Genomic DNA, 114123 nt, shown 5'->3' with positions numbered 1-114123 from the left:
TCATTACATGCATGTAATTGTATGCAGTTAAACCGTTACCGTAACCCCCCTGCCCCACCCACTTTTTTATTTGTAATCGCCTTTGTGAATCAACACGTTTGCTTTTATTCCGAACTGCAGTTAAGTTTAATAGATCTAATGGCCATGCAAAAGCATATCAAATCACGGAGCTACTGCAAATACTTTTTATGCTCTGTTCAACTGAAAAAAATGTTTGATGAATCACATTGATAGACATTTACCTTTCCTGAATACTTCTCCATGTCTGCTCTTTCTGGTAATTAGTGAGAGTGACTCCCAGGCGTCCATCGATGACACTACGAAACTCCAAGTATGAATTTCGTAGTTCATCGACTTCAGCCTGGGACCAATTCAACTTTCTCGCACGTTTGACGTTGACAGTTTCCATTTTGACAGACGACAGTGTATTTTGACATTGATTCCCGCAACGCCTCCCATAGTGAAGAGTTCTCAAACCTCCATTTGAAGAGTTACGAAATATTTTAACGTAAGTCTACGGAAAAACTTACGGAAGTTTTGTGAAACGCTCTTACGATTTACGTAAGTTTAAACGTAAGCGTAAAGTTACGATAATTCTTACGTAAAAACTTACGCAATGTTAGTAAAACGCTGCCCAGGTGAACAAAAAAAGTATTTAACACTTTGCAAACGACTATAAAATGTACGCAAATTACCGAAAATAGGCCATAATACGCACAAAAAGCCCTTACTGTGTTAGTATGTGATTAGTCAAATCATTTCTTTGATTGTCGATATTTTTACTTAAATCTTAGTTCAATTTTCGTAAGGCTGATTTTATTGAAATAGTTGGCTCATCTTAATGCTTCTTTTCTCGTTCTGCAAATGTTTGCTAATACGTATACATGTATATCATATACTTCCGCATAAGAGAAGAATTCTAGAACACCATTGTTTCCCTTTCCTTATTATAATTTGTGCTTGTTGGATTTGTACGCTTTTTTGTTTATAAAATAGTTCAAATTAAGAAGTTTGTCGACCAATACCTATATTTTTAATTTGAACATTGATTTTTGTGGATAAATTGTTGTTCGGTGTTTTATGTTTAAAATACTACTAGAATACTCGGGAATGTTCATTTGCATATGTTGTCTTTCTGTAATTAACATGTATTATGTATTTTCTCTTGTATTTGTATGTATGCATGTATTATGTATTTCTCTTGTATTTGTATGTATGCAAACAGAGTATTTGTAAATAAAACTTTAACTTGAATACCTCGCTGAAAGTCATCTTTGTTTGACCTAAATATAATTTTCTGTTATTTGTGTGGTTGAATATGTACTCAGACAGGAGATGTCCATTGGACGTAATGAGAGCTAATCACATTTGCAAAAAAAATTCAATTTTGATTCAATAGTTGATTGTCGGGGGTTGTTTTTTTTGTTTTGTTTCTTTTTGTTGTTGTTTTTTTTTAGAAAATCAGTAGAATATGCTGTATACGTTTATATGTAGAGCTCGATAACTAATAGTTAATCGGTTAAAATACAAATAAGAGGGACTTAGAGACCATACTCTGCTCACATGAAATCAAATGCCAGCAATGGTACCTTATAAACTCTGGCATAGGTTTGAAGATTTGTGTATACTACTAGGTAAAACGGTCAAGTATTCTTTCTCCAAAAGTTGAGGCAGATCTCTTTTTTAAAGTAAGGCACAAGTTTGGTTTTCATACTGGAACCGGAAAAAACTACATTTTTTTTATAAAAATGTAAATATGATTTAATACATGTTTATCAAATTATAGTTAAAACGTGTAGTCACTAAAAATTTGATAACACCAAATTAAGAATTTATATAAAAGTTTTAGTATATTTATTTACACAAATTTGTCTTTTAGCTATCTACATGTATATGTTTTGGAATGAACATTTACAAAACCCACTAATTTAACTAATTATTAAATGCTTCTTTATTTCTTCCATGTCCAACTTTGTCTTTTGCACACGTCCACGCTTCCCTGCGCAATACCTTTACTCAGCATTGGTCCATCTTGGTGCAAAAACAACGCAGGCCAAACAATGAAATCAAGGTAATGACCTCGAGTTGTGTACTCCTTGAATAAATCTTTATTAAATATAGCTGACTTTTCTGTTCTCTCACCTGTCTGCATTACATTCGCTCCAACTCTATTTCCACTGACATAAACAACAACGGGAGGGTCAGTGGCTACCATCAGTAAACAAAGTTCAATACACTTGGTCATATATTCGGTTATTTCTGGTTGTGTCAGGACATGTATAATCTTCGAATCGCCACAATGACCAATCAATTCATCGTTAAATTCCTAAAATAAAAATAAAGTTTTTACAAACATTTTCAATTAAAACTGATATAAAAATGACTGAAAAATATCATTTTAAACGTAATAAAACATTTACATATCACTGAACAGCAGATACGATTTAAAATTAAGGCTTAACACAAAACAGTTCAAATTATTTACCTTTTTAACTTCAGAAATTTTGTTTCTGATATTAGTCTTACGACTGTCCTTTAACCACTTTGAGACTTGTTTCGCCCCTGGAAGGTTCTGAAGAACAATAATTACTATTTCAACAACGCATTAGCATTTCGATAGATTTTGCATACAGAAATATGTTCATTCCAGTTAACTTTGATATCCTTTTCTACGAAAACATATTTATTACCGTTTATATTTTTTGATGAAAACATTTACAGAACAGACCTCTCCTTAAATCTAATAAAAATTTACAGAACAGTATTATATCTAATTAAGTTAACTTATGAAGCAAAGTAAAAAGCAATATGTCACCAGTCAAAGTTTTAAATTTAATATAAATTAGTTATTATATAATAATAAAATAAGTCTAATTGAAACCCTCTTTGTCATGTCATTATTTTTTTAATAATATTCATAACTGAGTTGTGTAACAAATTGTGTACGTTCGTTACCTAAGGAAATGTTATATGATCAAATCACATTAAGGAACTATTGAAAATAAGTACAGCTTATGTTAATTACCACAAAACATGCAAAAAAATGAACGTTTTACCATATCAAGAAACCACGTGTTCAAAATTGTCCATGGAACAGCGACGGTATTTTCACAATATCTGTATGCATCCTATAATTCCAAGAATAGTTATTATGAATTATAATGAGTGATATGTTTGCGTGTTGTAAGTGGGTAGTTATTAATCATATTTAAACGAACTGTGTATACATTCTCTAAAATAACTTTAAAATACATGTAGCTTTAAAACATTTTATTAAATAAGTAATGATAACGTATTAAATTACCGTTTTCGTCATATTTTGAAGATTTTTTTGAAATTTGAACATGATTAAAACAAGACAAATCACATTATTTTATGGAATTATAAAGAAAACATAAAGTAACTTTAATGCTTATTAATATTTTTCTGATAATGAGAGCCACATAATTTACCATGAAAATATCTAGAAGAACCACAATAGCGTGTTCTTCTCCAACCGATTCTTCAAGAAGAGAAAATGCATTAGTCCATTCATTGTCATACAACTCGGCGAACATTTCTGCAAGTTTTGTCGGTCGACACGGGTCGCTCAAGTCAACGATGTTTGGGTTGTTATCTCTTAATTGAACCGACATATGTTCACTCAATCTAGGTGATACATAATTCAATTATCAATACACTTAGAGATTTATCAAAAATGTCTTTGAAAATAAAAGATGTTAGAGACTTTTAATCTTATCATTTACAGACAGTTTGCGAACATGGGTTTAAAATAGTATAAAATCTATGTTCATAATGTTCACTGCTTTTCTTGGGCATTGAAAAGAAAACTAATATTAGTCGTAATAATAATCTATGACCTAAAGTGCTATTGTAAGTGTTTATGTTCTTTGCACAACAATATTGTAATGCTATCCTTCCGAGATCTTTAAGATTTCCTTATACCATAAAAAGGGGAATGTCAGAATTGAGTACATATTTATAAGATCCATAACCACTTTAGTAAGTATCTTAAGAAAAGGATCTAACTTTCTTTAGTAGATTAAATACAATTGAACATGTTGGTAATAATTTCCTTCATAATAATCTTTACGTTAAACAATTGAATTATAATATAGTCATTTCTTAGAAATAAAGTTAAACCTTCTAAGTGCTTCTTGTTTATCCTCATCCAACACTTTCTTTTCCTGATACAATGTTTGTATTTGCTTTTCTCTTTGCAGTATTTTATCCTTTCCTAATGCATTGTCCATTTCTAATCCTTTCATAACTCCGGTCTTGATACTTATTTCATTTTTTAGATTTACCACCGATTCTCTTAGTTCAGCATTCTCATTTTGTAAACGCCGAACTTCTTCTCTCACCAGTTCTTGACCATTATTCTCTAGAAATAGAGGATATCTATTCGCGACTCGCCTGAAATTGTATCACGTTATGCACTAGCTAATTAACGTAATCTAAATGCCGTTTTTATCATTTCAAGAATCAGTTCTAAATTGATAAATGAAAAAATCTATCGTCGTGTTACTGGATCCAATAAACTGAGCTTGAAAGAACTCCAATGAAGTTGCGAAACCTAAAATTTAAATTCCTTACACTGATCAGCTGGGCCACTTTAAGCAGCAAGATAGTTAAAATATTATCAGAAATGAATTGAATCGTATGTTTGTGCTATTCTTTATTCGATTTGTGATTTTCATCTTTGGGTTTTTTTCACAATTAGAAAAAAATATTCTGGAAAAACGAAGTGAGCGAATGGTCTGAAATTTTACACAAAATTACTGGAATACATTAACTTCATCAAATCATAAATTAATCTCGAAAAATTATTGCCAGTCAAGTCATGTAGAAACACCTCAGTGAAGTCCCTTTAAAATTATTGTGAAGTATCGGCCATTTTGACCTTTTCTTAATATAACTGACATACTGTCAGTAGCCTGTTTGTTTTATCGCTGATAACCAGATATTTTGTTTTAAGAAACGGTATAATATAATTTGAGTCGCAAAATGTCGCAAAATGTATGATAAAGATTATATATAATATACCTGTAAGCATACAACAACAACTGCAGTACCAAACTGACCAAAAAATCAAAACACTCTAAGCATGACGAACAACAAGCTGGAAACAAATGGAATAATCAACTAAACTATGACTATTGATAAAAAAGTATATTTAGACATTATTATCAGATAAGACTATCGAGAATGCTTAATGTTCTTCACGAGTCACACAATTGTACTCTAATGATTACGACTACTTACTTCTTTATAAACTAGACAAGCATTACAACATTAACAGAAAGAAATCATGCAGTTCTGTAATGACAACTCACAAACATACGAAGGAGACCTCCTGGTTATTAAATCCTCATCTGCGTCATCTATATCAACACTGTAATCCTTCAATTTTGTGTATTTTGGTCCTGTCCGACCCATTGTTGGTCTTCTTGTATTCCACTGATTACTCATTACTCCACTTGAAAACGAAAGAGGAAGAAAATTAAGATAGACTGGTTTAATTTTTCCAATTTAAAAATTAAGATAAAGAAATAAAATTCTGAATTTCTGCATAAATTCACTTCAAATTAAAATTTGAACCTAAAACGGTTTAATCCTTTGATAGATTATAATTCCTACTCTTCTTTGTGCAGACGAGAATTTGCGACATGTATATCAATACCAGGTACAGTTTATAAATATCGTCCTTAACTACCGATATAATTATACTACCTCGTTTCGATACATTAAAGCTACATATTTTCGCATGAGTTAACAAACTTGCACAGCCAAGAAAATAATTAAATAAATAAGTTAAAATAAAAGAACATAAAAGTGAGAAAATGATCAAGATGAAAGTAATATTAATTGTATTAATAGTTAAAAAGTATATAATTAAAACACGATACTATGATGATGAAAACAAGAAACTACGATGGCAAAAACTCGAAACAACGATAATTTTTAGTCGAAATAACGGAACAACGAAACCACGACGGTGAAAAGTCGAAACAACGATGGTAAACGCGATATTATATAGAGTTTTCAACATCATACTGTCTTTGTTTTGCGTTTTCACTGTCGTAGTTTCGTATTATCACCATCGTTGTTTCGTGTTTTCGACTTGTCATTATCGTAGTGTCATATAATCGTTGTAACAGTGTAAGAATATGGGTCGATGATCCTAACGGGCCATTGTAATTTTACACATCATGCATTTATTTTGTGATGTTAAACCGAAAAAAGATATAACGGCTGACTGACTTGTATATATGTTTGTTTGGCTTAAAGGCTTACGCCCAAACAACTTAAGTAAGCAAAAGAAGTAGATTAAAAGGGGTGCAGCTTCAGTAAGAGATATTAAAAATCGTTCAGCACGACAATTTTATTTTGTTTGTTTTGTGTTTGTGGTATTTTAGTTGTATCCATTTAATATTTTAATAATTTGATGATTCAAGTTTTCTTTAAAAAGACAATCATGTCACTAACATTTCCAGTTTTAAAGTCTTAATCAATGAAAAAGAGCTAAAACTTCCTAATATGTATTGGATTCCTAAATTACATAAAAAACCCTCAAAAGGCCAGATTCATTGCTGATTCAATATCTAGCACAACAAGTAAACTTTCTTTTTTATTGACATTGACATTTTATGACGTCTTCTTTGACTGCCATTAAAACACATGTAATTATAATTAGATATTGTGATAAAGTGTACGAAAACACCGGCAAACATCTATGTTGGTCTATTAAGAATTCTGATGAAAGTTTGGATAAATTGAAAATTAAGAACTATCTAGCTTCTACTGTCAGTACATACGATTTTTTCTACCCTTTAAACTGCAATGCTACATTATTTAATTAGCCACATAATTTAATTAATGATCAGCTAATTTTCCTAATTCTGAAAACCTTTGCACGGGAAAAATTACCTTTCTTGCATGTAACTCTCAAAAAAACCTTCTTTACAAACTGTATTGTAAAACAGGACCTATGACGAAGTTTGTAGAGCACTCTCTTTTCTTTTAAACAATATTTATGTCAGGTTTGGTAATACCCTATTTAAATAAATCATAGGAATTTCTATGGGTACTAACAGTGCTCGCCTGGTCGCCGATTTGTTTTTATATTGCTATAAAAGAGACTTTATGTTTGAGTCTCTCTGAAAATACACAACAAGATGTTATAATAGCATTTAATAACACTTCCAGATACCTTGATGACATGTGTAATTAGATAATTCTTATTTTGATCAAATGGTGTCAAGTATTTATCGTAATGAGCTACAACTTAATCAAAAGAATTCTTGAAATTTTAGTAAATCATTTTTGGATCTTCATATTACTATCAAAACAATTCTATTCACACAAAAAATACGTCATTGATTTTGGTCCACATTTAGATGGAGATGTACCGCATGCAACATCTTACGGGGTATATGTATCTCAGTAATTAGATTCCTTAGAGCTTGTAGCATCGTAAAGGATTTTAACGAGCGAAATAATTTCATTACTAGCAAGCTACTCAAACAGGGCTACCGCTAATATAAATAAATTACGTAAATATTTTACAAACTTTAACAATCGTAACTTTGATTTAATCTCAAAATTCAATAGTGATCTAAAACACTTTTGCGACAAGGGATTAGCCAGTCTGATTTTTATGGGGATGTTATTTACAAACTTCGTAAGATCTTGGGTCATTGGGATTTTTCTGTTGTCTTTACTAAAGTTATTAAACGTTTTATTTAAAGAGGCAATGGCCCTACTATTTTGAGACATACCGCATGCTTAGCGTTAAACCCTTTTACAGTTGGACGTTATGCTTTTCTCTTTTGATTACATCTGACGGACCAAGTGGGAGACTCTATGATTGACAGTTCTTAAAGCCCTATGGGACTGAATTGCCTTAATGTTCGTCTTCTGTCTTGCTTCGTCGGGCCCTTCTAGGAGATTTTTGTTGCTCTGTCTTCCTTTAAGACATTGAGTACTTTTGTTTTGGTCATTTGGTTTTCTTTAATATGTTTCTACATCATCAATTCAGTGCTTTACTTATTTCACCTTTTGTAACTATAACAACTGTTTGAATTTCACTTGCCAGGGATTATAGTTACACAGTCTCGTTTATTGGAACATGGTTGGGCTAAGAGTGAGGTTTGGTGCACCATAAACCGGTTAAAATTCCCCAGCAGTAATTGTGCTGTTGACCGTTCCATTTGAGGCGTTATTTCATACCGTTTTGTTGACACTTGTTCGGTCCCTTGTTTTCTCGTCTACGCTAAGTATCTTCCTTTTTGTCCCTAGTTTTCTTTATTTTAATTTTTTTTTTAATTTTGCCCCCCCCCGTTTCCAGTACTTCAAGTCCCCTTCCTATGTGCCCTTTTACTTTGTGTGCCTATTAATCAATCAATTGTATTTGATTGGAGAGGTCATCAGACCTCTCCACAGTGTTGAGAATGATTGCTGGCGGCATCCATTTTTGCGTATCAAATTGAAGCTAATGCATCGCATTTTAAGCCTTAAAACATTAGAATCAGTCTACAAAAATTGTTATGCGCATGCTCCGCCTCAAAATACGACTTAACTTAAACGAAAAATAAACATCGAAGTGAACAAATCGGTACAAGGAAAAATCGGAAAATATCATTTACGTTACTTAACACTACGAGCAATGGTTCATTCCGTTTTTAATCCTTTAAACTGTATAAATCGATACTTGTTTTCTGAATAGCGTTTTACTATTTTATGTTCCGAAAATTAGGAACAGTGAACATTATAGCAACAATATCACCATGCACTATTATATGACCGAGTGAACGGTGTACCGAAAATTTGCTGCTACTTTCACTTTTGAACTGGTATGACTAAATTACGCAACGAAGATTTTTTGGCGCAAATGGCGAAAACTTTTTCTAAAAACATAAGATAAACAAGGAAAGGCGGCGTTCAATGAACGCAACCACCACATGATTCAGCAACAAGAACCAGTGGCAAGGAGCGGACCCCAAACAAGTTTTTTGCATTTTTGTCACATTTTGTATTCCAACAAATTTAACATTATTAATGTAATCTGGACTTAAATTGTTATTCAAACTTATCTCGTTTTGGAAAATCTCTGGTGCCTTTAATACCTCCAAATATTTTCGAAATAAACAAATCTTCAACAACTGCAAAAATACCTCTCGCATGCTTCTTTTTAAAGAAGCAAACTTGTTTCCTTATTGGTCACTATTATTTCCTTTCGTGTATTATGAAGTGATATTCTTCCCGTGTTTAGGGTCCTCTTGGGCTCCTGGCCGCTTGTCCTTGTTGCTGTGTCGTGTGGAGTTTCGTTAATTGAACGCCACCTTTCCTTGTTGATCTTGTTTACCATATTTTCTTACTTTGAAACTGTTTAATCGACCTTAGAATAGTTTGTCTGTCTTTAGCTCCACTTGGCGTCAGTATCGGGGTTGGTTAACTTTTAATTCAGTTCTAATTTGGTATACATGTTTGTTGTCATAAAAGGTCTTCATTTCAAAGTGGTAAATTAACATTATATCACACCTGCTAGCGTTACAGACTGGTATTTTAACTCGAGGGAAACAGTTACCCGACAGTTATATCATCCCGTCTGTGATATCGATCATTTTCTAAAAATAAAAACCCATTTATAAAGACCATGTAACATATATTTAAAAAACAATGAAATAGTGTTAACATGGAAAATTTAGAAAATGTAGAATCATTGTTTAAATCTTGTTAAATAGATACTAGAACACTAGTTTAAGGAACACGCCATACAATGAATAAATAGCAGTAAAGGTCGTTCCTTATACTGTAGCAACGGATATGACACAAGATATATATAAACAACTTCAAGGACGTGTTTAAATGATTAAAGAAATTGTTTGATTCAGAACACTCTTTAAGGTTTAAAGTGGAAAGGATATTTTTAGAATGAAAAAATGAAGGATATACACGCGTCTATTGAAGGAGGGTTTACATTTATATGAAATTCATTTAATCTACGTTTAAGAATACACACTATTGTTTTCTCGCCAACCATTTTAACTATGGAAATACATCATTATTTACCTTATAATCAGAATGGCGGAGTTATGAAAATATCTGATGGCTGGGAGAACCTGAAGCGGAAACTTGATGATGACATAACTCAAGAGGTACTTGACAGGGTAAGATTTTAATCCAATAGTATTTAAATAGCAGGATTAAATTAAGTAAAAAAAACTCATATATAAAAACAGAACTTTATTTAATAGACCGCAGTATCATTTGAGAAATTTCGTTAACTCATTATTAAGAACATAGTTTGTTTCCATTTGAAACTTTTTTGAAAATATTTATTATGATTTATGTTTGGACCTCAGTGAAATTGCTTTAATCTTAGATGAAATCAGGCAATTGCTCTCATATGAGATATTTTTTTTTCCAGATTATCTTTCTCATTGATGATAAAATCAAAACAAACCCTGAAATCGAGACTGTCACGGATATCCTAAATACATTAGAAAACTCTAAGTCTTTCGAAGATGTATTGTCAATTCTTGAACATGTTTTCGGACATATGAACAATTATCCTGAATACGAAGACAAAAGTTTCTATCAACTTATAAGGAAATGTAGGCTTGTGAAAAGAAAATTTGGTTGCTCCAATATAATTGGACGAGAAAAAGAAATAAGAGAAGCAATCAAAGCTTTGGAGAGTTCTGATAACAACGGTAAAACTAACACATTTATTAACGTTTGCGATCTGTTTTTAAGGTTTAATTAAAGATACATGTTCTATTGATCTGGCAGTCATTATGCATTCCTACTTGTGATTCGATGTTTTAGCAACTGACAATTTTATTACATGATATTTAATACCCAATATTATAATACTTCAAGTTTGTATCGTCGCTTTTCATTTGATAATCCTGGCGTTTATATAGTTTTTTTATGTACACAGCTGAGAAATATCATTTTATGTCCCATATTATAAATTCGTTATAAAGAATACAGGAAGGTTATATGCCCTATATAAACGGTTGTTTACAAAATATTTGCTTAAAGCCGTTTAGTACCATAAAACATGTCAGAAATCTTTATAAATAATATTGTGTGTGTTTATTTCTTAAGTTTTTATTTCATGATATTAAGAATATATTTTGATGAAACATACTTATGGTGGCCGATTTGGAACGCTTTAGTGTGCGTCGTGTTGGTGCTAGCGACAACAGGACAAAGCGCCAAACGGCGCGTTATCCGACTTTCGTCTTGTCATCCTGTCACTGACGATGAACGCCAAACGGCGCGTTGTCATGCGGCGTGTTGTCACGATGTCAAATTGTCGCTCGGTTCAAATCGAAGAATTGGGTTATAAGCCAAGCGACAGGGCGACATCGCGACAACGCGCCGTACGACAACACGCCGGTTGGCGTGCTTCGCTAAAGACAGGACGACAAGACGACAGCGACAAGACGAAAAGGCAATAACGATATAGGTTGCGTTGTCGCTATCGACAACGCAACGCGCAATGTACCAAATCAGCCACCAAACATACCGACTTATTATAGCTAATTACAAGCTAAAGACAGATATAATGCATCTGTTTTTACTAATATGCTATATTGTTACACATTATTTGAATTTGGCACCATCTATTTACTTTTGTTGTGCTGTTTTTTGATTATATATTGAAGACAATACATGTAATCTCGTGTGGTAACATATGAATGAATTAATATTAAGATATTTTTTCTTAAATGTAATAAGGTTTATGGATATACGGAATGGGTGGACTTGGAAAAACATTGCTTGCAAATGAAATATCTGCACAGTTACATTTGTCTCGTAAAACTGCTGTAATCAAATTGGATTTAAAGTGAGTATAGATTTTTATGAATCAACTTTGAGTTTATTCTTCGTTACCGTTTGTCCCACTTTCTTATCCAATCAAATGCTTCAATTTATTTGAAATATATTGCATACACTATACCGGGACTGGTGTATGTGGAAAATAAGTTTACTTATTTTAACAGGTATTGACGTGGTATCTGGCAAATATGACGTTATGAATATGGGCGGAGTTTTAAATTAGACAATGAATGTAGCATGCGAATAAAGTAAACAAATAAGGAAGCGATTTCATACGGTTATCTATAAATCCCAAGCTTTTACATGTATAAAAATTATTCAAACAGTACATTCCCTATACCGTCATGGTTATAATTCAAACATTAGAAAACAGTTTGTGGCTGATCACTAAAAACAATAGACATGGAGTGAGAGAAATCTCAAAGTTCGAAACTAACACATATCTTTAAAAAATCATACAGAATATCCATTTTTCATAATTCCAAGACAAACTTTTTTCCACATTTTGTTAAAATCTCCACATTTTTAACAGTTGACTTTGACCCCTATACCCTCGTTAGTCAACTCGCGCATGCGTGGATCCAATATTCTGCGAAGTTCAGAAAAAAGGATCTTCAGTTTTAACAAAGTTCACGTGCATGGATTTTTCATTTCGAAGACACCGTTGTAGCCTTGCAGCAATGTTTAGTAAAGTTGTTGGAGGATAAAATTCACCATTTAAATGATTTTTCCTTTCAATTTCACAGATGAATCGTTGTAACCAAAAATCCATTTCTGCACATGAACGGAACTGCTCTATTTCAACGGGAATAGGATAACCAGGCTCTTGCTTAGTCTCTGGTTGTAGGTTGCGGTTTTCAGCCAACTCCCTGCAGATGCGCACTGCCCAGTTGTTGTTTTTCGTTTTATTATAGGGCACTGTATTTCTGTTTCTTCTTAATGTCATCAGATGTCAAAAGCTTTTCAGATCGGCCTGCAAAATGCAAATATCAAAAAAATCACTTAAATATGATTTTCAAAGTTGTTTTTTAATAATTGCAACAGCATTTTAGGCAGTTTAACTATGTTATGTTTGAATAATTTACTGTCACTACTTTGAGGTTTGGTGCTGGTTGGGCGTAGAAAAGCTGCGTGCTTGGTCATGTTAAAATTTGTATTTTCATTCAGATAATGATGCAGTTAGATATTGCGAGAATTCGAGAATATTTTTTTATAAAATATTTACCTGAGCTATTGCCTCTATTTTGCTTGTGTCTGCAATCAATATCAAGCAACCGTGACCACATCAGCACATTCGACAGGAAATGGTTCAAAAATATGATTCTTGCTATATTCATTATGTCAAACACAACCTGATCACAGGATTGTTACATGATAACTAATGATGTAAAAATACATAAAAACGCAAGGCTTTGATTGACAGGTCAGAACACTCGGACCATGTGTTGGCCTGTCAATCTATACTAGTTAGGGCGGGACTCGTATTACATCAAACGCAGTAAGGACACTTTGTAAGTGACTTATTCCACGAAAGTGGGTCAAACGGTAAGCCAGTTATAGTTCATATTTTAAAAAATATAGAACTTATTGCTGCGCTCCGCTACGCTACGCTTGCAATAAATTCCATATTTTTTAAAATCTGGACTATAACTATTACTTATTCTATCTAAATTTGTGTTCAATATAAATTCAGCGCTTGACATTTTTATATGCCGGAAAGAATTTCGGGCAAACAGGAGATTGACCTTTTATCAACCCCTCTATGCTATAAATAAACACAGGGAATGCAACGCCTTTTGCACACTCGATACACATTTTATCTAACTACACACGTGGAAAATCAATGTCAACAAACTAGTTTAGCAATTTCGATACACAATACAAAATTATTCCTTTTACAACCGCTGATATTTTACATCAAAGCATTGTATAATAATAAATTGGCAAAATTTAGTCAAATCAAATGTCAACAAAATATTTTAAATGACACTCCATGCGATTTGAGCGTGCAAAACGCGTTGCATTCCTTGTGTTTATTTTTAGTATAGAGGGGTACATTTGCCGTTATTTTTTTATTATTTGCTTATAGAATGACAATTTTCTGTGGTTATACCCCTTGCCGTCCGTCAGTGCGTAAGCAATTTGGTTTCCAGAATATAACTTTAATTCCATTTGGCCCACAGTGTTCAAACTTCATAGGATGATTGTCCATATTGGGTAGAAGGGGACCCCTATTGATTTTGGGGTCACAAGGTCAAAGGTCAAGGTCTTTATTCCCTTAAAACTGAAAACAGTTTACGGAGCATCACTTAAGTTCCAATTAGCCCACAGTGTTCACAATTCATAGGATGATTGTCCATATTGGGTAGAAGACCCGTATTGATTTTGGGGTCACAAGGTCAAAGGTCAAGGTCTCTATTACCTTAAAACTGAAAACAGTTTACGGAGCATAACTTAAGTTCCAATTAGCCCACAGTGTTCACAATTCATAGGACGATTGTCCATATTGGGTAGAAGACCCGTATAGATTTTGGGGTCACAAGGTCACTATTATCTTAAAACTGAAAACAGTTTTCGGAGCATTACTTAAGTTCCATTTGGCTCACAGTGCTCAAACTTCATTTGATGATTCCATATTGGGTAGAAGACCTCTATTGATTTTGGGGTCACAAGGTCAACGGTCAAGGTCAGTATTACTTTAAACTGAAAACAGTGTCCGGAGAATAACTTAAGTTTCATTTGGCCCACAGCGTTCAAACTTCATATGATGATTGTCCATATTTGGTACAATACTCCTATTGATTTTGGGGTCACAATGTCAAAGGTCAAGGTCACTTTTACTTTAAAACTGAAAACAGTTTCCGGAGCATAACTTAAGTTCCATTTGGCCAACAATATTCAAACTTCATAGGACGATTGTCCATATTGGGTAGAAGATCCCTATTGATTTTGGGGTCACAAGGTCAAATGTCAATGTCACTATTACAAATACTTCATCCTTACTAAAAAAAGAAAGCACTTTCGGGCATATAATGCAACGCCCAGCGGTGCTCTTGTTTATATTTGTCATCATATTTCATGTACAACTTATTCTTAAAGTATGATCCACCTAATGCATTAACTCCACTTTGAAGAGTATTCAAATAGGCTAGAACTACTGTCAGCTGTATTGTAACTGAGGGGCGTGGGTTCAAGCCCCAGAAGCGGCAACTTTTTCTTCTTTCTTTATTTTCTTTGAACATTATTTGTGTCTCTCATATCACTCTTGAGAAGAAAAAAGTGTTTCATTTTAATAATGAAATTATTATTGGTATTTATTGGCTAAGTTGTGCCAAATTCAAACAATCAAATATGGTACCTGATATTTTCAAAGTCTGATAAAATAAAAACTAGACGGTAAAATTATTTTATATTTGACAAGCGCAACCAATACACTTTTAAGAAAATTTATGCAAACTTTGAAAACAGCCCCTGATTTGAGTAAATGTTAGAGATATTTTGAATAAGGCCCTCCAAGTAGAAAGTTATCAAACAAGTACTTAAAATGGTTTCAAATATTTTGAGTAGAAACAATAATTCTGCTGGGTCATTTGTTAGCTGAATGCTATTATTTGTTTCTCAAAAATGTTTCACAATGATTATAAAATAGAATATTTAGAGTTTCTCATTTCTGAAAAAAAGACCTTCTAATAGCCAAGTTTTACTTAAGAAAAATCTCCATAACTCGTAAACCATACGGTAAACTTTGTTTAAATTTTGCATTCGTGTGTCTTTTAATGTATATAACTGACCTATGTTGTCAATTTTATAGTTCCTTATAGTGCCCATTAGGGGGCTCATACCTTAATGTATAGGAAATGTATTCAGTGACAAGTAAAAGATTTTTGTTGTCAACAAAGTTTTAACCGACGGATTATTCTTTTAAAAAGGCAGTTTAAAGACGCTGTTGAATTGATCAAAAGTCTTCTTGAAAAGTTTCAAGTATACTCAAGGAACTCCGAGACCAGTGCTTCTTTGACGAGTCAACTTCTGTCTCAGCTAGAAGTCAACAAACAAGGTGTCATGTATACCATACCTAATTATGTTCTTTATTGAAATACGCTTGAAGTAAAGTTTAGATTAATAAATATACAATTAATAAATATTTAAAACTATCTATTTCATATTACAGAAAACAGGAATAGGCTTAAAAATTACATGTGCATGCATAACAAAAAATATATCTTCTTTCCAAAATCTTTTTAAGTCCACATAACTTTGTGTTTAGATTTAGAAGTAAAATTGATTGAGATAATTTTGATTTGAACAATATAAATGTTTAAGGAACTCAAATACATTTTACTGTCATTAAAGATCTTTAAGAACATCATTCAGCTTCTTCTTGCTTGTAATATGATTATACTAGCTATAGGTATGTACAATTAGTTGACTCGTTGACATACTTACATACATAATTATACTTGTATGTTATATTTTATTTTACTCCTCTATCTATGTAATCGTATAATATATAAGGCAATCGCTCAAATTGATAGTTTACGTAAAAAACCGTTTTAAAAACAGCTTTTATTTCACAGACACGTGCATAATACTTGACAGCATTGAGGACGTTTATGACTTGGATCACGAAGAAGTTATTGACTTCTTGCACAGATGCTTTGCCACTTCAACAAATATGCCAGTAAGGACATCGTATTGTAACACTGAACTGTTTTAATTTAAGTATAGAAACTGTATACTGTTTTATTATAATTTAGGAGATCCTTTTTGTTTATTGATTCATTTTGGTTGTTTCTGTTCATGGTTTATGCAATGTTCAAGAAAACATGTTTGGGTAATCAGCATAAAGCACAGAAATGAATTCAAAAACTTGTTATTTGGCATATCGGTGTCAATCTTTTGAAATGCGTTTCATCCTTTTATTACATGTTTTATTTTTATTATGGATTCTGAACAATAATCACATTTTTTATTGTTTACGGGTCAGATACAGATTTAATCTCAGAATGAGGCATTTTAAAAAACTATTGTATCCGTTAGATTCAATTGTAGGTGTCATTGTATGGTAGATCATACCATCTATACACGTACACTCACACACACACACACACACGCACACACACACACACACACACACGCACACACGCACACACGTGCGCTCGCGCGTGCACACACGCGCACACACACATATTACCTTTCCCTTTTTGTATATTATTAAAAGTAATTATGTGTCATTTTAGATTAAATGGATTATAACATCAAGAAAAGATGCAGGCGTAAAATTTGACGGACTGAAAGAAATAGGACTAGGACCTTTGAATGATGGCAGTGCGGAAAAATTGTTCAAAATTTCAACAGGAAATGTAATTACTATTTTTATGAAATGATTTCTAATTTCCCTTTTGTAAAAGTAACTGTATCATGTTGAATTAAAAATGGTAACTAAAAGCCCAGTATTGTTCAAAGGCATATAAAGTCTATACAATATTTTCCCCAAAGAGAGGTCAAAGCTATGTTTAATTATATTTTGATAATTGATTTCGAGCATACTAGACGTTGACCACGTGCAAAAAGCAGAGATGAATGTGAAATAAATTATTATAAAAGAACCTAAATGTAAAAATATTTGTATGTTATCTTTAAAACAAAATACCACATTACTATAAGTTTTTGTGATGACAAAAACGAAGGAAAAAGTTCAACTATATAGTGAATGTGTCAATGAACATAGCATTGTTTAAGCCTAACGTGTCTGAAAAAAATGGTGTTCGTTTACCGATTTACTTGCTGTATAGAATCACTTCTGATGTGTTTTAGTTTCTTTTCACGAATTGAATAATTGCGCCATCAACATGTATACTCGTATTTGATCAGCGATAACAATGTTAGCATGTTTGTAACATATGTAATATTGATGGGTAAAATTAAGTGAAATAACATAAAACGTTAAACTACAATTGAGATGAATCAAAAGACGTAGATATAATATGAAATTAATGCTTATTTTTTAGGTTGAAGTACTAAATGAAATGCATCACCGTATCCTTCAAAAGACGGATAATAACCCACTTGCTATTAGACTTGTATCATCTGCTTTAAATTCTTACAATGTTGATGGTAAATTTGACAACTTGTCATTTCTGAGTTCACAACTGCAAACCAGTATGTACGAATGTATTGAATATGCATATATGTCCCTAACAGAATCTGAAAGAGCCCAACTGAATTTATTAACAGTAGTTGAAACCTCCTATTTCGACATAGAAATAGTTAAAGCTGTTTTAGAAAAAGATGACGAAGAAGCACTTCTCATTTTGACGACACTTATCAATCGTCAGCTTGTTAAAAGGATATGTTACGGACGCTATTGCCTCCATCACTTGATACTTGATCATATTAGGAATCGACCTGGTTACGAAGAGTGTTCAATGAAAGCACAAAATAACTTTTGTCAGCATATGATTGAAAGGTTAGAGCCATACGTGCAACAGGCAGATAAGGACTACTCGGAAGCTATAGCTCTAATTTCTAGCAATAAGCCATTTCTGAAAGTCCTATTCAATGCCCTAAGTATTCGCAAAAAAGATAGTAATCATTTACTTACAAGTGATGTAAGCAAAACTTTAATACGACTGCAAAAAATGGTTCCAATGACAAATAACGAAAAAGAAATACTTTATAGAAATATAACCATGCAAATACTTCCCGATGGAAGACATCATGCAAATATGTACTGGAAACTTGAGGAAATAAGGATGATGGAGGACAATAATAGGTTTACTGATGCAGAGAAAGAAATATCAATTATTGAAGAAACATTAAGAATGATACCTGAAGACAATACAAGCTCAAGTATTAAAGGAACATTTTGGTACATTAAGGGAAGATTCTTTCGTCTTAAAAAAGTTAAACAATATATCGATGCTATTGAGTGCTTTAAGAAGTCGCGTTCTATCAATAAGCGTATAGGTAACATTCCTGAATATACGGAAGCTTTAGATGCATTAGGAAATACATATTATGATATGGGAGATGATGAAACAGCTTTATATTATCACCAAAAAGCATTTGATATACTACAAAAGTATACATCAGACGAGTTTCATCCAGACTTATCTGTTTACGAATTTAATATTGGAACTATATATTTCTCAAAGGCTGTGAAAGAATATTCCATTTCCAAATACGTCACAAAAAATGCAAAAGAATACTTTGCGAAATCTATTCAGATTTTCGAGAGATCTTTGCAAAAGGATAAAACGATGAAAGTACACAAAATGCAAAACTATGCAAAAAAGTTATCCCTTATGGCAGAGGCACTGTTTTATATAAGTAATAGTGATAACGAACGTGCAGAAGCAGTTGGTATAATGAAGGAATCACTAAAAATAAAAAATTCTTCCTACACAAAACCTACTAGGAATAAAACGTTGGCGATTTTTAAAACAGGACAGGCCTTTTTGAAATGGCGAAGAATATTTCCACAAAACGAAAGTATGTATTTTCTTCTTAGATAATTTATAGAGAAAAACAACCAAATCTATTTTAATAGATTCTCATAGAAATGTCTCTGTTTCCTAGGAATACACATTAATTGCGCAATAAAACGTTTAAAGATTTGTTACCTTCTTATTTTTCTTATTTTTTTTTATTTCAGGCATTAAAAGAGATTTGTTGGTTGAAGCAACATCGTGTTTCGTAAATGTAATAAATGAAATCAAGAGCAACAGCAGAGCGCGTCTTGATGAAAAAGATACAGATCATCTCTGTGATATTTTAAAAAGAAAGATTTTAAAAGCTGTTAGTGAGAAAACCTGCAAATCTATCAAAAAATTTATTCAGGTATTATTTTTGACTTATAGACGGCAGTCGTATGAATCATGTTGTATTTAGTTCTATTTTACTATATACTTTTAATTCTTATATACTTTACAGCAATGTGCCTCGGATTCATCCTCAGAATCATCATCAAGTCTTGATCATAATGACAGTGATGAAGATCAAAACAGTAGTGATAACAACGATATTTCAAGTTCTGATGATGGCATATTATGTGCAGTACTCGAGAAGAAGAATGCTGCTCAATTTCAAGAGAATTTTTTCAGTGAAATAAGCAAAATGGAAGTATCTGGTAAAGTTTCCAGAAAGAGACGTCAATCATTTGATTCCGAGTAAAGTCAATGTAGTGCCGGGGTTTGCAGACAAAAATACTCAATGGGGTTTTCTTTTTATTCTGGTACAAGAGCCTATCACAAATAAAAAGATTATAAGACAAATAACAAAGAGAAATATTTTGCTTTAGACAATTCATAAATTACATGCATCTATTTTACAATTACAATGATTACAAAATATACATTATTAACATTTCACATTACAAATAGAATAAATATATACATACCAAATTTAATGTAGAATATTACTTAGAATATCAATATATATAATGTTTAAATCAGACGATCATAAATCTAGAAGTATTTTCAATAAAAAATAAATTCTTTACGAAAAACATGTTATTACTTTGAATACAATGATCAGTTGCTAAGAAATGTTAAATCTATCCAAGAGCCAATCTGCTTAAATTTTACCACTTTCACATAAATCAATCAACTTGCAGATCCAGTTCAATTACCTATAACAAAATGACAATAAGCAAAACATGAACACTAACACCACAATAGATTTTGTCTGGCCTTTAAGACAAATTACAGTATACATAATAGAATAAAAGACTTGATATTTTAAACCTTATCTGTATTTATGGTGTGCTTAAAATGTCATCACTATTCTTGAAAAAAGAGAAATAAAGAGAAGGAAATTATTACAATATCCCAAGACTTTCATGTTGTTTTGAAGGAAGAATTTGTAGTTTACGTGTAGTTTATAGCTTGCCAATTACTCAGACATTCTATGCATCATCATTATTATCTGTTTTGTTCTTCTGTACAATAAGATATTGTGAGCGGTTTAAGATGACGGAAGATAATTTTGTAATCATAAGATAAAAGAGAATTTCACTTGGCGAATAAGAAGTATCTAATTTACACAATATTGTTTTTAAGCTAAGTGGTGGAAATAACGATAGATGTTTTGCGCGCTTTATCCGGTTTAACCTCCCCAATTGTACTTTTGTGGCGTTCGTTCGTGATGTCCTTTAAATGTTTAATGAAGATGTTTTTATTTTAATTTTGAGTGGTAATTCTAGCAGGAAATGCTTAAGGATGATATTTTAGGATTGGTAATTTGTCCGCCTTGAAAATAGGTTAAATATTACTCTAGAGATCACAGATTTGTTTGTATTTCATTCAAAGGTGTCCAATGTTTTGTCAATAACACCTTGCAAAAGTTAAACATGGTTTAGTTTAAACATTTTTTATTCCTTTCAATTTTTTTACAAGATGCACAATGCAAATATATTGAAAAATACATAAAAATACATTTTGAAAGAAAAAGGGTTGGACCACATGTCCAAATAACATTAGTAATTCGGTCCGTCCCTAAAACATGGGTACAATGAGGCAAAACACTTGAACAAACGATAACATGTTTTTTCTTCAAGTCATAATGAAACTTGCTCAGAATAACAGTTTTGAAAAAAAACCTTTTGTCAAATTTGTATATGGGTAATCTAGGGTCATAAGCGAAGTCCTTGTTTCTGGGTGTTGTGGCGGTTGCGTTTATTGAACGCCGCATTTCCTTGTTGATCTTGTTTATCATATCTTAAGTAAAATATGAAAAAGGAGATCAATTTTGAAGGGCGGCATTCAGTGAACGCATCTGACAGCAGGACACCAAACAGGACGGAGTGAACGGTCAAAACGCGGAAGGCACGCCACAACAAACCATTCAAAATCGGATATTATAGAAACCTTCAAGGCAACAAAAGATAAAAATGAATTAAAAGACCTTCAAAAGGACATGGACGCTGAGGAGGGTGTAAATTGAAAAGAAATATAGGGGAAAGGGTAGATACTTACCGTAGACGAAAAAGAAGGGACACAAAAGTGTCAGCACAATATATATGTAACAAAAAACGAGACATACATGTGGACCGCCTTTGAACGGTAAGCAACATAAGCACTACTGGGGATTTTGAACTAGTTATTGGTCCATCAAACCTCACTCTTAGCCACGCCATGTTCCCTTAAAACGATACAATGAAAATAAAATGAATTCCCGCCAAGTGAAATACTAACACATGTTACGGTTACAAAAGGTGAAGTAAGTTAATCACAGAAATGATCATGTACATACATATAAAAGTAAGCCACATAAGAAAGGCACATATGAGATCGTATTTAAGGTCGCTCACTATCAATGGTACATGGTAACATACTTCAACATACTTCAACGATTTTGTGAATTAATGCTATTTTATTTTCTTTTCTTTTGTTTTATTAAGATTTTCAATACTTCAATAAAAAAAATGATTTTTTTATGCGTTGTTAATTTCAACTTTTCATCTTAAGTAAACTACATCCACCATTCGTGGGTCAGATATTACAATCAAGAAGTCCTTTTCATTTGGTTATCCTTTATTGCAGACATGCGTGTATTATTCATAAATCACTGCAAAGACATCTGTATTGTTTCTTCACAATTGAAGTATACATGCATATTTCATTTTAATATGGTTATATGTAACACATATTTATTAAAATAAAACGTATCCGTATCCATTACTTGTTTGTCCTTCATGAAGATTTTAAACTCAATATTTTAAAGTATAGTTTTATCTTATACTTAGATAGAACTATAGAACTAGTTATTTGTTCTATATCGATATTAAGAATCCTGCTATGAGTTTAGACAAAGAGCATCAACAGAACTACAAAAAGTTATCAAGTTAAATATTCTTAGAGTTGCAACATAACCATTTATTTTGAGAAAAGGTTCATAAGATTTTTAGCAATGATGGTGCGGATGATACGAGTACATTTGTATATATTGTAACCTTTGTCAGTTATTGTCACTTGCAACGTATATGACGGCCAGTTTTTATGGGTGTTATGTATAAGGCGTCAAGACTTGTTTCGTATGAAGATAGCTGGTGATGTCATAATTGAAGCCGAAGAGAGAGGTGGTACAAAGCAGGCAAAGACTGGAAATTGCAGGAGGTAAATTATCATCATTTTGTGCGTCAAAATAAACCCTTTAAGGGCATGCCTTGTGGCATGTCGGGGATCCGATAACGAAATATTGCCTTTTGTACCTTAACGGCCGAATAGACCCTCATCAAACATAGACTGCATACATTCATATTGACTCTTGTCGAGGAATACCAGTACAACCATGTACTAAGAGTGGCCACATTTGTTATTTATAATCAGCCTATACTCATCATAACGGCCAAATTAAGAGCACCACGTTGTTGTTTTTAATGTTGTCGATTTAACTGTTAAAATTCATACAAAGTCATTATAATGTAACGGTTAGATACATTCGTAACATGTTCGGATAATTTTCTGGCAAAATAGTACGTCTTAGATATCTGCTTTAACGTCTCAGATTTCACATTCAAAAACAAATTTATCAAGACCATTTTTTGTTAATAAATTGGCAAACGTTAAAAAAAGACAACGCTGTATGCACTATCAATAACTCACCCGTATTTATGTATTACAGACATTGCCTACAATATATCGATATCCTCTATTGATCATCATTTAAAATAAATTGTACAAGCCACAGTTTACCTGCGTGTTAGGTGACATGTTTAAACTTAAACGGAATGTATTCAATATAGTCTTTATCATATAATAAGTTTAATCAAAAGTTATGTAAACACGTTATCTTATAGTTTAAACACGTTGAGCGAAAAGTGAGTTCAAGTACATTTTTCCACTTAACACTACTTCCGCTTTTGGCAATGCTTTATTACTTTACAAAACATGTACTAGTAGTGTTAGTTCATATGCTAAAACAATATATTTGTTCCTGTGGATAAATAGGTGACAAAAAGCTCAATGTGAATTTTTTATATATCATTTTTAGAGAGATTGTTATAAAAAAACTTAAACTTAAAGAGAAAGTATTATTCACTGTCGGTAAGTCTATTTTACTTTTTCCATGTATATTCAACTTTTTGCTTTAAGAAGTTTGAAAATGAATTAAGTAAACGGCACGTAATTGTGTATTTTAAATATTGTAAGATATCAAGTTTCTGTATTTGATAAACATTTAAACTCAATACAAGAGACGTTAACAAGTTCGTGTATACAGATGATATTAATAACCATTTTTCGAGTATAATAATAGGTACATACGGAATATTATGTTTTAGTAGCTTTCTGAGCTACAAGCAGCGTTAGAGACCAAAGGTCGAGCGGGATATAATATTCCCCTGCTGCGAGTAGCTCAGAAAGCTTTAACAACATAATTATCCTCTTATTATATACCTACTAACATTCTATAAGTTATTTATAGCTGTCAAGAAATAAAACTAACGAATGACGGGTTAATTCGTATTTTTTTTAAATGAGGCCACGCCTTCAAAAGTTTTGGTTCCCGTTGTCATATGTTACGTTATATATACACAGCTAAGATGGGAACAAACGTGAAAAATAGTCCGGCACTTCCATATATGGAACCGTATTTGTCACTAGCATAATACGTATTTTTCTATCCGTTGAAGGGTATTCGCGCGTCAAGATTTGCATTTATTTTAAGGTGAAAATTTATAGGTATATAATACGGATCAAAAAATTACATGAAGTGATCACATAACACTAAAATCAATTTATACATTTAAGAAATTGAATAACTAAACTTATGAGACAATATTCACAACAATTAAAGTTATTACAGACAATATGATGGAATTAGATCATCATTTTAATGCGATGGACACTAGGGATGTTTGGGAAAAAATCAAGCAGAAACTTGACGATGAGCTGACACCTGATGAACTGGAAAGGGTTTGTTGTTGTTTTTTGGTATTAAATGACGAAACGCATTTATGTACGTCACAAAAAAAGAGTAAAAATTAAGTTTTATGTCAACATTTCAATTTGTTGTATCTTTGCCTGAAGAAGTTTTCTCTGTTTGATCATTTTCAAGAATAACAACTACACTTTGAAATTGAAGCCATTTAATAATAAATGACGGAAAAACATAAAATACAATGTTGATATGAAAGTTATCAAGCTAACATAAAATTGTGAAATGGCCATTTAATAATAAATGACATATAAACATATAAAACAATGCTGATATGAAAGTTATAATATAACATAAAATTGTATACAAAGCAAGCAAACATTTCTGAAAAATGTATATAAAATTATATACACACATATCCCGAAAAATTATCAAAGGTTGGGTTCTAAGAATATTGCCACAAATTGTGTAAAACAATATTCCCCCAACCAAAACTTCTTTAATGAAATTGACTAGTCATGTAAAAGGGGACAAACAAAATCATTCTTTAAATGTCTGAAACAATGCTAATGAAAAAAAGTTAAAAAAGAAAGCAAACAAGAATATTAAAAATATGTACATCACAAGATGATAACTAAACTACCTAATATAAGACAACATTTTTATTGGCACAATGGATTTTAATTAGCTGTATGTGTCAGAAGGCACCTTGTATGTCAGAGGCCCTTGTCCCCATGACATAAAGTAAACTTGTGACTGAAATAAATGCTGTCTTTATTAAAATTACCTTTTTAAAGTAAAGCTGTCTACTGATATCACCATATGTGTAATATCCAAATAGATCTTAAATTGATACAATTAAAATATAACCATGATGACATCTTAACCTAAAACATAAAGTTTTAATTTACCTCAACACAAAGGAATAATCATGAATTTAAAATTGAACATTATGTACATAACAAGAGACATACAAATTCTAATATCGTAATATGAACATATTACATATTATTGGCACAAACTTACAAGTGAGTGTCTGTGTTGGAAAACAAGTTTTTGTCAGAGGCCCGTGTCCCCATGACAGAAAATGATGTTGTGATTGTAATAAATGCCGCCATTCCTTGAAAAATACACAAAAAAGGATTATGTGCATTCTGGTGCAAGGATATTTAAGATTGAAAAGGAAAAGTGTTAAATAGCAAAAACTCCAGGTACTTCAAATTGGCACAATGGTTTAACAAATATATATTGTTTGAAAACACCTTACTGTCAGAGGTCCCTGTCCCCATAACATAACTTAATTTAGTGACTGTTGTTATGCTAGAAAAACACATGTTTACAAATTATTTGCATTATTTGTGCAAAGTTGTACATTGAGATCATATTAATTTGAAAGAAAATGGTATCAAAGCAGAATGACTATGGCTATATGTCAAAGGCCCTTGTCCTTATGAAAACAAAGTTAACAAATTATTTTTACAAATCTTGTGAATGCTGCTGACAATTAATGCATGTAAAACATATTATGCATTTGTTAAAGGACTGCTATCCATTTGCCATTAATTACACTTGTAACATTGGAATTCTTATATACTTTTTAAATGCACTAGATGACCATCTGCCTATAAGTTCAATCTTTTCTTCTGAAAAAACCTTGTTGTGCTGCAGTGGAGGCAGCTCCAATTCTAAAATTATGCCCTTTGTATTTTGTTGGGTCTAAACCAGCCCAGTTCAAAGATAATCTCAGTTGTGTGCTAAAAAATAGCCTAGAAACCGGAGTGCCATCCATGAATCCAAATAGTGGCCCAGTCGACGCTTTTCGTAATCGCAAATATTCATTTAAAGCACTAACTGGACAAATTAATGAACCATTCTGTTTAATGAATAAGACCTTAGCTGCTCCATGATAGTGTTTGTAAGTTGTCATATATAGTTCAAAACCTTGGATTTTAGAGTTAGAATAAATAAACTTAACATCAGTTATGAAAAGATTGTTCTCCGAATTTTTGTTTGAGACAGTAATTTCTCTAATGTGTAGAAAAGCATGGGAAGCTACCAAATACATGGCTTTCAACAATGAGCGGTGAAAATAGGAAGAATTGGTATATCTTAAGGAATGTAATAGTTTCTGTAAAATATCAGTTGTTATAGGAAGCCATTGATCTATTTGTTTCTTGTCATTGTTGTATCCCTGCAACGATTTTTTCACCAAAAAAGATGCTGTTGGGTCAGGCATTTGAAGTATTTTATGTTTATAACCAAAGGCTGAAATATATGTACACACAGTTGTTCCCCAGTCTTAATTTTTAACACACAACTGTGCAAGTCCCCATTTGTAGCAATGTGCTATAAACAGCAGTAAATGTGAAACTAACACGGGCCTTTATTACACATTGCAGACTTTAGTTTTCATTAACTATTTATGTTTATTTCTTTCAGAAAAGGTAGAAATTTTCATACTTACGCATTGTTGTTGTTCAATAACGGTTAAAGTAAATATATTTTACAGGTTATATTTCTCATTGACCCTACAATAAAATCATACTGGGAGAGGAATGGTGATATCCGTAGCGCAAAGGACCTCATTAATGCATTAGAAAATTGTATGTTTTTCGAAGACATATTGTCAACTCTCGAACATATTTTCGGATATACAAATCAGCATATATATGAAGGCAAAAGTTTTAGACAAATGATAAGTGACTACAGTCATGACAGAAGAAGGTTAGGTTGTTCAAATATCATTGGACGAGAAAAAGAAATAAGTCAAGCAATCGACGCGTTGACCAATACAAAGAACAAAGGTATATTTTAGCTCTAAGATCATAGATACGTTATTTCAATAACGCGATAAAATGACAATTTTCTTAAAGTATTAATTTTCATATTTCTTTCTTGTACATGTTAACATCAATTTCCTTAACATACTGACAATGGAAATTATTAACTACTTATTACTGTAGAATGTCGATATTGAAACAAACATACACGGATTTTCTGCTGTGTAGCATGTGTAGTTATATAAGTTGATTAGCTAGTTTAACCCATTATGAGCAAAATCATTCATCACTAATTTCGGAAAATAATGCAATTTCCCAATCACAGCCTAAATATCATGAAGTAATTAATTCAGCCTTTCCCACACTCTGAACCCAGACAAAAATGTAGATAATAATTTACTTTATCGCACAAGTGAAACCTAATAAGTAATACTGTTTACAAAATAATTAAAAATGATGCATGAAAAAAATATTCATGGAGATATCAAATGCTCGAACATTTTGCTTAAAAAAAATAAAATTTAGTCGTGAATTATTTAGTATTTATATGATGATGATATATTATTGCACACTTTTATTTTTATTTCAAAAGAAGGAAGATGTAGCATTATAAGCTGATTAGCCAGTTTATAATATATGCTATGCACATTCTCGATGTTAGGGACTTTAAAAGAATAAATTTGCATCTTGTAGAGTATACTCGTGTTTAGGTTATATCACTATTTTGTGAATTCTTGATTATTATAAATCATAACAACAAAACAGCCTGCAGGAGCACACCTGGGCTTATTTTGAGTTAAGACTTAAATCACGCAAGGTGCTATCACGCAAAGAGCTCCCTTGGTGGAAAGTGTTAAAACGGCGCGAATTTCACGAAAATGTAATGGAAGTCATTTTCATATTATTAAACAATATCAAGAACTGAACTATGGTAGTTGTATAATATGATATGCTCGTTAATCACGTGAGTTAAACTTAGTATAGACTTGTATCTTTGATACCAGAGTTTGATAGAATGCTTTGGCATGTAAACACGTGTTTTCGTAGTTAGTTCAATGGTGTTATGGTGATAACTGACCATCGGTCATTCAGTACAATCGTGGTCGGTAGTGTTCTTTTAAAAGCCGCAAGAAATGTTACAGTCAGTTTATAAAATGTCGAGGGCAATCTGCGAGATTTTATACCGTAATTGTATCAAATGTCGCGGCTTATAGAAACTCTCGAGTTTTGTGTCTCTTCTGTCGTAAAAAAAACGAAATAGTTTCTGTAAACATAGTATACTAAACTACACAAACATATGCCTACTTTAGGAAGTGGATTGAGACCATTATAATCCGTGATATTTTGGTTTAATGCATACCTTGCAAAAAGTCGAGTTTGAGCATTAAGCATCGACTTTTTATACCGGGAAATGTCTTTACGCAAAAGGTCGCGGCTAAAAATTGCAACTACTCGCCGCGAGACGTCTGTGAGGAACATAAAGTCGCAGCCTTGACTTTTGAAGAATTGCTATTATACATATGAAATGTCGCAGATTTCTTTCTGTTCTTCCATTTTTTAAAGACAAACGAGGAATAAAATGTAGAGTCAAACCATGGCCGAAGGGTCGCCAGAGACTTATATCAAATATAGCTCTGTGCAATGACCAGGGATTTAGGGGATATCTAAGCGATGAAATGTCAGTTAATTGTACTGCTATTGTCTTTATCTATAGTTATGAAAATAGCATCAAGTACATGTATTGAATGTAAGAGAAATTGCACGAAGTCTAAAGTGTACCCAGTTTTAGATACATGTAGTTCAAAAGTTATTTACCATTAGAACAATCAAACATTTGTAATCTAGATGGATTTAATTTCCTTTTTTACAATCTTTTTTCCTTGTTTTTATTATTTTCTTTTGTTGCAACAAAACTTAACATGAGATATAAAAAAACAATGCTTTATGACAATTTTACTTAAATGTTTTATTGTTACCGTAAGTTATCATATTTACAGCTAGAATGAAGTATCGCGCGATCATTGATGTCTTAAATGCGTTTTATGTTTATATTTATTATGTTAAAACCTAACTATTGCATTTAGCAATTATTTTCTCAACTCTAATCTTTCAATTTTGTTTCGAAATATTTTAGTTGTTTCAGTGCATAGTTAAATGTCTAACGCGCATAAAATCATGTTGCCTCAACTTATCTAAAGTCGGCGTACATAAAAGAATTGGGACATGACTTGTCATATTTCTCATCGTATATGACTTGTGTCCATGTATTATATGTATAGATGAGACTACGTTTAACAAAGAATGCATGTCATTATTTTCAGAAATGTGCAATTAATTTCTATACTCAATAATATAAGACAGTAGAAACAAGTTTCTATACTGATATCTATTGTAAATATTCCTTTTTACGGGGAAATAAACAAAAGTTGAGTTCGGTTTGTGACGATAGATGCGGGCAATGGTTCGCTGCAAAGATCTGATTCATAGGGTTTAACTTATTTTACACATTTTGAGATGAATATAATATGAATGAATGTCACTGACTTAGTAATAATATACAGACATAAATTATTACAAGGTAAAATATAAAAAATAATTCCATATGGTTATTATTTTTTTAAAAGGTATTTGGATCTATGGAATGGGTGGACTTGGAAAGACTTTACTTGCAAACGAAATATCTGAGAAACTTTTTTCTCGCAATACTACAATATTAAAGTTTGATTTAAAGTAAGTATATTTTATTGTTATTTCATACTTTTTTTATTTTTGCTCGAGATAATATCTTGCTTTGCCACTCGCGAATCTTTGCATTCATGAATTCATATTGTAGATGTGTTTTTTTTCTTCACAATTTGGTATTATTATGCCAATGTCAAAAGACGTGAGTTAAAATGTTTCAAAATATTAGAATAATTTTACAAAAAGATATGTTAAATAAACAAATTAGAATCAAGATATTTAATCTTGTTGCGTAATTAAACAATGGACCATTAATCAAGTCGACGCCTTACTCCACTGTAAAAAAGGTTTTAAATGACAAAGTTTTAAGGAACAATGGAAACAGAAGATAAAATTATAACTGTTAAGAAAAAATGAGGAATGTTTTATGATATTCCCTTGCAAAAGAAATTAAATCATTAAGATAATTGCGCACTGAAGTCCAGACTGCTTCGGCTCGATACTGGTTGCAAAGACTTATCACAGGCTAAAAGTCAGACCGATCAAATAATATTACGATTTCAACTAAATTTTACATAAGTCCGCCTGTATGAATATATTGCCTCTAAATATTCAGTTTCGGTAAATGCCATGCCGAAACATTTATGTCATAAAAGACAGAGTAACGAAAACAAATAAAGAACACAATGTAGAAACAATTTATTCACAAGTCATCAACATTTGCATTATACGAATTGTAATAATTGATATGATTGCGTATCAATTTGTCAAGAAATCGCACACTTTTGACTGCATTTTAATGCACATTTATTTCTTTGTATGCATATATTTTTTAAAACAATTTTTTTTAAAGTATTTTATCAGATCATGGAAATTATGTTTTGATATCTGTTTTCAGATATTTTTAATTAGACATAGCCAATTATAACTTATTTCCCTTTGGCTATGTGTTGATGATCATTCACATTCATTTTTTCAACGGTTACGAGATAAACCTTCTTAAATGAACTCCGCTCCTCCATAGGAGAGAGCTGGAAATTTGCTCAAGTTTCAAATAACATTAGATATATGTTTAGGCGCAAAATTTTAATTAGTTCGCTCACTAGTTTTTTTTTAATTAGTATTATTGTTCTTAGCTATGAAAAATGAACCAAATATGAAAAGCGTTTAACGCATTTAATTCAAACATCGCTCAAAACGGGATTTTAATTTAATATGTCTTGATCATTTTTGCATGCCACTCTGTTTTAAGTGCCCAAGTTGATATATTTAAAAATCGTTTTTTTATGTTTTAAGGCTTTTGGACTTAAACAGAGTTCCTTTCTTGATTCCAAAATAGTGGGAAACTAATGATACACGTTTAAAAAAACGAAACAGGAAAGTGAATGCTGTTCATTTTCATTCCATTAGAAACTTTATGGTATCCATATAAGACATTTATTTCTTTAAGTGAATCTTCAATTACAATATTCTTTAATATAATGTTGTTGTACATTACCTTCTAGCTCATTACAGTTATAAGCTGATAAAGAATGCACTTTTAATTGGTTAACTTGGTTTTTTGTTCTAAACTCTGTAAAATGATCAACCAATTCATGTTTATGCTTTAATGAAAGCTGCCAGGCTGTTTGCCTCAATATCTTGTGTCAAGTTTACATCCTTCTTTGGAAGGTAGCAATATTATATCACTAGTCAGGACGTGCTTGTGCATATTGTAGAGGGTATATTTAAAATCAAAAATAATTTATTATATCACAAACTAAAATAGTTTGTGTAAATGATTTCTAGTTCAGTTTAAGATATGACAAGGGAAGATCAAAATACATTTAACATTATTCATGACTTTATTTAATGCAAACATGTATCATTTGTAAACACTGATTTTGTTCATGATTTCTAGCATAGTTTTCATTGATATGGTAAAAAAAGGATCAGATTTATGTGTACTAAACATTACAATTTTTCATATTTTTTTCACTAAATTGGTTAACATCCGTACCCGGCTTACAATTCAGTTGGATGTAAATGTAGGTAAAAGATTTATTTTGATACAACTTCGCAGAAAACTGTTTAGGTTTTAACATGACAAAGATTACACGCTACCTAGCACTACAAAAATTTGATATGAAAGTACTAAAAGATGTCTCGATCACTTCGTTCTTGAATATGTTTCTATCATTTGAAAATCATAAATATAGACTTAACGAAAATTTTAGACACCACGATAATTGAATTTTGCTGGTATAAAAGCATTTTATCAATTAAAAAAATCTGTTCACCAAACAATACAATGCACTAACCGCGACCTAGAAAACATATGTTATAGATCAATGAATTACATAGGTCTATACACTTATCAATTACATCATCCAACATATAGGGATATACAGCCAAGTACTTATTTAACAGAATATATTTTATCTTCTGTTAACGTAACATGAATGGCACTAATTTTGACTACAAACCATTTTATGAATGTAAACATGTGCACGGATATAGACATTGTTGACGTCATATTTGCAGATGTTGTTACGATATGTAACATTGTCATTGGCATTGGCAAGTGACATAGTCTCTTCAATTTTTTTGTCTCTTCAAACTGCTCGTATCCTTTGCGTCAAAATAAGTCTTGTAATATTTTAATATTTTTGTGTGATGACTATTTTTGTAGATTTTTATGTAGTACAGATAAAGTATATAAGTTCAATGATTGTCGTTTTCAAAATTAAAATGCTGTTTTATAGACAGGTAACAAAGTTTGTTGATTTCATCAAACGTATGCTTGCAAAGTTTGAAGTCTATACAACAAGCTGTGATACTATGGCTTTGACGAGAGAACTTATGTATCAGCTAAAGAGCATTACATGTGGTAATATTCATTATTTTTAAATTCAGTTTATAAATTAGATGTTGAACATGCACATTTTGTTTTTAAACGCAAATATAATTGAAATATTAATATTAGTATTGTTACATTTGAATATTTTATCGTTTTATTTATAACCATTACTTTATCTTGTTGCCATTTAAGTATCTTTACCGGTATATTGTATATATTCAATTATATATTCAATTTTTAATAAACATTAATAATTCCAAATTGAATTTATGAGTACTTATACAAAGCCATTAAGTTAATGATTAATTTGTAATTTTGTCATTTTTCAAAACAAATTTACTTCCTATAAGAATTCTGAGACTTCATGTCAATAGGCAATTAGGATTTATCAAACGAAAAACTGTTAGAAATACTTGAAAAAAGACGTTGTTAAAAACCAATCCTTTATCTACATGCTTAAGACCGCTCCTTTATATAAATATGATTTAAAATTTCACAATTATCTTATTTGAAACTATGATTATGCCGATTTTAGGGACGTGGACGTTAACTTTCACTTATCGTGACCGTCCATGAACATTATCTATCAGACTGACATACAGTTCCAATTTAAATTTTTCGGCTTTTTGGGACAATGTATATTGGTCCCTTTTTTATTCTATGAGTGGTTACCATATTTTTCAATAAAACTTGCATATGATAACAAAATTTTATCTAAATGAGTTTATGTCTTTATAGGGATATTATAGGCTTAATAACAAAACTTTATTAAAAAAAACTATTTATTAAGTTACTATATAACTTGCGCATGTTTAATTTAAGAAAAATTTAAAAAACATTTACTTTTCTTTCACATTTTTTTTCCCAAATTAAAAAAGAGTCTATTTTTTTGGGTTCAAATAAAAAAATCAAAAAATTAAAAAAAATTAAAATTTTTCAGTTGTTTAAAGGGTTTTCCGCCCAAATTTGAAAAACTCCCAAATTCAGAAAAACAAGGGCCCTGAATTAAGACATACTTTAATTTTTTTTAATCCCAAAAAAAAATTTTAAAATTTTGTTTTGGGATTAAACTTTTAATATACTATATTGTATATCCCTTTGAAAAATGAAGCACGCATAAATAAACAATTATTTCTCCCATTAAAAGATAATTTACGTGTGTGTTTAAAACAATTATCGTTTTTTTGTTTTAAACCCAAAAATTATTGCAACAAAGGGGAATCCTTTGGGCCATTTTTTGGATGCCCGTCGCTTTTTCATTGGTCGACACACGACAACGCGAAATGACATAGCGATATTGTCGCATGTCGTTTGCAATTGTTGTGTGTCGACCCCCAAACAAAACCGCGACATGGGACATACAATATGACATTAGAAAATGTCGCTTCGGATTGTCGAGCGTCGTTTGCGATTGTCGAGTGTCGTTTGATAATGTCGCCGACGCATTTGCAGGGTCGACACACGACAACGTGAAGTGACATCGCGACTAGCGAAGTGACATAGCGACAATGCGATACGACACTCGACAGTGCGAAGTGACAACGCGATTTATCGCGCTTTTATAGGCGATATTTTAAAGTGGATATCGCGACATTGTCGTTTGAATTTGTCACCGTCGTTTGAGATTGTCGGGTGTTACTTATTGATACTGCTATGTCATTTCGCGTTGTCGTGTGTCGACCGTGAAAACGCGACGGCGACATTATAAATGGCCCCAACAGGATTCCGTATGCAACCTTAATAGTTCTCTTTTTGATGAACCACAAATGTATTTTCTTTCAAGATACATGTATAGTACTTGATAACATCGAGGATATGTATGAATGTGAACGTGGTGAAGTAAATGAATTTGTGAAAAGATGTTTCGATAGTCCAGCAAACATGCCGGTAAATTATACATTCAGTGATACGAATAAGTTCGGAAATCTAGTTTGTCAATTTGTTAAGATTGAGTACTTTGTTGATATACATGTATAATAAATGCATCTTCAGTTATCTAAATATATGAGAACAGCAATAATGTTTTATATGTTTATTTTCATAATAAATAGACTTTATTTGGTGATCAAAAAATGTGAATTGTTGATTGTCTTAAAAACTATTTATCACAAAGTCTTTATATTTCACATAGTAATTGGTCACAGCTAGAACATGAGTCTTATTGATTTTGGGATCACAGGGTAAAATGTCAAGGTCACAGGGACCTTAAATGTCAGAATGGTTTCCGCTCATTATCTTGATAACTATTTATCACAAATTCTTTATATTTCACATAGTGATTGGTCATAACTAGTAGATGACCCCTATTGATTTTTGGGTCACGAGGTCAAAGGTAAAGTGCACAGGGGCCTTGAACGTCAGAATGGTTTCCGCTCATTATTGTGTTTAGTATTTATTACAAAGTCTTCATATTTCACATACTGATTGGTTATAACTAGTAGATGACCGCTATTGATTTTGGGGTCACCAGGTCAAAGGTCAAGATCACAGGGTCTTTTAATGGTAGTATGATTTCAGCTCATTATCTCGAGAGCTGATTATCACAAAGTCTTCATATTTCGCATAGTGATTGGTCATAAATAGTAGATGACCCCTTTTGCTTTCGGGGTCATTAGTTCAAAGGTCTATGTCACAGGGGCCTTAAATGTCAGAATGGTTTTACGCTTATTATCTTGAAAACTATTTATCACAATGTCTTCATATTTCACATACTGATTGGTCATAACTAGTAAGTGATCCCTATTGATTTTAGGGTCACTAGGTCAAAAGTCAAGGTCACAGGGTCCTTGAATGGTAGTATTGTTTCGCTTATTATCTTTAAAGCTTTTTATCACAAAGTCTTCATATTTCTAATACTGATTGGTCATAACTATTAGATGACACCTATTAATTTTTGGTCACTAGTTCAAAGGTCAAGGTCACAGGGGTCTTAAATGTCACAATGGTTTCCACTCATTATTTTGAAAACTATAACAAAGTCTTCATTATTTTTTTTTTCCATGTACAAATTTATGGCAAGCCTCTATAACAAAAATAACCAATGATATGAGTAAAGGGCTAGAAATGGGGGCATATGTGTCGTTCGACATTTCTTGTTTAAATTAAGTTTTTCAAGTAATGGATCATATGTTATGTTTGTCCCATGCACGTATGGCAGTTTAAGAGAAATATGATATTCTTGTACATATATACTTATTTTCATATTTCATATATTTTTATTTGTGTATATATTTAGCACAACATTTAGATATTTATTTTTATCATTTATTTTTTTATGATTTAAGATTAAATGGATGATTAACTTCCAAAATAAAATTTGATAAAGACATACACGGGTTAGTTCAATTGGAACTGCAGCCTCTTAGTGAAAGCAGCGCAGAACATCTATTGAATCTTTCAATACGCCCTGTACGTATGATTTCTAATAACGTTTTTTATTTTAAAATAACAGTAATAAAGAACATCAAAGTATTGGAAGCTCATTCAAGGAAATATATCAATTTCTTTTCAAAAATCTAAGATAAATGTATTTGGGCCCCTAAAATACGATAGTTTTCATCTGACACGTTTAACCATCGTAAATTCAGGGTCAATCATATCATAATTTTGTTTGCTGCAGCCATGTAACCATGTTATACACCTACTTTATCAATTTTAGTTAAAATAAACGCTCCAGTACACTGTTATTACAAAATGTGAACAAAAATTCTATATATTATTTAAAAATATAGAAAGAATATGACATTTATTTTTTAGATTGTATTGGAACATGAAAAGCGCCAGTGTATTCTAGTAATGACCGGAAGAAACCCGCTTGCAATTCGGCTTATATCATCTGCTGTGAAATCTTACAAATCTAATGATGACTTGTCATTTCTGAATACAAACCTGCAAAACGGCATGAAAGAATGTATTGAATATGCATACCGGTCTCTTACAGAAGCCGATAGAGTCCATCTGAATTCATTATCAGTAGTTGAAACATCTCAATTCGACTTAGAAATAGTTAAAGCTGTTTTAGAAAAAAATGATCAAGAGGCTTTACTGATAATGATGAAACTGATAAATCATCAGGTTGTTCAAAGAATATGCTACAGACAATACTGCTTCCACCCTTTAATTCTTGAGTATGTCAGGACACGCCTGTCTCATGAAGAACGTTCAACTCGGGCACAAAATAACTTCTGTCAGCATATGATTGAAAGGTTAGAGCCATACGTACAACAAGCAGAAAAGGACTACCCAAAAGCTATAGCTAAAGTCTCTGAAAATCAGGCATTATTGAAAGTTTTATTTAGTGTCCTTTCTACACGCAAAGACGACAGTAATAACATATTTACAACAGATACAAATAGATATTTGATACAACTTCGAGATATGCTCCCAATGACACAGAAGGAAAAACAGAGACTTTACAAAAAAATAACGGATCAAATGAAGTCTGATGGCAAATATCAAGCATATGTTTTCTGGAAACTTGAGGAAATAAGAATGATGGTAGACAATAAATGCTTTGTTGATGCAGAAAAGGAAATCTCAAAAATTGATGAGATATTAAATGATATGGCCAATGAGGATACTTCTATTGCTGTTCGTTTCTGGTATATCAAAGGAAGATTTTTCCGTTGTAAGGAGTATAAAGAGTATACCAAAGCAAGTGAATGCTTTCGGGAATCATACCAATGTAATATGAATACAGATAACGTTCCTGAATCCGCAATCGCTTTAAATGCATTAGGAAATACATACTTCGACATGAATGATGATGAAAATGCATTGATTTATCACCAAAAAGCATTTGATTTACTACAAACTTTCTTATTAAATGATCTTCATCCTGATTTATCTGTTTACGAATTTAATATTGGCACTATATATCTCTCAAAGGCTAGTAAACAGCTTTCTATTTGTAAATGTGTCACAGATAATGTAAAAGAAAACTTAGAGAAAGCTCTACAGATATTTGAAAAATCTATGGCAAAGGATGAGAAAATGAAAACACACAGAATGCCAAAATATGGCAATAAGCTAGCAGAGAAAGCCAAAGCATTTTTTTTACTTAATGACAAACCAGGGAAAAACCGGAAAAAAAGCAAAATATTATGAAAAAATCACTTAAAAAAAGTGTCCTTTCACGAACCCGATAAAAAAAAAACATTTTGGGAAATTTTCAAAAGGGCAGGGCTTTATCAATTGGGAGAAGGGCGTTTCCCAAAATAAAAAGTACGGTTTAATTTTTTCCTTTTTTAAAAAAAGCATGAAATAAAAATTGTATATTTTATTAAACCCTTTTTAAAAATTATGTTCTTTTAAAAATAAATCTGTGTTTAAATTTTAAAATTTCTTTGTAAGGAGGTGCTTGTTATCAAAAATGTGAATTATTTTCCCTGTATTGGCGTCTCTTTATAAACATACTTAAATATCACATATAGTTTATATTTGTTACAGCCATTGCGGAATTACTGTTGAAAGAGGCTATTCATTGTTTTCGGAAGGCAGAGGATGAAATTAAAGAAAGCGAATCAGCTAGTCTGGATGGGAAAGACAAGACTGATTTCATTTCAGTGTATGAAAAGATTGCATCACAAGGTCTTGTTAGTCGAAAAGAAGCGAAACTCATTAATTCTTTCTGTGAGGTAATATTATTATTTAACACATTTACTTTAATTTTGGTTGATAAAATTTTGACTATTTTATCTGATATACTTTATTTTTATTTTAAGCTCATATTGTTTATTATTTTAGGATTATAAAACAGGTGCATTGTTTGAATCATTCTCATCAAATGAGAGCTCCTCGTCAAACTCAGATCTAAATACCTCGGCAATTACTAATCAAGATACACACGATTCCGCGAAAGGGCATTATAGTTTGACGATTTAAATTAAATTTGGTTTAAAGGTTTTATTAAGTGCAGAGCGGGAGAAAGAAACAGCCCCTTTCCCCAGTTTGAAAAAAGGGTTTTACTTTAAAAATCAGCGCACAAAAAATCAAAATATGAAAAAAAGACGACACTCTGATTCATCCCAATTTGATTTTATAATTTTTTAATATAAGTTTTGGCTATCTCCCGGGTTTTAAAAAGATGAAAGAATTGCAAAAACAGCGGGAAAACAGACATGTTTTTTTCCCAAAAAGTTACTTGGTTTTAAAAATGGGTACCCCAACATAAAAAGTATTTTTAAAAAAAAAAATCGGGTTTTTTGGCGGGCCCAAAAATTAAAAGGGGGTCGTTTCTTAAAGGAAAAGCCATTTTTGTGGCACATTTGGAGGGGCTGTTATCATGTTGTGTTAAGTAGTTTTATCTTAATCTCTAAAAATCAAATAAACAAATACATGTATGTTATATTTGTATTTTTAAAGCATGTGCAGTGTGATATTTATTTTTATGAAATTGCGGGCTCAGTTTAACAGCTTTACTTTATTTCCGCTTTATTGATACTACTAAAATCCGGACTCTGATTATTTGATGTAATTTTGAAAAACACTGGTATTTTTTTTATCAATCTAATAATTAAATGTGTGTGTGCGCGTGCGTGCGTGTATATGTGTGTGTGTGTGTGTGTGCGCGTGTATGTGTGTGTGTGTGTGTGCGTGTGCGTTGTTTTGTTATGTATACTGTTATGTCAAACTTTTTAATCAGATTTGGATTGAAGTAAAATGTATTATTAAACACAACTTTATATCTATTGCACTTCAATTTTTAAGTTTTTCCCTGGTTTTGCACACATGTTGTCTGTGAAATTGTAATGGTGTCAAGATCTTGACCAAGATCCTTGGTTGATACATCATACAAAGAGATTTCAAAATAATGATTGCTGAGCAATTTTTTTGCAGTTGCAATATCTTTGATAACTAGTTCGCAGGTGTCAAATATAGCTTTAACTTTGATTTGTATAATTTTTTTATCGAAAATTTAGTATTGTCTAGCTTGTCTCCACTTTTCCTCACCTGTGACCAAGATTAAGGAAATTTACTGTCAGTAACGTGTGTAGTGGGAAATAAATTTATAAGAAAATATTTTGTGTATTTGTTGTTATCGAATGTTGTAAGAAACTTATATTGCTCTATAGAACACTTAAGAGTAAACAGGTGCGAGTATTCAAACTGATTTAGCATTACTTACATAACAAAAAGGATCAGTTTTTACTCCTCATAATAATATTATTATGCTTAATCTGCAAAATATGTTGAGTAAACTGGGTCAGTGCAGATCAAGGTCAGCCTACATTTTCATGTAGTCTTATCTCAATCTGCACTGTTTATTAGTCAGCACTAATATTTTGTCTATCCATTTATTGATGATCACTGGTACTATTCAAAATGGAAGTACAAAGCCAAAATCAGTTACAGCCAACAGTTTAAGATTAAATTTGGTTTTGTTGTTTATTCAGTTCAAGTTGAAGTGAACACTGACACTAATTAGTGCGCAACACTTTTTATCTAGAAATATATTTTGCTGTCGCCTTTGATGCTTTGCATCAATACTTTTCTTGTAATAAATTGAAATAAGATATTTGCTGAAAGAGCCATACACTTTGAAACTAAATCCTGTCCTTGTTTGCATCAACTCGAATAAAATACAATGAATATTATTTTACTTGATTTCATAAAAAATAAACAAAGTGTTCGAATCTGTTCAATAGTAATTTTAACTTAAGTGTTGTATAATGTCGTTTTCCTTTCCTTATTTTGAGACAGAACATAACCATATGTTTTCTATTCAATACAATATATGTTAGTCCAAATAAAAAAACAAACATTTTAGCATTGATTACAATTAGTGTTACAAAAGGATAGAGACTGACTAAATTCATTGTTACTTATTAAAGTAACAGTTTTTAAACATTTGTTTTGACCCCATTCACTATTATTCATATTTGTTACTGGTTTCTCATCTACCTGTAGTTTAATATAAATCGGCCTGCTCGTTCTTTGTAGAATAATGGACCTGAAATACAGAAGTAGTTTGAGATTAAAGATTCAATCAAATAAAAAGCCATACTTTAGCAAAACTAAATATATAACTCATACAGCTGCAGTATAGCACACTTTTTAAAAACAATTATACTATTTTAAAATAATTTACAATAATAATTCATTTCTTTACAAATTATCAAATAAATACGTTTGACATTATAAAATTGCGATCGTTTGGACTTTAAGACAATTGCTGACCTAGTTCTCAGCTGCACATAATGCGATCCGGCTTGCAGTGTCATGTCGCAAAATTGAGCCCATGTTCGCCCTTTGTCTAAACTTGTTTCTATTATGTGGTTAGGATACATACTATTGGCCTTCAGGACACAAGCTTCTAGTCTGAAATGTGAAATAATGTAAAAATATGTTACTTTCTGAGCAAGATTATTTATATTCAATATCTTATCATTTCAAAATATAAAATAACTAATAGATGAAGTGATTGCCAATTTATTTGCAAAATCATTTTGATCGGCAATTTGATTCAATCACCTATTTAAATTTATATCTTAATTTATAGTATTATGAGGTAATTATGCATTGTTGAGTACTATACTAAATTATATTGGTCATTTCACAGCTGCCAAACCTATGTTCGACCAGGCCCTATCCTTTCCAGTGACCTTGAAGTCAAAGATATGTCACAATGTCAAAACCATGAAAAACAAATCAATCCTTTTGGAATCACGGTTTCGTTCAGGGTTTTTTTCCAAATTTTATAAGAATATTCTAAAATAAACTTGAGCAATAAGAGCAAAAAGACTCAGATGAGTGAATAAGGGTTACATGGCCCTATTGTCATAGTAACCATGCTTTGGATGTAAGGCAAAGATAATGTTTTTTGAACGGGCTAATCTTGGCGAGGGGTTACATTTGAATGTTTTCATAACACCAATTTGTAAAAAGACAAGTATTTTTCTTTCCACTAAAATGTTACCAATGATATTTTCAAGTAACAGGGATTTGGATTTTATAGCACTTCCAAAGTTTAATATTAGTGGGACAGTAATCATCTTTATTAACTCTAACTTGTGTTGTAAAATAAATGTGTTTCATACATTGACCCTTGGGGAATTTGACCAATAAAATTATGAATGAAAACAAGATTGACAAGGAAGGGCGACATTCAATGAACGTATCCCCCAACACAGGAGCACCGACAAGAAGCGCAGCAGGACACTCAACAAGAGAGGCACGAAGTCACTTATTTAGAGCAAAAGATGCAGAAATTTAGTTACACTTATTTACAAATTCACGCAGAGATTGGTCTTAATATAAGTGATACAAGTTATGTTCCCAGTAGAAATTTAAAGCTACAGATGAAACAAGGGTTTTATTAACAATAAAATACTAAACATAACTGTGAACCAGGACATCCTTTAGTTTTTATTGATGGCCTTCTTTTACCAAAGAAGACCATATTCTAACGTATTGTTTAAAAGCGTATAAAAAGACAAATAGAAAAGAAACTAAAAGTGCTACATATACAACACTAATGTCTTGAGAACGATCTTCACGGAACGGAAATATTACATCTCTGATAGAAATGTACGGGCCTGCAAACGGCACAAACAACGATGATGTGACGATAAAATAGTCAAATGAAGTCAAAAAATAATTTCAGTTCATACATTGTGCCAGGTGGTTGAACTCTATGACGTATTCCTCTGTTTTCAAGTCTTGGTAGTTCTTTAAAACCGAGTGTTTGAACAAATTCGTCCCAGTCATTTTCCTTTAGTTTGTCTCTTTGTTTTTCATCATTTATATCTTTCCACGGAGCCTGATGCCATGCGCGTTCTGCCATCACAAGAATTCTTGGAAATGCCATATAATGCTCTTCAATTCTCATCAATTCAGCCCAAATACTTGCCTCGATCCCTAAAAGGTGGGGAAACTGAACTACGTATGATATAAACGCTACACTAGTAATCACATATCAACACATTGTTTGAAACAAGTTTCTATATTAGTTCTAAAATTCTAGAATATGACAAACAGGATCAACAAGGAAATGCGGCGTTCAAAGAATGCAAATATCTACATTTCCTCGATCATTAATTTAAGTAAACTATTGTCACTTAAATCTTTTTTGAATACGAAAATATAACAAGTTCGTTTACATTACCTCAAAAGTGCACATGTTAAAACATTTGTGATCAATTAGGAAATATTTTCATATTAATCTTCTCTTATCTATAGATAAAAAAATCTGTAAACAAAGTGATCCCTCAAAAGCATTAATCACAACAAAATTACATGAAAATTGCAGACTCGGTTTGATTGAGTCTGTATATGGGGGATAATGAATAGGTACAACATCCCTCACACCCCCTAACACCGGTTCGAGCGGTACTCAGTTCTCAACACTTAATAGTGTTTGCATCAATGATCCCGAAGGACTAGAAAAATATAACAACACTAAAGTGACTTACGGGGCAACTTTTTACAGCACTTGACTCCTGCTGTTATGAAGTATAAAATCTAGTAACAAAAACTTACCGATGACATTGTATGATTTTGATTGGTTTGGACATATATACTCTTTACAAAGTTTAACTTTGTCAATAGGGTTGCCCATGGGGTCCAAATTTATATTAGCCAGCAGATTATCGGGCATAAATTCAAAACCCTTTTTCTCGTCAATGTATCGTGTTGACCAAAACAGACCTCTTTCCTCAGAATCAGGCTCTTGGGTAATGTGTTGCTGGCATTAAGATTACCTTTGAATTGATCAATTATTTGAACATTTATACAGCTGTATTGTGTACAATTAATTTCGCAATTGATTATTAATTTTTATGTATCCGTAACTTTTACTTCTTTTTATTACAGGATGATTTTTGTTTCAGTATCTCAAATAACATGACAATTTATGACACTGTAAATGTAAATTCTAACCTTGCAAAATAGACATAAATTAGTTTAATGCATGACAATTAACAATGCATGGATCTTGCAAACGTTTCAGTAATATTAAGGTATTCAAAGAACGTTTGACTACAAGATTCAATGATATTTGTTTATTTAGCGAATTTCTAACATATACACAAACTAGTTAACTAGTCATATGATAAAATGGACAAAAATACCATACATATCGTATGCGTCATTATGATTTATATTTACAGATATACAGAGTTATAGATATGCACTCAAAATCATTTCATGCGCACAGACTTTCAGTAGATATTTAATACAATAAATGTGTATGTTGTTGTTATATACAGACTGAATGTAAACTATATCTGCTAAATATGATACTCAATCATTTGGGTACGCTTAACGCCTCTGTTATCAAGACACATATCATTTTTGTAATACTAGTAGTTATGCTCTAACAGGATGCAAAGACATAATGTGGCGAAATATCAAAAGGCATCATGCAAACAGAAAAGGGTATAGAATTATCACACTGAAGAACAAAAGAAGTAATGCCTTATATGTATCTACAATGCAAAGTCTGCAAAAGTTTGGTTAAATCTAACTTATTAACAGGTAAAAAAACCTTATGTATATATTTGAGTATCAAACAAAGGCTGATAATGAGCAGTGGAAGCGAAAAGAAAAGAAAACAAACGCCCATCGTTACTTAAGTTGTACATGTACTAGGTGCAATGTCTTTCTGGCTATACGGTCACTAGACAGTTCTACATTACATATTCAAGATGAAAACTAAGTTAGTCTTTTACTGGCCTCTGTTCAGAGAACGTCGGTCTGTAATGCTGGTCTTTCAATTTTATTTTATTTATTTTCAATGTTTTTGTTTGTTTTGTTGCTGTTTTTTTTTTCAGCTGTAAAAGAAAGGTTAATATGTTTCCGTATCAATGCCTCTAAGAGATACAAAAAAAAGAAAACAATATATTTGCTCGTGATGATAGGATTAAATAAATTTGTTAAAACGTGGTGTTGAAGCGATGCAAGCCCAAGATAAAATATCAATGACTGGAGTAGGTACAAGTAGTTAAATGTATGATAAAATGTTTACTATATTTAAATGTTGACTACACATAACAAAAAGCAAATGCCTGCTTAAGGTTTAACTTCGGCATCATACATCAAATCTACTGATATAATCATTTCACTACTTCAATTGCAATATGACACTTTACAGAATAACTGCGTTATAAACATGTATATTTAATTATATGTAAAAAAAACTTTAGTTCGAACTTACTTGTAAAAGTTTACTTCATAAAAATCACAAAATAAGAAAACCATGAAGCGGGAAAATTAAAACGCGTATGGGAACCAACATTATATTTCAATTCTTCCACGTTCTACAATTTTATTCTGGGGTAACTTTGGTTTTATAATAAAATTAAAGCATTTGCTTTGATAATACAAACAAGCGTACTATATAATGCATATAATCTGAGGGTAATTCCTTCTGTAATTGCCAAATGATCTTGATTTAAAGTTATATTTCTCATGACAAACAATTACAAAATGTGAGATACAAATGACGCCTCATTTAGATAAGATTTTGCTCTAGTGTTCAGAAAATGCTTCAATTGGTTCAGATATGGAGCTGATAGTTAATACATAACTAAATCATTGACTTTAAACAATGACCTTGGCATTTTGTGTTGCATCTACAAGTTGTCTCGAGGAGAATAAAATCATGAAATCACTCATTCGAGACAGCAATATAATCCGTTATTTTGGTTTATGATCCATTATGTTGGTTTAATCTATGAATATTCTATTGATAACCTTCATCTACTGATAAGCATCATCTACAAAGTCGACCGGTGTGTTTAAAATTTCTCCACGGGTATCCCAACGATAGGCGAAAATGTTTCTGAAATTGTTTGAATTTAATGACTTCAAGGTTTGGATAAACACCCATCACTCGATTATTGCTTTGAAAGAAATCATTAATGACCGTGAAGCATTACAAATAATAATAACCTTATTTGACAAGTTGATATGAATAATGTTATTGATTGTAGGCTTTTATATTCGGTAATCCCAGTTTGTTTATATAAATAGGATTTCTATTTTTACTTGATTTATCGGTTTAAAGCAGAAATACATTATAAACGAAAATGTTCCGTTTCAATTCCTTTTTCAAGACGCAAAAGTTAGTTTCTTTTATGATTAATTTTTGTCTTTAGTAGTTTTATTACATAGAGAATGGCTACTGTGGTAGCAATTCTAACGTGGAGTTAAAACTACAGTATAACGTCATCTAAAAATAGCCCATGCATATCATTAACCTGATCTACAGAGAGCGCATCCTGTGTTGTCGGTACAGACAAGTGACATAGATATTTTAGTGTAACATAGTTGATACATGCATATCAATTGGTACAACGTTACGAAGTCTTTTAGTGCATTTACTTGTCTAAAAAGCTGCTATTTAAATGAAATTAGCAAAGTTCTGCCAAAACGAATGACTCTCTCTCTCTCTCTGGAAATGAAATGTGCACACTTGTTTCCCTTCAGTATTATAGATAGATACTTTTTTTTCCTCCACGTGGGAGAGCCAAAATTAGTATTTTTACGATTGATTATTTTCTTTATTAGTTATATACAATAGAGAATAGATTTCAAATCGTTTTTGACAAAAAAAAATATTCGTTTTTTTACAAAAAAAGTTGTTACTGTTATCGTCAGCATGTTCCGGTTCAGTTATAATCAGTGGACTTCTGGTCCTTGTTTTGTCCAAATTTGCATGCATAACACTAGTGGCACAAATGGGCACAGGTGCTCGTCCAGTCTTGGGGTTACCCTACCTACTCCTTTAAAAGTAAGACTTTTTTGTTTTCGAAAAAAAAAGACTAAATAAACCCTTCATGATATACAAATAATTAAAAAAAGAAGGATAATAAATTGACCCTCTATACCTGTAAAATCATAGGTACCTTTACTGGTTTTTTACTGGTATATAAGGTCAATTTATTATTTTTCTTTATCATAAAGAGTTGATTTAGGAGGGTTTTTAAAAAGATCATTCATCACTGGACAAGCCTTTCCTTTTAAAAGGAAACTTTATTTTAATCCTTATCTGTATTAATGGTGTGCTTAAAATGTCAACGCCATTTCTAGTAAAAAGAGAAATAAAGAGAAGTAAACTATAACAATGTCCTCAGACTTTCATGTTGTTTTTTTAAGGAAGAAATTATAGTTTCCGTGTAATTTGGTATAGCTTGCCAATTACTCAGACATTCTATGCATTATCATTATTATATGTTTTGTCCTTCTGTACAATAAGATATTATGAGCGGTCTAACATGACGGAAGATAATTTTGTAATCATAAGACAAAAGAGAATTTCACTTGGCAAATAAGAAGTATCTAATTTACACAATATTGTTTTTAAGCTAAGTGGTGTAAAAAAACGATGGAGGTTTTTCGCGCTTTATCCGGTTTAACCTCCCCAATGGTACTTTTGTGGCGTTCGTTCGTGATGTCCTTTAAATGTTTAATGAAGATGTTTTTATTTTAATTTTGAGTGGTTATTCTAGCAGGTAATGCTTAAGGATGATAGTTTAGGATTGGTTATTTGTCCGCCTTGAACAAATATAGGTTAGATATTACTCTAAAGATCACAGATTTGATTGTATTTCATTCAAAGTTGTCCAATGTTTTGTCAATAACACCTTGCAAAAGTTGAAACATGGTTTAGTTTAAACATATTTTATCCTTTCAATTTTTTACAAGATGTACAATGCAAATATATAGAAAAACATATAAAATATATTTTGAATGACAAAGGGTTGGACCACAAGTTCAAATAAATTAGGAATTCGGTCCGTCCCTAAAATATGGGTACAATGGGGGCAAAACACTTGAACAACACATCAGCTCAAAAGATAACATGTCTTTTCTTCAAGTCATAATGAAACTTGATCAGAATAACAGTTTTGAAAATACCCCTTTGTCAAATTTGTATATGGGTAATCTAGGGTCATAAGCGAAGTCCTGCTTTCTGGGTCGTGTGGCGGTTGCGTTTATTGAACGCCGCATTTCCTTGTTGATCTTGTTTATCATATCAGAAGTAAAATATGAAAAAGGAGATCAATATTGAAGGGCGGCATTCTGTGAATGCATCACACTGCAAGACACCAAACAGGACAGAGTGAACGGTCAAAAGGCGAAGAAACGCCGCAACAAACCATTCAAAATCGGAAATCATGGAAACACACAAGGCAACAAAAAATACAAATTAATAAAAAGACCTTCAAAAGCACAAGGACGTTGGGGAGGGGCGTAAATTGAAAAGAAATCTAGGGGAAAGGGTAGATACTTACCATAGACAAAAAGAAGGGACTCAAAAGTGACACCACAATATATGTGTAACAAAAAACGAGATATACATGTGGAACCGCCTCTGAACGGTAAGCAACATAAGCACTACTGGGGAGTTTAAACTGGTTATTGGTGCGCCAAACCTACTTCTTAGCCGCGCCATGTTCCTTTTAAACGAGACAATGAAAATAAATTGAATTCCCACCAAGTGAAATTCTAACAGTTGTTACGGTTACAAAAGGTGAAGTAAGGAAATCACTGAAATGATCATGTACATACATATAAAAGTAAGCCACATAAGTAAGGTACATACGAGATCGTATTTTAAGGTCCCTAACTATCAATGGTACATGGTAACATACTTCAACGATTCTGTGAATTAATGCTATTTTATTTTGTTTTGTTTATTTAGATTTTCAATACTTCAATAAAAAATGATTTCTTTATGCGTTGTTGATTTCAACTTTTCGTCTTAGATACATTACATCCACCCTTCGTGGGTCAGATGTTACAATCAAAAAGCCCATTTCATTTGGTTATCCTCTATTGCATACATGCGTGTATTATTCATAAATCACTGCAAAGAATATGTCTTGCTTCTTCAAAATTGAAGTATACATGCATATTTCATTTTAATATGATTATATGTAACACATATTTAGTAAAATAAAACGTATCCGTATCCATTACTTAGAAGTCCTGCATGTGTGAAGTTTTCAAACTCAATATTTTAAAGTATAGTTTTATCTTAAACTTATCAATAGAACTAGTTATTTGTTCTATATCGATATTAAGAAGCCAGCTTTGAGTTTAGACACAGAGCATCAACAGAACAACAAAAAGTTATCAAAGTAAATATTCTTAGAGTTGAAAAATAACCGGAAAGGTTCATCCTAATTTTTATCAATGATGGTGCGGATAATACGAGTATATTTGTATATATTGTAACATTTGTCAGTTATTGTTACTTGCATCGTATGACGGCAAATTTGCATGGGTGTTATGTATAAGGCGTCAAGACTTGTTTCGTATGAAGATAGCTGTTGATGTCATAATTGCAGCCGAAGAGATAGGTCGTACAAAGCAGGCAAAGGTTGGAAATTGCAGGAGGTAAATTATCATCATTTTGTGCGTTTGTGGCATGTCGGGGATCCGATAGCGAAGTATTGTCTTTTGTACCTTAACGGCCGAATAGACCCTCATCAAGCATAGACTGCATACATTCATATTGACTCTTATCGAGGAATACCAGTACAATCATGTGCTAAGAGTGGCCACATTTGTTATTTATAATCAGCCTATACTCATCATAACGGCCAAATTAAGAGCACCATGTTGTTGTTTTTAATGTTGTCGATTTTACTGTTAAAATTCATACAAAGTCGTTTTAATGTTACGGTAACATGATCGGATAATTTTTTATTCTGGCAAAATAGTAGGTACTAGATATCTGCTTTAACGTCTCAGGTTTCACATTCAAAAACAAATTTATCAAGACCATTTTTGTTAATTGATATTTTGTTAATCAATTGGCAAACGTTAAAAAAAAGACAACGCTGTATGCACTATCAATAACTTACCCGTATTTATGTATTACAGACATTGCCTACAATATATCGATCTCCTCTATTGATCATCATTTTAATAAATTGTACAAGCCACAGTTTACCTGCGTGTTAGGTGACATGTTTAAACTTAAACGGAATGTATTCAATATAGTCTTTATCATATAATAAGATTTAATCAAAAGTTATGTCAACGCGTTATCTTATTGAGCGAAAAGTGTATTCAAGTACAATTTTCCACACTACTTCCGCTTTTGACAATGCTTTATCACTTTACAAAACATGTACTAGTAGTTTTAGATCATATGCTAAAACAATATATTTGTTCCTGATGTGAAATTTGTATATATCATTTTTAAGAGAGATTGTTATAAAAAAAAACTTGAACTTAAAGAGAAAGTAGTATTCACTGTTGGTAAGTCTATTTTACTTTTTCCATGTATATGCAACTTTATGCTTTAAGAAGTTTGAAAATGAATTAAGTAAACGGCACGTAAATGTGTATTTTAAATATTGTAAGATATCAAGTTTCTGTATTTGATAAACCTTTAAACTCAATACAAGAGACGTTAACAAGTTCGTGTTTTCCAAGTTAAGTATGCATATTTTATACACAGATGATATTAATAACCATTTCTCGAGTATAATAATAGATACATACGGAATATTATGTTCTAGTAGCTTTCTTTGCTACGAGCAGCGTTAGAAAATTTATATTTCGCGAGACCGAAGGTCGAGCTGGATATAATATTCCCCTGCTGCGAGTAGCAAAACACATGACCTCAGAAAGCTTTAACAACATAATTATCCTCTTATTATATACCTACTTAACTTCTTTTAGTTATTTATAGCTGTCAAGAAATAAAACTCACGAATGACGGGTTAATTCGTATTCTTTTTAAAATGAGGCCACGCCTTTAATAGTTTGGTTCCCGTTTTCATATGTTACGTTATATATACACAGCTAAGATGGGAACAACCGTGAAAAATAGTCCAGCCATATATGGAACCGTATTTGTCACTAATATATATAATACGTATGAAGGGTATTGGCGCTTCAAGATTTGCATTTATATTTTAGGGTGAAAATTTATAGCTATATAATAAGGATAAAAAAAATTACATGAAGTGATCAGTTAACAATAAAATCAATTTATGCCAAAAGTCAACCATTTAAGAAATTGAATAACTAAACTAATGAGACCATATTCACAACAATTTAAATTATTACAGACAATATGATGGATTTAGAGCATCATTTTAATGCGATGGACACTGTGGATTGTTGGGAAGACATAAAGCAGAAACTTGACGATGAACTGAAACCTGATGAACTGGAAAGGGTTTGTTGTTTTTTTGTGTTAAATGACGAAACGCATTTTATGTAAGTCACAAAAAAAGCGTATAAATATAACTAAGATAAACAGAAACATTGCAGACTTTAGTATTCATTAACTATTTATGTTTATTTCTTTCAGAAAAGGTAGAAATTTTCATACTTACGCATTGTTGTTGCTCTAGTACAAATATAGGTTTCGGTTAAAGTAAATATATTTTACAGGTTATATTTCTCATTGACCCTACAATAAAATCATACTGGGAGAGGAATGGTGATATCCGTAGCGCAAGAGACCTCATTAATGCATTAGAAAATTGTATGTTATTCGAAGACATATTGTCAACTCTCGAACATATTTTTGGATATACAAATCAGCATACATATGAAGGCCAAAGTTTAAGAAAAATGATAAGTGACTACAGTCATAACAGAAGAAGGTTAGGCTGTTCAAATATCATTGGACGAGAAACAGAAATAACTCAAGCAATTGACGCGTTGACCAATACAAAGAACAAAGGTATATTTTAGCTCTAAGATCATAGATACGTTATTTCAAAAAACGCGATAAAATGACAATTTTCTTAAAGTATTAATTTTCATATTTCTTTCTTGTACATGTTAACATCAATTACCTTTACAAACTGACAATGGAAATTATTAACTACTTATTACAGTAGAATGTCGGTATTGAAACAAACATACACGGATTTGCTGCTGTGTAGCCTGTGTAGTAATATAAGCTGATTAGCTAGTTTAACCCACTATGAGCAAAATCATTCGTCACTAATTGCAGAAAATAATGCAATATTCCATTCACAGCCTAAATATCAGGAAGTAATTAATTCAGCCTTTCCCACACTCTGTTCCCAGACAAAAATGTAGATAATAATCTACTTTATCGCACAAGTAAAACCTTATAAGAAATACTGTTTACAAAATAATTAAAATTGATGCATGAAAAAGAATATTCATGGAGATATCAAATACTCGAACATTTTGTTGTAAAAAAATAAAATAAATTCGTGAATTATTTAGTATTTATATGATGATGACATATTATAGCACACATTTATTTTTATTTCAAAAGAAGGGAGATGTAGCATTATAAGCTGATTAGCTAGTTTATGATATATGCTATACACATAGCGCATGCTCAATAACATGTCTAGTCAGTCTCGATGTTAGGGACTTTAAAATAATAAATTTGCATCTTGTAGAGTATACTCGTGTTATTGTTATATCACTATTTTGTGAATTCCACTTATTATTATTATAACTCCCAACAACAAAACAGCATGCAGGGGCACCTGGGCTTTTTTTGAGTTAAGACTTAAATCACGCATAGTGCTATCACGCAAAGAGCTCCCTTTGTGAAAGTGTTTCTACGCCGCGAATTTCACGTACGGTGCGAAGTTCACGAAAATGTAATGGAAGTCATTTTCTTATTATTAAACAATATCAAGAACTGAACTATGATAGTAGTATAATATGATATGCTCTCTAATCACGTGAGTTTAACTCAGTATAGACTTGTATCTTTGATACCAGAGTTTGATAGAATGCTTTGGCATGTTAACACATGTTTTCATAGTTAATTCAATGGTGTTATGGTGATAACTGACCATCGGTCATTCAGTACAATGGTGGTCGGTAGTGTTCCTTTAAAAGTCGCAAGGAATGTTGCAGTCAGCTTATAAAATGTCGAGGGCAATCCGCGAGATTTTATGTCGTAATTGTATAAAATGTCGCGGCTTATAGAAACTTTCGAGTTTTGTGTCACTTCTGTCGTAAAAAACGCAATAGTTTCTGTAAACATACTATACTAAACTACGCAAACATGTGCCTACTTCAGGTAGTCGATAGTATAATCCATGATATTTTGTTTTGATGCATACCCTGTAAAAAGTCGAGTTTGTGTATTAAGTATCGCCTTTTTATGCCGGGAAATGTCTCTACTCAAAAGGTCGCAGCTAAAAATTGCAACTACTCGCCGCGAGGAACAAAAGTCGCGGCTTCGTCTTTTGTAGAATTACTACTATACATGTAAAATTGTCGCGGATTTCTTTCTGTTCTTCCATTTTTTAAAGACAAACGAGGAATAAAATGTAAAGTCAAACCACGTCGCCATAGACTTATATCAAATATAGCTCTGTGCTATGACTAATGATTTAAGGGATATCTTAGCGATGAAATGTCAGTTAATTGTACTGCTATTGTCTTTATCTATAGTTATGAAAATAGCATCAAGTACATGTATTGAATGTAAGAGAAATTGCACGAAGTCTAAAGTGTACCCTGTTTTAGATACATGTAGTTCAAAAGTTATTTACCATTAGAATAACAAAACATTTGTAATCTAGATGGGTTTCATTTCCTTTTATTCACATTTTTTTCCTTATCTTTGTTCATTTTCTTTTGTTTCATCAAAGCTTAACATGAGATATAATAGAAACAATGCTTTAAAACAATTTCACTAAAATGCTTTATTGTTACAGGAAGTTATTTTTATTCACATCTAAAATGAAATATCGCGCGATCATTTATGTGCCTTAAATTGTTTTTAGTTTATATTTTCAATGTTAAAAACTAACTTTTGCATTAAGCAATTATTTTCTCAACTCTAATCTTTCAAAGTTCTTTCGAAATATTTAAGTTGTTTCAGTACGTAGTAAAATGTCTAACGCGCATAAAATCATGTTGCCCCCACTCGTTATCTAAAGTAGGCGAAAATAAAAGAATTGGGACATGAGGTGTCATATGTCTCGATGTAAATGTGTCTATGTTTCGTATGTATACTTGAGACTACGTATAACAAAGAATGTATGTCATTGTTTTCAGAAATGTGCAATTATTTCTAAACTCAATAATATAAGACAGTAGAAACAACTTTCTATAGTGAAATCTTTTGTAAATACTTTTTTTACAGTAAAAAAATAAGTAAGATGCCGGCAATGCTTCGCTGCAAAGATCTAAATCATAGGGTTAAAACTATTTTACACAATTTGAGATGAATATAAGATGAATGAATGTCACTGACTTAGAAAAGACTTAGATATTATTACAATGTAAAATATACGTAGGATATACAGACGATAGAAACTGGTCTTAAGATTTTTTTGTGGAAAGGGCTACTGTCACAGAATTTAAGTTTACGTTTTTATATTGAATCGTTTATGCTGGGTATGTTTTAAATGTTTATTCGTAAATAATTACTGTTTTATTATTATTATTATTATTATTATTATTATTATTATTATTATTATTATTATTATTATTATTATTTGAAAAGGTATTTGGATCTATGGAATGGGTGGACTTGGAAAGACTTTACTTGCAAACGAAATATCTGAAAAACTTTTTTCTCGCAATACTACAATATTAAAGTTTGATTTAAAGTAAGTATTGTTACCTTTATTTTTTCTTGAGATAATATCTTCCTTTGTCACTCGGGACATTTGCATTCATAAATTCATATTGTAGATGTGTTTGTTCACAACTTGGTATTATTATGCCAATGTCAAGAGACGTGAGTTTAAATGTTTCAAAATATTAGAATAATTTTACAAAAAGTTATGTTTAATAAACAAATTAGAATCAAGATATTTAATCTTGTTGCGTAATTAAACAAGGACCATTACTCAAGTCGACGTCTTACTCCGCTGTAAAAAAAAAAAATTAATGACATAGTTTTAAGGAACATTGGAAACAGAAGATAAAATTATAACTGTAAAGAAGAAATGAGGAATGTTTTATGATATTCCCTTGAAAAAGAAATTAAATCATTAAGATAATTGCGCACTGAAGCGACTCGATACTAGTTGCAAAGACTTATCACAGGCTAAACGTCAGACCAAACAAATATATGGAAGGTTGCAATATTATATCACTAGTCAGGACGTGCTTATAGAGGGTTGATTTAAAATCAAATATAATTTATTATACCACAAACTGAAATAGTTTGTGTAAATGATTTCAAGTTCGGTTTAAGATATGACAAAGGAAGATCAAAATAAATTTAACATTATTCAGCCACTGACTTTATTTAATGCAAACATGTATTATCATTTGTAAACACTGATTTTGTTCATGATTTCTAGCAAAGTTTTCATTGATATGGTTAAAAAGGATCAGATTTTTGTAAACTAAACAGTACAAAATATGATAAACAAGATCAACAAGGAAACGTTTCACTAAATTGAATTAATAAACGGTTAACATTCGTTCAGTTGAGTGTAAATGTAGGTAAATTAACTATTTTGATACAACTTCGCAGAAAACTGTTTAGGTTTTAGCATGCCAAAGATTATACGCCACGCTACTTACACGCTATTTAGCACTTCAAAAATTTGATATGAAATAACTAAAAGACGTCTCGAGCACTTCGTTCTCGAATATATTTTATCATTTGAAAATCATAAATATAGACTTTACGAAACTTTTAGACACCATGAGAATTGAATGTTGTTGCTATAAAAGCATTTTATCAATTTCAAAAAATTTGTTCACCAAATAATACTGACCTAGAAAACATATGTTATAGATCAATGAATTACATAGGTCTATACACCTATCAATTACATCATCCAACATATAGGGATATACAGCCAAGTACTTATTTAACAGAATATATTTTATCTTCTGTTAACGTAACATATGACATAAATGGCATTAATTTTGACGACAAACCATTTTATGAATGTAAACATCTGCACGGATATAGACATTGTTGACGTCATATTAGCAGATGTTGTTACGATATGTAACATTGTCATTGACATTAACAAATGACATTGTCTCTTCAATTTTTATTTTTTCTCTTTAAACTGCTCGTATGTACGGAAGCGTCCTGGAGCCAATTTAACAAGTTTATGAAAAAATAACTCCTACGTAGGACTTTATAACTCATACTTAGGACTTTATAACTCCTACGTAGGAGATAAAAAAACCTAATAAGGAATTTATAACTCCTACGTAGGACTTTGTAACTCCTATGTTATAAGTCCTACGTAGGACTTTATAACTCCTACGTAGGAGATAAAAAACCTAATTAGAAGTTTTAAAGTCCTACGTAAGTCCTACGTAGGAGTGAAAAAGTCCTACGTAGGAGTTATAAACTCCTTATTAGGCTTTTTTTATCTCCTACGTAGGACTAATAAAGTTTACGTAGGAGTTAAATAGTCCTACGTAGGACTTATAAAGTCCTACGTAGGAGTAACAAAGTGCTACGTAGGAGTTTAAAAGTCGTACGTAGGAGTTTGAAAGTCCTACGTTGCACTTATAAAGTCCTATGTAGGACTTATAAAGTCCTTATTAGGCTTTTTTAATCCCCTACGTAGGTGTTATCTTTTTTATAGAACATGTTTAATTGGCACCAGGACGTTTCCGTAGATAAAGTATATAAGTTAAATGATTGTCGTTTTCAAAATTAAAATGCTGTTTTTATAGACAGGTGACAAACTTTGATGATTTCATCAAACGTATGCTTGCAAAGTTTGAAGTCTATACAACAAGCGGTGATACTATGGCTTTGACGAGTACACTAATGTTTCAGCTTAAGAGAATTACATGTGGTAATATTCATTATTTTTAAACTCAGTTTATAAATAAGATGTTGAACATGTACATATTGTTTCTTAACGCAAATATTATTGAAATTTAATATAAGTGTTGTTACATTTTGAATATTTTATCGTTTTATTTATAACCATTACTTTATTTTGTTGCCAATTAAGTATCTCTACCGGTATATATTTATATTCAATGTTTTAATAAACATTAATTCCCAAATTGAATTTATGAATACTTATACTTAATTTGTAATTATACTTTATTTGTAATTTTGTCATTTTTCAAAGAAATTTACTTCCTATGTGAATTCAGAGACTTCATGTCAATAGGCGATTAGGATTTATCCAATGAAAAACTGTCAGAAATATTTGAAAAAGAAAGACGTCCATTATCCATTATCTACATGTTAAAGACCGATCCTTTATATACATATGATTTAAAATTTCACAATTATCTTATTTGAAACTATGCTTATGTCGATTTTAGGGACGTGGACGTTAACTTTCACTTATCATGACCGTCCATGAACATGCTCTATCAGACTGAGACATTATCAATTTTAATTTTTGGGCTTTTGGGTGCATGCTAAAGGAGACCCTTGTTTATTCTATGAGTGGTTACCATATTTTCAATTAAACTTGCATCTGATAACAAAGTTTTATCTAAATGAGTTTATGTCTTTATATGGATGTTATAAGCTTTAATAGAAAACTATTTATTAAGTTGCTGTATATAACTTGCGCATGTTATGCTAAGAAAAAAGATTAAAACATTTTATTGTTTCACATTTTTTCCGATATATAGGGTCTATTATTTGGTTCAAATACAAATCAACACTAAAAATATATATTAGCTTTAAAGGTCGCCACATACGACAGAAATTAGCATATTACAGAATCGATATAATTAGAGCTAAAGTTTAAAGCAAACTGCAAAATCAGTAAAACAATTGGGTCCTAATATGAAGACATACCTAAATTTATTTAATGCAAATTGATTTCTCGAATTCGTATTTGATTACACATTTTATATACTATACCGTATATATACCGTGATGAACTGAAGCACGCATAAATAACAATATCGTATTTCTACATTATAGAGTATTACTTACGTGTGTGCATAAAACGTATTATCGCGTTTTGTTCCTTATAGCATATGCGATTTTCTTAAAAAAAATAGTTGAAAGTTACACCGCTTTGATGACTTAATACTTCAATTATTTCTATTGAGCATCCTTAGCCGTTCATAATGTGTGTCATTTCCCCGCATTTCTTCTGGGGCTGCTGAGGTTTTTGTTATTAACAATATACATTATGATAAATTCGTTTAACAAGAACTGATGGAATATACTGGAGAACATAGCTTTCCTGACATGAATATAACCCTCGGCTAGCGCCTTGGGTCATATTTGAGCCGCTTCACGACAAAACCAACATATTGCGTTTGCGACCAGCATGGATCCAGACCAGCCTGCGCACCCGCGCAGTCTGATGAGGATCCATGCCGATCGCTTACCAACTCTATTACAAGTAGAGAAACAGCATGGATCCTGATCAGACTGCGCGGATGCTCAGGCTGGTCTGGATCCATGCTGGTCGCAAACGCAATCTGTTGGTTTTGTCGTGACACGGCTCATTTATCTTATTCAGACTAAATTCGCCCGTATATACACAAGGCATTATTTCCTGCTTACAAAAGTATGCAACCTTAATAGTTATCTTTTTGATGAACCACAAATGTATTTTCTTTTAAGATACATGTATAGTACTTGATAACATCGAGGATATGTATGAATGTGAAGGTGGTGAAGTAAATAAATTTGTGGAAAGATGTTTCGATAGTCCAGCATACATGCCGGTAAATTATACATTCAGGGATACGTTTTAAGTCTACATAAAAAAATCATTTAAGTTCGGAAATCTTAACCTTAAAAATTTATTTAATTTGATTTGTTAAGATTGAGTACTTTGTTGATATACAAGTATAATAAATGCATCTCAGCGTATATCAGTCTGTATTAAATTTGGTTCACTGCAATAAAGTTATCTGAATATATGAGAACAGCAATAATGATTTATATGTTTATTTTCATAATAAATAGACTTCATTCAGTGATCAAACAAACAAAAAAAGTGAATTGTAGGTTTTGTTCTGGACTACACATAATGAAACACCATTTAAGCATTACATTCTGCGTATTTTTTAAATAAAGTTTTTCAAGTAATGGATCTTATATTATGTTTGTCCCATGCACGTATGGCAGTTTAAGAGAAATATGATATTCTCGTACATATATATTATTTTCATTTTCATATATTTTTATGTATATATTTAGCACAGCGTTTAGATATTTATTTTTATTTTTTTATGATTTCAGATTAAATGGATGATAACTTCCAAAATAAAATTTGATAAAGACATGCATGGGTTAGTGCAATTGGAACTGCAGCCTCTTAGTAAAAGCAGCGCAGAACATCTATTGAATCTTTCAATACGCCCTGTACGTATGATTTCTAATAACGTTTTTTATTTTAAATAACAGTAATAAGAACATCAAAGTATCGAAAGCCCATTCAAGGAAATATATCAATTTCTTTTTAAAATTTAAGATAAATGTATTTGTGCCTCTAAAATAGATAGTTTTCATTTGACACGTTTAACCATCATAAATGCATTGTCAATCATATCATAATTTTGTTTGCTGCATCCATGTAACCATGTTATAGACATAATTTACCAATTTTAGTGAAAATAAACACTCTAGCACACTGTTATTACAAAATGTGAACAAAAATTCAATATATCATTTAAAAATATAGAAATAATATGACATTTATTTTTCAGATTGAATTAGAACATGAAAAGCGCCAGTGTATTCTAGTAATGACCGGAAGAAACCCGCTTGCAATTCGGCTTATATCATCTGCTGTGAAATCTTACAAATCTAATGATGACTTGTCATTTCTGAATACAAACCTGCAAAACGGCATGAAAGAATGTATTGAATATGCATACCGGTCTCTTACAGAAGCCGATAGAGTCCATCTGAATTCATTATCAGTAGTTGAAACTTCTCAATTCGACTTAGAAATAGTTAAAGCTGTTTTAGAAAAAAATGATCAAGAGGCTTTACTGATAATGATGAAACTGATAAATCATCAGGTTGTTCAAAGAATATGCTACAGACAATACTGCTTCCACCCTTTAATTCTTGAGTATGTTAGGACACGCCTAGTCTCATGAAGAACGTTCAACTCGGGCACAAAATAACTTCTGTCAGCATATGATTGAAAGGTTAGAGCCATACGTACAACAAGCAGAAAAGGACTACCCAAAAGCTATAGCTAAAGTCTCTGAAAATCAGCCATTATTGAAAGTTTTATTTCGTGTCCTTTCTACACGCAAAGACGATAGTAATAACATATTTACAACAGATAGAAATAAATATTTGATAGAACTTCGAGATATGCTTCCAATGACAAAGGTTGAAAAGCAGGAACTTTACACTAAAATAATGAAGCAAATGCATTCTAGTGGCAAAAAACAAGCAGAAATGTTTTGGAAACTTGAGGAAATAAGGATGATGGTAGACAATAAATGCTTTGTTGATGCAGAAAAAGAAATTTCAAATTTTGATGAGAAATCAAATGATATGGCCGATATGAAAGGCCGTTTCTGGTATATCAAAGGAAGATTTTTCCGTTGTAAAGAGTATAAAGAGTATACCAAAGCAAGTAAATGCTTTTGGAAATCATACCAATTTAATATGAATACAGACAACGTTCCTGAATCCGCAATCGCTTTAAATGCATTAGGAAATACATACTTCGACATGAAAGATGATGAAAAGGCATTGATGTATCATAAAAAAGCATTTGATTTACTACAATCTTTCTTATTGAATGATCTTCATCCTGATTTATCTGTTTACGAATTTAATATTGGCACTATATATCTCTCAAAGGCTAGTAAACAGCTTTCTATTTGTAAATGTGTCACAGATGATGTAAAAGAAAACTTAGAGAAAGCTCTACAGATATTCGAAAAATCTATGGCAAAGGATGAGAAAATGAAAACACACAGAATGCCAAAATATGGCAATAAGCTAGCAGAGAAAGCCAAAGCATTGTTTTACTTAAGTGACAACGAGGAAAAGCGTAAAGAAGCAATTGATATTATGAAGGAATCACTCACAATAAAAGTAGCTCCTTTCACAGAACCAGATAAAAATAAAACATTGGCAATTTTCAAAACTGGGCAGACATTCATCAATTGGCGAGAAGACGTTTCCAATGATAAAAGTACGGTTTATTTTTCCTTTTCAAAAAGAGCATGAAATATAATATTGTATATTATATATTACCTTTATAGAATTATTTTCTTTGTAAATATAGTCTGTGTAAATTTGACTTTCTTTAAAAGGAGATGCTTGTATCAAAATGTCATTTTTTCCCTGTAGTGGAAAAATCAAAAGCAAAAATCACCTATATTTTAATTATGTTACAGCCATTGCGAAATTACTGTTGAAAGAGGCTATTCATTGTTTTCGGAAGGCAGAGGATGAAATTAAAGAAAGCGAATCAGCTAGTCTGGATGGGAAAGACAAGACTGATTTCATTTCAGTGTATGAAAAGATTGCATCACAAGGTCTTGTTAGTCGAAAAGAAGCGAAACTCATTAATTCTTTCTGTGAGGTAATACTATTATTTAACACATTTACTTTAATTTTGGTTGATAAAATTTTGACTATTTATCTGATATACTTTATTTTTATTTTAAGCTCATATTGTTTATTATTTTAGGATTATAAAACAGGTGCATTGTTTGAATCATTCTCATCAAATGAGAGCTCCTCGTCAAACTCAGATCTAAATACCTCGGCAATTACTAATCAAGATACACACGATTCCGACGAAGGTCATTATAGTTGTGACGATGAAAGTTATTCTGGTAAAGGTATATTAAGTGCAGAGACGGAGAAACAGCATGCTGCTCAGTTTGAGAAGGATTTTTACTTAAAACTCAGCGCACAAACATCAAAAGATATGAAGAAAAGACGACACTCTGATTCATCCGAATCAGATTGATAATTTCATGTAATATAGAGACAGGCTATCTCCGGTTTAAACAGATGAAAGAATTGCAAAAACAGCGAAATCAGACATGTTGCAATTGTTACTTGTATAAAATGGTACACTACATAAATGTATTTAAAAAAGTAACTGTTTGTTGGCGGCGACAATGTATGGCGTCGTCTCTTATGGAATGCCCTTTTTGTGGCACATGGTAGGAGCTGTTATCATGTTGTGTTTAGTAGCTTTATCTCAATCTTTAAAAATTAAGTAAACAAGTATGTTATATCTGTATTTTATCGAAAAGCGTGTACATTGTGATATTTATTTTTATGAAATTGCCAGCTTAGCTTTATTTCCGCTTTATTGATACTACTTAAAGCCGGACTCTGATTATTTAATGTAATTTTGAAAAACACTGGTATTTTCATTCTTTAACAATCTAATAATTAAATGTGTGTGTGAGCGTGCGTGCATGTGTGTGTGCGTGTGCGCGTGTATATGTGCGTGTGTGTTGTTTTGTTATGTATACTGTTATGTCAAACTTTATTATCAGATTTGGATTGAAGTAAAATGTATTATTGAACACAACTTTATATCTATTGCACTTCAATTTTTAAGTTTTTCCCTGGTTTTGCACACATGTTGTCTGTGAAAATGTCAAGATCTTGATCAAGATCCTTGGTTGATACATCATACAAAGAGATTTCAAAATAATGATTGCTGAGCAATTTTTTTGCAGTTGCAATATCTTTGATAACTAGTTCGCAGGTGTCGAATATTGCTAAAAATGGGAACAGTATTAGGCTTGCAGTTGAAATATGTTGCTTTTATGTCTTTCATAATTCTATAACTTTGATTTGTATAATTTTTTAATCTAAAATTTAGTATTTTCTAGCTTGTTTCCACTTTTCCTCACCTGTGACCAAGATTAAGGACATTTACTGTCAGTAACGTGTGTAGTGGGAAATAAATTTATAAGAAAATATTTTGTGTATTTGTTGTTATCGAATGTTGTAAGAAACTTATATTGCTCTATAGAACACTTAAGAGTAAACAGGTGCGAGTATTCAAACTGATTTAGCATTACTTACATAACAAAAAGGATCAGTTTTTATTCCTCATAATTATATTATTATGCTTAATCTGCAAAATATTTTGAGTAAACTGGGTCAGTGCAGATCAAGGTCAGCCTACATTTTCATGTAGTCTTATCTCAATCTGCACTGATCATTAGTCAGCACTAATATTTTGTCTATCCATTTATTGATGATCACTGGTACTATTCAAAATGGAAGTACAAAGCCAAAGTCAGTTACAGCCGACAGTTTAAGATTAAATTTGGTTTTGTTGTTTTATTCAGTTCAAGTTGAAGTGAACACTGACACTAATTAGTGCGCAACACTTTTTATCTAGAAATATATTTTGCTGTCGCCTGTGATGCTTTGCATCAATACTTTTCTTGTAATAAATTGAAATAAGATATTTGCTGAAAGAGCCATACACTTTGAAACTAAATCCTGTCCTTGTTTGCATCAACTCGAATAAAATACAATGAATATTATTTTACTTGATTTCATAAAAAATAAACAAAGTGTTCGAATCTGTTCAATAGTAATTTTAACTTAAGTGTTGTATAATGTCGTTTTCCTTTCCTTATTTTGAGACAGAACATAACCATATGTTTTCTATTCAATACAATATATGTTAGTCCAAATAAAAAAACAAACATTTTAGCATTGATTACAATTAGTGTTACAAAAGGATAGAGACTGACTAAATTCATTGTTACTTATTAAAGTAACAGTTTTTAAACATTTGTTTTGACCCCATTCACTATTATTCATATTTGTTACTGGTTTCTCATCTACCTGTAGTTTAATATAAATCGGCCTGCTCGTTCTTTGTAGAATAATGGACCTGAAATACAGAAGTAGTTTGAGATTAAAGATAGCCATAATTCCGCAAAACTAGATAAGTAACTCATACAGTTGCAGTAGCACACTTTTTAAAAACAATTATACTATTTTAAGATAGTTTATTTTAATAATTCATTTCTTTAAAAATTATTAAATAAATACGTTTGACATTATGAATTACATCCTCGAAACATAAAACATTTTAGATATCACTTTAAATTGCGATCGTTTAGACTTTAAGAAAATTGCTGACCTCGTTCTCAGCTGCACATAATGCGATCCGACTTGCAGTGTCATGTCGCAAAATTGAACCCATGTTCGCCCTTTGTCTAAACTTGTTTCTATTATGTGGTTAGGATACATACTATTGGCCTTCAGAACACAAGCTTCTAGTCTGAAATGTGAAATAATGTAAAAATATGTTACTTTCTGAGCAAGATTATTTATATTCAATAACTTATCATTCCAATATATAAAATAACTAATAGTGAAGTTTGTAAATTTATTTGCAAAATCATTTTGATCGGCAATTTGATTCAATCACCTATTTAAATTAAAATCTTAATTTATAGTATTATGAGGTAATTATACATTGTTGAGTACTATACTGAATTATATTGGTCAATTCACAGCTGCCAAACCTATGTTCGACCAGGCCCTATCCTTTCCAGTAACCTTGAAGTCAAAGATATGTCACAATGTCAAAGCCATGAAAAACAATTCAATCCTTTTGGAATCACGGTTTCGTTTGGGTTTTTTTCCAAATTTTATAAGAATATTCTAAAATAAACTTGAGCAATAAGAGCAAAAAGACTCAGATGAGTGAATAAGGGTATACATGGCCCTCTTGTCATAGTAACCATGCTTTGGATGTAAGGCAAAGATAATGTTTTTTGAACGGGCTAATCTTGGGGAGGGGTTACATTTGAATGTTTTCATAACACCAATTTGTAAAAAGACAAGTATTTTTATTTCCACTAAAATATTACCAATGACATTTTCAAGTAAAAAGGATTTGGATTTTATAGCACTTCCAAAGTATAAAAATTTCAATATTAGTGGGACAGTAATCATCTTTATTAACTCTAACTTGTGTTGTAAAATAAGTGTGATTTCATACATTGACCCTTCGGGAATTTGGCCAATAAAATATGAATAAAAACAAGATTGACAAGGAAGGGCGACATTCAATGAACGTATCCCCCAACACAGGAGCACCGGCAAGGAGCGCAGCAGGACACTCAACAAGACAGGCACGAAGTCACTTATTTAGAGCAAAGGATGCAGAAATTTAGTTACACTTATTTACAAATTCACGCAGAGATTGGTCTTAATATAAGTGATACAAGTTATGTTCCAGTAGAAATTAAAGATACATATGAAACAAGGATTTCATTAGCAATAAAATTCTAAACATAACTGTGAACAAGGACATCCTAAAATTTTTATGGATGGCCTACTTTTACCCAAGAAGACCATATTCTAACATATAGTTTAAAAGCGTATAAAAAGACAAAAAGAAAAGAAACTAAAAGTGTTACAGATACAACACTTATGTCGTGAGAACGATCTTCACGGATAGGAAATATTACATCTGTGATAGAAATGTACGGGCAAATCTTTACGGCCTGCAAACGGCACAAACAACGATGATATGACGATAAAATAGTCAAATGAAGTAAAAAAAATAATTTCAGTTCATACCTTGCGCCAGGTGGTTGAACTCTATGAAGTATTCCTCTGTTTTCAAGTCTTGGTAGTTCTTTAAAACCGAGTGTTTGAACAAATTCGTCCCAGTCATTTTCCTTTAGTTTGTCTCTTTGTTTTTCATCATTTATATCTTCCCACGGAGCCTTATGCCATGCGCGTTCTGCCATCACAAGAACTCTTGGAAATGCCATATAATGAAACTGTTCTTCATTTCTCATCAATTCAGCCCAAATACTTGCCTGGATTCCTAAAAAGTGGGGAAACTGAACTACGTATGATATAAACGCTACACTAGTAATCACATATATGATAAAGTTAATAACACATTGTTTTAAACAAGTTTCTATATTAGTTTTAAAATTCTAGAATATGACAAACAAGATCAACAAGGAAATGCGGCGTTCAAAGAATGCAAATATCTATATTTCCTCGATCATTAATTTCAATAAACTATTGTCACTTAAATCTATTTTGAATACGAAAATATAACAAGTTCGTTTACATTACCTCAAAAGTCCACATGTTAAAACATTTGTGATCAATTAGGAAATATTTTCATATTAATCTTCTCTTATCTATAGATAAAAAAATCTGGAAACAAAGTGATCCCTCAGAAGCATTAATCACAACAAATTACAATAAAATTGCAGACTCGGTTTGATTGAGTCTGTATATGGGGTGTAATGAATAGGTACAACATCCCTTACGCCCCCTAGCACCAGTTCGAGCGGTACTCAATTCTCAACACTTAATAGTGTTTGCATCAATGATCCCGAAGGACTAGAAAAATATAACAACACTGAAGTGAAGTACGGGGCAACTTTTTACAGCTGTCACACAGCACTTGACTCCTGCTTTTATCAAGTATAAAATCTGGAAACAAAAACTTACCGATGACATTGTATGATTTTGATTGGTTTGGACATATATTCTCTTTACAAAGTTTAACTTTGTCAATAGGGTTGCCCATGGGGTCCACATTTATATTAGCCAGCAGATTTTCGGGCATAAATCCAAAAACCTTTTTCTCGTCAATGTATCGTGTTGACCAAAACAGACCTCTTTCCTCAGGATCAGGCTCTTGGGTAATGTCAAAATATAGATGTGTCGCTGGCATCAAGATTACCTTTGAATTGATCAATTATTTAAACATTTATACAGCTGTATTGTGTACAATTAATTTTACAATTGATTATTAATTTTTATGTATCCGTAACTTGTACTTCTTTTTATTACAGAATGTTTTTGTTTCAGTATCTCAAACAACATAACAAGCTATGACAATGTAAAAAGAAATAAAAACAAATGTCAATTCAAAAAATTGACATAAATTAATTCAATGCATGACAATTAAAAATACAAGGATCTTGCAAACGTTTCAGTAATATTAAGGTATTCAAAGAACGTTTGACTGCACTTGAAGGTTATGTCCAAGATTCAATGATATTTGTTTATTTAGCGAATTTCTAACATGTACACAAACTAGTTAACTAGTCAAATGATAAAATGGACAAAAATACCATACATATCGTATGCGGCAGTATGATTTATATTTACAGATATATAGAGTTAAAGATATGCACTCAAATTAAATACAATAAAGGTGTATGTTGTAGTTATATATAGACTGAATGAAAACTATATCTGCTTAAGATGTTACTCGATCATTCGGGTACGCTTTACGCCTCTGTTATCAAGACACATATCATTTTTGTAATAGTTATGCTCGAACAGGATGCAAAGAAAAAGTTGAAGCGGAATATCAAAAGACAGCATGCAAACATTTCAACATCTAAGACTAGGTATAGAATTCTCACAATGAAGAACAAAAGAAATAATGTTTTATATGTATCTGCAATGCACAGTCTGTAAAAGTTTGTTTAAATCTAACTATTTAACATGTAATAAAACCTTTATGTATATATTTGAGTATCAAACAAAGGCTGATAATGAGCAGTGGAAGCGAAAAAAAAAGAGAGAAAAACGTTCAGTGAACGTCGGCGTGTCATGCTGGTCTTTCAATTTCATATTATTTATTTTAAATGTGTTTTTTTTTCAGTTGGAAAAGAAAGGTTATTTAGTTCTTATATTAATGCCTCCAAAAGATACAAATAGAAAACAATATATTTGCTCACGATGATAGGGTAAAACAAATTAGTTGAAATGTGGTGTTGAAGGATGCAAGCCCAAGAACAGCATTTTGCATAGAATATTAATGACTGGAGTATGTACAAGTAGCTACATGTATGATAAAAAGTTTACTGTATTTAAATGTTGACTACACATAACATAAGGAAAATGCCTGCTTAAGGTTTTACATCGAAAATCATAAATCAAACCTACTGATATACACCATGTTACTACTTCAGCTGCAATATGACATTTTATAGAATAACTGCGTTATATATACACGTATTTAATTTTATGTAAAAAAGACTTTTAGTTCGCACTTAACTGTAAAAGTTTACTTTATCAAAATCACAAAATAAATGACTTTGGCATTTCAAGTTGTCTGGAGAAGACTAAACTCATGAAATCACTCAATACATTCGATTCCAGAGATATACAGCGAACAAGAAATATCTAACAAACATACAAAAAAGATGTCGATGACCACAAATACGACATGTGACATCACGTTAGGCAGCAAAAATGATCCGTTATGTTAGTTAAAGGAGAAATAAATATCTATTTATATTCTACTTACCTGATAACCATCATCTACAAAGTCGGCCGGTGTGTTTAAAATTTCTCCACGGGTATCCCAACGATAGGCAAAAATGTTTCTGAAATTATTTGAATTAAATTACTTCAAGGTTTGTTCACACACCCATTAATCGGATATTGCTTTGAAAGAAATTATTATCTATTATAAAACTTAACTTATAGCATTGTTATTAATACTGGCCTTATTTGACAAGTTGATATGTATAATGTTATTGATTTTAGGCTTTTATTTCCCTAATAGCAGACCGAAACATCGTTCCATGTGACATGTCCTGTTTGATGTCCTTCTGGGGTGTTAGGGGATGTGTTCATTAAACGCCACCTTTCCATGTTGATCTTGTTTTTCATATACTATATAATAATGATAATAAATAGGATATATTCGATAAATGTACGTAAGTTACCTATTTTTGAAAAATGCGCTTTTGGTAGGATTCTTGCCATAGACAGCTTCACCTACTAATGCAAGATTGAGTCCTTTCTCGGCCAATATATCTGATACACGTTTGTTAAACATTTTTTGGAGTTGAAATGTGCTGCAAAACAAATTTCACTTTATACATGTTACATATAGTGAGTTTTATCTAGAAACAAATTGTTATTTTATAAAATTTTACCTGTATGACATTAATAACTAATGAAAAAAATAATATAATTTATAATCTTTTAGATAACCGGATATGATTTAAAAGGTAGAGTGCTATGTATCCTCTTATTCTGAAATATACTTATGGAATAGTATAATACATACTTTATGTTGTGATTCCATAAATATTTCTGACAAGCAGCAGAGTCATTCCAAACTCCTTCGGGTACCTCATCGCCGCCAATGTGAAATGTTTGTAGAGCCTGAACTGGTCTGTGCAATTCTATCAAGGAATCTACCAAAGTCTCTACAAATCTATATGTTGTATTCAAGCAAGGATTCATAGCATTCCGCTTCCACCTCTGTGCACTATAAACATTACTAGGTCCACTTTGGTCACCTTACATAAAAACAAACATTTTTTCTTATTCACCAAAACACAGACATCGCGGTATGGTAGATCTAAAAAGAAATTCATTGTTTGAATTAACTAAATCTTAACCATTAAAAATAAACAGTAAAAGTTTTTCCATATATATATATATATTATTTGGCTATTGTACTTATTACAAATACTAACACCTTCCTTTTAAGCGAGTAAAATTACCTTTATTCAAAGTGTGCATACCGTGAAACACGTGTATTATATGCTTTAATTTAATCTGTAAATTATGGATGTTTTCAAACAGCAAGACAGTTTTACAAACTGAAATTTTACCTTGAAATATGTATCATTTAAACATTAGTAAAAGTTATTACTACACCATAGTACTTCATAATGGAATAATAATAATCTAAGTGGTTGAAGCAACAAATGTTCATGGATTTGTTACATGTAACTTTTTCGCGGATAAAAACATTGTTTCCACTGCGAAAAGCGCTTACTTGAAAAGCGCGAAATAATTTCTACAGTAATTTAGAAAAATGAAAAGTAAGAATAATTTTTTTTAATAAAAACTTGCATAAAAAGAATTTTTAAAGACAACAAAGTTTAATAGCAAAATTTTAACTTTGGCAGGTTCTGTTTGGAACAGTAGAAGTAAATGTACGATCTACGTCACATTGTTGGATTTGTAAATTCTTAATTATATTTGTTCGTTGAAATAAAAATCATTTTTGTTATGAAAATTAAAGGAAATTTCAATCTATTAATATTGTATGGGTTAACTTATAGAACACTTCGAATTTAACTTTGACGCCATAAAATTTTATGATAAGCGATAGACAGGTAATAATTACTCAAAACGTATGATTCTGGTGTGTGTTTCATTCCATTCTTTTTCATGTCAATAAGTTTTGATTCCCTTGCATTCATTGATGTTATGGCAGCATAGCTGTGTGCAGGCATGTCGATTTCCGGTATCACTTCAATGTGACGCTGGTTGGCGTACTTAAGAATGTCCCGATAATCTTGAACGGAATAAAATCCTGAACCAGTGTTGTTGCTAAAAGGGCCCGAACCAAGCTGAGGTATCAAGCATTCACCGATAATGTCGCTATGACATCGTTTACTTCCAACCTGTGTTAAAGAAGCTAAGTTGTAACATAATGTTAGTTTTTATCACAAAAGAAGAAATAACGTGGGTTTTTTTATGCTGTTTTTTTTATATCGAATGGCAAACATGCAAATTATTATTTCAGAAGTAATTGTTACCCTACCTGAGTTAGTTCTGGTATTTTTGGTATTTCAATCCTCCATCCTTCGTCATTGCTTAAGTGGAAATGAAGTTTGTTAAGTTTGTACATAGACATGATGTCCAGGAATTTATATATCCAGGTCTTTGGTTTAAGATTTCTAGCAGTGTCAAGCAACACACCACGATAGCGAAACCTGAAATAAAACGAAAACAGTTATATTTTGCTAATATAAAATTAAAAATTAAAATCCACAAGTGAGAACGCAGCCACATTAAGCCCTGTGCAAGGGGCCATTGGAAAGGAACCCGTCGAGCACGTAACAGGAACAGGCATAATATCGAGGTCGATACAGAAATCTTAGCGAGAAAGGGGTCTAAACAAAGTATCGGAGAATTTAAATAAGGAAAATAAAGATGCAAATTAAAGGGACGGAAATTAAAGAAGAAAGCTGTTAAGCACTCTATGAGGATTTTACTTAAATAAAATAAAGAAATTAACAGAAAAAAATCAGTTAAAAGTCATTGATGAATGATTTGTCATGCCTGTCATATCATGTTTTCTTACTATGACCATGGATTGGCTTTTGGAATCTTACCTTGGTTTATCAATGATGACCAGTTTATGTAGCGGACCATCATGACCTTCTATGATGCTTATAAGAGACTGAACACCATGAAGTGCACCTTTTGGAGTCAAAGCCTTTATTAGTATGGTTCTTGTTTCTGGTGAAACATTCAAAATATATGCTTCATCATTCTGCTCTCCGGTGTTTTCTTTGACTATTTCAATGTATCTGTTTCTTGTTTTGGTGTTTACCTTTCGTACTTGTAGTTTATCTAAATGTGTTTTCAACAGAGTAATATTAAAAACGCTATTTAATAATAATATTGCATATATAAACTGTATTCGTTTTCATTCTTTGTACGTATAATGAGTACTTTTTACGTTTTTACCCTTATTTTTATTTAATTACAGTAAAATTTGATTTTTTTTCAGTTTCAAGTTGAAACATCTTTCATAATAATATTATTAAAACCTGTAAAAAATTGCTATGATTATGTGGTTGAACAATATGCAGTACAATAATTAGAAGTTACAGAGATGGAACATAAGAGAGATAGTCTAATTATGATAATTACCTGATAAGTATTGCGTTTCGAAGGGGAATTCGCGTGAATGAATGATTACCCAGCTTTTTCTGTCAAAGGCAAATGTTTCATTTTTATTTTCAGTAACATGAAGTGGCTTTGGAACAATTCTGTGTTTACTCCTCCGTTTATTGGTTCTTTCGTAAATTTCGTACCGTTCTTCCGGTGTGAATGGATTCCATTGATCGTCATTGCTTCTCTTCCACTTCGCTGGAGTGTCAAAGTCCTTGACAAATTTCCCTTCTTCTTTTGTGCTTCTTATTATTTTTGGTCTGCTCCCGTGAGAGCTTAAGTACCAGTTTAGGAAAAAGTCTGTTTTCGCTACTGTCCAATGTTTGTTAAAGAATGTACAAATTATGAATTCTCCGATCGCTATTCCTTTAAACTCGTTCGGAATTGGTTCAAAGTAAAAGAGCCCTCCGTTCACTTCATCTACTTTCAGACCACACGAAAGATTTTCCACTCTTACACCGTAAAGACTAAAATAGGTAACATTATATGAAAACAAGAGCACCATAGACGCCCGAATATAAATTTGTTTGAGGAATCAAAAATAATCTTTCAATAGGTGAGAAGACCCAATCAAAACAATTGTTTTAAAAAAGTTTTTTTTTCTAATTATCCTGATGATACTATATGACCTCCAAGGCGGGGCATGTTTTACCCTAGGTACATGATTTACAAACAATTATAGAGGTCTACTAGGCAATGCCATATGGCAAATACAAAATTGTATAGAAACGTAGTAGGTATTTTTCAAAGGATGACATGTATTGGTTTTTACTTTAATCTATTTACAGCAAGTGACTCCCGGGGCAGGGCCAATTTTGACCTATGGGTCACGATTGATATAAACCTACTAGAAGTCTACAAATTGATGCTACATGCCACACTTTTAGGCTGTGGGCATTGTAGTTTCGAACAGTAGGACTTAATGTGTTTTCCTATATAAATCAAGTGACCTCGTGTCGGACCAATATTGAACCTAGGGACATGATTAATATCGGTTTTGCAGAGTCCATAAGGAAATGTTGCATGTTAAATATATTAGCTCTTAGCATTGTAGCTTCATACAACAAGACTTAAATGCTTTTATTTCTATCCGTCTCTTATGAGTAATATTTTTGCCAAAAGGTTTTAATTTCCATCATTCGGTTAAAAAAATACAAAGAAATTTAGAAATTCTTACAACATGGCTATGTCTTAGAGTTTGACTTTGACCTTGACCAGGGGAAGACCAAAACATACGCTATGCAGCATATGATCTCATTATGGTTAAACAAAAATGTAAATTGTGCCTGGTAGTTACAATTTTCTTCCTTCAAAGTATACTGACCGGACATGAAATTGATAACAAACGGACGGACGACTATGTGTATAAGAATATACACAATTGGTACTGTTATGGCTTGCATACTGCTTAGAGGCGTGGGATGTGTGACACGTGGTCTCAATCTGGTACGGAATTAGACCAAACCCGTTGTAGTCTAGCAAGTAGTTCTTTAAAATTTTGAAGTGACCCAATTTAAGTCATCTCTAGTTAGATTGGTCATAATTAAAGTGTATTTATTGCATGTGTGTAGTTTTTGTGTGTTATATGATGACTTTAAAAGTTGTATTTTGTGTATTCTCCAGGAACTCATTTGTTGGCGGAAGGATTAAAGATGTACCACCCACCAGCAGTCAGGAGTTTTTAAAGCAGTGAAGTTAAACAGTGTTCCACAGAACGAAGATTTCTGAAAAAAAGTAGATGGCTAACCTATTATATTTTGGACCTCATTTGACTTTGATAGTGTTTATGTTTAAAGTTGAAGACAGTATATAATTCACTAAGAACAGTGGAATCCAGAATTAAGCCTCAAATGTGACTGATTTACTATAGAACAAAGAATACGAAACTTCACCGGATGGAGACCACGTGAATTTTCGCCTTTAAACATACTCATAAAATCGCAGCTAGCGGTTTTCATTTACCATTTAAATGTTCATGCATGTACATATGAGTGTATTGTAGATTGTAGTACATGATATATGCATTAGTTTTCATGTACACCCAAATTAATGATATGAGTGTTTATTACCTGGTAAAATAAATTTACTTATCATGTTAATTTCATCAAAAGTTAATATAAATATTATAAATACAACCTGCTGGGTAAATTTTGCAAACTCCATTTTAATTGACACTTTAAATAAATGAATGACAATTAAAACGGTAACAGCTGTACTGACACTAGCCTTATCCAGTTACCAATATTGGTCATCAATATTATAACAACACCCGTCATGCCTCCACGCACCGGCTTTACCGCTGTATCTATGAAATGTTGCGATGTGAATAGAATTAAACTGGAATACAGCAATAATACTTTCTTAATACCTATTAGAATCATTTATCAAATTTTAAAACTATTTACATTTATCGTACTCGAATTAAGGAAAAACAATAATAATTTACTTATAGAAAAATATTTTCCAAAATGCTGTGGGTATGGTCTCATTTCCGGCATTTCGAAATAGTACATCAACAGGAACATGGCCATCAGTTTTATTGAGATTATCTCTGACTGCTACTTCAAGTTCTAAATTATCGGCGATGTAGTCTACTGCACTTTGTGATAAAGTTGCCACACTAGCAACTGGACCTACAATATACGAGAAAATGTGTACGAAATCAGTATTACAATTTCATACATAATATTATAGAAAACAGTTATTAAAATGATGATTTTATTTGCGTGCATTTTTCAATGAATGCATATAAATAGTTAATATGCAGTGTATTTTTTCAAAAAGTCACAAGTTATTTCAGATTATAATAGTCAATGTTTACAAAGACATGTAATAATGTTCTTATTGTAGTAATTAATATAAAAAAAAAAAAAAGAAAAAGAAATTCCCTAAAGAAAGCCTAACACGGCAAAATTGAAAATGTTGCAGGCTCGGTTTGATTGAACCTGTTCATGGGTGCGGCTTGTCCCGTTTAAGCGAATTTTCTGTCTTTTATTCTCTTTTTATTATCTTATCATTATTAAAGTTAGAATAAAACATTTTTTAAGAACGGAATAAGCATTGTCAAATTTTTCTTTTAAATTGCAAACTAAATTAAAGTTATTATCTTTTATATTATTGGACAATTGACATCATTTATGATTATGTTGTTATAATTCATCATTAACCGACTCAATAATATTCACCAATGAATAAACTTCACTCACGGTTGTAAACAGAAATTTATCACAATACTGTAACACCGTGAAGTATTTCTTTCATGGTCATTTTTTTCTAATTACCTAAGTGATTTATCACATAATCGTTTTATAAGTGTATATGTAAATTAGTGAAATTTAAACTCGTTAGAAAGATCATGTAAAAGTATGCAAACTACGATAAAGTGATGTGAAATTAATGTTGATATTTATAAATGCGTATATTAACTATTACAAACAAAGAATTGTTTAGGAAGTGGATTCAGTAAAAAAAAAAAGTTTCTGTCAGTAAGAAATCTCTTCGTGCAAAATAATATATCTATTGAACTTTTTGTACTTTTTATCAATCTTGCAGTTTATTTTACATGGCGAAACTGGAAATGTTATACCCAGATTGATGCAAGTCTGGGCAAAAAACTATGCAAATTCTCAAATCCCCTCCCAGTATTTCCAAGAGAATCTTTTTATTGTGCTAAATGGCCTTTTTCATTCAAATCCGCACAAAACATCGATTTTTTTATTTAATTCTGAGTATAAAGTGACTCACTTGATATTTGTAATATTTTCAAATTTTATGTTTTTATGCCTCTGGACATCCGAGGAGTTCATGTAAACATCTATACAAAACATGATCGCGGTGTTTTCTTATATTAAGATCAAGGCATTAATAAAAATGAATTTAATAACGCTATTTTATTGTTTCAAGGAAATAATTGTTTTGGCATATCGGCAGTTGACAATGGTATAACAACTCTGGCATACTAACAACTTTTGTCATTAAGCGTATGTAATATTGCAAACTCAAGTGACATGTTGAAATAAGATAAGCAAGTAAATGTTACACTACTAAATCATGGAAAACGGGTTGCCTTTAAAGTCCTAAGTCTAAAATATGTCTAAAGAACAAAACTGAGACTATTTCCATTTTAAAGAAAAAATGTCTCTTATAACATGACTCTTTAATTACTGAATAGTAAGGCAGATGAACTTTTACACATTGAGGAATGAAGCGGGAGCCATTGTATTTTGTAACTTTTTTAAGGAGAATGAAGAAAAAAAAACTATAAAACCTATAATTTGCCTAGGACTTAGGATTTATTTCGGACTTTCGCTGACACAAAGCCTATCAAATTGCTGATTAACAGTGATTTTTTTTCTATATACCTATATAAGTTAACTGACATTTTAAATAAATAGTTTTAAAATCATTTTAAAATAAATCATGATTCGTTTACTTCAATTGAGTCATATACTGTTCCATTTTATAGAAATACGTTAGACAAATAGATTATTATAAAAAAAATACATGTCTTTTCTTTTTCCACGATTTGCTCGCCCATATGGTCTCTTTCCGGTGGCGAGGGTAAACAAACGCAAACACACACACCACGATTTTTTTACCTTTCTAGAAATAGTAAAATGCATAGACATACCATGAAAAGCAACTCAATTAAATCAAATATGTAATTCAATACATTACTTTATTCTACAAAAATGTTTATTAACATGATATAAAAAATAAAATGATAACAAACCTGTTGCCAGAATAGCTAAAAAATATCCAAACACGAAATATTGTAACTTCATTTTATCTTCGACACAACAATAGCGATTAAAATATAACACATGACACCTATAGTTTAAAATTTCAAGTAATTAATTTGATTTTTCTAATGCACCATCAGTCTTGCGTAAACAATTTAGTAACCTCTGTTGCGACGATTTAATATGCAAATATATACAACGGGAGATAAACTCGCAATTTTTAAATGATTGTACAAAAATGTGTCAAGGAATCAATTGTAGCAGATAAAGATGTTCAAACTAAAATTAAGAGGTAAAATTAATAAGGTTTATATAAACTTCGTAGGAGCATATGGCATACAATTATCAAACGTTTTATTAAAAGAGGGTATGACCCAATTATTTTGAGGCATACCGCAAGCTTGGTGTTCAACCCTTTTACAGTTGGACGCTACGGTTTCCTCTTTTGGTAGCATCTGATAGTTCAAGTGAGATATACTATAATGGACAGTTCTTAAAGCCTTTCGGACTTAGTTTTTAATATTCTGTTTTGCCTTGCCAGGCCCTTGTAGGCGATTTTCTTATTGCTCTGCTTTCCTTGAAGACTTCGAATACTTTTGTTATGGTCATTGGACTGTACCTTCTTAGAATATATTTGCATGATCATTTGTGTGCTTTTTTATTTCGTCTAATGTACCAATGGCAAATGTTAGAATTATCGACGCGTTTAAAAAATAAGTCATCCGAGAAGTTATTATTTCGATCGTTTAGCACGACATTATTTTGAGTTTGTGCTATTTCTAGTTATTTCTATTTGGCTTCATCTTTTGTGTAGTTACATTATTCCTTGTATATCTATTCACAAAGAAACAAAGTAAAGAGGGACTTCATCTTTTGTGTAGTTACAGTATTCCTTGTATGTCTATTCACAAAGAAACAAAGTAAAGAGGGGCCTTTTTTCTATTCAAAAGGAAAGAAATACATATACAATGATAGTTGTTGGTGGTTTGAGTTAAAGTCGTGGTTTGTAGCCTACAATCATCATATTGAAGACAAGCATAACGTTTCAATTAATTATTATCAATGAATATGGGAATATATCTTGCACGCAAAACCTGATCACGAATTGTTCTTAGTTCGTAAAGGTTAATCATTTGACAGTTATTCGTCTTTTTACCCAATATAGTGTTTGAAATTATTTTTGTCCAGTAGAATTGCAAAAATTCAAACCGATTATAACATATTCATATTGTTAAATCTGCTAAATTTGATCAGTCTAGTAAATCGATTGTTTTATAAAAATAATTTCAAACGCTAAATTGGTTCGCCATTCTTAACCAATTTAATTTTGTAAATGCTTTCATATGAAGCATTGTGGGTTAAACTAAGAGAATCTGGTATCAGCTGTAAATCAGCAGTAAAATGGTAAGAATAATAAACGCTATCTATCAGGCTTTAAACGACCAAGCCCTCAGAGCATAAAACAATCTCCTCTCAGTTATAAGTAGAAAAAAATCTTGATATAAAACACAATTATCATTGTTTTATTCTCTTGTAGTCCCCATACTTTTATATGCTTATATGGTTCAGAAGTATGGGGAGTATGCAATTATAAAGAAATTGATAAAATTCATTTTCGTTTTTTCAAGAAAACTCTTGGTGTTAGAATCCAGACATCAAATATTGCAGTACTTGGTGAGCTTGGTCGTTTTCCATTGTCTGTATTATGTAAAGAGCGAGCTTTCAAACAATGGTTAAAGATAATGAAATGTCCGGGTTCACTTATGTATAACATTTTTTTCTGAAGAAAAGTTATCAAAAAATCTAAATTTAAATAATTCCTGGACTTTGTCTGTGATAAAATTGTTAAATAATTTACGTTATGGATACTTATCGAATGAAACAAATTTTGATATTAACTATTAGTCTGTATTAAAGCAAAGATTACGGGACCAGAATGTACAAGAATGGAGTGAAACCATTGCAAATCATCCAAAACTTAAATTTTACAGTTCGTTTGAGACAGAATTTTCTTTTGAAAAATATTTGACTGTAGTAGAAAAAGTTCCTATAGACAAACAAGTTCTCGATTTAGATTGTCGTCACATAATTTAGAAGTTGAAAATGGTAGATCTGTCGTATTTGATAGAAATGATCCTATCTGTAAATTGTGTAGTAACGAGTATCTTTTTTACTCTGTTGTCCTATTTATAGAGGGCTGCGTGAAAAATATTGTATAAAAATCTGGAAACAAAGTGATCCCTCGGAAGCATTTATCCGAACAAAATTACATGAAAATTGCAAAGTCTGTAAATGAGGGATAATGTTTAAGTGCAACATACCTCACGCCCCCTAGCACCGGATTGAGCGGTACTCAATAAAAAATAAGAAATGTTGCAAAATTTACTTCATGTGCTATGAGTGTTATTATATCTAAACGAAAATAATTAATAAATAAAAAGTAAAGATATATGTGATAGAAACAGATTTAAATAAATAACTCATGTTGTCCATAGTTTGTGCACAAATCATCCGTACTATGAAAACAATTGGAAATCGTGGTTCCAACCCCATATAACGAATGATGTATGCATTTGCAGAATCTGTAAATTAATTAGTTTTGCGTACAAAAGATTCTAAATTTGTGCACATAAAATAATAAATAAAATGAAAGAAAATAAAAATACTGCAACAGTCTTGGTTATTTTATTTAGTTATTTGTCTGGTTATTTACCTTTGTCTGATTTTTTTCTGTCTATTATAGAAACTCTGCAACGTTGGTGAAAGCAAAACTCGAATATCTGTTATTGGTGAATACCCAAAATTATCACGTACATCACTACCCAAAATTCTGACTTAAAAATCGACAGAGTGTTAAAAATTATACCTTAAAGCGTTTTTACTGAACTTTCTTTTTTGTAAAGAAATATTCGAGTAATACCTTCCCGATGTTCTGCGGTGCTTGCAAAAGTTCAAATCCCCTCACTTTGCATTTTTAAAATGCGTTTTGAAATAAATTTGCAAAAAAGAATTGTTTAGATGTATACAGATTACGAAGATTGAATTTCATCGTTATAGACAGTTCGATAATAATATTTAACCATTTCACAACTTTTGTTTACATTTGAAAACAACAAGCCAAACTATATTGAAACTTTATAAAACATCTCTATTGCTCGTTTACTATCGACATTAACTGTTTCTGTGCGTGACCAGGTGGTGTAGACATTCCGTAAGACTAGCCATTTACAGACAGCAGGAAACAAAATCCACGGTTCGTTAAACAGTATGCGAAAAGACCAAAGAATATATATATCAAATTGGAATTTGATTATCACAAAAAATCAAGTGTCATGCTAAAATAGCTACAAAGTTAGAAAACAATCATATCAAATAATAACTTCCATTGAATATAATCTTAGTCATATAACTATCCAATGTCCTGTCAAACAGTTTTTGTAAATTGTTTTCTCCGTGCATAGAAAATAACAAATTTATATTATATGAATGTGATATTCACCGATCAACAGTTAAAATATTCTTTAATTTAAACTTACAAATCTAATAGACAAACATGGCATTCTCATTGAAAATGATTTCAATGTTTCTTTAACACAGCCACACATGACAAGAAATATGTTCCAGCTTTGAGACTTTGTAAGGAATGTCGTTGTTTTTGTAGTGTCTGTCTACATTTCTGTATAGAGAAATGTTTTTGTTTGGATAAATTGATCTAGTTTTATAGATAGATAGATTTATTTCAGTATTATGAAATAACATGGTAAAACATATTCAATACATGATAAAACAATTAAAACAAACATTTAACATGTTTGAGAAATGAACCCACATCAAAGACATCATACCTAGGATAACACAATAAAGAGAATTTAATCACTTATTTCCATTGTTGTCCTCAGATACTGATGGTTAAGACAAAGGGAGGCATGAAGATGAATATCACAGTTTGAATTGAAGAAAGACAATAGTATACATGTACATAAAATATTCAAATGAATAATAAATATAACAAAATAATCAAAATTAGAATAAAAGGATAGACATGAATAATAGAGATAACTACAGTACCCATTAAGAAAGTGTGTGTATTTTTTTACAGCAAATATCTGCAAATGATCTTTGCCCAAAACCTATGACCTTTATCCATTTTCACCAAAATCTTATCATTTTAGTATGAACATAATCTAAGTAAATACAGTTTTCTTCCATGTATTCAGGGGCAAAACCATTATTTATTTAAAAAAAAACATTGATTTATTCCTCTTCGGCTGGTGGCTAATTTAAACTTTAAAATGTTCAATGAGTGACTTCTGACCAAGATTAAGAACAAACGCTTTTAACGTATTTGTGTGACCTTGAGTTTACCCTTCAGTATTTAGTAACCACGGAAAATCAAAAACAGCATGCTTAACCAAAATGACATTGGATGAGGGCCATAACCAGAAAATTTAAGTGTGGAATATGTAGATAATAATCATGTTTTCTCTACAGGAACTTAAGCATTACATTGGCCTTTTTAATAACGGAACTTGACATTAATTCATCAGAGAGAGTGATGAAGTGCAGCACATAAATATTTGACTTTGAAGTTGGCTGTATATCAGTTCCTTTACAACTGACATTTACTTTAACCAATGTTTAGAACTAAATAACATTGTCCTCGTTTTGCTTGCATAAGTGAAGGTAAAGTTTATTATCAATTAACCAATGAATGACTTAAAAAGGCAGAAGAAGTTCATCTGGTTTTTTTTTTTTTTTTTTTTTTTTTTTTTTTTGGGGGGGGTTGTTGTTGTTTTTTGTTGTTGGTTTTTTGTTGTTGTTGTTGTTGTTGTTGTTGTTTTTGATATTGTTTTTCAATAAAAGACCTATTTCTATCTGCAACAAGAATAGCAGAATCAATTGCATAAAGACAAAGTTTGTTTTCACTGCAGTTTGCAATAATTAATATGCATTAATAAGGGTCCCAAGATAGTCCCTTGGGGAACACCGCATGTAAACTTTTCACCTGAGGAAAATGTGCCAGATACATTAAAATGTGTTGTCTATCGGACAGATTTGACCTAAACCATTGTAAAACATCAGTGCTGAGAAAAATGGCTTTTAATTTCATTAAAAGAATTGAATGTCAAGACTTTAAAACAATTGCCTGTACAAAATGAAAGACTCCAGACCATTGGCATGGTAATACAGTCATACATTGTATATTTCCCAACTTTTGTTCAAAGGACTAAAATGGTTAAGATATGCAAAATAAATCTCACTGAAAATTATTATACATTTTGTACAAAGAATTATTGTAAAGATTTAGTAAATACAGAGCACAATGGTAACATAAACATGAAAAACTTACAATAAACTAAAGCGTTTGATACAATAACGACAAAACAATAAATGCTGTCAATATTTGAGAAAATAAATCATACTGAAATTATTCAGAAATTTATTTCTTTTCAGACTTTCAAAAGTAAATGAAAGATGCCTTAGAATGACTTGAACAAGAGAAACCAAAAGTATTGGAAAAAAATATTTAATTATGGATAAAGGGAAAATGAAATAAAGAAGGAACTCGGAAGCAGAAAGGTGGTGATCAGAGAACTGACAACCACTGGTGATAACGTTGACAAGATATTTTTGTCATTTTTCAAGACAAACAATAGTCTGAGGTAAACAAAACAACTGCTAGCTCTTACGTGGATATTTAGCTTTAAATTCATTTTTGTGTTTCTTATCTAAACAAGTTCCTCTAATTTTTAACTATAACTGTAAATCTTGATAATATTCAAGCATTAATGAGTCACCACTTTATCCAAATAAAAGAAAGTCTTGCTCTCAATTCCATAAGTTTTTGGTTAAGTTGACTTATAAAACTTAATAAAACTTCCCAAGTTTGATTTGATAAGAATGACCATTTTCTCAAAGTATACCAACACTTGCACTAAAAATATAAAATAATGCCTAGGTGTTGCCTATAGTAGCAATAACTTTCCCCTTTATCTCCCTTTTTTTCAGGTCCCAACTGGGTTACTTCGTTTATTTGTCCCGTTATAGATCTGAAGGGGTCTGGGCATACCAATCATACCTGACATAAATTGCATATACGGTTAAAACATAATGTACATATCAATCAAATCATATACATAATGTCATTTTATCACATTGCATAATGATTAACATTTATAACACATACAGTATACATGTATTTAATAACATTAATATTAATATCATTTATTGAATTCATAAAAAGAAAGAAAGAAAAGCGGAAATAACATTTGAAGAACAAATAATATCATGTATATGAGTTGATTTTTTTTAATTAGTGGAATTATTCAATTAAAATGTATTTGTATGGTTGCACAATAAAAGATTTAACAATCGCTAATGTATTGATTTCTTCTTCTGTCAAATTTGTATTTTTGTTGAGAAAGTCAGTGGAATGTACAAGTAAAAAAAAAACTAAAATGACCGTGTTATCTGACGGTAGAAGTATATTTATATGTATTTAAGTGACAAAATATTCATAGACTATCTCAACAATAATCTGACCTTATTATGATATTTATATGAATGTTCGTGTGTGTGCGTGCGTTCGTGTATGTGCGTTATTAATAATACATGCGTGAACGTTTTTATAACCTATTCATTTATGCTATTTTTCAAATGTTTACCTCTTATCATCAATATTTAAAGTTTAGAATATTGCTTAAGATGTGTAAATAACTTCAAATCGTTTCTCTTTGTTGCTATAATGCATTACCTGTTTATTTATTTAGACTTTGTAAACAGGATGACGAAAGTTATATTTTTAAACCATTGGTTTCCCAAGATTACGATCATTTTTTTCTGTTACCGGTTGAACATTTTGTCTTCTTTATCCTATACCAATGACCTGAATATTGTAACATCTAATTTAAATGATAAATGAGATATGTTATATTATGATAATAATTTAGTTAGTTGCAAGATCACAGTATGACATATTTTGGCAAAACTCTGATAAGATAATTAAGCTAATTTTGTTTACACAAACATTAATTTGTAGCCGATATTCTAGTCCTTAATAGTGATATTGTAAACCCATTAACTGTTTAATATCTGAACAAACAAAATATCCGTCCAACTTTTGTTTAATGCTAAAACCTGCTTGTGTTTATAAAGATAATGAATATGTCTGCGCATACATGTTTATGTTTTTGTGTTTCTTTTGTTTCATCTTGCTAAGGTTAATTCAGCATATTGTCGTGTATTTCCATTTGTAGACTTTTCTTGGCCTTTTTTATTTTTTTTTAATATTTAATAATGCAGTTGTCGATATTTCAAAAGTCGATGTGTCTGTCATCTCTGAAAGATCTCTGAAATTCCCTTAATGAATGAAAACCAGGTTTACAAGTAGATGAATTTAAAGCAACCATGTGTTTACGGAACTATAATTCATTTGTAAACCAGGATAGATATATTGCATGCAAATGATATAATACCTAGAGTATCTGTATGAAAATGTTATTCACACTTATCGCTGGTATAATATCAAAGTCCTTCATATCTCTTATTGTATTTATATAAAACTCCGGTTTCCCCCTCAAAAAAGTTCAAACCGTACAAAGATTTTAAAGTTCACCGACATATATACTTTAAGCACTTAAAAACATTAGCATAACCAAGTAGTCGATTTCGAGAAGAACTTCTTATTTGTTGTTTCCGTAAATGACACTGAGAATTATGAGTAATATTCCTAGAAGATGTTCTTCAACATAACTTCAGTTGTCTTCAATACAGATAATTATTACAATGTTAAATGTACCGGTAAATATATAAAAAATACTTTATACCAGTACAAATGCCTTCTCTCTCCTAAGTTAGAACTTTACAGATACAAAAAAATACTCTAGATGTGTTCATGTTTTGTAACAACAAAAAAAGAAAATATTTTTTTTATTTTATCCTTCTAAAATTATACAGTCATCATCTTCACTCTCGTAATCAATGTCGGAAAGGTTGTCTTCCTCGTAATCATCAATGTCGACTGTACTATATTCCATGATATCGTCTTCTAATTCTGTTGTCTCTATAGTTTCAATGGGTCTAGCAGCTGACGCACCTTTACATCTTAGTAGATACACAACACGATCATGACCACGGTAATGAGCTAGATCCGTCGCTGTGTAACCAGTAAAAGTTTTTGCACTAAGTTTTGGTCTAGATCTTGATAGTATAATTTCAACAATTTTGTCACTTCCTGATTCTGCTGCAAAATGTAAACACGTTTTTCCTGCTTTCATTTCAATAACATCAACATTTGCTTCTTTCGACAAAAGCAGTGAAACAACCTTTTCATATTTATGGATGACTGCTAAGTGAAGACATGTCAGTCCTTCACTATTTCGTATATCTAAATTTTGAGGAATTGGCTGGTATGGAATTGTGTATGAATTAAGTTGTGTCTCTTTATAAGTGACCGCTGTAACCAATGATTCTACCACGTCAGTAAAACCCTGTCTACAAGCAATGTGTAAGGCAGTATTACCGAACCTGTCCCGAAACTCGACATCAATACCAGCAATCACAAGACGCCTGGCTATCTTTGCATTTTCTGTTAAAGCTGCTAAATGCAGCGCTGTCTGAAACAATTTATTAAACACTTTAAGCCTTGAATAATGTGAAATCAAATCTATAAGAAGAATAGAAAGGTGCGTTTTATTAGAAATGATTGCAATAAATAATAAATTATCTCCATCCCTATCAGGTTTGAGTATTCTGTCGGTATAAAGTTTCGTTTCCTCTTCTGTTGAAGCATCATGCTCGCACAATTTCTCTTCACCTTTTGTCAAGCACTTTGTCTCTAAACTAGGTTTTGTGTTGATAAAATCAAAATCAAGTCGACTTTCGAAAAGATTTGGATCTCTTTCTTCTCTCAGTAAGTGTTTTTTCGTAGTAAAACCTGACTTAGAATTACCCCAGTCGTGTTCACTGTAATTTTGATTATCTGTGTATTGATCGTTCGATATATCAGGTAAATCCCAATCCGAATACAGTCCGCCATCAAAACGAAAAGTTGAATTGATAATACTGTCAATAAAAATCATTTTCTTTCTCTTTGGAAACTGTAGTATTTTGACTTTTGTAAATATCAAGTCTGTATACTTTCTCATTGTCTTTGTCACTAAATTTAATGACAACTCATCTGCATTTCTAAACAGTTTGAAATCATATCACCGAATGTATGAATAGATCAATTGTGTTAATATTAGAAACAATGAAGTAAGCGCCAAATATATCCAATAAGATCACACAATTATTATAATACGTTGTGAAATATCTATGAAACCTAACACATATGTAATACAATTTGTAAACGTTAGTCTCTTTAACACAAAATAAGGAAAGTAAATTTTGACTAGCTGATACTTAGTTATATTTGAATATTTGTACGTGTAACAATATATATAATTATATTAAACTTCCGTGTTTTGAAATCAACGGTTAAAACAAATCTCTCACTACCTACGATGATATCGGTTATATACAAATGTATAATATTTGCGTATATACAAGTGTACCTGTAAATGAATTGCTGACCTAAACCTTTTTATGTATTTAATAAAAGAACGTCTTTGTATTAGATCACAATTTTAAATAGAGTTGAAACTGGTTAAAGGTATTTTTATATAAAAGTAAAGACGGTAGTATATTAATTAAAAATTTGTTGTACAAGGTAAAGAGCCGAGAGGCGTTTACTATCCATTAGACACGTCATTGATCTCAATGAGGCTAACATTTTATAATATTTGTTTATGTTTAATTGCATGCTGTGAAGATGATTATAATATCGATGCTGCACATGGCGAGGGTGTTCCTACATGTTTTGTCTCTCTGATTGACAGTGGAAATAACCTATGTGTCAATGGACTTGCAAGGACTTCATTTTTTTTCCCGTTGATATTGGGTCTATTATCCCTTTCCTTACAAGCTCGGTCCAATTTGTTTTGATTTTAGGGTATCTTTTTAATCAAAGTCTAGGCGTGTCAATGTGAACTGTAGCAAGAGCAAAACATTTACCTGCAAGAGAGTTTTAATGGCAACAGCAGATAATTGTATATACAAAATCTGAGGTATACTTCACTCGTCTTAGCTAGGGTAGAAATTCCAATAAAACAGTATATATGTAACATGTTGATTTGGAATAAATGAGGTTACGCAACATGGTCTTAAATTGACTTAAACTACACTTTTATAGTCTTAAAGTTATAAAATCAAACATAGATCTAGATCAGTAGCGTATGTGCTAAACTTTATGCGAATGTTTAATTTTATGATTGATTATTAAACATATCATTCCAACATATCCCTTGATTTGGATAACATTGCGTGACTACAAACGAAAACCCAGCAGATGTCCCGGAACAGGACAAAACAATGTATTTTTCGTGTTTTAAGTTATTTTATTGCAACCAACATGAAACGTACATGCATTTGAAATCAAATGGGGTGTGGTCGCAAAAATCGACAAATAAGAAATTAAAAATTTGGTGTTGTTGTTGTTGTTAAATGTTGTCCTCGTTGTTGTATATATACGTTTACATATTGTTTATCTGGTAAAAATTTACTGTAAATTCTATTCGACAGATTTTATTCAATAGTTGCTTATGCGAAATGATAGAAATTTTCTTTCAATTATGCACCTTTTTAATTTAAAGATTACACATTTAATCACAGTAAGCTATATATTTTTACATAAAATTATTTTAAACTTTGTATGATGACTGAAAATGAATTATCGAAAATAATTTGAAATAGAATGCTGTTAATGTATAACACAGTATGCTTGATTTTGTATTATTTGCTCATGAAAGTGACTAAATATCACCTCCAGGGTCAGATAACTAAACAAGTAGAATCATCGTGTATCATCAGTTCGTTTCATTCATGATTCTCTTTCATCATGCAACGTTTAAGAAAATTCTCTGCGCTTGTTTAAATCCTCTGTAAATTAAATCAAGATTATTCTATTTAGTCTATATCCAAATCTGGTCAAATTCGGATATGTGAAGACTTAAAAGTGCTAGATTTCACATTAGATAAAATATCAAAGATTTTTCCAGACAATAACCCAAAAGTCTTAGCATAATTGTCAATTTAGCCAAATGTAGAAATTGCTCAAAACTGCTTCACACCAAATCGTAAATGCTCGAGCTTCACTCCCAAGAAAAAAAAAACAAGATCACCAAGGAAAGGTGGCATTCAATGAATGCATAAATCATTTCTGTTCCGATCAGAGTATTGTGAACGTAATTTCAAGAGAGGGCCGATCAAAGCAATGAAATGACATATAAAATCGGAATGCTTCACACCAAATCGCCAAATTTTCAGGTGAAATTTCGCATCGCTTCAAAACCGCGGTTCGGAATGTGAACAAAATACTCCCTTTTCGTAGAGCTACATGTATTTATACAATAAAACAAATGTCAACGTCCCCGTGAGGAGTTTGACCTTAATGGAAGATAGATAGATAATAATTTTGTTTTGGTGACTATTTAATATTAGGACTACTTTTTGACTTACAAAAATCTATCTGAAAGCACAGGTGGCAGTATCAGTGTTTGGACATAGAAAAGATCGATAGAATATTGATATTCATTGGACTTGAATTAGATAAGCTGTGGAATTCAAGTTCTTTTTATTGATGTAAATGAATGATGCAGCGAAATGCCTTCGGAATGCGCCTCAGTCGCCGAAACGACGATTTCCCGTGTTCCACATTGTTTGGCAAATGAAGATATAGTAGGCTTTTCACCTTTCTATAACTATAATTTTGATAGTGGAAATTTTTTTTTATATCATTACATCGGTTGTTTTGTATTTGGTACCTTATAGTAAGCCTTAGAGTGTTGAATTATTTTTTTTCAGGGTTGTAGTAGGGGTCCAGGGGCAGATAGGGGTGGGTCGTCCAAACACTGATACTGCCACCTGTGTCTGAAAGACCATGTTACAAAACGTTATCATAAGTGGACAAATCACCTAAGAATTACGGACAGGGCGGACCGTGAGACATGTAAATGAAATTTATATGGGCAAACACCGAACAACAATTTCAAATTAATATGCAAATATAAACATGGTGAAAATTCATTTTTTTCTGAGAAGCATGTAAATTAACAAGAGTGTCTGTACTTATTTTCAGAGGCACATTAAGTATAGCATTTTTATGTTGATCGAAGATATATGCAAATATATCAGATGTGGTTATTTCCAAATAACTGGTTTCTTACATATTATTTGAAGTAGATTGAATAGAATAGGATGGCGCCAATTAAAAATGATATTCTGATGCTAAAATATTAATAATATCACTTAGCAGTAGCAGTAGATGCAGTAGACAACTTATAAAACGTAAACTTGGCAGTAGCACAGCAGTAGAAGTAGCAAAATACATATACATGTATAATAAGTGTGCGTTCATAACAAACAAAATATAATATAGCGGAATGTAAGGTAACGCAACGTAACATAAGACAAATACATAACATTTACATACTTTTCAAATCACATGCAACTTATAGTCAACAGTTTATTGTCAATCTTGTACTACAAATAAGCAGATATTTTGCTGAGAAGGTTCGAATATTTTATTTGTTTTCATAGTTTTAACATAGCGTACTTAAAGGTAACCCAATAAACAGTATATTTTATACAACGTTTCATGTTTCATATTTACAAATTTAACAAAAATATAAAGCTTACTAACTAAAATATATACATTTATTACTTACTAACTGACAAATATATAGCATTATAAATTCGTTTATATCAATATTGTAAAATTTGTTGTATCATATTTTGGGGATCTTTCTGTTGAAAAAGTGTCAGAGTTAATTAAATCGTATACATATACATGCACAGTGCGGTAACTGGAGTGCAGGTATCAGTTACCCGCACTCCAGATAATGCCCGTTGATTGGTTCATTTTTGCTGGGGTTTACTTATTGTGACGGCAGAGAAAGGGAAAGGGGCAGAAATATCATATTCAAATGCTCGTTTATTGGTTAATTTTTTTCTGGGGTTTCATGTTATGACAACAGGGAACGTGCTGTCATGTTTGACTATGATACAAAAGAGAAAGAACACCAAAACTATGGAAAGCCTTGACTGTCTTCTGATTGTATACCACTACACTTCAGTCTACAATTAATGACAAGAAGTGTTTAATATATAAATATGATTTTATACAACGAATGCTCTTGAAACAACAAAATATATATAAAAAAAGTAATAAATTTGACAGTAATATAGAAAGTTGGTTTGCTTTAATGCAAGGATATGAGACAGGAAGCTGTTTGTGAAGCAGCAGTGTGTATGGGAGCATAAGGCCTGTCAATCATTGCAGTATAAAATTAAAGGAGATGCCCCAAAATTTAAGAATGGCATCTCACTTATTTCTTTACAGATACACGAACATGTAACGAAGAACATTTATATACAAAAGCAGCCGAATGTATATCGATATTTTCACTGTAATATATATTCGGTCACATATATTCATATTTACACCCATAATTACACAGGGTCATAACGACTTGCACAGTTATAAAAAAATTTATGTCTTGTTGGAATATTATAGCCATAATTTCATGAAATTTAACTGCATGCGCCTGGTTGACTTGTGTTGAATTCTCCTCAATTTGATTCTTTGACGAGTTAGTTTATATTAGAATTGGTTTTTGTGCTCTGCCTTAAGATGATGTCTGTTTAGTGAATTAATATACATTGTATATCAATTATTTCTTCGTTTTAATATTGTAATTATAAGTAATATAAACAATCTATATTCCTCTATACAGCTAAAATGTTTTGAAGGGTATATATAAAAATAGTACAATTAAGGTAATTGTTTCAAGTTTATATTAACATTAGCGCAAACGGAAAACATGTTTTATATATGAGATTTTTTCTCAAACCATTCCCATTAGCTTACACAACCTATTTTATACTTATAATTGTATGGGTCAATATCTATAATATTAAATATAAAGTTTGATTAATCCACAATCCGCCTTATGTCGTGTGTACATGATTAATATACATACGTATATGTAGATCTAACTAGTATTAGATCGATGTTTTGATTTTTAAATACAAAACTGTTCAATATGAAAATGCTTATATATAGCCTACGACATGTTTAGGATGATAATGATGCCGAAATATCTAAAAAAAATTAAAAAGCAATATCTGTATCTGTGAGGGTACGTCGTAGTAACCAAAATCTGGCTTTAACACGACGGTGAGGGGAGTGACCTTAGTCACAAAGTTTTATGGAGTTTTTGAATTGTTGAACTGTTGATGAACACACTTGAGAGTCACTTAATTTATTCCAGTCTAAGACTGTTCTGATGAAGAAAGAATTTTTGTAGTTTTCTGTTTTTACATATACTGGTCTGTAGCACTTTTGATTATTACACACATATTTTTCCACAATGTTACCACTTATATGGTCTTTATATGATTTAGCTCTTACAGATCGTCTAATGCCCTGAGGAGTTAGGTATTCCTGTATGCTAATTGCCGGTACTTGTTAAGTGTTGAATGATTTGAAATTTTGCACACAAGTTATTGGTCTAGATCTGGGACTTGTAATCTCGAAAATTTATTTACAGTCCCGTCAGTGGAGTCCCTTTAAAATCCAAATAAATTGTATATATGTCAATCCTAGCACATATACTTATCTTATTTATATCAATAAACCTTAAATTAAGTTTTATTGATAAATATGATTAAAATATGTGACATGGAGTCTGTCGTTCTGGTAGTTTGTTAACGTTGGCTTCATTTTTAAAAACAATAACAACTCTGCCGACAACTTGATAATTAGCAATTAAATGCTATTTTTTTTGGCGTTAAGACATTTGAAGTTTGATGTAATACTGTTAAGTACAATTCTTTTCAAGGTATCCTTATATGTAATATTGATTTATTGAATATATAATTCCTTATTATAATTATTATTCAATCACATATTTCGGACAGATAATTTTCGGACATTATATTCTAAGTAGATGTATTGTAATTGTGAGAGCTCTCTGACAGGTTTTTTTTTATACATAACACTGTCATGTATACATTAAACCCTCTGGCTGCACATTTTTACTATAAGTCTTCACACATTTCACATTTGGATGAATTATTCACTCAACACTTCTAGCCTATACACACTATTTTTTTTTGTTTGGAAGTAGGAGCATTTCTATTTTCATGTTTTATATTATGTCTAAATTAAACCCACCTGTCAAGGAACAAAAATTTGAATCAGTCAAATTTTACAATCAAATTTATAAACCGATCATGAACACAATTAGAGTCCCATTTTGTGAAATGTACTTTCACACAACTTGATTATTAAGATGGTAATTTGCAAATTTTTTTGTGTGTCAATTTGAATTGGAACCATAATGAGGCAGGAAACCAGTAAAACTGTTTCCCGGCGTGCGTAAATAGATAACTGCAGATTTTAATATCCACATATTTGTATTAAAGTTCTTACAGCATTTACTAAGAATTCTTAGCTGAAATAATACTTAATAGCTTATAATTTATATTGAATGGAAAATGGGTTTTGCTTTGTTGGTATGGCTCTTGTTATTTAATTATAATCTTCTTTGTTATTAGATATAAGCCACTAATCCACACATTAGTGAAAATTTCAGAAGGGAACTGTATTATTTTCAAGATCTGTAACAACTTCAAAGTAGATGAGAGTTTAACTCTATTGTCGTATTGAAAAATATGAGTGTTTTAACTGTCCCAGGTTCTAATCACTTATAAATGTACCATGTTTTTAATATTCGACATCAACATGCTGCCTTTGATTGATTAGGATGAATTACTGGATCAACCTTTTACCTGACACAGATTGTAATAAAACACAAATTAAAAGTACATGTGAAGACATAGAAATTAACAAAAAATGTTGATTCACTTCGGGCCTATACTACTGTTCATATTTGTAAACAACTTAAGTGCACAGTGTCTATTCTAGGATTTGAAAAACAGGGGAGATTTTTATCGCAAAGTGAGAATTTATTACATTTGTTGATTTTTTTCCTTCTTTTTCTATGTAAAATTTTCCCCCTGCCTCTGAAGAAATAGGGGGGGAAAATCTCAAAAATATGGGTGAATCCCCCCATCCCCCTCCTAGAATAGACACTGGTGCATTATACATATTTGAGTGTCAGTTGTTATATATTCATAAAAACTCTTTTTTTAATCTTGTACATGTCTATGTGCAAATTTAGTGTATAATTATATACAACATGATCTTTAAAAAGTCTTGTAATGGTACCTTAAACAGGGCTTTTTTTCACAGTTTGGGGAAGCAGCCCAGCCCTTAATTTTGGGGAAAAATTACATGGTATATTTGCAAAAGGGGAAGAAAAAACTTAATGTAAATTCAATTTTTGGGGAAAACTGCATGATTTTAAAGAAATTTTCTTTGGGGAAGCAGCCCTATACCGGCCCCTGTTATAGAAGGTAAAAAGGCCCTGCTTAAATCCATCTGGTAAAATGCAATAAAACAGATGTTTCTATTTGTGTTTCCACCACTTTCTATGTGTAAGCAATCTGTGATTGTTTGCATTCTTTAATCACTGCAAATTTTCAGTCAATCATTTTTTCCAAAATTTTAACAAAACATTGCTGAAATTCCCAATTCCATGGATATGGATCATGTAAAAAGCCCTGTTTGAGTCTATAGGACTTGTCATTATTTTGATATTATATTATCTTTTCCAAATTATTGACATTTCATAAATAATTTATCGAGCTTTTTAATTACATTTGTATACGGTGCTCATTGTTGTTTTTCTGCTGTATTATTTGTCATGTAATGACCTCATGGCCTGAAGCATTTTGTAAATAAAAGTTGTAGTTGAAGGATTCATAAGACAGTACTCCAAATAGGTAACATCTTTTATTTTTCAAACAATTATTTCTTCAGGTAGAAATGAGATAACCACTGATTCCTTAAATGTTTGTGCCATACATGTAGTATCAGCATGTCTGGAACTCCGCCTATACCAGAGCGAGTGGACAGTTTACAGATTGACCAGCTGCCATCTTTACCTACGAGCCCTCCTGTAACAGAATCAGACAATAATGCAGATTCACAGGGAGAAGACTCGCTGAGTATCGAGGCCAGCATTGTTGATTATGAAACTCCAAACTTTTTTAGGGATACATACAAAACTTTGAACAATTTTCGTGACAAAGGTGAACTGTGTGATGTTGAGATACAGTGTGGGCAGAGATCTTTCAAATGCCACAGAATTCTTCTGGCAAGCATCAGTGGCTATTTTCGGGCCATGTTTATGGGTAAAATGGCTGAAAGTAAACAAAATGTGATAAAAATACAGGATATTGATGAGAATATACTGGAGAATATGATAAAGTATGCTTACAGTGGAAAAGTGACAATAACTGTAGATAATGTACAGGGTGTTCTGTACGTGGCATCTATTCTACAGATTGAAAATGTTGCTCATGCTTGTTCTGAGTTCATGAAGGAGCATTTACACCCAGACAACTGTGTTCAAGTCCACGGTTTTGCAATGCAGCATAACCGAGAACAACTTATCAGGTACACTCAAGAATTCATTACAGATAACTTCAATGAGGTTTCTAAAACTCCAGAGTTCATGACCATGTCAGCTGATGTGATAGATGGAATTGTGAGCTCAAGTACCTTGAATGTATCAAGAGAAGAGGAGGTTTTTGAAGCTGTTATGCAGTGGATTAATCATGACAAGGAAAACAGAAAACAGCACTTGCCTAGATTGTTAGGAAAAGTGAAGCTACCGCTTATCAGTACTCATTACTTGATGAATAATGTAGCAACAAATGAACTTGTTAGAAGTAATCTGGATTGTAGAGATTTTCTTGATGAAGCCAAATATTATCAGATGTACATAGGGAACCTGTTGACTGACATGACTCTCTCTGACAGAACACGCCCCAGGAAGAGTTATGCAGGTATACTATGTTGTTAAAAATGTAATAGCTTAAACTGATATTTTTCATTTGAATAATTAAGAAATAGTACCAGTAAATAACAAAGACTTGAGGCATACTTTAAGAAAGGGTTGTTTTACATTGTTTCAATGATAGTTTTTGCACAGCTATGAATTAATTGAGAGTTGTTTGAGTTTTTAAGGAACATCAGATATCTCGGGCTGTATTTATTTGAAGAGATATTGAATTTTTAAGGTATCAACCTTAATGCTGCACCGAGATATTTTCTGACCCAAAACAATAGAAAAAAATGAAAATCCCAAAATGCTATAATTGAAAATGTTGTAGATGCCGTCCTAACCCAGTAGCACCACTTTAAGCAGAATTCTGCAGTTAAAAATTGAAAAAAAAAATCAGAAAATGGTAAAATAACCACAAAATTCTTGGTGAAAATGGTGATAACAATAGTTTCTCAAAATCTTCTAAAGATGTCACAGTCAGGGTTGTTTTTCTTCTAACAATAAAGTAACAAAGTTTTAGACCAGACCAACAATAATCAGCTTTTATAACCTTACTGATTGTTGAAATCGCAATAATAATGATGATATAATCATTGACAAGAATTTTAAACTGACCTTGTTGCAGTTATTTTATTATATGAATATTGTAGGTGTGTTGTTTTGTGTTGGAGGACGTGGTGCCTCTGGAGACCCGTACAAGACAATAGAGTGTTACCATCCAATGAAGGACAGATGGTACCAGGTGACAGAGATGCATATAAGAAGGCGTCATGTTGGCGTCTGCTGCTTCAATGGTAAATACAACATGTTCCTTTATTTCTTACTTTCTTTAACAAATACATTACAAATGTACTTTCAATCTGTTTATGAATGATGAACATAGACATATAGACATTGTCTTATGTTTCATGCCATGAAATTGGAATTGTATAGGTGGTTGACTTGATAAAGTACTTTATTCAAATATGTTTTTTAAAATACTGAAGACATAGTTACAGTTGAATCTGACATGTGCCACTAGGCTGGTCAGTTTTTGTTTTATTACCTGCTCATTTATAAAATTTCCAATTTTAAATTAAATACCTTTTGTAAATATTAGAAAGGACAGTTCCAACTTTAAGCGGTTTTAAGTCCAGCCAACACTATGACTTTCCAGTATACATGTAACTGGCGGAGGAATATCTAAATTGCCCCTCCCAAACCTGGTTTTATGTTGGGTTTAAGTTTGTACCTTTTGTTAGGTGGCTGAATACACATGAAATAATCCAAAGGAGGATTTGAACCAACAATGTTAATGAATAATTGATCTGAAGTAAGCAATTAAAGCCAATCAATCATAGAGTTTCCTCTAAAACAAAACTTTATAGCATGAAATAAGATCTGTGAAGTGTAGCTAAACTTGTTGTTATTATTTAATATTTGGTACTATATTGTAGGTCAGATATATGCTGTAGGAGGTCACAATGGAAGTAAACATTTAGGGAGTGGTGAGGTATTTGATCCCACCACAGCAAAGTGGAGGAAGATGGCATCAATGGTGACACAGAAAACAGGCGTGTATGTAGTAGTGTTTTTTTTTCCTAAATTTAAGAAATAATATATCCCAAACAGTGATTTTATCGCTCAATAATTGTCGTTTGGATGCAAGGATTTCTAAATATAGAACATCAACAGTGATTTTATTGCATAATAACGAACACTTTCGTTTCTTCTATGTTCAATTGGGAAAAAATGCTGGTTGTGTTAGAATTCAAATTAATACATCAAAAGTGTCAAAAAAGTGTTATTTCTTGTAAGGTTGTTTTTATTTGATACCAAATTTACAGTTATATTCATAGACATTTCCATTAATATACATGTATGTATATTAAATAAATTTGTGTTTATAGCCGTGGTTTAGGTCTGGCATGTCTTGGTGGTGCAATATATGCTGTTGGAGGGTTAGATGACAAGACATGTTTTGATACAGTGGAACGTTATGATCCGGTTGCTAATAGCTGGACACAGGTTGCCTCGATGAATTTACCGAGAGGGGGTGTTGGTGTAGCTGCATTAAAGGTTAATCATTAATCATTTCCTATTTTATACGGGTAATGTAACATTTTCATATGCTTTTCATATTCATATTATTAATGAACTTGTTAAGTAAGTATATGATTTATGCCTTGATAAGTAAACCTTTTATGTAGTTGAGAAAGATTTACCACATTGTAATGTAAAAAGAAAACAACAAATTTCTTGTGTCTAATTCATTAGTAATTTATATGATTTGTTACCAGGGTTACCTGTATGCTATTGGAGGTAATGACGGATCTTCGTCACTCAACAAATGCGAATGTTATGATCCATATGTGAACAAGTGGACTATTGTTGCATGTATGGGGAACAAGAGAGCTGGGGCTGGTGTGGGTGTACTTGATGGATATATTTATGCTGTTGGTGAGTTAAGAACATGTGTGTTTGACTTGTATAGAAATAAGAATAACCCTTCCTTGAATGTCCTTTCATAGATTTGTTAGTACAGCAATATTATGAAATATCTTTAAAAAAAAGATGAGTTGATTTATTTTATGCTTATAAATATTTACTTTGTAGTACAACAAAAAATATTGTATGCAAGCTGACACAAATTTTTTTTAAGTGATGTTCTAAAATATTAAAGTGTCAAAATGTTTCCCTTTGTAAATAAAGTTCCAGGAAAATTGTTAAATGAATATGATCATTTTACATTGTTTAAAACAGGTGGCTTTGATGATAATGCTTCCCTGGACACATGTGAGAGGTTTGATCCTCGTTCTGGCAAGTGGACCCCTGTAGCGAGCCTGTCATGTCCTCGTGGAGGTGTAGGTGTTGCAGCACTAGGTGGCAGGTTGTATGCTGTTGGTGGTCACGATGGTTGTAACTATCTCAACTCTGTGGAATCCTACAATCCTATCACTGACAGGTAAAGTTAATTTTATAATTGTCTTATCATTTTTTCAAGGCCATTGACTATAGTATTATTTATCAAATATGTAAGAATTATTGCTTGATTATTTTATTGACTGCATCTGGAATTTATAACAAAGGTGTTTACATTAGCAGTTACATACAACTAGATATTGGAAAATTAATATTGTAAAGTCTTGGGGTTTTTGTTGGGGTTTCATTTTTAGTTTTTTTTATGGTGTTTTCAAAATACTCAAGAAAAAAAGTTTCAGTGTTAATTGGTTTATTAAAGTAAAGTATGTTATTTAATTATCTTCTATGATTAAGGAAGATAAAGTGACATTGATTGCTTGGTTACTGTATAGAGGGAATGATTTGTGGCGGATTTTTTTTTTGTGTGTGTTTTTTTTGTTGTTTTTTTTGGGGGGGGGGAGGGGGGTCATTAATTTGTAAACGTTTTTAATCTATTTTTAAAGGGACTCCACTTAGGTTTTTTGAGATGATGGGACTGAAAATATTTTTTCAAGACAAATGTACCATTTCATGTAGGTTTAGACCACTAATCCTTGTGCAAAATTTCAGATCATTCGCGCACTTTGTTTTTCCAGAAAAATTATTCAAATTGTAAAAAATGACTCAAAATGAAAAGCGTTTAAACGCTTTTCCCTCAAATCCAACTAAGGAAAGCATAAAAATACGATTTTCAATTTATTTCAAAGTATATTTCTTATCTATCTTTGCAAATATTTCTCTTTATAGTGCCCCAGCTCATTTAAATAAGAAATTCAATTGTTATGTTTTTAGGCTTTTAAACCTCAGTGGAGTCCCTTTAATCCATAAATTCAAAATATTTCAGTTTTCATATACAAAAGACCATATATCATATACCTTATTAATATAATTATTATTTGCCCTCATATACATGTATAATGTATAAAAACTGTGATAAATTTATTTTAAAGTAAAATTTAAAGGAGCTCCACTGAATTCAAAGAGCCTGAAAACTTAAAAATAGAGTAATTTGTAGCCTTATTTATTTTAAGTGAAAAGCGTTGCAACATTTTTTGGTCATATTGCACAACAAAAATGTTTGTTCAGGAAAAAAAGGGGGTAAGGGAATGATCTGAACGTTTGCATACAGGTAATTGGTTCATACCTACATGTATCAAGTGATACACAAATCTCGGAACAAATATTTCCATTCCTTTCATGCAAAAAAAAAACCTCATTGGAGTCCCTTTAAAAACTGAATTGTAATTTGCAAGTTACATTATGTATTTATTTATGAAAATGTAAACATGTTTTGTGTTGCAAAAATTACTGAAGGTAGCATTTCAAATTCTATTATACAGTTTTAATCGTGCCTATATGTCTATATGAAAACTCCAAAAACGTCCTTAATTGTCATATGCTCAACTTTTTCGGAGAAGAAATTCAAGCTATTGCTACAGTCATGTTATCCCTTCCTGTTGTCATCTGAAACTTTAACATTGTCCTTTTTTTTTTATTTCTTTATGGATTGTCTTCATACTTGGATGCAACAACCCTTTGGACAAGATCTTCAAGTAGACCAGACTGAACTTGGCCTTGACTCATAAATTACCTTGAAGTTCATTGTCAAGTGTTTAAATTTTGCTTGGTTTTTGCTATCATTGGCAATACCTTTGTTATTTATGTTGGAATTAATTTCATACTTGGATACAACAATCCTTTGGACAAGACCTTTAAGTACATCCCGACTTTCACTCATTAATGACAATAACCTTGAAGGTCAAATTATTGTATTTTGTTTGATTTTTGCTGTAATTTGCTATAACTTTGTTATTAACGAATGGAATGTCTTCATACTTGAGCACAACAATCCTTGGGGCAAGACATTAAAAAACATTTTAATGAACATGACTTTGACCTTAATATGACCTTGACACTAAAGGTCAATTTAGTGATATTTTTTCAAATGGCAATAAATTTGTAATTTATTTATGGATTTGACTAGGACAAAAGAGCACTTATTATCAAACTAACATGTTTAGTAGTTCAAATATGACCTTGACCATTATATGGCCTTGACAATCAAGGTCATGTATTCAATTTAGCACAGAGTTCCTTGACTTATTTATTTATGAACTTGATTTATAACTTGTCAAAAAGAGACCCTTCTGTTAAAACCCGTATGTACATTTATTCAAATATAACCTTGATGTTTATTTGGCTGTCGAGGACAAATTATTGAAATTTGCTTAGTTTTGTTATTTATTTACGGATTTTACTTTTACTTGGACAAAAGAACACATATGACAAAACTGACAGGTTGCAGGATTATAAATTATTGAAATTTGTTTAAATAGTCATAAGTTTGTTATTTATTTACAGATTTAAATTTATATTTGGACAAAAGAACACATACGGCTGAATGGAGTGGAATAATGTCGAATTATTCTGATGACTTTGACCTTTAATTGACTTATCGACAAGGCCAAGCTATTGAAATTTGCTTCAATTGTCAATACTTTGTTATTTAATTATAGATATGTCTTTCTTGTACAAAAGAACATTTATGACAAAACTGACATGATGATTAAGTTTTATTCAGATGTTATCTTGACCTTTGAATGACCTTAACAGTCAATGTCAATTTTGTGTAAAATAATGTTTTAGCAGTATTCTTTTTTTCAATATTCTTTATCCGATGACATGTTTGACTTCAGAAATAAGAAAAAAGTTGAGCGTGGCACTTGCTTTGCAGTAGTTCTTGAGTCTTGTCTGACATTTTTGCAGCTGTTATTCTGGCAATATATCTTAATTTGACAGTTGGAAATTAAAATTACAAGTATTGTGTTATTATGGCATTCTAGTTCAAATAATTGTACTATGTGTACAATTAAACAGTTAAAAGTGTAAAGAATAGAATTTTCCAACTGTCATTTTAAGTGTTTGACTTAGATTCTTTATCTTTTGATGCCCAATTATAAGTGTTGTATTGGATTCATGTTTATATATAGTTGGGAAAAGGAAGCCAATATTGAGATATCTCGAGCTGGCGCTGGTGTGGTTTTATTACCTGGACCTGTGTCCCTCATTCCAGACAGTTCCGAGCTTAATTATTTCACAAATTGTGGGGGAGCAGGTATGATAGCCCCCTGTGGGAAATGTATTGTGTTAGCATGCAGGATTTAAACCCCCTCTTCTTATGTTAAATGTACTCTGCATGTAGGCTAAATGTATTATTTCACATTTACTTACATTGTTGTTGTTATATATGTAAACACTTACTATGCTTCATGTTGTTCTATTTTATTTTCTGATGTTTATAACCTTCTCATTATTTCAGTGTGAGACTATAATATTACTTCTTCTTTATTATATATATACACATATAGTTACAATTCTTTCCTATTGAGTTGACAAAGTCTTGTATGCATGTAAATCAATGTAGTTTTTAGACTTTAACCAGAAGTTTAATAGTTTTTAGTCTCTTATTGTATCATATAACATGTCTTTTCCGATTTGTAGATTTGTATAATCATTTTAGACTTTGTAAATATTTGAATGAGTTTATAAAACTTTACCAAACCTAGATTGGGAGCAGCATTTCTTGTCTTCAGTGAGAAAAGATCCATGTTCTTGACCAGTTTACGTCTGAAATGATTGATTGTAAAATAATACAATTTTTAACTTGTATTGTGTAATTGCATTATGGTCTTAGAAATAAAATGTTTAGTTAGCTGGGGCATTGTTTGTACATTTTACTGATGTGAAATTTAATTCAAGATATAATTAATCAATATTTTGCATTTGGATAACTTTAAAACTTTTATGATTGACATTTTTACTGATTTTCACAATTTAGTAAGAATAAGTGTGGCAACATGACTTAGTGGTTAATGCGTCAGATTAGTAATCTACAGATTTCTGGCTCCGTGAGTTCAAACCCCAGGGGGGGTAAACTGTTCTTTCCCTGAGCAAGAAACTTTACACTCATTGCTTAGTACAGGTTGGTTCTAGGAACGGATTCAATGTGTTTATAAGCTTAAAGCTCCCTATACTATCAAACTAAAATAACTTGAATTTGCCATAACTCTGTTATCAGTGGATGGATATGATCTGCACATGGACAAAACAACACTTATGACAAAACAAACATGTTGAATAAGTAATGATGTCCTTGACTAATCAATGATCTTGACCATCAAGGTCAAATTATTGAATTTTCGTATAATTGCTCATTATATTGTTATTAATGGATAGATAGGGCAAAAACACTTATGACACACACTGTCTTGTTGAATTTTTTGCTTTTTGCCTTTACCTTAAATGACCTTGACTTTCAAGGTCAGATATGAAATTTTATATTTCATTTAATTCTGGACAAACAAATTATGTTTACCACAATGTTATTCCTGTGATGACATTGTTTTTGCTTTTGGAAAAAGGTTTAAGGCAACAATCATTTGTTTTTAAATTTTTGTTGTTGTGAAGTTTGCATGTTGTTGTTTTTTTGTTTTTTTTGTTCACTTTGAAAACATGTTGGATGTTTTTTTGTTGTTTACTTTGAAACCATGTATCACTAAGGCAGGTAAAACTATCTAATATACTTACTGTAATGTTATAATGAAGTAAAAATAAAGGAGCATTTTACATACATTCCAAGCAAAATCTTACTCGGATATTGTTTAAAAATTTGAAATGTATGGAGACATTTCTGAAAGTGACATTCATAGGTAGAATGTGTTCAAGAAGTACTAGTGTATTTGTTGCTATGTTTGAAGTATTTGTTACCAAGCTTGGTCTAACTTGAGAACAATTATGTTTGCAAATGTTGGGTAATTTTTTAGCTTTCAGATGTTTGGTGAATTTTTAGCTTTCAGATGTTATGTAAATTTTGAAGTGCAATGTCTTAACTTATTACTAATAACCAAGGGTGATTTTAGACTTTTATGTTGATAAGAGTTTAACAAATTTGCAAATGAAGTTGGGTTTATTGTGTTGAATTCATTGAAAGCATTGTATAATTACCACTTCTAAATTCAGATTCCTTATATGATATAACATTGTACTGTAGTTTGAAGCTGATAGGTGTTTAAAAGATTTATTGCATTCCTTATAAAATATTATGTTACATTTTAAAATAACTTTCAATTTTCTACTTGATATCTTCAGTCATCTTTGATGGCTTTCAGAGATTTTCAATTTAGTTATGTCAGTTATTCACAAATTATAATAAATATTTATTGTGATGTATCTAATATCTTACCCTATAACTTTAATATATAGTTAGTCTAGAATTATAATAACTTACTGATAGGTGATGTGTATATGTCATATAGGTAAATGTTCATCAAGATATTTAATCATATATTTTATTTAATCTATTACAGCTGGAAAACTTTGACCGGAATGAATGGAACACGTGCTGGGGCGGGGCTTGCTGCCTGTCCAATGACCATGGCAACCTTCTTCAATGTCATCAACAATCCATATACTGGACCACTTTAAATTATTCCAAAACTACTTATTTACAATACAGGCAGTTAAACATTCATCAAGCCATCATTTAAGCTGTTCTTCTTCATGTTCACCAGGATTGATAATTACATCTAAATGACAGTCTGTGTTCAGGGACTTGGAAAAGGAGGAAATTCTGCCAGACATCTTCTTTTTTCAAGCCGCTTCAAATAGCCAAAATCTTATCAAATTATCATAGATATTAGACCATGATTATATTTATCACAAAACTCTACAGTTGAGTTGGGGCAACACATCAAGTGATTTGACTTTTAAAACTGTAAGACTCGCAAAAAGTTAATTTCATAAATTTTTGAATTCATGCTAATTAATAGAAGATATGTTACATACCGGTAATATAATTGATAATTGGAATTTCCTATGTAAAGCAAATGTAATTCTACAGTTACTCTGACGATAAAAGATTGATTATTGGAAAAAAATGAAGAAAAATTAAAGTAATGTTTTGATCTTGATATACATGTACTAACATATAGCTTAACTTAGCATGACATACACATATATGTAAAATTCTTTTGATCATGTGTATGTCATTACACTGACACATATATACATGTAATTTTTTAAAGAAATGCTTATCTATATTTATTTATATAATGAAAAATATTTGGAAAAAAAATCTGATCTATAATGTAATTGATTGCCACATACTATAACATAGCTGTAAATTAGCTGTATGTATAAGTGCTTTATTGTGCCATCTTTTGTTATTGTCATGTTTATATTGTGTATCTTGAAGATTCATAATGTGATATATAATTTGTTATTTCAGTTAGTGCTTTGTAAATTGTAGATAAATATATAATGAGCTTTGAGCAAGATGGTAGCTGCTTCTGTGAAGCATGTTAAAATAAATGTTTTGCAGTTAGCTCTCAATACTAGTATATATAAGATTTTTTTTCATTCTTCGGCTAGAAGTGCTTGTCAGATTGGGCAAAAGGTTTTTAAATGGGTTTTTAACTTTTTTAGAGCTCAGATTTAAAATGTGATAATTATTTTACAAACTTGCTCTATTTTGCATGAAATCCAGTAAATAGTTAGTTTTAAAATTTAGATTATTGGTTTATTTAATTGATATGGGCGAAACATGAATTTAAAGTGGAATATAACATTCCAGAATTTTACCTTGATGATGATGATCCAAGGAGCTTATCAGTTGTGACACAATCTAAGAAAACTTTGCTGTTAAATTAACTGAGCTTAATATTGGCATTCAATTTTTAGAACAAAAATCGAAGGAAAAAATAAAATTGAATGTAAAAATTAATTATTGTTATAGGATCTAAAATTTATTGTCATTTGATATACAATTTTATGAAACATACTCAGGAGAACTTTTGTCAAGCTTAATAATATTTTTCCTCAGACAAGTTTCATACAATATGAATAAAAAGGTTGGAGGGGGAACAGTACATCAAAAACAACACCCTGGTTTATATTTTAACTACCAGTAGCGGTTAAGATATACAAGTAACCTTCATCAGGTTATCAAAAAGTTTATACTAAATCTCAAGAATGTCAAGGTCCTTTTATCAGAAGACTTTATTCTAATCATTTTTTTTTTCATTATAAACATTGATTTACCATAGAACAAATGGGACAATTATATTATATGAACAAGTATGTAATATAAAGATATTTGTTATAGATATATTTCTTAGAAAACAAGGGAAGTCACGTGATTAAACAAAATATCACTGAAAAAACAGTTTATGTGTCAAACTAAAAAATTACTCGAACTAAAAAATCACAGTGAAGGGTCCCCATATTACCTTTCCTCAAAATTCATACCAGCTTTAAATCTGTCAGCCATAGTGCTACTTAACTGTTAAAGCCTATGTCACATTTTTGCAAGCAAGTGCTACACAATTTTACTAATTGAATATGTCATGTTGATTAGTGTCAGCACCATTTTACAGTGCAAATTATTTATATTTATATATATTTTATATTGTAATGTTTAGTAGATCACTTTATTTATTGATTATAGTAGTACAATATAGGGTAGTATACAATATTAATGTAGTAAACAAAACACTAGAGTTATTAATGTGTAATGTCTTGTGTACAGTGTATGTGTCCTTTAATTTTCTGTTTAGTTAATACAGCCGTTTTAGAAATATAAATTTTTAAATTAACATATTATGTAAAAAAAACTTGTTAACTTAGCAGCATCTTATGTTTGACCTCTATTGGTTTACAGTACATACATGCTGAAAAAGTAATATGAAATCAATCACTTTGATGCTTAATATCTTGATTTTATATACATGGATATTCCATGGAACTTAAGAAAAAAAGAGATATTATCATGGTTTGAAATGAAATTGGTTACTCTTATGAATATCAAGCATTCATCAATATAGTCTAGTTGTACAGCATTTGTCTGTCTGTTAACTTGGAGACTAAGGAAGTCGACTACACTGCCTGGAATAATAAACCTAGATTTTAATCAGTGGTTTCTTTCAGGGTAATTTTCAATTTTTTGACAAATAGCATTTGATTTTAAATATTGTATGAATTTTTGCTCATCGTTTACAGTGAACAGGTTAAATATTTCAGGATTACTAACACAGTTCTGTCTCAAAACTGGAGCTCAATTGTTTTGCTAACTACTGTTTGTTAATTGTGTATGTTTAATCATGTTGATTATATTTTTATATTGTATATTGTATCAAAGGTCACATGTTGTTGTACTATTTTTTAACTGTATTCACATCCATGATTTAGAGAAGAAAGGGAAGTTTTTGTTAAGACTTTGCAGTTTACACAGTGATGAAAGTGTTGTTTACAAAATTTCTATACTAGTATTTAGTCCGCAATATTGACCCAAGACTGATTCTTCATTACTGTAGATCTGGTTGTATTCCAGTTACATTTACTTTTGCTTATATCCGCAAAAAACATTTACATTGTGAATTCATAGTTAACAAATATGTATGGCACTACTTTGCAAGTATCAAAATATTGTTATGTCATTAATTCTTCTCTTTACAAGGATTAGCTCTGTTATTTTACTATGAAATAGTTTTATTTCAATAGCTAAAATAAGTTGTTTTTCATTTGTAACTAAAATACAAACTGATTAAATCAAAAACAAGCATAAATTATTACAAGTGATTTTAAAAAATATAAACCAGTATTAATAAGGTCCATCTCTTCTAACAAATTTGCGACATATAGTACAACGATGTTATTTTAAAGACAACTATTGTAAATTTTTGGTTTATTGATCTAGGAAAAATAGCATAAGAAGTTAATTTGTTTAAGGGGAAAATTAAAATTAACTCTTAGTCATCATATATGGCTAGCAACAGGTCATATACATTATACAAATATTCTAAGAATGTTCTAATACCTGTTGATTTTAACCAAGCTCTTTTATAATTACAAGTGATTTGCTGCCATTAGTCATGGACTACATTTTTTTCAAACTTTTCAAGTTTACACCACCAACCTCCAATATTGAGGTCCCCTTGTTCTAAGTAATACATAACTGTTTCGACAAACCTTAAAATTTACGTGTTCTACTTCTGAAACCGACTATGCTTGAGTTAGGGTCACAGAATATTCAAATGTCTCGGGGTCAATATTACAAGCATTAGCTTCTCATTTATCAAAGAGATTTGCAATAATTGCCAAGTAATTGCCGCATGTCCTTTTAAACACTACTATTTATATTATATTATAATTTATATATCAAATCTATATTTATACTATTTTTTCTTTTTGCTATTTCTTGCAAAAAGCTAAACTTTATTTTCTTGTTATATATTGTTTTATAAAATTTCTTGGGGTACAATTGTTTATAAATAAATGGCTAATTGGTGAATTATCTTCTTTGTGTGTTTTGTAGTCCTTTGTTTTTTTTTGAATCCGAGGCAATTTGTTTCATTACATTACTGTTTCCTAACATGATCATGATCCAGCCACTTCCCTGATCACATGGCAATGAGTTTAAACTGAAACAAGACTGGTATAGCAATAAATAAATACATGTAATCAGTTTAAATAATGTTAGTCACTGATACCAACTATGGCCTATATCCTTAAAACTCATGATTCAACAATATTACTATTGGTATTATTTGACTATCAACTCAAGATTGGTGACAAATGATAGCAAAAACACCTCCAAACATCTCTTTCCTCACTCCTTAGAGGCAAAAATCATCTTTATCTGAAATAGGGATAGGTTATTAACAGACAGGCCTTTGTTTTATTCTACATAGAAAATTTGAATAGCTATTAAATTTCAAAAGTAGACAACAATATTGTCATGTTGTTTAATGACTTATTTAAAGTCATAACAGGAACTTTGTGTTAATAGGTTATATTGTAGACCATATATACTGTCTATAAAGCATTTAGCGGTTGCTGGACAATGCATCTTCAGATGTTTTATCAGGTAGATATCAATCAGTAGATGTGGTCTTTGGCAATAGTCCCCTTATGAATATTCTTTTTTTTTCTTTTCCTTGGGTTCAATGGATTCAATACTGCAACTTCTTAAGTCATCTTCTTGTTATGTACCTTTGGAAAATTGTGTATTTACATTAATTTAATTTTGAATGTAAACTTGTTACACCTAAAAAATAATTATGCTACATGTATATAATTTCAATAGTGTATTCTTTCATGATGCAAGAAAAGTTAATATTAATGTTTCTCTTATTAGACTCTTACACAAGCACATAATTTATTATATGTACTGACAGTGTTACGGAGCAGGAGTAGTGCTTTGTTTTTGTATCGACCCAAATGTGAATTATAGCTTTTAATTGTTCAGGGTATTTCTCATTTTTTACAACTATGGTTCTTTGGAATAAAACAAGCAATGGAATAAAACAATGGATTCTCTATTGCAAATTTGTTTGAGTAAACAAATCTTATCTCAAAATTAGGGAAGAGACCAAATCATGAAACTTCTCTATAAAATGTTTTATATTAATTAGCCTTATGATACCAAACGACCCCCAGGGTGAGGGGATCTTTGGCCCTAGGTGCATGATACTTTTGTAGATGTCTGTAAATGAATAAATGCAAAATGTATGTAAGCTCTAAGCATTGTAGTTTTCCATAAAAAGAGATGTGTTTTCCTATTTATAAGCTTACATAAAGCAAGTGACACCCTGGCCAATTTTGACACATAGGGCAAGATTAACTTTTGAGGTGACGAAACATGCCATATATCTAAGCTCTTGGCATTGTAGTTTAGGAATACTCGATAGATAGAGATATGCCTATTATATAAAACAATGTAACACCCTTTATGAACTTTTTGTAGAGGTTGACTAAGCAATGCTCCATACCTGATAACAAAGCTAAAGGCATTGTAGTTTCACATAATAAAACTTAAATGTGCCTATATAAGTCTACATCAACTACCGTATGTGACCTCAGGGCAATGCCAATGTTAATCCGGCAGGCATGATTGATATCTCTTTTGTAGAGGTCCACACAGCAATGCTACATGCGAAATATGTATACACTTTGGGCATTGTAGTTCACTTAGATATTTATTCCTAGTATAAAGCTCTATATATCAACCAAGAAGCCTCTTGGGCAGAGCCAATTTTGATCTGAAGAAGCAAGTTTTAATTTCCTTCTTTCTGTTCAAAAGATACAGAGCGGACTTAATGTGACCTTGACTCTAAGAAGGTCAATGCACATTATCTCATTATGGTAACATATCTGCCAAGTAGTTTTAATTTCCTACCATTAGTTAAATGTAAATAAAAAAAATTAACAGAAGGACAGACAGCCTGGTGCATAGCTTTATAGACTAAAAATATTTTGAACATGTGTTTAGAAATATATAAGAACTATAATCCATATAATTTTATCAATTTCTGTTTATTATGCTTATATACAAAATAAGATGACAAAAATGAAATGAAATCCAATATGTTTTTATCACATGTATCAAGATCCTGGAAACAATTTTAACAGTTCTTTAGCAAAAGGATGAAGAGGAAATCCCATGACATTAAAGTAGTCTCCCTTTATTCCACTGATCAATGTACTTCCTAATGCTTGTATCCCATAACCTCCAGCTTTATCCCTGAAAAACAGGAAACTCATAAAAATCATGTGACATTGATATAGTGAAAACCTGCAAAAACAGTAATCTGGTATGCTCTCAGTAAATCAGGATACCAGTAATCTGGTATGCACAGTAAATCAAATTGCCAGTAATTTGGTATGCTCAGTAAATCAGAAAAATCAGTAATTTGGTATGCTCAGTAAATCAGAATACATGTACAATATTTGGTACGCTCAGTAAATCAGAATACCTGTAATTTGGTAAACTCAGAAAATCGGTATACTACTACTAGTAGCTTGGTATGCTCAGTAAATCAGAATACCCGTAATTTGGTATGCTCAGTAAATCAGAATATCAGTAATTAGGTATGCTCAGTAAATCAGAATACATGTACAATATTTGGTACGCTCAGTAAATCAGAATACCTGTAATTTGGTATGCTCTCAGTAAACAGAATACCTGTAATTTGGTATGCTCAGTAAATCAGAATATCAGTAATTTGGTATGCTCTGTAAATCAGAATACCATAATTTGGTATGTTCAGTAAATCAGAATACATGTAATTTGGTATGCTCTCAGTAAATCAGAATACCTGTAATTGGGTATGCTCAGTAAATCAGAATATCAGTAATTTGGTATGCTCAGTAAATCAGAATACATGTACAATAATTTGGTATGCTCAGTAAATCAGAATACCTGTAATTTGGTATGCTAAGTAAATCAGAATATCAGTAATTTGGTATGCTCAGTAAATCAGAATACCATAATTTGGTACGCTCAGTAAATCAGAATACATGTAATTTGGTATGCTCTCAGTAAATCAGAATACCTGTAATTTGGTATGCTCAGTAAATAAGAATATCAGTAATTTGGTATGCTCAGTAAATCACAATACCAGTTATTTGGTATGCCCAGTAAATAAGAATATCAGTAATTTGGTATGCTCAGTAAATCAGAATACCATAATTTGGTACGTTCAGTAAATCAGAATACATGTAATTTGGTATGCTCTCAGTAAATCAGAATACCTGTAATTGGGTATGCTCAGTAAATTAGAATATCAGTAATTTGGTATGCTCAGTAAATCAGAATACCAGTTATTTGGTATGCCCAGTAAATAAGAATACCAGTAATTTGGTATGCACAGTAAATCAGAATACATTAACTTAGTCTTTCGATTTCTCTCTCAGTACTATATGGTTGTAAATCCTAATTTATATAACTTCACACATTTCTGACAGATTCAATTAAGCTTGAATAACTTACATAGGTTCTCCCGTATCCACATATGCCTGTATGATTTGAGGTGTAAGATCTCCCATCATTACTTCTGTACAGGTATGAAACTGTGTCAGGTTATACTTTGAAGAAGTTGAATCTGAAATATAGGGCCTAATGATGACTTTATGTTGATTATTTTATTAAGATATAAAATACTTTAATTTGATATTACAAAATATAGATAATTGCTACACAGTCCCTTCGTATATATAAAATAAACATGTTTTGATGGTCACAATATGAATATATAGTGTCATTAAATGAAAAGTGGTTTAACTTTATCTTTTACAATATAAAGATATACAAAATTTTCAAATAATCAAAAATATGAAAAACATTATGTTCAAAATTTCAAAAAATACTCTGTGACACTACATTTCAAGAAAATAAATTTACCTGTCTTTGGAGTGACTAACACAACTGAGGTGAATACATTATGACTGTTACCACTTAACCTGAAATCACATACATTCCTGTATATTATATATTGAAGAAATAAAATAAGAGCCAATTATGTACTGAAATCACTGAATAAATTTACTGTAATAACACAAATTCTCTACAATTATTACAGGCAATCAGGTATGACAACTCAATTTTCTATGATCTGTGTACTGGCATAATTAACATGGACATCCAATTATGTTCCCAAATATGTGTGTGCAGTTTCAACCCATTCCCTACAGTAGTTTTAGAGAAACCAACTTGTACGCAAAAACTTAACCAAACCGTGACACTGACATCTGGGTGAGTACAACAGCTCTCAGTATAACTCCAGCTAAAAATCTGCATGACTAATAAGTCAACAATAATACACATTATGAATTAAATATTAAATGTTTATGTCTATTTAACTTAATATAATATACATCTACATTTATCTACTTGATATTAAACAGTTTTCAACAGTTCATAAAAACAATATATATAAAATAAGCATTTTTTTCATTAAGTTTAGTTTAATAACTCATTCAAGCTAGTCATGTCTTCTGTCTCACTAAAGTTAATAAAATTTTAGACAATGTCTATAATTTACTTGCATATCACTGTATAACAAGACAATTTTTATGTAAGCTTATATCAAATGCCATAAATACAAAAGAATTTTCGGTGACATCAAAAAGAAGTCACCGCCTAGCAGGAACCACACTCAACTTTTCCTTACTTCCAAAGACAAACACATTTGAGGAAAAAATATTTTAATAATTCAACATGTTGGTTTTCATATGCATGTATGTGTTCTTATGTTTAAGTATTTATACACCTGTTAATAAATAACATGACAATTTAATTATTTATACACATCAGAGAATCAGTTGTATCACTAATGCACACTCAAGAGATACACTTTTTTCCTACCTAATATACATCCATGTACTGTTACAGACTATAAACACACCTACCTGGACAATATATCTATAGCATGGTCCCTACTGGATGGTTTCTCAAATATCTCATTGTTATAGGTCACTATAGTATCTGCTCCAATTATCAGATCAGGTGGTGCAACCTAAAAATAGAAATGTTAAGTTGACATCACGATTCTTGGAGTATCATTTCATACACAGTGACAATCAAAAATTATAAAAAAAACATCTATGGATGCCTAAAATTTGTAAAAATTTATACAGTTAAAACAAAATGTAATTAAAAATGATATAAAAAATGATGTAATACCCACTAAATTTATTTTATCCATCTCATTCTAAGCACATGTATTCATTAACATATCTTAAGTCTACATAATAATTTCTTTTTCTTTCTTTCACTTAGTAACTTTTAAAAAACAAACATAATATATAACAGATTAATTTCACTCCTGATATATTTAAAACATAATAATATATAGTTAATGTGTAATTTAGTTATAGTTAATATTACCTGACCACTGTACAACCTTTCTGTGACTTCTAATGTCTTCTGTTTTGCCGTCTCTGCCACATAATCTAATGGTGTTTTAAAGCTGTCTTTCCTTAAATTTTCCTCAAAATTTGATGGGATTATGTCAAACTTCAAACCCTGTAAATTTTGTGCAGAATCTATGTGTCAATAAAAATAACATATTGCATGAAAAATGTGGTCCGATTACTGAAACCCAAGCAGTAAGAAATATTAAAGTTAGATATTGAGTATGATCCCATTACATAATTATTCAGAATATTATCAAGGACTTTACTTGCTGGTACTGGCAAATAGGGCAACAACATGGAATGGATTTGATACCTGTCAGTGGAGTTCAAGTGATAATAGTCGATTCTGGAAACATTGATTGTGGTGATTTGTAAACGTAAGTGAAATAAAAATGAGTTAGTGTTGTATCAGCTGTTTAAGTTTTTGTTTGTACTTTTTCAAGTATGCTTACTTCATTATTTGTAACAAAATAAACTGGGCATGTGCAAGAAAGTGTTCTGATACCTCAGAGTTCATCAAGGTGTTCTGGTATGAGAATTTAGAAAACAGCCATCTTCAAAAGGGATCTTTATTCATATTCCAGTCACTGACAAACAATTTTGAGAACTTGCAACACAACAGTGACTTGATCCATATGTCAATAAAAAATGATAACAGTAAATGTTTGTTTTGGTATATTTATGAAATAAAATGATCAGAAATTATTCATTGTCACTGTCAGACTGTTGGGTTTCAATATTACATGTATAACTGGTAACAGTTCACCTCAGTTTAGTAAATGCACTACAACTGACTTTCAAACTGGATGCCATTCATGAAATATGCATAAAAGCTTGCAAAGATTTTTATACTTGGTCTACAGAAAACACATTCAAGGAAATTATTCTTGCTTTTAGTTTCATGTAAACTAGTTCTTAAAACAAAAACTTGAAAGTGTAATTTCAAATTGTTCATCATTTCACAGTGTGATCTTTGTCTTTATAAATTTATATGAACATTGTCCTACTTTCACTTATCATTATGACCTACTTATGGTGAGGATAAAGCACGGCTGACGACTTTAAACTGCAAAAATCAAGTGAAGAAACACACTTTTTCATATGATCGCAAAAAACGAGGCTTATATGCCATAACACATTGAATAATACTTTTTGAGAATGATTTAATGTGAGAACATGAAAACTACTTACAATTTGTTGCAGCATAACTTTACGCCTGGGAGAAGTGCTAGCCAGCACTATTTTCTTGCTGTTAAGCGAGTTAAGAATGGGTTGAAGCATTTTAATCACTTAATCGCGTGCGTGTCAGCCACAAAATTGAAAGTAGAACCCTTAGTTAAACGGCGAAGTGTCACCTGTTCCGAATGACAAAATAACAGCTGTTCGTAATAATATTCTCTTGTAAAAACCACTTCTTGAAAGACTCTTTACCACTAAATGTTCTCATTTGTTCTTATATATATATTTGATGAGTTTTTGATGCTTTGTTAAATTGTCTAATTTCATATCAAAATACGTTTTCATATGAATGAAAAATGGAATTGAATTGAGACTGATATTTTTTGGCTTGCAGCCACGGCTGCAAGCCATTTCATATGGAAAACTTGTTCCGGTTAGGTGGTTTCCTGCTTACATCTGTTGGTGCATGATTGAACGGAAAACCAGATGCAATCGTGCCAATCGTAACTTTTCGGCCTTTTCCGTCACTCTTCGGATTAATGATAATAGCCGATGTAGTTCCGATTGCAATCGTGACAATACGGGCGATTCCATCATACTGCGGAATCAGACGAAGTAATATTACGGAAATCTAAGCTATTTTAGTTACTACGGTAATCCCAGTTTGTTTATATAAATAGGATTTCTATTTTTACTCGATTTATCGGTTTAAACCGTAATAAATTATATACGAAATTGTTCCGTTTCAATTGTTTTTCAAGACGCAATAGTTAGTTTCTTTTATAATTGTTTTTTTTGTGTCTGTATTAGTTTACAAATCACGCATGATCGAGTTATATTTAGATCTACTGAATGCAATTCAACTTTTTGGTGAGGTAATCTAAAAATAGCCCATGCATATCATTAACCTTGCCACGTGCTGATATACGTATTTGTGATC

At 31.4% G+C, this 114123-nt stretch overlaps 10 protein-coding genes across 15 annotated transcripts; 4 read left to right on the top strand and 6 right to left on the bottom strand.

Annotated features, from left to right (window-relative positions):
* Nucleotides 1-257: 257 nt before the first annotated feature.
* Nucleotides 258-641, bottom strand: LOC132740781 (uncharacterized; the record flags this gene model as incomplete). Its single annotated transcript, XM_060728769.1, is given in 1 exon segment — nucleotides 258-641. A coding segment is annotated over 1 exon segment (152 nt), but the record flags the coding sequence as incomplete, so codon positions are not given.
* A 1125-nt stretch (nucleotides 642-1766) lies between these two features.
* LOC132740780 (uncharacterized) lies at nucleotides 1767-5623 on the bottom strand. The gene is made up of 8 exons (XM_060728768.1): nucleotides 5602-5623; nucleotides 5337-5479; nucleotides 5047-5122; nucleotides 4144-4416; nucleotides 3453-3648; nucleotides 3057-3128; nucleotides 2486-2572; nucleotides 1767-2326 (listed from the first exon to the last, which is right to left on the bottom strand). Exons 2-8 carry the CDS (start codon nucleotides 5470-5472, stop codon nucleotides 1952-1954), a joined length of 1215 nt encoding a protein of 404 aa, XP_060584751.1. The 5' UTR covers nucleotides 5473-5479; nucleotides 5602-5623; the 3' UTR covers nucleotides 1767-1951.
* A 3683-nt stretch (nucleotides 5624-9306) lies between these two features.
* On the top strand, nucleotides 9307-22225 carry LOC132740776 (uncharacterized). The gene is made up of 9 exons (XM_060728762.1): nucleotides 9307-10172; nucleotides 10433-10718; nucleotides 11755-11863; nucleotides 15786-15913; nucleotides 16434-16537; nucleotides 17097-17219; nucleotides 17868-19350; nucleotides 19514-19698; nucleotides 19792-22225. The coding sequence occupies exons 1-9, from the start codon at nucleotides 10053-10055 to the stop codon at nucleotides 20029-20031; spliced, it is 2778 nt and encodes a 925-aa protein (XP_060584745.1). The 5' UTR covers nucleotides 9307-10052; the 3' UTR covers nucleotides 20032-22225.
* Nucleotides 22226-22550: 325 nt separating this feature from the next.
* On the top strand, nucleotides 22551-59988 carry LOC132740779 (uncharacterized). 2 transcript variants are annotated; one of them, XM_060728767.1, is made up of 8 exons: nucleotides 22551-23903; nucleotides 51069-51178; nucleotides 51397-51691; nucleotides 54464-54569; nucleotides 56620-56744; nucleotides 58499-58602; nucleotides 59123-59245; nucleotides 59590-59988. In XM_060728767.1, the coding sequence occupies exons 2-8, from the start codon at nucleotides 51074-51076 to the stop codon at nucleotides 59986-59988; spliced, it is 1257 nt and encodes a 418-aa protein (XP_060584750.1). In that variant the 5' UTR covers nucleotides 22551-23903; nucleotides 51069-51073. The 2 variants fall into 2 exon arrangements, with proteins under 2 accessions (XP_060584750.1, XP_060584749.1); XM_060728766.1 differs by lacking the exon at nucleotides 22551-23903 and adding an exon at nucleotides 49299-50250.
* On the bottom strand, nucleotides 40935-43542 carry LOC132740782 (N,N'-diacetylchitobiase-like). Its single transcript, XM_060728770.1, has 3 exons — nucleotides 42648-43542; nucleotides 41165-41355; nucleotides 40935-40987 (listed from the first exon to the last, which is right to left on the bottom strand). The coding sequence occupies exons 1-3, from the start codon at nucleotides 42863-42865 to the stop codon at nucleotides 40935-40937; spliced, it is 462 nt and encodes a 153-aa protein (XP_060584753.1). The 5' UTR covers nucleotides 42866-43542.
* Nucleotides 59989-60028: 40 nt separating the features above from the next.
* On the top strand, nucleotides 60029-62805 carry LOC132740778 (uncharacterized). Its single transcript, XM_060728765.1, has 3 exons — nucleotides 60029-61046; nucleotides 61252-61439; nucleotides 61548-62805. Exons 1-3 carry the CDS (start codon nucleotides 60029-60031, stop codon nucleotides 61830-61832), a joined length of 1491 nt encoding a protein of 496 aa, XP_060584748.1. The 3' UTR covers nucleotides 61833-62805.
* A 585-nt stretch (nucleotides 62806-63390) lies between these two features.
* Nucleotides 63391-76443, bottom strand: LOC132740777 (beta-hexosaminidase-like). Its single transcript, XM_060728763.1, has 13 exons — nucleotides 76290-76443; nucleotides 74004-74190; nucleotides 71537-72024; nucleotides 70993-71233; nucleotides 70419-70590; nucleotides 69999-70278; nucleotides 68925-69159; nucleotides 68578-68709; nucleotides 68154-68232; nucleotides 66338-66572; nucleotides 65441-65693; nucleotides 63990-64130; nucleotides 63391-63737 (listed from the first exon to the last, which is right to left on the bottom strand). The coding sequence occupies exons 1-13, from the start codon at nucleotides 76339-76341 to the stop codon at nucleotides 63551-63553; spliced, it is 2682 nt and encodes an 893-aa protein (XP_060584746.1). The 5' UTR covers nucleotides 76342-76443; the 3' UTR covers nucleotides 63391-63550.
* A 3328-nt stretch (nucleotides 76444-79771) lies between these two features.
* LOC132740775 (NF-kappa-B inhibitor alpha-like) lies at nucleotides 79772-85771 on the bottom strand. The gene has a single exon (XM_060728761.1). The coding sequence runs from the start codon at nucleotides 85443-85445 to the stop codon at nucleotides 84234-84236; it is 1212 nt and encodes a 403-aa protein (XP_060584744.1). The 5' UTR covers nucleotides 85446-85771; the 3' UTR covers nucleotides 79772-84233.
* A 5322-nt stretch (nucleotides 85772-91093) lies between these two features.
* Nucleotides 91094-106599, top strand: LOC132740772 (kelch-like protein 8). 5 transcript variants are annotated; one of them, XM_060728755.1, is made up of 9 exons: nucleotides 91094-91238; nucleotides 93284-94314; nucleotides 94964-95107; nucleotides 95750-95870; nucleotides 96203-96371; nucleotides 96593-96752; nucleotides 97056-97257; nucleotides 100244-100368; nucleotides 102620-106599. In XM_060728755.1, exons 2-9 carry the CDS (start codon nucleotides 93342-93344, stop codon nucleotides 102631-102633), a joined length of 1908 nt encoding a protein of 635 aa, XP_060584738.1. In that variant the 5' UTR covers nucleotides 91094-91238; nucleotides 93284-93341; the 3' UTR covers nucleotides 102634-106599. The 5 variants fall into 5 exon arrangements, with proteins under 5 accessions (XP_060584738.1, XP_060584742.1, XP_060584739.1 ...); XM_060728756.1 differs by having other exon boundaries at nucleotides 91100-91208; XM_060728757.1 differs by having other exon boundaries at nucleotides 91133-91238; nucleotides 93288-94314.
* Nucleotides 106600-108604: 2005 nt separating this feature from the next.
* LOC132740773 (probable bifunctional dTTP/UTP pyrophosphatase/methyltransferase protein) lies at nucleotides 108605-113350 on the bottom strand. Its single transcript, XM_060728760.1, has 6 exons — nucleotides 113196-113350; nucleotides 111976-112113; nucleotides 111498-111604; nucleotides 110491-110549; nucleotides 110080-110191; nucleotides 108605-108831 (listed from the first exon to the last, which is right to left on the bottom strand). The coding sequence occupies exons 1-6, from the start codon at nucleotides 113283-113285 to the stop codon at nucleotides 108693-108695; spliced, it is 645 nt and encodes a 214-aa protein (XP_060584743.1). The 5' UTR covers nucleotides 113286-113350; the 3' UTR covers nucleotides 108605-108692.
* Between the last annotated feature and the right edge of the window lie 773 nt (nucleotides 113351-114123).

The sequence above is a fragment of the Ruditapes philippinarum genome, unplaced genomic scaffold (genome assembly GCF_026571515.1).
Source record: "Ruditapes philippinarum isolate M1 unplaced genomic scaffold, ASM2657151v2 ctg6301_1_1_1_1, whole genome shotgun sequence".
In the NCBI taxonomy this organism is placed as follows: Eukaryota; Metazoa; Mollusca; class Bivalvia; order Venerida; family Veneridae; genus Ruditapes; species Ruditapes philippinarum.
Note: the sequence above shows the minus strand (reverse complement) of the source record. Positions and strands in the feature narration are given on the sequence as shown.

What these genes read in the sequence shown, in the direction of transcription:
- LOC132740780 (XM_060728768.1), bottom strand. Translation starts at nt 5,472, where the DNA reads ATGAGTAATCAGTGGAATACAAGAAGACCAACAATGGGTCGGACAGGA. An exon ending in TTGTTGTTGTATGCTTACAG is followed by an intron (nt 4,417 to 5,046) that starts GTATATTATATA and finishes ATACAATTTCAG; the next exon opens with GCGAGTCGCGAATAGATATC. An exon ending in AAATTTCTGAAGTTAAAAAG is followed by an intron (nt 2,327 to 2,485) that starts GTAAATAATTTG and finishes TTTTTATTTTAG; the next exon opens with GAATTTAACGATGAATTGAT.
- LOC132740776 (XM_060728762.1), top strand. Translation starts at nt 10,053, where the DNA reads ATGGAAATACATCATTATTTACCTTATAATCAGAATGGCGGAGTTATG. An exon ending in TCAAAATTTCAACAGGAAAT is followed by an intron (nt 17,220 to 17,867) that starts GTAATTACTATT and finishes CTTATTTTTTAG; the next exon opens with GTTGAAGTACTAAATGAAAT. An exon ending in AATATTTCCACAAAACGAAA is followed by an intron (nt 19,351 to 19,513) that starts GTATGTATTTTC and finishes TTTTTATTTCAG; the next exon opens with GCATTAAAAGAGATTTGTTG.
- LOC132740782 (XM_060728770.1), bottom strand. Translation starts at nt 42,865, where the DNA reads ATGAGAATTGAAGAGCATTATATGGCATTTCCAAGAATTCTTGTGATG. An exon ending in GTTCAACCACCTGGCACAAT is followed by an intron (nt 41,356 to 42,647) that starts GTATGAACTGAA and finishes TTCACATTTCAG; the next exon opens with ACTAGAAGCTTGTGTCCTGA. An exon ending in GCAATTTTATAATGTCAAAC is followed by an intron (nt 40,988 to 41,164) that starts GTATTTATTTGA and finishes TCTGTATTTCAG; the next exon opens with GTCCATTATTCTACAAAGAA.
- LOC132740779 (XM_060728767.1), top strand. Translation starts at nt 51,074, where the DNA reads ATGATGGATTTAGAGCATCATTTTAATGCGATGGACACTGTGGATTGT. An exon ending in AACCTGATGAACTGGAAAGG is followed by an intron (nt 51,179 to 51,396) that starts GTTTGTTGTTTT and finishes TATATTTTACAG; the next exon opens with GTTATATTTCTCATTGACCC. An exon ending in GACCAATACAAAGAACAAAG is followed by an intron (nt 51,692 to 54,463) that starts GTATATTTTAGC and finishes TTATTTGAAAAG; the next exon opens with GTATTTGGATCTATGGAATG.
- LOC132740778 (XM_060728765.1), top strand. Translation starts at nt 60,029, where the DNA reads ATGATTGAAAGGTTAGAGCCATACGTACAACAAGCAGAAAAGGACTAC. An exon ending in AGACGTTTCCAATGATAAAA is followed by an intron (nt 61,047 to 61,251) that starts GTACGGTTTATT and finishes ATTATGTTACAG; the next exon opens with CCATTGCGAAATTACTGTTG. An exon ending in TCATTAATTCTTTCTGTGAG is followed by an intron (nt 61,440 to 61,547) that starts GTAATACTATTA and finishes TTATTATTTTAG; the next exon opens with GATTATAAAACAGGTGCATT.
- LOC132740777 (XM_060728763.1), bottom strand. Translation starts at nt 76,341, where the DNA reads ATGAAGTTACAATATTTCGTGTTTGGATATTTTTTAGCTATTCTGGCA. An exon ending in AAATACCAGAACTAACTCAG is followed by an intron (nt 70,279 to 70,418) that starts GTAGGGTAACAA and finishes TCTTTAACACAG; the next exon opens with GTTGGAAGTAAACGATGTCA. An exon ending in AGCGCATTTTTCAAAAATAG is followed by an intron (nt 68,233 to 68,577) that starts GTAACTTACGTA and finishes AAATAATTTCAG; the next exon opens with AAACATTTTTGCCTATCGTT.
- LOC132740775 (XM_060728761.1), bottom strand. Translation starts at nt 85,445, where the DNA reads ATGAGAAAGTATACAGACTTGATATTTACAAAAGTCAAAATACTACAG.
- LOC132740772 (XM_060728755.1), top strand. Translation starts at nt 93,342, where the DNA reads ATGTCTGGAACTCCGCCTATACCAGAGCGAGTGGACAGTTTACAGATT. An exon ending in TGGCGTCTGCTGCTTCAATG is followed by an intron (nt 95,108 to 95,749) that starts GTAAATACAACA and finishes ACTATATTGTAG; the next exon opens with GTCAGATATATGCTGTAGGA. An exon ending in TGGATATATTTATGCTGTTG is followed by an intron (nt 96,753 to 97,055) that starts GTGAGTTAAGAA and finishes TGTTTAAAACAG; the next exon opens with GTGGCTTTGATGATAATGCT.
- LOC132740773 (XM_060728760.1), bottom strand. Translation starts at nt 113,285, where the DNA reads ATGCTTCAACCCATTCTTAACTCGCTTAACAGCAAGAAAATAGTGCTG. An exon ending in GTTAGTCACTCCAAAGACAG is followed by an intron (nt 110,192 to 110,490) that starts GTAAATTTATTT and finishes CCTATATTTCAG; the next exon opens with ATTCAACTTCTTCAAAGTAT. An exon ending in GTGGATACGGGAGAACCTAT is followed by an intron (nt 108,832 to 110,079) that starts GTAAGTTATTCA and finishes CCTGTTTTTCAG; the next exon opens with GGATAAAGCTGGAGGTTATG.